The 144,179-nt window shown below is 39.9% G+C and overlaps 1 long non-coding RNA gene across 1 annotated transcript; it reads left to right on the top strand.

The window, feature by feature from the left end:
- Window positions 1–28,330: 28,330 nt before the first annotated feature.
- Window positions 28,331–44,418, top strand: LOC118238746. Its single transcript, XR_004770279.1, has 3 exons — window positions 28,331–29,018; window positions 37,139–37,260; window positions 44,038–44,418. It is a non-coding gene; the product is annotated as an uncharacterized LOC118238746 (long non-coding RNA).
- The last annotated feature ends 99,761 nt before the right edge of the window (window positions 44,419–144,179 follow it).

A 144,179-nucleotide genomic window follows, 5' to 3' on the forward strand; every position in this document is an offset into this window, starting at 1 on the left:
ATCATTGAGTGTCATGTCTGGGAGCTTGATGTTGGATTTTCTGACTTCAAATCCAATGTTCTTTCTATGGTAACTAGTGTGCCATAGACAACTTTTCATGTTGTTTTTTGGCCCCAGACCTGCTTCTCTGTACTTTAGACTAACACTAGGGCAGGAAATTTCCAACCAAAATGTCCCGGGTTCCTTTTCCAGTCAGCCATCTATTCATTTGGTTCTGCTCATTGGAGGTTGTTTTAGTTCTCTTTCTACGGCTATGAAAAATGCCCAAGATCATCAACTTAAGAGTTCTATTCTAGGTCTGGAGAAATGGCTCAGTAGTTAAGATCACCATCTGCTCTTCCAGAGGTTCTGAGTTCAATTCCCAGAACCCACATGGTGGTTCACAAATATCTATAATGATATCTGATATTATCTACTGGCATACAGCCACACATGTAAGCAGAACACTGTATACATAAAGAATAAATAAATCTTTTTTAAAAAAGAGGTTTTTTAAAATATATTTTTATTTAAATTAGAAACAAGCCTCCTTCACATGTCCCTCCCATGCTCCCCCACCACCCACCAACCCTCCCAACCCCGCACCTCAACCCCACTCCACTCCCCAGGGATGGTGAGGCCCTCCATGGGGGATACCCAAAGTCTGTCATATCCTCTGGGGCAGGGCCAAGGCCCTCCCCCATGTGTTCAGGCTGAGAGAGCATTCCTCCATGTGAAATGGGCTCCCAAAGTCCATTTGTGCACCAGGGATAAATACTGATCTACTACTACACGAGGCCCCATATATTGCTGAGGCCTCCTCACTGACACCCACATTCAAGGAATCTGGATGAATCCCAGGCTGGCCTCTCAGCCATCAGTCTTGGGTCCATGAGCTCCCCCTTGTCCAGGTGAGCAGTTTCTGTGGGTTTTACCAGTCTTGACCCTCTCTGCAACTGGATTCCAGGGGTTCAGCTCAGTGTTTAGCTGTGGGTGTTTGCCTCTGCTTCCATCAGCTACTAGATGAAGGCTCTAGGATGGCATATAAGGTAGTCATCAATCTCATTATGGGAGAAGGGCATTTAAGGTAGATCCTCCACTATTACTTAGATTGCCAGTTGGTGTCATCCTTGTAGATCTCTGGAAATCTCCTTAGTGCCAGATCTCTCCTCAAACCTATAATGGCTCCCTCTATTATGGTATTTCTCATCCTGCTCTCCTCTATTCTTGCCCAGACTCAACCTTTCTGCTCCCCCATGTCCTCCTCTCCCCTCCTCTTCTCCCCCTCTCTTTTTCCCAGCTCCCTCTCCCCTCCCCCCATGCTCCCAATTTGCTCAGGAGATCCCGTTCCTTTCCTCTTCTCCGGGGTACCATGCATGTCTCTCCTAGGGTCCTCCCTGTTTTCTGACTCTCTGGCAGTGGGATTGTAGGCTGGCAATCCCCATGCTCTATGTCTAAAATCTATATATGAGTGAGGACATACAGTATGGAGATTCCTTAAGAAAATAGTAGTCAGTCTACCACAAGATCCAGCAATTCCAGTCTTAGGCATATACCCAAAAGAAGCACATTCATACAACAAGGACATTTGTTCAACTATGTTCATATCAGCATTATTTGTAATAGCCAGAACCTGGAAGCAACCTAGATGTCCCTGAACTGAAGAATGGAGAGAGAAAATGTGGTACATTTACACAATGGAGTATTATTCAGTGGGAAAAAAAATGGAATCTTGAAATTTGCAGGCAAATGGATGGCACTAAAAGAAACCATCCTGTGTAAGGTAATCCAGTCACAAAAAAGACAAACACAGTATGTACTCACTAATAAAAAAAAAAAAGAGTTCTATTCCAGCTTATCGTTTCACAGATTTTAGTTCATGGTCACCCAGATTCACAGTTTGGGGGCCTGAGATGAGACAGGACATCATGTCAGGGAGCACAAAGGGGTAGGGAAAGATTCTCACCTTGTGGCAGCCAGTAAGCAAAGAGAGAGGAGGAGAGGCTTGGATTCCAGTATCTCCTTCAAAGGCATGCTTAAATGAGCATTTTACCCATATGGGCCTTGCTTCATGGTCCACCACCTCCTAGTTCCACAGACTGGAGACCAAACCCTTAATATGTTTCTGGGGCACATTTAAGATCCAATCAGAAGCAGTAATGGGAAATGGTAAGGCATGATAATAAGCAAGACTCTTTGTCTAGCACTTAAAATGAAACAATTGGTGGCATTTGCTATTGGAACTGAGGGGTGGCTGTGACTCTGGGCTTTAGAAGCCTAAGAAGGGCCAGTGCTCTTTTACTTGTTGGATCTGGAATCAACGTGAGCCTATCTAAGTCATTTGCAATATCTGCTGCAAGCTTATGGGTTCCAGCTCAGCCAGGTGGTGTTTGCTGCTCCCCATCTAGGGATGGCCCCTTCTCTTTTGTTCTGACAACACCCCCTCTTACTCTCTTTGATACTGCCAGCCTTGCAATGCATACCCTTATTTGCAATGCATAAAGTGACCTCCAGTTTTCTGCTGCATTTTGCCTTACACACATGCCTGTTGGTAACAATCCACAGGAAATGGGATGAAGAAATTTGTAATCCATTTGGATGGCAGAATCAATACATTTGAAATAGGAAAGGCTAGATTAAATGGCATCCAGTATACTCCTGCAATGGGCAGTTCATCCCAAACTCTACTGGCCTGGTTTGAAGCAAGGGACTTGCACTTGAGATTTTTCTCAGTAGGCTTGTAATCAAATCTATTCTCAGTTCTGAGGTAGCACTTACCTTCTGAACACTTCCCTTTTCTTGGGCATGCTTGGTTCATACTTCCTGCCCCCACAGTCATCTCTGGTGCCAACTTGTCTGCCTCATTCTTGTGCACTTTCCTGTTCATTAACTTCTGGCTCATTATACCATTTGCCTAACATCCACATTTGCATATCCATGCATAAAAAGCACTTTGTCTATAGCAAAAGGGGCACAATTACGACATATATAATTTGGAACAGAAGCAGCTAATTACAACAAGGGTTAACAGTGGGAGAAAAGGTGATTAAATAATTGCTTGCTATACTGTCAGTGTTTTTTCAGCAGTAATTAAATTTACTGATTTTATCTTTTTCTTCATTAAAACTGAAGGATTCTATATCATTTGGGATTAGTTTTAGTTAGTAATTTCTTTTTTTCCTTTCTATGGGATAGATACACTTTTACTATGTAACCCAAGCTGGCCTCAAACTCACAATTCCCCACCCCCACACCTCTCCAAACAGGATTACAAATTTGAACCACTATGCTAGGCTATTTATTCAAACAACTACAGTTTCTTGAAAGCTTCGTGTGTAATTAGTCAACCATAGTTTGCATATGATAACACTTCACAACTCTCCAACGCTAAATGTTAACATATTACAGATGGAAGTAAGTCCAAGAGTAACTATTTCCCCACTTTCTTAATCTGTTTGCAATACTGCAACAAAATACCACAAACTAGATCACTCATAAACAACAGAAATTTACTTCTCCTAGTTCCAAACACTGAATTCCAAAAATCATAATTCCTACACTTTGGTGCCTGGTAAGGATCTGGTTTTTGGTCCACAAATTGTATGTACCTTCTTTCCAGGCCCTCATGGGATTGAGAGGGCCGGGCAGCTGCCTGGCATCTCTTTTATAGGGCACCAGTTCCAGCTAAGTGGGCCTGTCCTCATGACCTAATCAGCTTCCAAAGGTGCCAGCTCCTATTCCATCACATTAGTGATTAAATTCCAACATAGCCATCAGGGGACACAACATCTTATTATAATTTTCTTGCCCCTTACTTGTTCAAAGAGCCAGGATTCTGTCATCTCATCAGACTGTCTGCCTTGAATGTGTACCTTAAACCATACCAAACTGCCTGTCTCTCTCTGTCTCTTGTCTTTTCTGTCTCTTTCTATCTGGCTGGCTGGCTGCCTACCTGCCTACCTGCCTACCTGCCTCCTTCTCTCCCTCCCTCCTCCACCCCCAACTCTTTGCAGTGCAGATTAGTGACACCTACTACAGTGTCTCTAAAAGTCAGTGTCTAGCAGGCAGCACGACAGGGCAGAGCCTTTGCGGGGTAGATAGGGGAGGTAAAAGATGGGGGTTCCCGAACAGCTCAGCTTCTGTTTTATCTTATGGGATTCACAGTGGATACTTTCCACCACTCCAGTGTCCACAGGTAGTCTGGAGGAAGGTAAGTTTACAATGCCTCCCGTGTGGTGGAAATCAGCATTTTAAGATAAAGAGCAGCACAGGTGTTCACACGTGTAGCATCCCTTTTCTTCTCATAGCAGGCAAAGTGGGACTCTTGGACTATTATGTAGCTGGCGTCATTTCTGTTTTTTCAAGAGTTCAGTCTTTTCTTTTGGGAGCTGACCTCTCTCCCTTTATTCATAAAGCATCCCTGTATCTTTGACTGAAAATGACTAAAATGTAGATTTCCTGTAGCAATGCATGGGGATAAGACCTCTGATGTTTCATTTTGACACCATCATAAGCACATGGGGGACATTCCACATAGAGGAATACTCCCTGAGCCAAGACACATGGGGGTGGGCCTAGGCCCTATCCCAAAGGATACGATAGACTCTGATGACACCCTATCGAAGGCCTCACCATCCAGGGGGAGCAGAAAGGATATGTGATAAGTAGGGTTTTAGTTGGGGGGGTGGTAGGGGAGGAGGGGAGGGAGAAGGGAAGTGGGATTGTCATGTAAAACAATCTTGTTTCTAATTCAAACAAAAAAAAATCTGAAAAAAAAAAGAAAAAATAAGTACATGGGACAATACAAAGGTGGCTAAAGGTGCCAGTGAAGTGTATGTACATGCCTGAAGCAGGGACAGCTGAACAGATAGGGAGTCAAATCTAGGGAATCAAGCAGCCCTGAAACATCAGCCAGGAGGATTGATTGACTGATTGATCGATTGATTGATTGATTTGGAGGAAAGAACTACAGCCCAGGATCACATGCAAGAAGGCAACAGCGCAGAACTTAAGGGTGGAGAAATATTTTTATTACAGTCAGAAAGCAAACGGTATTCAGTAATGGTAATACGTAGGACACAGAACCTGCAATTTGGAGACCCTTAGGAACATTATTCTGATTTATACCAACTCTTACTTTTTTAGTCTTTTTTGGTGGTAGTGTTCATTTGAGACATATATATATATGTCTTTGCTTCAAGACTGAAAAGAATATATATATATATATATATATGTATTCATATGTATGTATGTATGTACAAATGTATGTATATCCCAGGCTGGCCTGAAACTCACTATATAGCTCATAGTGGCCTTCAACTTGTTTTCTTTTTTAATGACTTATTTTTAATTTTGTGGATTTGTGTATGTTGAGATGTGTGAGTGGGTGGTATGTGCACACGTGACTGCAGGTGTTTTGTGCTGAAGAAGAGGGTGTTGGATCCCTTGGAGCTAGAATTACAGGTAGTAGCAAGCCACCCAATGTGGGTATGGAAAATCCACCTGGGGTTCTCTGGAAGAGCAGTAAGTGCTCTTAACCACCATACCATCTCTCCAGCCTCTGGCTTTCAACTCTATTTTTCTGCCTCTGACTTTTGGGTGCCAGAATTACAGGTAAGTGTTATCATGGACACAGCTGACACTTGTACTTTTAAAAAATATTGTTTTAAATTTATTATTACCCTGTGTGTATATGATATATATGTGTAGGCATGCATTAATGGTGGTCAGAAGACAACCTGTGGAGTCACTTCTCTCCTTCCACCTTTACATGGGTTCTGGGAATTGAACTCAGGCTTCCAGGCTTACACAGCAAGCACCTTTACGTTCTGAGCCAGCTCAGTGACCAGCTCTGGCACTCTTGTTCTATTAAGACTATAGAATTAAACAAATCATTGGGGTAACTCTAAGAAAAAAACATAATTTCTTTCTCCAAAAAAATATGTATTTCCTTCTTCCATTATAGAAACTATCATGACTTTGGCTAACATCTTGATATTATTTACATATCAAGCAACATCTTATTTTTATACAAAAGAGTACTGGGAAAAATATCACATTTCTTTGAGGACAAGGCTTTTAACTAAAACTATGTGACTGTACCCATTAAGAGTCTTGATGGTATCATAAGGCAAATGCCCAAGCAGCCCTTGTAAACTCATGGGCAGCCTTCAGTCTGACAAAGCCTGTGTTTGTCACTAGGATACTTGCTTCCCCGTTACTTGTTAAAGAGTCAATGACATAATACTTCAAAGATCTGGGAACAGTTTCTGTTCTTTTCGAAGAGCATTTGCTCTCTGAAAAACAAATGCTAGATTTGTTCATTTGCTTCAAGACTGAAAAGAACATTTCTTTTGATGGTTTTCCAACTCCACCTCTGCACTTCAACAATGGAAAGCCATAAGTCCTTCCTCCTGCCAGCAGAGTTGGGGAGTAAGATGAATTCCAAACTATGCTGTTTTCCGACCTGGGAAGTCAGGGTGTTAACACAAAATGCAGATGAATTTATTAGCTTATGATATCATCTGAAAAAAAGGCTGAAACTTTGAAGTATCCTAAGTCATCATTCATTCATTCATTCATTCATTCATTCATTCATTCATTCTTCATTGAGCTAATCAAGCTTGTACTACAGACCAAACAATATTCTTGGTGCTGGGACATATTAATGAAAAAAAGAGACCAAAGTTCTTACTCTCAGAGTCTTTGTATTCTAGTTGGGACAAATCAGATATCAAAATAAATACTGAATTATATAATATGTTATGTGGAACTTTGCAGAAATTATTAAAACCAATGAGGGATAATATGTCTCAAGGTGTCTGTACACACGTATAATACACCAGATTGCCCAGGATAGGAAACAGCTCACCAGGAAGTGGTGTCTGAGGGAAGGCTGTGGGCTATAGGGACACATATATATGCAGGAAGCATGTTCCAGAGGAAGAAACTAACAAAGGTCCTGAAGGGGATCCCATTGTGTTTGAATACGTGTAGGGGAGAACATCAGGGCAGACAATGAACATGGGGCTGTCAGAGACAGGCGGTGTGAGGGGGAGTAACAGGTAAGGCCAGGCCCAGGCTTTGGCTTTGAACAAGGACAAGAAAAAAGTAAGCAATATCAAATATAAAAAATACTAGGCAGGACATCATTGAGAATCAGATACAATTTATCATGATCATTGCTCCCAAGTCATGGCTGAAAAGGTTATAGCCTAAATAGGTGAGGGATTTGTTGGGGGTGGGATATCTTTACTGTGTGGTGATGTGAGGGGCTGATGGAACAGGACACACACACACACACCCCAAAAAAGCATTTTCACGAAATTCTACCAATTGAATATGGCAATAGGATTTTATTTCCTTTCCATCAGATCTCAAGGCTAGATTCTTGTGTTAAAACACAAACACTGACTCAGTATGGGTAGAGGGCAGAAAAAGGGTAGGAAGTCACAGCTACAGCAGACAGCAGCTGACTTTATTTAGGAAAACCTTGTTTCAGACTGTTGCAAGATGAGTCACTTCGATGTATTGAGTACCACCCCAAATGCAACAAGACGAGAAGGAGGAAGTGGATGTGAAATCACCAAGGGCAGGGTGATGCTTGCTGAACCCAGTCTGGACTAGATGCTAGAAAGAGAAGATGAGGAGCATTCTCAGCCGTGAAAGAGGTAGATATTAAAGGGTTTTTGCTGTTGTTAAACATAACTGGCAAAATGTGTTGCTGAAGATAAGACAGGACCAGAGGGTTGAAGCCTACTTGGGAAGTTGGCTCAGAGGAGTCTAACAAATGTTTGGACAAGGTAAGAATCTTTGTCAATTTTTAGTAATTAGTTTAATTTTAATTTTGTTTTCTTGCATATTCATTTTAGTATATAGATGTGATATATTTCCATGTGTTTATCACGTATTTTGCAACTTTCCTGAAGTTTTTTTTTTTTTTTTTTTTTTTTTTTTTTAATCCTGGAGTATTCTCTGTGGCTATAGGTTTCTAGGGTTCATGTTTGCTGCACAGACCAACAGGTTTTTTCATTCAAGCAGTTAATTTCTCAAGAAGTAGTGAAAATCCAGCTTTCTTTAAAATCTAGAGGGGCTAGAAACATGGCTCCACAGTTAAGGGCCATTGGCACTTAGTCATGAGGACTGGCGTTCAGATCCCAGCACCCATGAAACAAACCAGATATTGTACACACATGTGCTTGCTCATTCACACACACATACACATAAATAGATAAGAAATCTTCAAAACAATGAAATCAAAGTGACAGAACATGACTTGGGTTTCAGGAAAGAGGAAGAGGTGGCATGATGAAGGAGCAAGGTCAAAAGACTTGTCATATGCTGAGGCACTGTAGTCCCTGTTAACTGAGGAGGCTGAGGCAGGAGGATAACTAATTCTTTCTCAACACAAACAAGACCAGTGTGCTTTCTGTTGCTATAGGAAAAAAAACATAACCTGTGAGCAAACTACACCAACACTAAATTCTAATAATACCGTTTTTTTTTTTTTTTAGATAGAACTAGCTGCCAAAGATACAAGTATGTCCAATACTAGTGCCTACTACCATATAAGCAGCCAAACAGTCCTAATTGCATGTCATTATTTGGTTTAGAATTATTTCCTCTTTCTATAGTATCATTTATTATCCATGATGCCCATTAGCATAATACAGATATTTAGAACCATGGGTGTGGTGGAACCACTTTGACAGCCTTTGGATTTATTATTCAGTATGAATAGGCAGGATAATAGCTTTGACTTTTGTATAAGACATTATTTGTCATGTACATATGGCACATTGACCAGCACTCCTGAGGCCAAGTGCTGCTCTTACAAGCTAATTTATTTCTCGCTGAGACATATATGTGGTAAAGCGGGCATACTCTGGAACTTGGATTGTGTTTGTCAAATCTGTGCTTCAGTGCTTACAAATTCTGTGTACAGGCAATGTGCATAATTTTTCACCTGATTTTTCAAATATATTATGAAGTTAGTAAATATTAGGCCATTTTGAGGCTAACATTAGATAAAATATATAGAGTACTTAGAACATGTAGTGATAAGCCTTAAAAAGTGACTATTGTTACAACAGCAAAGTTGATTTTAAAAAGCCATCCTTGGGAATATCTAATTCCACTATAAACATATAATTGCCTATACACAAGTTTAAACCTTCCCAAAACTTCTGTTAGCATAGTTTTGGGAATAGACTAAAGGTAAGAATAAAGAAGTGATACATTAAAAACTATCACTTGGGGAATACTTTTATTATTCCAGCTGCTATTGCAACACTATGCTAATTTCCCCTTATTAAATATTAAAGAAGGGCCATCACCACCAGGAAGAAATTAAAATACATTATATGAAATTAAACTAATTTGTCTTTATAGAACATGGTGTTAGACAATCCCAGGTGATATTTTTATAATAAACATCTATTTTCTTTTTAATATATATATATTTGAATTACAAACAAGATTGAATTACATGACTATCCCAGTTCCCTTCTCCCTCCCTTCCTCCTCTACCAACCCCCCCAACTAAAACCCTACCTGTCATATTTCCTTTCTTCTAATCTACACTTGTCTCAAAATTTCTGTTTCCTCATGACCTCTGCATCCTTCCTTTTCTTCCCTTGTCACTCTCGTAGCTTCCTCCCCCCTCTTCCCATGTTCTCAATTTGCTCAGGGGATGGTGACCATAAACATCTATTTTCTTAAAAGGATCATTATGTCATGCGTAAGTCAACAAAACAGAGACTAAGACCAGTGCATGCTGGATGGATTGAGACCCTTAAGGAAATCACTTCTCCTCCATGTAGTGCTAAAGGGATACACTGAAGTGCCCATGTCTGTTGAACACACCTGAAAAGAATGGTAAATATGGAGTGTTGCAGGGCACACTGGCAGGAAGGATTTTAAGATAAAGAGATGGGAAAGTTCATGTCACATCCAGCTTTACAATCTAGAACTTCTCCACCTTTTAAAATCTGGTTGAATTTAAATTAGAGTGCTGATTTAGGAACATTAAATGTTTTCTGTGTCAAGACAGCTCACGCTTGGAAAAAAATGATTTTAATCTCATATTTTCAATCAAAGTATAACCAACTCTGTAACAACACCTGTCTTTTAAAAAGGAAAATTGGTTTCATTTTATATTTTATTCAAAAATTCTTTCTTATGGGGCGTGATATAGAGTTAGATATTGAACTTTGGCTCCTCATTAAATTATTTAAAGAATAAAGGGGAAAATGTACACCATTCTCTATATTCTATAAAGAGAGGTGAAACATTCAACTGCAATGAAGTATATAAAAGAGAACAAAAGAAGAAAGTGTGATTTCTGATAAAATGAAGTAAACTGCAGTGAGCTCTCTATGGAATCTTAGCAAACTCAACAGTATATTGCTGCTGTGGGTGAGAAGGCTCGGCAGGTAAAGGCTAAAGCCCAGCAACCTGAATTTGGTTCCTAGAACCCATGTGAAGGTGAAAAGAGAGGACTAACTCCATTAAGTTGGTCTCTGACTTCCTCACTTGTGCCACAACCCAATGGGACCCATCTACACACATCATGCATCACACAGGGAGAGAAAAACAATAAATAAAAAGCTAAAAATAAAGTACTACGTATAGTAACAAACACTTTCCATTCCTTTTATCAAGCAGCTGGATAATGACAAGTTATAAGAGCAATTAATTACAAATGTCACAGTGTTGCCTGTGTTAATCAGATGCAGAACAATGCCAAATAATGTGTAGAAAACAAATGACAAGGTTGTTCCCCCCAACAGAAAGAATTCACAGGAACTAATGTATTAAAGCTATTCACCAGAAAATAGGTCCTATATCTAGGCATATCACTGCAGTGGCCTTTAGGACAGCATAAACTAAAGAATAAAGAAAACTTGACATTAGGGGTATGCAATGCCATCAATGTCAACAACGTGTGACTAAAATGATCTAAAAGAAAAGCGGGTGGGGTCTCCATGGAACGGACTGTGAACAGATAAAGAAAAGGCAGATTAAGTCAGATTATGTGTTCATTTCACTTTTATATTTTTTCCTTATTCCATGTATTTAAGAGGAAGAAGGGAAAAAAGCTTTCTATTTGGGAGAAATTTTGACTCTTTTTCTCTTGGATGGTTAAACATAAAATGGATGGACAATAGCATAAGTGTGATTAAGAAATACTCAGGGGCTCCAAATGAAAAATTGATGAATATATTATTTAGGCACTTAAATTTATGGCTGGGTGCATTCATTATGCCAGAATTTGTCTAGGAGTGCATACGAATCTCCTCTGCACTCAGTGTGTCCCTTTAGGGTACTATTTTTGAGACTTGTGATTCATCTTCATGCATGCCCTGGGGTCAAACTGCCTTTCATCTTAATAAATCTGAAAGAATTGTTAAGATGGAAATGTTTCACAGAAATACCACCTCAATAATTTGGCATGTGTCTGACTAATCACCCTGTCAAAACAGTGATCATAAAACAACAAAAAAGCCACAAAATTAGAGGAAGTGCATCTTCCTCCCTGTGTGTTCGACTCTAACTTATCTGACTCAGTTCTAATGAGATTGTCTCATGCTTGCTTCTAGAAATGCTCCCTTCCACAGTTGCAATATTGTACTCTAGTTCTCATCATCCTTGTCCTTGGTAAATACAATTTTTTAATTCATATGACTCTTCATTAAAAAAATCATTTTGGTTTGAGTTACATACATTCTAAGTTCTTTGGTTAATAAAAATTTTGGACCTTTTCTCATTTCTACAACCAGTTCTTCTCTTGTGGATGATTGATGGCATCCGTTCTCTTTAAATGTGGTCCCTGGAAAACCATTTCTTTCTTTTAAAACACACAGCAGTTTTCAGGACAACAGAGCCAAAACAATTCCGTGAATTGCAGAAGGCAGCAGGGTCTCAACTAGCATCCTCTTATTCCTAGATTTACTTATATGTTTCTTTATTAATGAAGCTGTTGGTCATCTGCTCTTTCTAATTTGGGTTTGCTTTTTTGTTTGTTTGTTTTCTGAACTCAGTTCATCCGAAGTCATAAAGCCTGGATAGTTTCCTGCAACCTAGATCTCACCATCCTTTGGACTCTCGGAACGTTTTAGCTTCTTTAGGACACGACTTCAGTGCTACTCTATGCTTTCATTTCAAGTAACTGGCAAACAGTGGAACTGTGCATATGTAACTAAGCAAGGCAAGTAGCTGAAGGACAAGTACCACATCTGACTATATGCATTCCCAAAACCTCTCCTTGTTCCCTCTGTAGTATATAAAAATCAATCAATAATGTCTATTAACAAAGATGGTCTCGTGACAGACATTGGAATATAGGGACCATATCTGAGGATTTTATTTTTAATGGTGAAGTGAGCATAACTTCATAATAAATTTGAGTCTTCTCTCAAAAAATTATTAAAGTGTTGACCTATGTGAAATAGTCTCTCCACTCATCCAGTGGTTATTGAACAAGCTCTTTGTGCGGAAAATGATTTGATTCTCAGTTGAGGGAAACCTACTTTGTAAAGTCAGGGTTTGGTTATTTGTTCTTTTTAGTAGCAGTTTTCCTATGCCCTAAGCATTGAATTACTTTGCAGGTCAAAGCAATGGCAATGCAGTAATTAAAACAGTTGAATAGAATGAACAAGTACATTATAATGTAATGATTTTTAAATCTACTCTCTCAATGAACCTGGAGATTGATCCAAGGAAGGAAAATTACAGCATCAAGGGTTTGTTCTCAGGAAAATGAAAATGTCTATCAATTTATCATAAAGCTTTTCTTGGTAACCATCAAGAGCAAATGAGAAAACTCAGAGAGAAAAGTTGGGGGTAAGTTTTTTCACATGAGAGACTTCTGGTGGAGGTAGACATCAACTATTCATGTAAGTTCATGTAAGTTTGATGGCTGTTACTAGAATAATAAAGCATGAGCTAGGTACTCAGGGTGGGTCAAAGTGTTAGCATGTATTTACATTTTCCCCTGTATGGCAAAATCCTCACATCTTCTAGCATGTGTAACAGTTGAATAATTTACTTCTTCACACGTCAAATCAACTTGAAAGCTAGTTTGTGTTATTGCATAATTGAAGCTGTATTCTCTAACAATGAAAATGAAATATTACATAATGAAGAAATGTTTTACAGGATACTTGCAACTTAGTTTTATTTTTCCTGGTCATTGAAATCATTTAAATGTAGTAGTTTTCTCTGGTTACATTTGTCAATTCTCTCTCTCTCTCTCTCTCTCTCTCTCTCTCTCTCTCTCTCTCTCTCTCTCTGTCTTTGTGCCTCTGGGAACAAAGCTAATTAGAAAAGTCCTCTTGCTCCCAGCTACATATTCTCTGTGCTTTCCAACTAAATCAATGAATAAAAATAGAAAGTTCTCAAAACCTTTTCATGCTTCTTTAGATTGGACAGCCTCTGCTTTTTATTCCTTGTTTTCATAACATGCTCCTGTGGCCTTCCTTTCCCTAGGCCAACAGCTCTCTCTGTCAACAGGCTTTTTGTACAGTACAGTATCAAAAGCTTTGCAGAAAACAGATAAATCATGTTCACTACCTCCCTTTGTTTATCACATCAGTTCCTATGGAATTTAAGCAAACCAAGAAGAGAAATACCTATTCACAATATGAACTCCCCACATATAGTTACATTGGTGTGTTCTCTCTTAAGCATTTCACCTAGTAAAGGCTTTCTGAAAACTCAGGGTTACTTTTACCAGATGTCCTCCATGTTAACCCTGTTGCTATGATAGAAGCATATTCCTTGCACCTTGAGTTCCAGAGAGAGACCTATGTTGTAGAATATTTTAAGATGTGTTACATTTGTTTATGCTGTGAAATATTGTTTAATGATACAAAGATGTGTCATAGTCTTTTACAATGCATTTGTTTAACTCTGTGACATTGTGTACTTTGCCTGTCTAAAACACCTGATTGCTCTAATAAAAAGCTAACTGGCCTGGCCAATAGCAAGGCAGGAAAAAGGACAGGAGGGTATAGAAGACAAAGAGAATATATAGGAGGAGAAATCCGTGGAGAGGGAGATCAAGGAAAAGAAAAAGAAAAGGAGAGGAGAACAATAGGGGCTAGACACCCAGCAATGGAGTATGAAAGAAGGTTTATCAATTAGAGAACAATGAAAGCCCAGAGAGGCAAAAGGTAGATGGAATAATTTAAGTTAAGAAAACTTAACTAGAAACATGTGAAGCCAAGGCCTGGCATTCATAAGTAAGAATAAACCCCATGTATTTATTTTGTAGCTGGGTAGAGGGTCCCTCAAAGAGTCAAAAGAGCAAAACAACCAACTACAGACTTATGGAAGTGTCATAGGGTTTATTTTGCAGTCATGAAACAACATGATGAAAAGCAACTTGGAGAGGAAAAGGTTCATTCAGTTTAGACCTCGACATCTTAGTCCATCATTGAAGGAAGTCAGGACAGGAATTCAAATATGGCGGAGCCTGGAGTTACACGCTAATGCAGAGTCCATGGAGGGGTGCTGCTTATTGGCTTGCTCAGTTTGATTTCTTATAAATTCCAGGACCACCAGCCCAGGGGTGGCACCACTCACAATGGGCTAATCCCTCTCACATCAATCACTAATTACGAAAATGCCTTCCAGGCTGACCACAGCCCAATTTTTGGGGGGTGTTTTCTTAGTTGTGGCTCCCTCCTCTCAGATGACTGACTCTAGCTTGTGTCAAGTTGACATAAAATTAGCCAGCACAGCAAAGAAACACCACAGGAATAAATCAACACCTTATGTTCTTTCCCATGTCCACAAGTGTTCTTGTGAGGCAGAAAACAGACACAGTGCGGCCTTTTAAAATAGAAAATTTTAGATTGATGCTTTCATATGGCACACGTTGTGTGGTCTATGAACTTCTAAAGTACACTTTTTGGTGGGGTTGCATGGATGTTTCTAGATGGAGTAGTCTTCTCTTAGCCTTCAAAATATAAAATACCATTTTTTCATGATTAATTTCATGCCAAGACCTAAATATTTTGATGACTGTCACTTCTCTAAATGGTTTCCCACAGTAATATTGTACACAAATTCACTCTTGTTCAGGGCAAATTTCTTTGCTTTGCTTTCGGCAGTGCTAAAGCAGTCTTTCTGAGTAGTGTGGATAATTTCCTCTGCTAAATATCACATAGTTGGAGACTATTATCCCCAGAGAACTGTGCCATTTCTTCCAGGCCCTATTCCTCTTTTACCTATTTTCAAACTTGGTGCTTTGACCCTCTTATCACCTATTCTAAATGGTCGGAAAGTATTTAAAGTATCAATATCATTTTTATATCTTAAGGAATGAGTGAAACATACAAAACTAAATGAATTCTGATTTATCTTTTTACAACTTATTAACTGGGAAGAACCAGTAATTTTGGAAACACCTTTGAGGACATATGTGGTTTAAGGAAGATTCCGAATACAGCAAAAGAATTCTCAACCCTAAAGGAATAGATTAGCAATGGAATTGCTCTGACTGGGCCTATGGATCCCTGCCCAGGGAAGAGTGAGTTTCCAATGGAAACACAGGCTTGTTTACACATCTCTCTTACCATCCCAGTACAAATATCTCCCTACAACTATTTCCAATATTTTTCTCTCTATAAAAAGTTTGAAAAGAACAAGAATGAGACTCAGAGCAGGAATATCCAGAGGGCAGGTATATGCCATTGGATATTTGAAGAACTTGAAGGTTTATGAACTCCCTACTTGATTACAGTGAAGAACACCCATATATCATAAGAAGCAAGTGTTCCTGCAAACACACACACACAAAAAAAAACACATACTAGATCTGAGATTTAAATTATAAAGGCACTGGTGTGATATAAACACACAGAAGGCCTGTGTGCAAACGAGCCCACACGAGGAGGCACATTGGACACACCTCAGCTGCAGCGGCAGCTTAAGGAGGCATCCTAGGAACACATTAATCAACACATTCAAGGAATGCATTAATCAACATGGCTATGAAGGCTGGCATGCCCCTTTGTTTAACTGTAGCATGCTAAATATCTCAGAGCATCAGGCTGAATGTGAATTTCCACCCTGCTGCAGCAAACAAAACCCTTCTCAACATTGGCTCTACGCACTATATCCTACTCCTCTCTCTGAATAGAAAGCATTCTCTCCTGTGTTTCTAGGAGTTTATGGACTTGCTTGCCACAACAGTCAGCCAGAAACAAAGACTCTTTATAGAACGGCTAAGTTTGACAAAAGCTGTAGAACTGTCTTCTGCAGATATGAAAACTTGAGTCCACTTAAAGGATGCTTTTTTCTTTGCTTTACAAAATGAATGCTGTCACGAAAGGCAAAACAAAACACAACCAAGCAAAGGAAAGCAAAATGAATGGGGGTGGGGAAAGCATCTATTTGTGTATGCAGTCAGTTGTGACAGCAACATACTGTATTACCAGCAGGAGCCTAGGCCTGGTCTTCTGCTCCACACTGGGCTTCATTTTCCTCCTGGGTAGTTCCCTAGATAACTCTCCTGTCAGGATTCAACTCCCCCAAAAAGCAGCCAGGGATGAAATGTCCAGATGCTGGAAGGGAGGGGCAAGATAACACCCACCTAGCACCTAAGCACACATGCCTTTGTGCCTTGAGTACACACAGACCTGAACACAGGAGGTTTGAGGCATCCTCACCAGGTGTCTCATACCTCACAATTATTAAAGTTCATTAAAGGATGGTTTATGATGTGTGAATAAGGGGAACCATTTATTATTATGATTTGGAATAAACATGCACATGTTGTGTGTGTGTGTGTGTGTGTGTGTGTGTGTGTGTGTGTGTGTGTGTGTAACAAAAAGTTGAGTAATACACAGATGGAAGAATAGAACATTACTCACTGCATTGGTCTTCCATCTGCCTGTGGGTGAGTAACTCATCTAGGAAAAGCTCACTGTGACTACTATGGAGGGTCAATGAATGTGGCAATGCCTTGGAGATGCTATCACCTAGTTGAAATCTGGATCTTGCCCTCTCAATGCATCTGGGTAATGAGAGAGAGAGAGTTAGCAACCACAACAAATGGTTGTTCTGACTTTCTCCATGACTAAATATCAAGTAAACTCAACTGAATTAAAATAATAAAGAGATTTATACCCTTGTCTTGTTTTCTTTGTAAATTCTAGGATTCCAAGGGTAACCGAACTTTCATGAGCTTACCATCTCCAGTAATGGAAGGGACACATATATTCTTTCTATAAACACCTTGTATCTCATGGGATAAACTTTAGAAAGATCCCTTAATTGTTGGATAGTATTAAACTTATGTTCCTGTTTAGGTTTTCCAATGAAATCCTTGTTTCTATTTACAAGTCAACTGAATTATAAAATCAGGTCTTCCCATCAGTTCTATTACCTATTGAGAATATGATTACCATTCTCCTAAGAAAAATGAACAACCAAATCCCACAAGTCCAGGCCAAAGACCAACATTTAAGTCACTAACAATCAAAGAGTTCCAATAGCCTGTTGGACTGCTAGAGGTTTTTTTTTTTTTTTTCCATTTTCACAATCTGCCAAGTGTAAACATGCTTCAAGATGCATGGGTTCTTCAGATGTAATATAGCCATGGTGAAACCAGTTCAAGGGTGTGATTGCTGGGATGCCCATGCTCCTCACATTGGCACATTAAAGAAATTCCAAATTAAAGAAATTTGGGTGTTGCTTTCAAATAAGACAGGAATGTAGACTTTCCATGAGAACACTTACACATTATGGTAAATGATAAATGCTGTTTATCATGTCCATCATGGGACAAGAAGAGACAAGTATCACTTCTCAGAGAAGTACCTGGCACAGTCCTGGCATTTCCCATCTTCAAGACACCACAAGGCACTGCCAATTGTGGGAAATTCAACTGAAAACTAAGTTGCTGTAGTTATTTTTTCTACTGCCCGCTCTCCCAGCCCCCCCACAACTTTCTTAGTCTAATGTCAGAGGCTAATGGCTGAATAGCCTGGGGACATTCAGAATACAAGCATGCTTTAGAATTTTGAGAAGTTTCAGCGGGTCTTTGTGAAGCAAGGGACAAAAATTACGAAGATTCTCAGTGTTCAGTTTTGGCCAGATGAGTCAATTCACAAAGACAAAATGAGATATTTCAGAAGCTCTAACAGCCTGCCAAGTGAGAGTTCTCATTAGTCACTTAAAAGGCTAGCCAAACAGATCAGCAAGTGTGTATTAAGAAATGTGCAATGCAGCCTTTTCATTTCCTTCTCTAAAAGACAAGAGATTTTGTAAACCAACCATCTTTTTGAACAATGAGAAAGTACCATATCCTGCCAGGAAAACACCCCTAGAGCCATCCTGCAATGTCTTACTACATGGGAAAGCCCTCAGGCTGTGTCCTGTCACTGCCTCCCTCAAGTACAACATCAAGTGATTCTCAGGATCACTTAGCTTACCTTGCCTTCTGTTATATTTCACTGTACTAGGAACTACAACCTAAAGGTAAACACTTTCCTTTGCTGTCTTTCTGCCTCTCCTAGCAAACATGCCACAAACGATCTACAGAAGGCTTGTTATTCTCATCCGTCACATGAAACCAGTTTCTAGACAGCACAAGGACAGCAAATTCAGCCACAGACATGAATCATTTCCTCTTAATTATAAAATGACATCTTGACTTTTCTCAAGTACAATGGGCAAAAATGATGGAAGCATTTTACTACCTCAAAATCTTGCATGTGATCTTCTTAATTAAAATCCATGAGAATTCATTTGTTTAACGAAACCTATGAAGTACAGAACCAGACCATCTTAACAATGGGCCCTTACAATTCATTGAGACAGCTCTTGTTGGTTGAGTCTAGTTCTCTAAACTATGTTCCAGATTTCCATTTAAGATATTTTTCACCAAGTACAGTAATACAATAGATGGCCTTTCAGAAGGCACCACAGGCCTAGCAGTGTCTGTTCTGGAGTTAATAATTCTACTTGACTCAAATGGTGTGGGCTGGGCAGTGACAAGAGTGGGAAACAAGGGGTTATGAAAGGGTTTACAAGACAGAAAACACATTTCAAAGTAATATTTAGGCTTTCAGAACTGATCTTTTCATTGTTCAGAGATGCCAGAAAAAAACACGATGCCACATTTTAAGGTTTTTGATATATGATCAGATCCAATAGAAATGATTTTCTTATTAATAGCACCCTATAATTTTTAACATTTAGTTCCTTTGGGGATATTTTTTTAATCAACAGTGCCATTTTCTGTGCTCAATGAGTCATGATTGAATAAAGCACAAACATTACTCCCGTACAAGGAATAGACAGCAAGGCTGGTTTTCTTCTGTGTGCATTTGATCCATCCTCTTTGACAAGCAAGATGATAAATGTCTCTGCATTTGTAGTCCTCCTTCCTGTCTTTGCCATGCTCCATAATGAAGAGTATTAAACATGACACTAATGCTGCAAATCACATACTTTATTGCATAATTCCCTTTAAGAATTTAAATATTGTAAGAATATAGATCCTACCTTTTAAAGAAGTCTTCCTACTTGAAGAAGTGGTATTTCTTTTTAATTCTTTAAGCCAAAGGTTGTCTTAGCATTGCTCTGTGGATTGAAGAGTGAAGGAAATGTTAACAAGACAATGGTTGCCATCAATCATAGTAAATTGTCAATAAGTTGACAGAGTCCCTGATGGGACACAAAGTTGCAGAGAGAGCCCTGCAAGGAAGACAAATTGTGAACACACTTGCCAAAACGTCTTTCTGCTGGGTTCGATCAAAAGTGACACCAGAGAAGTGATTAGGGTGACTATACATCACATTAATCCATTCTAACCTGAAGAGTCAGTCTGACCTGTTTTCAATTTGGAGATAAAAGGCAGAAATACAGACAAGGAGACAGATAGACAAATATACATACATACATACATACATACATACATACATACATACATACATACGGGGTGGGGAAAACACTTTCTGATAGTAAACTCATGCTGAGTACTTAGACCTTCTATTTAGGAACATAGGAATTCTTTTGCCTGTATTTGTAGGTCCTCCTTCTCAGTAAAGATCATCAAAAGCTGATGAGTACTGCTAGAATCTGAGGAGAAAACCCCACCTGCACCAATGTGAAAGCTCACCGGCAGCCCCCAACACTCCAGTCCACAACTCCTGTCCTCTGCAAACCTCAGTATTCACTGAGCAAATATTCCAGGGAAGAGTTAGCCAGAGAAGCAGAGCAATCACACCGAACTCATCACATCTCATGCTTCAGCCAAGCAATTCAGTGCCATCCGAGGTTTTCTAAGGGAGCATTTGTATCTTCTTGGACTTGGTGTTTTTGAAAACAGAACTCACACTATCAACCACTGAAAACATCTTTCAGAGAAGAGACACAAGTATCAATTCAGCCACCCTGGGCTGCATCAAATGTTAGGACATCATGAAACGCAAAATCGCTCCAGAAAAAAAAAAATAAATAAAAAGGCATGTCGGAGTTCAATTGCTTCAGCTTATGCACGGGTTATGAAATTTTATGCCTTAAATTTAAAACTCCCCTTATCTCAATTACATGTAAAGCTATCTTGATTCTCCTTACATCTAACGGACTATTATCAGAACAAAACCTTAGTGTTCTGAAAGTCAGTGATTCTTGGAAGTAAAATCAGCTTTAAAGTAATAAAGGTTTTCTTTTCTCAACATGGGATTACCACTTTAAAAAGAAAAATCCTCTAAAGGTGTGTAGGAGGGAGTCTATAAAAATTTGAAGCTATGTCTACAGTAAAAGCTCAACAAATGTACTTGAGGACTTAATATGTATATGTTGCAGTGGATATGTATTGAATAATAAAGTAAATAAAAATAAAACATAAATAAGACACTCCACTAGGAATTTCAGTTTACATGCTGATGGGGTGATAACCTGAAATATCAGAGCCCACTATGAAATATAGTATTACAGAATATTGTGAGCCTTCAGAAAGGGCATATTTAATTCTAAAGGAAGCTATAAAGTGGCTTTCTACAGGAGGGCCACTGACTAGAACCTTAAAGATAAGATGAATAAGGAGAGCATTCTGGGTAGAGAGAATATCAAGTACAAAGTAAATAGAAAGGACAAAGTATGGTGAGTCTACCAACAGAGCAGTGAAACCCGAGGCACAGTGGGGAGGATGGTGAGGTGGTAGCTATATATACTATTGAAGCCAAAACACAAAACACAGCGAGCACCAGCCAGCTTAGGAGTCTGAACGGTGACTGTGTACCATGAGAACATTTTGTGTCCTCTGGAGGCTTTAGGTGAGAGAAAGGAAATTGTATTATTTGTGCAGGGAACTGAAGTGTGGCTGGAAGCTGAGAAGAAAGTCGACTAAGAGGTATATCAGAAACTAACATCCAAGATATCAGCCTTCTTCCCAAGCACTCCCTGCTGGCATACATCTCAGTCCTTCTTGACATGTGTTAGGATATTGAGGTGGAAAAAGTTTAACATGAAGAACATGTGCTGCTATTTCACACATTTTAATTTGTCAATGAAATAATTTGCCATTATTAATTTGTCCAACTCTTTGAGTGCCCCGTTCCAGCTGTAGTTTTGTTAGATCAACATCTGGATGTAGCCACCTTTCCCTCTTCCTTGCCTCTGCTTTCATTGCTTCTTTCTGTCACCCTTCTTCCTGGGGCATCTTGGCTCTGAGCTCCTGCAGTGCCCAGGACAGGATCAGATGGGTAGATCCAGCCAGGATAGTACTTGGCAGTAAGGGAAGTCCTTCTTGGGTCCCTTTCTTCTCACTGATGTGTCATCTAGACCAGTCTTCACCTCAACACAGGAGTGTTGATGTCTGACCTTGGTGGAGTCTTAATAGAGTCATCTCTGCCAGATGGAGCACTTTGCTTCCAGGACATTCAAACCAATCTCATTCACGGGGAAGGGGCTCATCATCTTTTCCAGATTAGAGTGACAGCAGTCTGCTCTGAGATGAGGCCACAAAGCCTTGGCTAATAATACATTTCACTTTGTCTTGCTTTGCTAGTGTCCTCACCACAAATATCTTTTGGGGGGACCTCATGAGCAGAGTATAATATAAGAATTCGTGGGTACTTAGGGTAAAGTAAACCACAATTCTTCATTTCCAACTTACCATGTCTGGGTATAAAATTATGAAGCCTGGCAGGGGTGAGGGTGGTTGTGGGATAGTTCTTTTTTCCTTAAAAACTCTCTGAAACAAGCGGGTGTTGGTGGCGCACACCTTTAATCCCAGCACTCGGGAGGCAGAGGCAGGCGGATCTCTGTGAGTTGGAGGCCAGTCTGGTGAGTGCCAAGATGGGCTCCAAAGCTACACAGAGAAACCCTGTATCAAAAAAAAACCTCTCTGAAACAATTTCTTGTATATGATAAAAAAAAGAAAGTTGCAGCTTGTTGATTTCTCACTATGAAGGTCTTTACACCAACCTTTTGCCCACTCACCTCCATTGTGTTTAAATCACCTATGCCACATTGCTATGATGGCATTGCTTAAAACTCAAATTTAGACAGCTATGGTCTGTTGCTAAAAATTTGGGCATTAGTAATGAAAAATATGTCAGTGAACTTATGGTCATGTTTGTTTCTTCTTTTTTAGATATGCCACTCAGCATCTAATGAGATGCTACTATGGCCCAGGCTCAGACCATATAATAAGCTACACATTAATTCTATCTGATAATCATATCTCCTTGATATAGAGGCAAAAACTGAGGATCAGAGAAATTAAGTAAGTGACTCTAGTCGAATAGCTAATCAGCACCAAAACTGGAATACAAAAATAACTTCTTTTCTGATCCCTAAACTTGTCGTTTTTCATTTTGGGTTTTGGGTTTTGTTTTGTTTCTGTTTAACCCTGTAGTGTTTGAGACAAGAGTAGGTTAAACTCAGGACATGTTAGCATAATTGTGAAAGAGGGCAGCAGAGGAGTTAGTTTGTGCATGCCTGTAACACCAGCATTTGGAAGGTCGAGGTAGGAGTTTTCAGACAATTGTAAAACCAAGACGGGATCAGAGGTAGTAAAGGGAGAAGGGTAAACTAAGTCAAAGGCTTCAGGAAATATTCATATGTGTCTACTCTCTGGCTGTCAGTGAGAAAGACACAGACCAGCTGGGAACTCCCCTTGGCATCTATGAGGTAGGTTGCAAAGCCTGTGTAGTTCTTCATGCCACTAGGGTGGAATCTCCACTGCTCCTATCACAGTCTTTCTTGGCTTTCCTGACAAGTAGACTTTGTGAAAAACTCTTCACAAAATTATGAAAATGCTGCATAATAGGGTAGGGAAGGAAATACTTTGAATAGAGACTTTAAGTGAGATGAGAAAGGAATGAGATACCATTGATGACATGTCAATTGCAATTTAAATACAATTCAGTCAAGGCATCTTGCTCTGACAAGAAGAGCACATATTCAGTCTTGCAGAAGTGTAGTTCCAAGGCAGTGGGCAGTGTGGAGAAATTGTTTCACCATCCTGTTTGTGTATTACCAACAAAGAATAGCCACAATTCAAGCCTCCCATGGCAATTTCAAGCCCTAAGCAACAACTGCCAAAATCATATATATTAATTGTACTACCATGCCAACAATTATGCCAAGCATTCCCTGGAAGTGAATTTTTGTTACATTCATTACTCTTGTAGTGACAACTGTACCCATGACTTTCATCACTGGGAAATACATTTAGGTCAGCAGAATAGGGTAATTCATCATTGCTATGGACTATTTTACCAATAACCAAGTAACAATTTAATTTTCTTTTTGAAAATGCAATCAATTTATCATATTAAATAAAACAAATCCTAAGTCAAAAGGTCAAGAAAAATTTCATGCATTTTAGAGGTAGCCTTCGGGAAGATGAATGACATCTAGGTGAAAAACAAATTGCACGCATAATAAACCAATTATAGCAAAAAGGGGTCAAAGATATTTAGGAAAATTGCAATAATTCAGAAAAAGCAAATACCTGGCACAGCCACTTTGTCCTAAAGTGAACTGCTATTGATGGACATATTTTTTATTTTTTGCAGCATTTCTTTGTTTTGTTTCTAAATGATAATCCATAGTACTCAATGTAACTGAAATCTAACATTGTATACACTATCAGGCAAGAACAAGTGTGGACACTCATGATCTCACCTGGTTCATAGTTTGTGGTGCAATTATGATGGCATTCATAGAGTGTTTAGAGGCTGGGTTATTGACATTGGTCTCCCTTCTGACAATACACTGAAACATTGAGTATTAGACCTCTCACACAAATTTTATTTTTCATTTAAGACAATGATTTTTTTGTTAATAATCAAGAAAAACAGAGTTGAGAAATACTTCTCAGACCATCAACTTTGCAAATTGTCTCATATAATTGTATATATGTGTGTGCACACCATATATATATATATATATATGTATATATATATATATATGCAGCATAAAATTATCTTGCTCTTCTTAAAGAATTTTTTAGCTTTTTAAATTTTATTTAATGTGTGAGTGTTTTACCTGAATGTGTGTGCACCAAGTATGTGGCTGGTGACCATAGAGATCAGAGGAGGGGATCAGATCCCCTATACCTAGAGCTATGGATGCTTGTGAATCACCATGTTGGTACTTGGAATCAAACCCATGTCCCCTGACATGGCAACAAGTGTTCCTAACCACTGAGACATCTCTCCAGCTCCCATTGTGCTCTTTTATGCTTACAAAATGATAGTAACTTATAATTAAAAACCATGTCTTTGACCTAGCCAAAAGTTCAGTACGTAATCTTAGGCTAGTCCCCAAACTTTTCTTTTAAAATTTCCTGCTTTTGGCATTTCAGATTGAATGTGGGGTCAATTCATAAATAATACCTGGGAAGAAAAAGATAAACATCCCTGTAAAAATTGATGTTCATCTTATGCTTCTCCAGAGTATACCTGCCATACAATAGCCTATTTTGGCATGTCAGAAAGCCAAACTAATCATGAAGCCTAGTTCTCCCCATTTCAGTACCTATGAAAAACACATTTCAAACTGCAGATATTATGGTCTGAAATAGAAGTTATCACAAATAGTATCACAATTATATGTTCCCCAGGAGGAGCCTTCTTCAACTAAAACCTGCTGAGCTGAAGTTCTGGAGACATTGGGCTCTGATTTCAGGCCCTAAGTTTACCATCAAGTTCACTTTACTCTTGAGAGATTAGTAAATTTGTTGGCGTTTAGGGCTAGCTACATGACGTTTGAAAAGGAAGAGTGGACCAGATGTAGTGGTGCTACTCTATCCTCCAGCTACTCGGAGGTTAAAGAAATAGCATCAGAGTTTGAAGCCCACCTTGGGCAACTTGGTAAGACTATTTTAAAATAGAAATAAAGAGTCTAGGGAGGCATGGGAGATAGCTAGGCAGTTAAAGTGTTGGCTACACAAGCAAGAGGAACTGGGGTAGATCCCCAGAAGCAATGCAAAGGCTGGGAATCTACTCTGAAAAAGGCAAGGGAGTTCACATGTAATTCTAACCTCAGAAATATAGAGACAACCCCAGAGCAAACAGGAAGTGACACTATTCAGATCAGTAAACTCTCAGAAGACCTCAAAAACAATAAGGTGCAGGGGGATAGAAAGATGGCTCACTAGTTAAGAGCACTGGCTGGTCTTCTGCAGGTCCTGAATTTTGTTCCCAGCATGCACATGGTGGCTGACAACCATCTATAGTGGGATCTGATGCAGATAGAGCACTCATATACATAAAATTTTTAAAAAAGGTAAAGAGTCATCAAAAAATACTTTATAATATTTCAATCATCCAGGGTTTGTCATAATATGCAGCTCTGCTCCACCTATAAAGCCAGAACATGGCGAACCTCATGGATCCTGTGTCTATGTCTACAATTTGTGGAAACTGATTTCATTTTTAAAAATATATAGGTGTATTCAGAACAGCAAAGCAACAAAGATTTAGGAACTCAAGTAAGTGCTAATAGAAACAAAGTAACGCTATTTCCACTAGAGAAGAAAAAGCTTAAAGGAAGCTAGTAAATGTCAATGAATATATGAGGATGCTAAAAATTTTATAGCATAATAGTGAGGAATGATTTTTCAAGTTCACTAAATACACAGCAAATAAAGAGGGGGAATTAGATGATGGCATGTAATATAATTCTGTGTCTGAGGAAATGGAGACTGCTGAAAGGAGCTTTGGAGAGAGTATGTTTCAGCATATGTACAGGACCCAGCATCTCAGCCTCAGATGCTTCTGGTGCAAGCAACCATGGCCACATGGAGAAGATGTCTTTAGAACAATGACTCAATAGTGAATATGGTACTTAGTGAGTTTGGCAATTATTCTTGCTAGAAGAAAGTAAAATGGTGAAGTTTCTCATCCAAAGGAGGAAAAAAAAAACTCTGTGAAACATCTTGATGTGGAAAGCTAGGAAATTAGAAGCACATTGTTGTTAGAATTCCTTCTTGTGGGGATGTAAGCAACATCCTCCCCTCCTCGTAACGTCCCAAGACAAACTGAGGTACAAGTCACCAAAGTTCACTCTAGAGAACCAATGAGATCATTGGGTTTAATTCCAGAGCATAATTGGAAAGTTAGTTACTGGGGTGTGGGTGTCCCCCATAATAAACAAACAAAGCCACATTAGAAAGTCTTTGCCCATCAGGGATGATGCTTTTTCATGCCCCCCCAGTGAATAATGATGCCCCCAGAAGACATGAGTTATTAAAATCTCAGAACCAAGAACAAGTCAGTGAAGCCCCCAGAGTCTCCCAAAACAATACAGGCAATTGTCATTGTTCTTGGTCACCCACCACAACTAGATGGTAAGACTCCATTTCTGAAGGTATCATACACTTGTTTGTGAGACAGAGAAATCAATTTGAACTGACCAGGAAACTCTCTCTCCCTGCTGGCTGGCTTTCTGTATAGCTCAAAGTTGCTATGAAGACTGCTGAAAGAGAAAACCACTGTTGGTCTTATCCAGCACTGTACTACTGAGATGCCAGGCAAGATGTGTCCGTTGATGTAATAGAGGCAAGATGTGTCCATTGGTGTAATATTAGCAAGAGTGTTTAAGGACATTACCAACTGCTCTCTTGATTGGATTTGAAGCCTCTCTATACAAGGGTAATCCATGCCTGATGCATGAAGTCAAAACCTATGGCTAAGGAAGTCATAAACCCTACAGGAGATTCTATTGATGATGTTTTCTAAATGATTACATTGTCAAACTGCCTTAAGAATATTTATGTTTATATCTCTGTAGCCTTTTGCTGCTCTCAACCTTGATCAGAGAAACTTCTTATTGCAGTGGGGAATGGTAAATGATGAAAATAAGCTACTGAGTACTCAGCTATAGTTAGAACAACTGTATCTACTTCCCCACCCAAGGTTCAAGGAATATCTCAGACGAATGACAGAAGAAATGAAAGAGCCAAGAGATGGAAGAGAGCTATGTCATGACATGGCTATTGCATACATGAATTCACAGCAGCTATGGCTATATACACTAGGCTTGCATAAGATCAAGCTAGTTAAAAATTCCAGGATGGGTGGAACTCCTAAGGCTACTAAAGGAAATGAAGAGGACATCCAACTATATTCAGGTAGCAAAGGCAGTTTATGTTTATGTACTTAAAATATCCAATCTCCATGTAATGTCTCTAGGAAGAAAGATTTATTTTTATTTGTGTGTGTGTGTGTGTGTGTGTGTGTGTGTGTGTGTGTGTGTGCATGTGTGTGTGTGTGTGTGTGTGTGTATTCCATGTGTGTGTATATGACAGACATCAACTTCTGGTATCATTCCCTGGGATCTGTCTACATTATATTTTTAGACAGGGACTTTCACTGGGACCTGGAGCTTGATGAGTAGCTCAAGCTAGCTGGCCACTAATTCTCATCAATCTTCCTATCTCTATCTCTCCAGTATTAGTATCACATGTCACTACATCCAGCGTTTTACTTAGGGGTAGGGGATTAAACTCAGATTCTCACGCTTCATGTGCAAACACTTTACTTACTGAGCTATCGAAAGAAAATATTCTAAGGCAAACAAAACATGTTTAAGGAGTCACAATTATGTGCAAAGTTATTATTTAATGAGTACCAATTTTGATGCTGGACGGTCACGTAACAGTATGAATGTTCTTATTGCAATTGTAGATGTAAATAAATTTTTGTGACTATGTATATTTTACCACAATAAAAAAACACAGCTGCAAATTCTCAAATTGGCAAGTTAATGAAAACAACATGGTAGTTACAGGAAAATAGTCACTTTACACCCAAATTCCTCCAGCAATATATTTTTATGTCCTTTAAATGTCAAGAAAACATTAGTTTATCCAAGAAATATCTCATGAGCAACTTCTGTGGCTTAGGAAATGAGGATAGGTGAATGAAGAGAACAGAAAATCATCCCTTCGCAGAGCATTTGTTAATTCATCCGTTCACATGCCCTCCACTGTCTGTCTACCATTTGTCCAGCTCTCTATGAGGTTCCAGTACAGTGGTGAAGAAGCGTCACTTTGAACAAACCATTCCTGCATCATGAAGCTTCTGGCTCAGTACACGAGACAGGTGCTAGTCAAGTAATCACAGCACTGGGACTGAAGAGCCAGTACTGAAAGGCAGACTTGTATTTGTCCTTGAATATCTGAAGACAAGGACTGGTTTAGTGCAGGACAGCTTTCCTGGGGAAAGGGCAGCTGTGCTGAGACCTCCAGGACTAGAGAAGGGACAGTGTGGAAAGAATTATGAAGCTGGAGGCCTGGTCAAATGAGGGCTTGGGGGACACACAAGGCCTAACCCCCAGAGCCCTGCAGCTCTTTAGGGCAATGGGAGGCCACTGATGTGTATTGGGGGGGGGGTCAGGAATTGAAAAAGATGATCAGAAAGCATATTCATTTTAATAGCTAGCACCTGAAGAATGAAGCCAAGAACTCCAACTGGGCCCCTGTGCAGTTAAAAACAGGAGTGAAGCACCTGAAAGCCTTCTGGTGAAAGTCAGAACTTAGGATATCAAAGAATTATCATGATCAGGTAAGAAATTTAAGCAGACTTCTACCTTAATTTTTTCATGTTTATTAAAATCTTTGAGATCCCATTATATAACCTACTAAAAGCTGGATTTTATTAAAAGTAACTTACCTGGACTTGTGAGTCTAGTAAATTCATTTGCAGATATTTGGGTGGAAAAAGCACAGTGGAGATGTTTGAGTAAATAAAGTATATTAAAGTTCACAAGGCATGAATATGTAGTCATCTTTTCCTAACACAGAAAGTGGCAAATGGAAATCTAATTATTGAACTAATTTGATTAGTATTTAAGAATATGAATCAAAGAGCACACATTAGTAGGATTTATTCCTTCAAGGTATGGTTATCAGTTAGGTACTATTAAATGGGAAAAACACTGACTTACAATATCACATGCCCAGAGAAGACAGATGTGATAAAAAAAAAATCTGCTTTTCATATGTATATTCCTTCTATACAAGAAATGAATTCTGAGAACCTCCAGTGGATACCTGTAGCATAGGCTAGTAATAACCCTTTGTATTGCCTTCACTATTTAAGGAGGATTTGCTCTAGCTGTGCAAATTTCAAACTTGAAGGATAAAATACCATAGCATGTGAACATAGCCTTCAACATCCTCCTGAATGCTTTAAATCACTTCTAGGTAATTTAGAATACTCAGTGTAAAGCTATGTGAACATTGGCTGCATTGTGCTGGCTAGGAAGACTGACATGAAGGACAGTTATACATGTTCAATAGAGATAACTTTTCAAAAAGAACATTTCCATCCAAACTTGCTTGAATTCAAGTGTTCAGAGCCCATGGATATAGAGAACTAACTGTACTATATCTGCCCAACACATATCTCTGATAAAATTTAGGTTAGAAATCAGGCACAGTAAAATATTTTCAATAATGACATTGTCAGGTGGAAGAGATGGCTCAGTGGTTAAGAGCACTGGCTGCTGCATTAAATATGTAAGGTCTTATCTACGTGCAATATAGTGCAATAAAATTATTTCAAATGCACAAATTGCTTTTTTTTCTGGACATCTTTTAATATTTTCAATTGGCTTTGGGGAGGTGAAACCTTGGAAAGTGAAACCACAGATCAGGTGGAGCTATTGAAATTAAGATGACCACATGATCAGTAACTTATGCAAACCTTCTGCAAGCAAGTTACAGAGGATCTGTGCATGTCAAACTTGGGATACAAGAAGGATCAGGAAATACCAAGTGATGGGGGAGATCCTTATTAGTTGATCAATAAAGTACTGTTGGCCAATAGGAAAGCAAAATAGGTGGGACTAGGAGTCAAGGAGGATTCTGGGAAATGTAGTAAAGAGATCCAGACAGGAAGTGACATAGCAGGCAGACTCAGAATATAAGCAGGAACAAGAAGGAAATCGTCCTCTTGCTCTTCCTCTTCCTCCTGCTCTCTTCTCTACAGAGCCGACATGTGATCCTGGGAAGAGGACGCCAGTGGAAAGCATCCTTGATAAGTCTTATAAAGTATATAAATTTATGATAATTAAGACTGAGTTAGCAGATAAGAAATCCTAGTCAATTGACCAGCAGCATTGTAAACTAATATAAGACTCTGTGTGTTATTCTGAGCACCCATGTTGCAGTGGGGCTTGGGTGTATGGAGTTAAGACTTATTGTAACAACCAAGCTTTGCATATGCACTGAGATGACCTGACCCCTAAACAGTGCAGCACAACTCCAGACCACAAAGCTCAACAGCATCCCTCAGACTTGACTTATATAATTCATCTTTTTTTTAATCAATTTCATTTATTCAGATCTGCCTTAATTACTTTAAGGCAGTGGCTCTCAGCCTTCTAGTACTTTTACTCTTTAATATTGTTCCACATGTTGTAGAGACCTCCATCCATAAAATTAATTTCATTACTCCTTCATAAATGTAATTTTGCTACTGTTATAAATCATGTTGTAAATACTTTTGGAGATAGATGTTTGCCAAAGGGATCACCACCCACAGGTTGAAAGCCACCCCCCTAAGGATTAAATAAACATAGTCAGAGAACTGTTTCAAGATAAAATGTGACTTCAGTCACATTTTATTACAAAGAACAAAAACTTGTAACAATAAGCCTTTACTCCATCTGCCTGAGCCCCACTTCCATGTGGGTACTTCTGCCAGGCCACCCAAGTTCTGCCCACCACCATATTATGGTCCCAAGTAACACAGAGAGACTTATATTAGGTATAAATGCTGCTTGGCAAACTGACTAGGATTTCTTATATGTTAGTTCAGTCTTAATTATCATAAATCTATATATTTTATAAGACTTATCGAGGATGCCTTCCACTTGTGCCCTCTCTTGCTGGCAGATTACATGGTGACTCTAGGGCAGAGACTAGGAGGAAGAGCAAAGGAGTGACTTCCGTCTTGTCCTTACTTATATATGAGTCTGCCTGCTATGTCACTTCCTGCCTGGATCTCTACTACATTTCCCAGCATCCTCCTTGACTCCTAGTCCCACCTAACTTGCTGCCTCATTGGCCAGACAGTACTTCATTTATCAACCAATAACACAAACACATACACAGAAGCACTTCCCCCATCACAAACTTGCTTGGTTTTATGGGTCCTTGGGTCTATAGCTTCCTTCCTGAGAGTATTCTGCCATCATCCCTTTCTGAGACTGGGCCTCATGAACATTGCAAAGTTTAATATAATTTAATTCAAAACCTGGGGATGTTATTACTCTATCAAATAATATTCTTGCCATTATTGGATTTTAAAACTTGTAAACTTTTCATGGGCAACATTCTCCTTTAAAGTGAACACTTAAGTGCTCAATTAAATTATCAGTTTGTATCAAAGCTGCATCATCTGTTCTAGTGTGTTTATTTGTATTGTTGCTTGTATTGTTATGATTATAAGGCTGACAGTAGAGACAGGTAACAATGCAGTGAAAGCTATGAAAGCAACAATAAATGAGATTGAATGCATTCCCCTAATAGGGATATAGAGAAAAATGTCATAGAAAGAATGATTTGGCTTTGCATTAACATTGTCACTGGGAGTGAACAAACCTCATTTTACAGAAGGAATGTAAAAAAGCTATGAATTTTTTCCAGCATCTGGACCAAGAGAAGACATGTCCTCTTCAAACCCAGCAAATTACTAGGGGCTCAAAACTCTTTTGAAACATTCCACTTTTCCAGTCTCCTTTAGATTCAGATGACAACTTATAAGTAGTCCCTTCACCTTTATATTTCCTCATAACTTCCTATTTGACATGTTCCTTGAATTGAACTTGAAGTCTTTCACAGGCCATGCTAGAAGGGAAAAGGAAAGGGACCTCACAGAAATGAAGGAATAAGAGTTTGAATTTGATTATTCTTCTCCCATGTTTCCATGATATTGATTGGACCCAGGATCTTCTCACCAAGGATTTTGTTTTTATTTCTTAATCACACATGCAATTATCTATGTATGGATTTTTTAATTTTAGCTGTACTGTATTTTTTGAACCAAATGGATTTTCCAACCATTAAAATGCAAGTTCTATCAGGTTTTAATTATGGCTTGGGGTAGGAGGTTATACCCAGTCACAAGTCAGCCCCTTCTTACAGATGCTTATAATAGTAATATCACAGCAGATTATTCTAATCCTGGTCAATATCAAAATTGCCTTGGGAGTCTCAAGTCACTCAGTTCTCTTGTTCAGTTTCCAAATTTAAGGTAATAAAACCTATCTTAGGGAAATCTGGAATATCATTAGTTCTGGGCCACTAACTCTAGTTAAGTCCATATGTGAAGTCATCAGTTTAAAGGGGGGCATCAGTAATGCAATGTGGCCTCTATTAAGTACACCAGCATTTACAAATAAAGCAATCAAATTATGAACTTAATAGCTAACTGGGTGGCATTGGGTAAATGGCTTCCTCTCTGTGTACACAATGTGTTAAGCATCCTGACCTATCTCTTCGGATATCTGGGGACAATTCATGTAGGAGTTGTCTAAATGCTGTATAAATGTTGGGGGTGCTACAAGAGCTTGGCTTTATAGTCACTGGAAAGCCACCAACATAGTAAAGAATTCAGAGGTATAGTGAGAGGTGAGTTAACAAAGCAGGGTCTACACTAATGTAAGGGCCCTCTGATCTTGAACTACTAGACTTGAAACATTGCACATATTGGAATGTGAATGAGATTTACATTTCCAAAGAAACAGTGTATTTGTTCATGCATTTCTCATTCAATTCCTTTACTTTGAAAATCATTACTGTGAAACACACAGTTTCCATCTCCACCTACATCCCTTTCTTGGCATTCTCTCTTGGCTATCTGAACCACTTCTATTTAAACACCACATGGGAAGTACCCAAGGCCTTCCCTTTTGAATTAACCATCCAGGAAAATTCTGACTTTAACTATATATTCAGCAAATTTATTTTACTTTAAAGTGATTTTTAATTGTATAATCCTCAAGTTTTCATTTTTCTTACATAAAGTAAATATTCTTCTTTAATTTCCACCAATCCTTTAACTCATCTGTCAAATAGTATAATCACAAACTGGGCACTGTTCTGTATTTTAGTGATAACAATGACTAAAACAGTCAGAAATCCCTATTCTCAGATGGCTTACAATCACATAGGGTAAAGACATACAGGTACCAAAAAAAAACTCATAAATAATATAGTAGGTTAGAAGAAAAATAAGAATAGTGAGAAAATGGGAGTGCAAAGATGAAGAGGGATTACAGTTTTAATTAAGAAACTACTACCTCTTGTAAAGTGATACTAGGGGCAAGCGAGATGGCTCAGCTGGTAAGATGATGACTGTGAAAACATGAGGACCTGAGTTCAAATCCCTAACATTCATGGAAAGCCAAATGTAGTGGCATTTAACTATAAGTCCAAAACTCTGGTGTCAAAGAAAGACAGATACCCAGAGCTTCCTGGCCGGCTAGTCTACTCAACTGACGAGCTAGAGAAGAGACCCTGTTTCAAAAAATGAGGAGGAAAATAATCTGTATTGATTTCTGAACACATACACACACCGTGAGCAGAGGGGCCATTGGAGAAGCACTTTGTAGGCTGAGCAAGGGGGTCTGGCAAATGTGAAGGCCCTGAGGCAATTGTTGTGGTTTGAATGAAAATGGCCCCTATAGGCTCACATGGGGTGGTACTATTAGGAGGTATGGCCTTGTTGGGGAAATTATCACTGGGAGTGGGCTTTAAGGCTTTAAAATCCCAAGCCAGGTCCCTTGTCACTCTCTCTTCTTGTTGCCTGCAGATCCAGATGTAGAACTCTCCCCTATCTCTCCAGTACCATGTCTGCCTGACTGCAACCACGTTTCCCTCCATAATGATACTGCACTAAACCACTTAACTGTAAACCAGCCCCAATTAAGTATTTTCCTTTATAAGAGTTTCTGAGATTATGGTGTCTCTTCACAGCAATAGACACCCCAACCAAGACAGAAGTTTGTACCAGGCTCTGGGGTATGGCTGTGATAGTCTGGACCATGTCTTCCTTAGCCAGCAGGGCAACAAGGAAGAATTTGATGGGTTCCAGAAGTCAGGGGTGAAGTCAGCAACCTCCGTTGTCAACAACTTCTACAATCCACCTGAATCTGAATCCACTTTACATCTCTGTCTGTCTGTCTGTCTGCCGATGTCTGTCTGTCTGTCGCTGCCACCCCCGCCAAACTCCCTGCACATGTGTGTGTGACTGTCTGTCTGTGTGTCTATGTTTTTGTTTCTGTCCGTATGAGTGTGTGTGTGTGCGTGCGTGCGTGCGTGCGTGGTGTGTCTGTGTCTATGCCTGTGTGTCTATGTGTGCGTGTCTTTGTGTATGTATGTGTGTATGTCTGTGTCTATGCCTGTGTGTGTGTCTTTGTGTGTGTGTATGTCTGTGTGTCTGTGTGTCTGTGTATTGTGTGTCTCTGTGTGTGTGTCTGTCTGTGTATACGTGTTGCGGAGGGTCAAACCCAGAGCACTGCAGATTGTCAACTGGTTTTCGTATGCTCTTAACAATATTACCTGAAGATGTTGACTTTAATTCCTGGAATTAAGATCTAGTACTTGCTTATCAGCCCTAGCCAGCACCAGAACAGGCATGGACAGGTTCCTTTCCCTGTGCAGAAGGAGTAGGCTGCAGCTACACAGCCTTCCTTGCTGACCAGGAAGCTGTCAGAAAGCACCACTTTCCTAATGGCAGACTCTGAAAATGGCCCTTGTGAGAAAAGGAAAAATATCCCTTAGTCTTTGCAGCAGTGATTCTCAACCTATGGACTGCAGACCCTTTGTGGGTCAAATGACCCTTTTATAGGGGTCACCTAAGACCATCAGAAAACACAGGTATTTATACTATGGTTCATAACAGTAGCAAAATTACAGTTATGAAGCAGCAACAAAAATAATTTTATGGTTGGGGGTCACCACAACTTGAAGAACCATGTTAAAGGGTCACAGCATTAGGAAGTTTGAGAACCCCTTATACTAGCTAGCCTAGGAGAAAACCCTCTGGCAACATCAGCACTATCAGAACAGATAAAATGTGAAGGCAGAGAATTGAGTAACACGACATCCTTTCAGATGAGTGGGAGAGCTCTCACTTTTAATCTACTCTCGGCTTTTAAAATGATTAACTTCCACTGCATAAGTACCTTTTATTAGTGAATTATTCTTTCAATTAGTTACCTTTATTTTCTTTATCATCGGTGAGTTAACATAAGAAATTCTATCTGTTCACATTCATTTACACCCCTCCCCCGAGATTGGGCTTCCTCCCAGCCTGTGTACTTCCGGCTCCTTCTCTTGCTTTTTAATGGTGTTTCTAGTGACCCTAGAGGCTTGCCCTGGCTTGCTCCTCCTCTCTTGCAGCATTGTCCTCACAGGCCATTTTCTTTAGGAAGTTTTTCCGGCTGTTCTCTGAAGAAGTGCAATATCTAATTCTCTTTTTCCCTTTTCTGCTTATTTTTCTCTTTAGCACTTATCATGCTGCATATTTTATGGGCCTCACTTGTTTCTTGCCACATACACCAGGACATCAGCTTCAAGAGAGCCGGGATATTTTCTATTTTGTTCATGCTTTATCCCTAGTGTCAAGAACTACACCTAATGTAGTGGCAAGAACTATATCTAATGTACTACACCTAATGTACACATAATGCACTAAGAATTACACCCAATGTAGTATCAAGAACTAGACCTAATGTAGTAGCAAGAACTACATACACTTAATGTACACATACTTTACTAAGAATTGCACCTGATGTAGTGTCAGGAGCTACATCTAACGTACTAACCTAATGTATACATAACATACCAAGAACTACACCTAATGTAGTGTCAAGAACTATACCTAGTGTCAAGAACTACACCTAAAGTAGAACATTAACAAATGTTTGTTAAGTCAATGAATTACTCCCCAATGTGGTAACATTATGTGTGAGCTTGAAATGCTATAATTAAGAGGTCAGGCTTACCCAGCACTTCTGGAAGGAGACACAAAAGAATATGATAGCTTTACCTTGAAGGGAAATATTTGCCATGTTATTTATATACAATTTCATAGTTATTTTTTTGAGATAGAGTCTCTCTCTAGTCCAGGCTGAACTAGAACTCACTATGCTATATAGTGTAGGGTAGCCTTGAATTCAAAGTAACTCTCCTGCCTCAGTCTCCCAGTTGCTGTGGCTGTAGGCATGTTTGCCTCAGTCTCCCAAATGCAGATACTATAGGCATGCACCACTACTCCTACCTCTCATCCATCTTTAAATCGTTAGAGTTTTAAAAATCACTCAGATGTCTCAGTACCATGGGTAATAGGTCATTTAAAATAACCCATGGGTGTGTGAAAATATACCTATAGAGAAAACTATATCCATTGAAACACACAAAATAAATAGAAAAGGAAACCATTCTATCTTGGGGATGCTCAGACAATGTCATGCACAATAGGACTGACAGAGCTGGTTATACTGGTGCTGGAGACATCAGTGATTGGTGCTTCTCACTAAGCAGGGCATGTTAAATAATGAATTGCAAACCAAGCAAGAAAATGTTCCTATAGCCAAGTCTTGCAAAGCATTTCGGTATTTCAGTTTCAAGGCAGTTTGGAGTTAAGTATGACCCAATATGTTATTTGTACAGAGATTTCTTGAGGAAAATCGAAGCCCAGTAGGAATTCAAAGGGAACCAGGCTGACAAAGCAGCAGCATTAAACTCTGGCCACAGTTATCTGCAGAAGAAAGTTCATGATGAAAAGAAGTCTGGTAAGTGAAGGCAGCCCAGTATCAGAAGTAAGTAATATTTTTGATACAATTTGAATGAACTAGAGTCCTAAACTATACATTAAGGGAGAATTTATATATCTGATCATTAATCTTCTGGAAATGAGTAGAAATTTAAAGTTTGTGAAAAGTGCTCTAAATTCTGACTGACAGTTACCAGGCACAGAAATTCCTTAGAAGAATCCAGAGACAGGAATACGCTGCACTGAAGTTATGGGAACTTGGGAACGGAGGGAAGCAAGAACTTCCTGCATCATCTTGCCCTTAACTTACACTGTGCTATTTGGGTAACTTGCCCCTGATTCCCACTCTCGCTCATAAACTTCCACTTTACAACTAAACAGGCTTCGGTTTTATCTTTAATCTACCTAACACCAGCTGTTGCAGGAGCCTTCCTATTAAAGGCTTAGTCCAAATAGTCTGAGCATTAAAGCAAACACAGAGCCCATGGAAGCAGCTCAAGGCTGGGTACCAGGCTGGAATGCTGGGGGAATTCAGCTCTGCGTGGTCCTGGCTGGATGACTTAGGGCATGCTGCTAAGGCTCTTTAAGTCTTATCTTAAATGTGGCTAAGGCCTCCTCTCCTGCAGAGCCTACTAAGAGGATCAAACTGAATCTCACAAACTGGAAAGCTTGGGAGGGGTAGAAGTAAAATTTATGACTTTTATGTCATTTTTTTTACTGCCCATAGAAACTCTGACAATAGAAAGATTAGGCTTGGAAAATATGATATTTAAATATATTAGCTTCATTTGCAATTGCAATAAATTAGTATTTTCATGAATATATTAGGGATATAAAGCTTTATTTTGTGTTTTGTTTCATTTTTTAATAGCTTAGCTGCCTTTGTATAAACATACCTAATCCTCCATTTCATATTAAAAAAAATATTTTGGGGTCTACTGGGATCAAACTCAGGACCTCAAATGCTGCAGACAAGTGATTAAGTTCTATACCCCTCAACTCCCATGTTCCTTTTCAAAATGTTCAAAATCTTAGACACATATGCTAGGAACTGATGCACAGTCTTGCAGGGTATTTCCAGGCTTAAGTTAATAAATCTGATGATGGCCTTCTTTAAAAATGTGCCCCTGATCCAGCCCTTTCAACTTCTTGTTCAATGAACAATCTGAAATACTGCACAGAAAACAGGAAATCCCTGAGGAACTCAGGTTAAAACAGAGACAGTGGAACTAGAAGCCTTTCTTCTCATCCCAGAAGCATCACACAGCATTTATATCTTGTACACAGAAAGTACTATATACAAATATTATTTAAAATATCAGCAACAATATCAGAAAACCAAATATCAGAAAAGGGGGAGGGGATAAAGCCTAATTAGGCAATGGCTATTGAAAGCAAATATCTGAGCAATGACAAAATATATTGCAAAGTACATGTTAGGACATCCTTCTGATGTGCTCTCATAGCTAGCAAGGACCTACTTACATTTAATTTTTCTTTAAAATGTGTCACATTTTGCTGCCTCAAATATTCAAATCAAATCCACATGTCAATGCCCTATCAAAGACCCCCTTCCAAATGTTGAACAAACTAAGACAACAAACTGGTTTTAGAAAAAAAATTCCAATAACCAGATCAACACATGAAATAAAAGCAAAATCAATGAACAAAGAATACAAAGCCTAAGACAAGTCTTTTTGGCCAGTACATAATTCTAATTTCAGCTTAAGCTTTAAACAAATTATTCCAGTGACATCTGAGAGTGGGACGAAAAATCAATCTGTCCTGCTCAGCACAGCTGTCAAATATCACTTTCCAATGTAGACACACAAACCCAGATAGTACCTTAAAAATGAATTTACTCTATTGCTTTCCATTCCTCCCAGTGGCATAAAGAAAACCTTAAGCAGAGTGCCTATCCCAGCACATTTCAGCAGATAAAAGCCTTGGCGATGGAACCCTGTGGTAGACAGACTCTGTGCAGCAAAATGTTCAAGTCCCTCCCTGTTAGTCATTCCAAATCGGCTCAGGCCTCCCAGGGTGATCAGCCTGGCTTTGTGGCAATACAATGGAGTTAACCATTTCCTCCTTTCCATTTAGAAACCAAATCTGCTTAGCTGCTCACAATCATTTAGCAAAAAAAAAAAAAAAAAAAAAAAAAAAAAAAAAAAGATGATTTCTCAGTAATGTTATTTCAAAAAAATGATATTTCCCCCACAGAGAAGGAATATAAGGAGAGTTTTCCTTTTCTCAAACTTAAATGAAAAAAAAAAATTAGAAGCCCCATGTGGCTATTTAGACAGTTATTTCTTAGAAGACCTAGCAGCAGCTCGAGACCAGCACACAAACACACACACACACACACACACACACACACACACACACACACACACAGCCTATATCCAGGTGACTTACAACATCCATTCTTTACTATGTTCACAAGAAACTAGAACCTCTCTTTAATTCAGTGCGAGATCCTGGTAAAATCAAACATCATAACTATCTACTTAGTTTCTTTCCCCTACTTATGTATTCCTAAATTTCCCTTCTTTTCTGCCCCCCTTCTGTATCTAGTCACTGTCAGTAACACATGCCTAGCAAATATGTAAGAATTTTTAAATGGTGTATATTATTATTTTGCAAGTCAGATAATACCATCGTATCAGTAGGTAACTACAAACAGCAAACAATGAGCTGCTGTTTAGTGAAATGCTCTTCTAACCTAGTGATGGGAGTGTTCTGAAATAATTAGTGTTAAGAGGGAAGGGAGGCCCATTGTTGGGGCTGCCCAGTCACAAAGTCATCTGCTTTCTGTGAGCATTTTTAATGTCACTTTTTAAGCTTTGGGGCTCTATGGAAAACCTTCAAGAGCAGTAGCTTTAGAAGTCACTCAGCAGCCCTTATTCCAACTTCAGGTATCTATTTACTCTATTTTTAGACGGTTATTCACTTCCTAAGATCAAATCTAAAAACCTGTTTTGTATTGCACACTGACTGCTGGGAACAATGTGTGGATATGTTTCTCTGAAACTCTTTTCAGTGGTCCTTAAGATCTGCTTAGATTAATGCCCAGTTCACAAAAGCACAATCAACCTGCAACCCAACCTCCTTTGAGGCACAATGTCAGAGACATGGCACAGGTCCTTCAAAGCCAACCAAGTACAGACGTCAGACGCCAGACTGCCCCCCCCCCCCCCCCCGCACATCTGAATATGTCCTAAGTAGCTTGCAATTATGCTTACAGAAATTTGCAAATAGAAAATAACTTCTCACTTTTAATCCTCATAAAAAATACAATGAATAGAGGAAGAAAGCTTTAAAGTTATTTCCCCTTCATTGTGCACCTGTGCCTCTGTGCATGTCTTATTACTAGCATCAACTGAGAGGGCCAACAATACCCAGCTGCCTGGTGCTGGGGTAGCTCACACCACTGACAACAAAAACATGCTGCACAGTACTGTTTACAGTCATTACCCATGTTGGTATTTTCCAATTGTGTCTTCACAGTGAATGAAAAGCTTTAAATGAACATTTCTATTGGAAAATAGAATTTGCTCATGCTTTTCTATGAACATGGGAACGTAGCCTTTTCCTTTCCTAGCTAGCTATTCCCACAGGTAAAAATAGACTCACATGCCAACTTGAAAGGCTATAAAGAGCGCTGTGAGCGCTACATAGAATGTGCTTTAAGCGGTGGCTGTGCTCTGCACAGTGAGGGCTGGATGGAGGGGAGAGGAGCCCCTATTATGCAGCTTGACTGGCCGAGCCTAATCAGAATTATTTCAGTACACTGCCTCAATACAGCTTCCGACCCATTAAATGCTAAATGTTTTTGCCAGCCTGAGTCGGCTCTGGCTCCCACTGTGTCCAAGTCTTTGCAACTGTGTTACACAGTAAGCTGTTCAAAACAGTTTTGGTTTTGTTGTTGTTGGGGAGCGTTGTGTAAATAAAGGGAGTGGGTTTAACAGACTCTTCAAAAATCCATCATCTTATCTGTTATTTATGACAATGGGTAACATCCCACTAGTTCAGACCTGTTATCCCACCATGCCGAAAGGGACTCTTTGAATAAATTCTTTATCATATTAATAAGAAAAATTGAATCACAGTAGCTACTACCATCACACCCCCGACCAAAAAAATAAAAAATAAAAAATAAATAAAAAATAGGCCATCCTTCCTTTCTTTAAGGCTGTGATTTGGGGTATCTCATTCCAAACTATTAGATTATTAACTTTTCTTATCCTACTTACTATATTCTCTATCAGGTGGCTCAAATTTGGGGACAAGTTTTATGATAAATCTTTCTGCCAAAAGCCGCCTGAGCCCCACTGCCACGTGTGAGCTTTACGCCAGCCGCCCACCCGAGTTAGGCCCAAATGAATACACAGAAACTTGTATTAGATTCAAAGCTGCTTGGCCAACGACTAGGATTCTCATCTGTTAGCTCAGTCTCAATTATCATACATCTATATATTTTATAAGACTTATCAGACGCCTATTGGAGTCCCTCCTTGCTGGTGGATCACATCCTGCTACTGGCGGAGGTGAACGGGAAAGAGGGCCCCTTCCTGTTTCATCTTCACTTAAATATGAGTCTCCTTGCTATGTCACTTCCTGCCTGGATTATCATTTCTCTACTACATTTCCCAGAATCCTCTTTGACTCCTAGTCCCGTCTATTTGCTGTCTCATTGGCCAAACAGTATTTTATTTAACAATCAAGAAGATAAACATACACAGTACATTCCCCATCAGACAAGGATAGTGGCATGTTAGGACCCCAAATTACTTTCTGCTTCCCAGGTTCATCTCTCATGTCCTCATCTATCTATGTCTGGTGTGTAACTGACTTTTTACATGAGATGATAACATTCCATATCTTTCTTACACATATACTTCACTTCAATATCAAACACACAGTGAAATATGTATCAAGAGAGAGGTGACCAGGAAATTTAATGGTTATTTCTACTCAAATGTTATTGCTCTAACATACGTAACACCTGTGCAGAACACCCATCCTCAGTGTTTCCGTGCCTCATGAGTAAACAAGACCAATTCGATTATCTTCTTCTGTCCTTCGGGATAAAGGAGTGAATATATTCACAAACCACCCAAACCTGTACCTTCATGTATTAGCTATGCTATGCTAGTGTTTAATAGAGAAAAATAAATTCAATCCTCTGGGGAGGGGGTGAGCCAATAAGCTTCCAGAATAGAAGAGATCCACCCTGACCTCATCCACCTTCACAATCTTTATCTTTACATGGCTATTAGCTTTGGTTTGGGTTTGCTTTAGAGACAGGTGTATTAGCCCAGGATACCCTCAAACTCACTATGTAGCCCAGGATGACCTTGAACGTCTTTTTGACTCTCCCACCTCCACCTGGGTTCCTAGCTTTGTACTTCCACACTGGATTTCTGTATTACTGGACCAAGGGCCCTATGCGTGATAGGCGAGCACTCTATAAACTGAGATTCATTCCCAGTCCCTATTTAGCAGCTTCTCACATTTGTTCCAGGTTACACGTACTGCCTTTCTGTGCATTGTTTTGCAACTTTTCCTATGGCAAAATGTTGAATGCTGTTCATGTGAATTTCTGGAAGACAGCAATAGTAGGTTGGCTGTGACAAAGTTTGGGCTAAAATATCTGTAAGCCAGTTCATGAGCATGAGTGAACCTAAGTTTCTCTCCTGCACTCTGACATGCTCTGCCACACTCAGAGACTTGTGGGATTAAAAAGTTTCCTTTTCAGAGCTGTAAATCTGCAGAGTGCAGACAAGTTCAGTGTTGTGCCGCTTGGTAGAAATGCCACAAGACCCATCTGCTTCTGGATATAGAGATGACGATCAGGCATCCACAGAGTCCAATGGTACAGCAGCCTGCCATTCATGCCTTTCCATGAGTTACTAATAGGCAAAATGCCAAAGTTCTAGAAAGGCATTGTGAAAGCAAGCTAAGGAGAGAGACTAAAAAGAAACATATTTTTTGAGGAGGATGGGTACTTCTGTAGGTATGTTAGAGACAGAGATTGGATGTGTCTGAACATCTGCACTGCCAAATAATCACACCCAGAACTAGCTGTCTGATGCAGGCAGAGAAGCAAGTCCTCACTTTCACTGACTCCCACATTTGCTTTGTCTCCATCCCCAGCTCCCTGTCACACCCTCCCTACCTTGTTTAAAGTACTTACAAACCACTGCTTTAAATAAAGAACTCTGAAGTCTGGTGGTGGTGGCACAGGCCTTTAGTACCAACACCTAGAGGCAGAGGCAAGATGATCTCCATGAGTTTGAGGTCAGCCTGGTCTACAAGGCAAGTTTTAGGACAGCTAGGGCTATTACACAGAGAAACCTTGTCCAGAAAAACAAAACAAAACAATAGCAACAAAAGAAAATTTAGGAACCCCTACATATCTATTGTCATACAGCAGGGGTTTCAAGGCTTCAAGAACCCCCCACTAAATTAGACTATCACACTCTTCACCCATCTTCTCTTCCCTTAGACAACACCATAGGAAAGAAATGTCTTCACAGTCACCCATCTCCATTGTATCAGATGACCTTACAACTGTTGTCTAAACATGTGCATATGTGTGCATGATCACAGGCCCCACAGAGCAAGAGAGTCTTCTGCACTGATGTGTTTTTCTTCACAGAAGAGAAAGGATATTTTCTATTTTTCCCCTTTATAACAATTGAAAAAATTGAGTTTGTCTTCAATTCATCACCTGGCTGGTTCATGTCCTGTGCATCTGTTCCGCCAACTTCTTCGCTTTGCAATTTCCCTGCAGAGGCAAGAGGCTGGCTGGCTGCCCAGGAGGGAGAGAATCTTTGAAAATGCTCAGGAGAACGCAGTTTTGGCTATTTTGATCTCTCATCCATCCTTTGGACAAGGACAGAGTCTAGCTGCTTATCTCACAAGGAAGATTTCAAAGGTACAGCAACTTCTTTTGTCCCTTTTGAGCCAGGCCCAGAGGAATGAAGTGGAAAATGCTTTTCAGTGTTTTCAGATTTACTGCTCTCCTGCAGCTGAAGCAAGGACCCTGACTGTCACTATAAACTGACTGCACAGGATTTTTCGTTTATCTCAAAGTACATTCCTGGGGGAGACCACAACTCACACATAGGAAGATACATGACCTACATTGCTCCAATAAATGGCCACAGCTGCCCTTTGTTGTCTGAATTCTTTGTTTCTCCCTTTTATTTTCCACAAGGAGCAGAAGGCCCCTACCTTTCATTGGGATTAATAACAAGAACAAAAGCACCTTTTCAATGACCTATCTCAATTCCAGACACTGTTTCTGAGAAGTCTCCTCCATCCATCTCTGATTTGAAGTGACCTTACATACAAATGCAACCCTAGGCTTGATATGTGTATGTATTGGTCTATGAGCAGTGCTAGTGGGTTATGACCTCTGCTCCATTCAAACCCTCTCTGGCCAGTTCAAGGTTTTGCTGGCCTTATTTTCTGTAGTTAATTACTCATATGTAGAAGGTTGTCTAATACCCGTCAACTCATTTGCATAACTGAGGCAGGCAAATCCATGACAGGACCTTAAGCTCCTTCCACCTGCCAAGTGCCTGTTCTCGGCTGTCTAATCCAATTTGATGCTTTTTTTGTGACAGAGTGTCTGTTATTTGGCATGTTTGCAGCCATTTCTACATACCAGGAAGAATGGATGCAGTGTTTACAAAAATATGACAATGGAAAATGTAGAAGTATTTTAAAAGGATGGAAGTTGGAAAGAGGAACAGATTTAAACGTAACTGTAGGAACTAACAGCTAAAACAATTTGCCTTTCACACAATTATTACCTATGAGAGCTTTTGAAATGCTGACTATTGATTGCAAGAATATGAAATGAGAGGAGACTCTCCTGGTTTGCTGGCCCAACCCTTGGTATTGTACTCAACAAACACTTTCCTTTTGGGCCAGATTCTACTAGAAAATAAGCTGATCCTAAATAATTTTCTATGAGGAAACCCAATATAATTCTAGGTAGATCTGTGAAATTCAGTGCCTCTCAGTACTCCAATACAGCTTTAAATTTTTCTAGACACAGAGTAAAATTCAGGATGTAGGATCATTTTAGCTCAAAAAGAAAAGGGAGGGAAGGAAAGGAGGAAGGAAGAAAGAAAGGAAGGAAGGAAGGAAGGAAGGAAGGAAGGAAGGAAGGAAGGAAGGAAGGGAGGGAGGAAGGAAGGAAAAAAGCCAACTTTCATGTTTTCTTTAAAATTTCAAATAAGTTAGTTACAAATAAATAGTGAGAAATATATTTTGAGTTGATTAAGAGATGATTTTAGGGCTGGAAGCTAGCTAAGCAGTCAGTAGCCCTTGTTGGTCTTCCAGAGGTCCCAAGTTCAGATCCCAGCACTCACATTAGATGGATCAGAACTTCCTGTAACTCTAGTTCCAGGGAATTCAATGACTTCTTCTGGCCTCTAGAGGCACCCAAACACACACACACACACACACACACACACACACACACACACACACACACACACACACACACACACCAGTAAATGTGACAAGAAAAATCTTTTAAAATGCTTAATATCCTGGGCTATCTCAGCTTCCTGAGGGCTGGGATTACAGCTGTCCATCACGTCTAGCCACAGGACTCATTTTACACGGACAGTTATGGCAAAGGCTTTAATCTCATATTTAAACAAAACTACATTTTAGAAATTAGGACAGCATTTTTACTGTCTATAATTATATGAAATCAAGGATAAAGCTGAGGTGAGGGGAAAGCCAATGTGGAAGGCTTGCTGACTTCACAGACAAGAGATTTAGACTCAATCCATGGGACTTTTAAAAATCCTTTTATAGTTCATGCTCACTCCCCTCCCCCAACTCCTCCTAAATCCATTCCCTCTTTCCTACCCACCCAACTTTGTGCTCTTTTTTATTTTTTAATTGTTATGTGTATGGATGTTTTGCTTGTGTGCATATCTACAGACCACCCGGATGCCTGCTACCTAAGGAGGTCAGAAGAGGGTGTCAGATTCACCTGGTACTATAGTTGCAGATTGTTATGAGCCATAGTGTGGTGTCTGGGAAACAAAGCTGGGTCCTCTCTAAGAGTAGCAAGAGCTCTTTACTGCTGACATCTCTCTCTAGCCAAACTCACTTTAAACATAAAAAATCTTTAAAAACCATCAAGTATGCAATTTGTGCTGCTCATTTGCCTTTTAGTGTGTGGCCTTCCATTGAATGTGATTAGCCTACCAGGGGTCACACACATTAAAGAAAACTGACTCTGGTTCCAGCTATCAATGGCTAACAGCTCCTCACTTAGGGGTAAGACTTTGTGGCCTCTTCCCCACTCCACGATGGGATTTAGTGTGATCTGAATGTATGTAGGTCTTGCACATGCTGTCACAACTGCTGTGATGTCATATGTGCAATGGCTTTGGTGTGTCCAGAAAACACTTTTACCATTGTCATCCCCAAACCCCTCGCTCTTACAATCATTCTACCCCTCTGCTGCAAAAATCCCTGAGTCTTAGGAGAATGACCGAGAATTCCATAGTCTCTTACTCTCAACATTTTGACTGACTGTGGGTCTCTGTGGGCTGAGAAATGCAGTAAACTGATTAGATTGAAGATCTGCTCCACAAGTTGAAACCCATACCTGGCATCATTATTTGGGCCAAGAACCTGTGGCTAGACAGGTCATAGGCCCTAGGGAAGAACCTGCTATATTATTCTGCTATGTTGATCTAGCTTTAAACCAACTTCTAATGACTTTATCACCAGTCCCATAGTCAGTGTCTCTCTCAGTCCATTGGACTTTTAATGACACAACTTAGCAGGACGTGTTGAATGTGGGGTGAAAATGTAAAGGCCTGACACATTTAATCCCTGTAAGGAAAAAAAATGGAGAGAAGATTGAATTCAAATAAGAAAACTGATCATTTTACTCTTTATGGTATAGGCTAAGTATCCTTTATCTAAAATGTTTAGGAAAAAAGTCTTCCAAATTTTAGACATTTTCAGATTTTTAAATATGAGATATTTAGAGATAGAGCCAAGGCTAAACATGAAATTCATTTTTGTCTCTGATCTCTCATACATACAGAATCTGAAGATAACATGTGTGTGCCTGTGGTATGTGCATGTGTGTATATGAGCAAGCAGGTATAATTGCCTGCTTGCCTCACACACTTGCCCATGTGGGGCTCTTTCTTTGTCACTTCCACCTTTTTTGTTTGAGCCAAGGTCTCTCATGAACTTGCAGCTCTCTGTTTCAGCTAGACTCAATGGCCATCAACCCCAGTATCCTCATTTCTGACTCTCCAGCATCAGGGTTACCGATGTTTGCCCACACACCCTGCTTTTTAATTGGGCTCTGGGTTACCAATGGCCAATTTTAGGCAATCTTAAAAGCCAAGCTATCCCCAGGAAGGAGCATAGTTATAGAGGCAGAGAAAGGAGGGTAAATGATGGAGCCCAAGATTTGAAAATAAAAATAAGCCATGCCAACTACTGTGGATATTAACCACAGAAGATCTAAGTTCTATTTGGAAATGCTTCTTTGAAGCATATGAACAGGATATATTTGAGAAGTTGCTAAGGATCCTAGTTGTGGTAGTCAAGGAAAACTTACAAAGCCTTGAAGTAAGCGGTTGGGGGATCAGTACAAGACAATGGCTGTGAGATTTATTTAAGAGGCAGTGTCAAAACAATTTAGGAATAATGGAAGAGATTTAGAAGTCTCAGGTCCAATCTCTCCATTTTGCAGATAAGAAAACTGAAGACTTCACAAATTAACTTATTTGCTTACTTAAAACCTAAAGTTATGCTGGTCATGGTATCTTACAACTATATTCTCAGCATTCAAGGGACCAAGGAAGATCAGTAGGAGTTTGTGGTCAGCCTGGACTACAGAGTGACAGAGTGAGTCTCTGTCCCAAAGAAAGAAAGAATGACTGTAAGAGAGATGGGGGTAGGGAGTCAGCAAGCAAACAAGGAAGCTAGCAAACTAAATTTAACAAATGGCAGAAATAAGACAAATATTTGAAGCCACTACTTCCAGTGCTCGTGTGTGTGTGTGTGTGTGTGTGTGTGTTGCATTTACAAGTATGTGTGGTGTGTGAATGCATATGTACATGTATGTACATGCCTGTGGAGGCCAGAGGTTAAAGTGTTGAAAGTTTTGTGTCTTCTATCACTCTCCCCTTACTTTTTGAGCCAGGGTCTCTCAACAAATCTGGAGATTGTAGATTTAGCTGGACAACCTGCTCAGGAAGCCCTAAGGAGATTGCAGGCATGCACAATGGTGCATGGCTTTTACAAGGCTGCTAAGACTAAACTCAGGTCCTCATGTTTTTGTGGCAATACTTTACTGTTGAGCCATCTTTCTAGCTCTAAAGTAGTGTTTTCACAATACATTGGATGACTATGTGTATTGGAAAATTCCAGAGGAAAAGAGCCAGAAAAGTAACAATAAGACACCGCCATGAACTTTATGTTGATTTTCCTATAGAGGAGTAATATTATCTAGTATAGGTTTTCCTCAATAGTAAACAACTGTATAGATGATTTTGTCATAACATATTAATCCTCAACTGTAATCACAACAATAGTTAATCTTTAAACAAACTTATTTTAAGACAAATATTTTTTCTTTCCTCCTCCTGCTTGGTTGTAAATAGAAGACCAAATGTGGTGACTTGTCATCTTCTCATACAGCAGGGTGTTCTTCCATCCAGTACACTAGATAAGGTTTGTTTTTTTGTTGTTGTTATTGTTGTTTTTGTTCTTTGTTTTGTTTTAGCATTTTGTTTGTTGTTGTTTTCTCCATTTTTCATTTAAAATAGAGACGAGATTGTTTTATATGTCAATCCCAGTTCCCTCTCCCTCCCCTCCTCCCCTAACTCCCACTAACTCCCTATCTCATCCCCTTTCTGCTCCCCAGGGAGGGTGAGGCCTTCCATTGGGGATCTTCAGAGTCTGTCATATACTTTGGAGTAGGGCCTAGGCCCTCCTGTGGGTCTAAGCTGAGGAAGTATCCCTCTATGTGGAATGGTTTCCCAAAGTTCATTCCCTATGCTAGGGATAAATATTGGTCTACTACCAGAGGCCCCATAGATTTCCCAGGCCTCCTCACAGACACCATGTTTAGGGGGTCTGGATCAGTAGATGAGGTTTGTTAAGACACAGTAGGACTCAAACGAGAGGCCAGACAGGCCCTTACATGTCAAGAGCTGCCCAACCCAGCAGCCTGCAACTACATGAGCATAACAACATGGCCAGTCTATAAGGCACTATATTGTATGACTATAGACTGGTTGAATTTTTTAAAAATCAGTGAGGGAAAAGAAGTGATATATCTCATTATTTAAGATTAATCATTGCATAGGAAAATGTTTATGCTCTAAGTTTACTGACTTAATTCATTTCCCTTTGCTTTAAAAAATATTGTGACTATCAGAAATTGTAAACTTCATACATGGCTGAAATTATATACCTATTAGATTGTGCCACTCTACAAAATTTACAACACATTTTAGAAAGAGACAAGATTTTTGGAAAACACATCACAGCCACCAAGCAAGTAGTTCAAAACCCATTGTCTCCAGTTCCCTAAGTCCTGAGAAAGGAAATTCTGAGAAAATAAAACACTGGGTTCTATTTCAAAGCACAGAAAGAGGATTTGAGCCCAGAATACCTGCTAATGATTTCTATTACTTAACTAACAGTATGATCTCAAGTCCTGGCAGATCCTGAGCTGCAGAAGCATCTTCCAAGTTAAAAGAGATCCAAACTTGTACCTCCATAAGGGCTTTCTTTAAGCTAGATCCATTTTGCCATCATGGGGCCTGACAGGGAGTTCTGAGGTTTTTCAAAACTGAGGAAAGCATGCAGTACAGGACACCCCCCCCCCTTGGTCCCTAGAACTCTCAATTTGGTTGATCTGACCCAGACCTCTGGATCCCCACTCTGCCCTGTGGAAAACCCCATCCACCTACTGTGTGCATGCCCCAATCCCATCTCACCAGGGTAGTGCTCTGTAAGGGCCGGGAGAAGCATTTTATATTCATATTTGTTCTCCTTGAACACAAATCAGTGTGGATCCAGCACTTAATAAAAAATAATAAAAATATATGAGATAATGTCTGTAACAGTGCTTCTTAGGATCGGGTTGCATCCCTGATGGAAGGTGCCAAACATAAGGTGCCAAAAATAAGAATGAGCAGAGAAAGACAGACTTGAAAAATAATGCTTCACAGGTAGGGCCTGTGTGTGTGTAAGAGAGAGACGGTGGAGGGAGAGAGGTACATGAATATGTGTGTAAGAAGATTCCAGAGGGGAAGAGCTAGCAGGGCAAGATTAAGCCATATTCTGACAAAGATGAGCTCTGTTAGGGCTGAGTTAGGATCCCCAGGAAGCAATAGGGAATTAGCCTTATCCGGCCATCAAGGAGAATGTGTAATGCTTTGGTTGGGAACACGAACTTTATAAAGATTTAATTTAGGGGCTGATAGGATAAGAGAAACACATTAAGGAAGCACATTCTCCTTAAGAGAATCAAAGGAAAAAAATAGCACTTTTAGGGTAATGCATGACAGATAGTCTCCTTGGGCTTGCTTTTTTGGGGCAATTTGTAGATTTAGAATTATGAAGGAAAACATGGCAGCCAAGTGGTGCCTGAGCAATAAGGATTTAGGAAAATTTTGCTATGTAATAGGGTATGTCCTCTCTCCCTGCATCCTTCCCTTCTTCCTTTCTCCAGCCACCCTCTGTCCATTTCCCTTTCCTCCCTTCCTCAAGTTTCCCTTCACTTCCTCTACAACTTAACTCTGAAATCAGACCACCTTCCAGCAAATGGCTTGTCATACTTCAGCTTGCAGCATTTCTCTTTTCACAGGGTTACACAAAATGGGTTGTTTACTGATTAAGGAACACTCTCTCCCTGCCAAGTAAGACATGTGCTAAATTCAGGAGCGCATCCATTTTGCTTATTCTCCAACATTTCCCTGGCATTCTGAACAGTCCCTGGCACAGAGCAGATGATTTATAAAAACACTGATCGTTTGTGGAATTATGGGGATAAGTACCATCCTCCCTGCTCTCAGGAGCCACAGTCTTCCCTCCAGGGAAATGGGATATTGAGGACTCTGATAGAAGAGACTACCTCCATCACTGAAGTGTGGAGGCAATGCTAGTGGATCCACAAAGCCACAGCCTGGATCAGAGCTTTCTCTGCTGAGCATGGAATTTTTTTTATTGGCTTTGGAATTGAAACAAGTTATGACCTCTTCTGAGTTCTATTTCCATTTCTGACAACTCAGAAAAAAGTCTGAACCTAAGGAGAGTGTATTAGTTACTGTTTTGGTGCTATTGAGACTTGAACAAAACAACTGTTTGAGGCAGGAAAGATGTATTTGTCTCACGGTTTCAGAGTGATTGACCCATGAGTCTGGGGTCCATGTACTCGGACAGAACACATAGTACCTGCAGTGTGGAGGTGGAGGAAAACAGTTTGTTTCTTGGAGGACCAGACAATAAGGAAAAGGGATCTGGAACTACATTGGCTTTTGCCTCCCTCTTTCCCACCTCTCCCCCCCCCATTTCCTACCTCTCCCCTCCCCCTTTATTCTTTTGGGCCCTCAGCCCCAGTATGGTGCTGTCCACACCAAGGCTGGCTATTTCCTCCACTGTTAAGGCTAATTATCCTTTCTTGATAAATCCTCACAGACATACCCATAGGCATGTCTCATCAATATCCTAGATAATTCTAAACCCAGACAAGTTGACAGTGAAGGCTGACCATCATAGTGGAATATACTGAACTGACCAATACTGTGACTGGCTTAAATAATTAACTGAAGATTTATTAAGGTAAAATGGTAATTATGATTATAGATTATAGTGTAAGCCGTAAGTCATACTGAATCCCTTTGGTTTTTCATCAGTCAGTGAAGGGTATTTTTAGAACAAAATGAAATATATGTTTAACAAAAGAAAATATTTGTCTCTTTGTATTTCCAGCACAAACACTGTGATGCAATTACGTGGACTGCACAGACTCATTAATCTCCCAGAGTGAGGTTCCCAAACCACACTTACAGAAAGCACAAACAGCTGTGTCCTCATCCTGACACTGCCCGAGGGATCCCTCAAAGCAGAGATTAAAAGACCACTCACGCCTGGCTGTGGCATCGTTAGTGCTTGAGTGGCACTAATAACAAAGCCACCCTAAATATGGATTAGTGCCATTATTTTGAAGAATGTTCTGTTTTCTAGGAATTGACTCAAGACTATTTCTGCACAAGTCATCAAAGGTTTACAAATTTAGTTTGCTCATAAGTCAAAGTTATAAATTTTGCTAACTTACAAGCAAAGATGACATCTTATCGTCAAATCTCTAGAGCCCACCTGTCTGTTAAGATAATGAAAACTGCATTGTTTCTTCTGCAATATTAAGAGCATCTTAATTACCTAATCTCCAGTGAGTAGCATGCATATAAATTTTATGCTACTGAGAAGGGTGCTGTTTCAAAGTCAAAGTCGATGGCCCAATATTAGAACTATGAAAGAAAGTAAATATCTGAATAATGTTTTACAATAGTATCATGGCAATTAGTTTCTACTGAAAAAATAGCTTTTGTTACCTATTGGTGAAAAGCCTGTTCCTTTCCTAACATTCTAACTTTAAGAAATAGCATGACCCAAGTGTTCAAATTATAAAATTGGGAGTCCCCCTGGGCTGTTCTTTGTGCCCATACCCATTCCCTCACAGCAGCTACAAACACCTGTGCTACGTAAAATCTGACTTTACCATTCTCCCTTGCATCAGCAAATCCCGTGGTTATGCTTCTAGACTTTTCCAAAGCCCATCGATTTCTCTCCTTGCCTTCTACAGAAGTCATTATTGTCTCTCACCTTGGAGTCTAAAAGCACATCGTCTGCTACCATGGCTTCCCCTCTGGCCTCCCACGATGCATTCCACATGGAGCACCAGAGGGACCTCCTTAAGATACAAGTCTCATTCTTGAAACCTGCCACTGGTTTTCCATTTTCCAATGTATGATTTAATATCTGATCCTTGATTTTAGGCAATAAACTTTGGGTAAAAACAGGAGGCTCTTCAGACATATCCCAAGCTCCCAGAACAAACACATGGCAGGTTTGTATGTTTATTTATGGAAAGAATAAAGGAATTAATTAATTAATGAGATCTTCACTGTGTCTAGGTACCATGTATTGTGCTTTATTTATGCTGCTTTTGACCTCCAGCAACCACATATTGGTGATATTGTCTTCATTGTACAAAGAAATGCTGATTCATACACTAATAAGTGGCAGAGTTGCAAAAAACATCAAGTATAAGTATTTTATCTAAATCCATTTCTCCCCACTCACCTTCACTTTAAGATAAAATTTTGCTATCTAGTCCACAAATTGTCTGCTTCTATGTCCTGAGTGCTGAAATTGCAGTTATTTGCTATCATGCCTCTCCCATAAGTCCATTTTAATGTATGATATTATGCTGTCATATGGTATATGTAGGTTTTAATATATGTAGGTTTTAATTTCATCTCATGGGAAAAGGTACAATGTACGTTTTCTTCCCAAAGTCATTTATTATTAGACAATCCTGAAAATGAATCACAATTATTGAGTTTAAATTACTGATATTAACTTCAAATCTATCTATAAAAATCTACATGTCTAAATATTTTTACATGCTTTGTAAAATTTATACACTTTGATGAAATTTTTATTGAAAATCAACATTTTCATTGATTTTCACTATGTATTATTGAGTGAAACATACAACTGTGCATTAAAAAGTATAAATATCAAATGAGGCTCCCAAACAAAATATAAATGTTTCAATATTAAAAGATATATTAAGGCGATTCAGCACACCAAACAATTAAATGAGGAAAACTATATGTTCATCTCATTTGTCACAGAAAATATTCAATAAAATTCAATATTTGCTCAAAATAATGCTCTTAGAAAACTAGAGATAAAAACCTCTTTAAAAGAGTATAAAGTATCTACAGAAAACACTACAGTTTATAGTGACAGTTTGTAGTTGTTGCATTTTAAATCAAGATCATGTCAAGTGTGGAGTTCAATACCTGTAACCAAAACATAGGGGTGAGATACTGCTGTCTGGAGTTCGAGGCCAACCTCAGCAATGAGGCAAACTCAAAACCACCCTGGCCTATAAGGGGACCCTGTCTCTAATTAATTAAGGACAAAGGTGTTCTTAATTACCATTCTACTCAAAAGAATACTAGAAATTTTTGTCAGGGAAGTCAAATTTAAGAAAAGGGTAATAGAATGAAGTAACAGAATGAAGAACTCAAGCAGCAATATTTATACACAGTAACATTTGCTACAAAGAAAAATAAAGCATCTACAGGCATATTGACAGAATTCATCCATTGAGATCTCAGAAATTGTGTTGGCTCAAAAACATCTTAAAAAGTGATTTGTTTTCTGCAACACCAATAACAATTAATTTTAAAATGCACACTCTAATGATATAACAATATAAAAAAGTACCTGGCTGATTCTAAAATTTGTGCTAAAGAACAAAGAGATAATAAACCTTTAATGATGCAAATGTGATGCAAAGATAAAGAAGATTGGGAAGGCAGATGCAAATTAGAACTTGTAGCCTCTGGGAAGAAAGGGGCCACAGAGGCAATGAGGGCAATCCTAAGTAAATTTTGATAATTTCCAAGAACACACTTATTACTATATAAAGAAAAAGGTAGTGAGAACTGGGTGTGTGATTTATAAACAATCAGCTAGAGACCCAACTTTGAGAAGAAAAATGATACATGTTCCCTTTGCTCAAATGCCCCCCCAAAAAATATATTTGACTACAGTCTAAAGATATATTTAACTGCAATCTGCAAGTTAGTTTAAAATAAAGATAGTTTAGATCAAATAAAGATAGTTTAAAATAAAACTATATAGGCTAAAGAAGAGTCACAGGACTTGACTTAGATTATGATACGATTTATATGCACAATCATGAATCAGAACTCCTTAGAAACTAAATGTTCCTGGACAGGAAGTGATCAAATTGGACCCTGAAACTCCTGCCACACATATGTTATGACCTCTTTGGAATGGAAACTTTGTGTCCTTCCACATGATATGTTGAAAACCTAATCAGCCATGGACCTTAGAGACAGGCCTTCTGGAAAGTAATCCTGTCAGGAGGGTGTGGCCCACATGAGCCTTTATAGAATAGGAAAGCTGATTCCTGTTTCCCTCCACTGTCTCTGCCATGTGAGGATACATCTAGAAGGCAGCCATCTGCAAACCAGGAAGAGCGCCTTCCCCAGACACTAAAACTGATGGCACTTGGATCTTATAAATAAAATACTCAGCATATAAACTACCCAGTATATGATATTCTGTTATAAAGCCAAGAAAGACTAAAATATCATGGCAGGAAAATGAAAGGCAAAAGGTCTTGTTGTTTTGTTTGTTTTCTTGTTTGTGTTTTTGAGACAGGGTTTCTCTACATTGCCCTGGCTATCCTGGAACTCACTCTGGAGACCAGGGTGGCCTCGAACTCAGAGATCTACCCGACTCTGCCTCCCAAGTGCTGGGATTAAAGGCATGCTCTGCCACTACCACCCCACTGAAAGGCAAAAATGGAAGCTCTCCTCTCCCCTCATTTGGACTTAAAAGTTTACTTTAGATATCATTGTGGGGCTGGAAGAAACCCAGACTTCTCCCTTCTGCCTTCAGTAAGTACACTTCCTCTATTTAATAAAAACACCTACAGACTCTTAACCTAAGCAGTTGTCTTAGTTAGGGTCTCTATTGCTATAAAGACCCTAACTCTTATAACCATGCCATAACCAGGGCAACTCTTATAAAGAAACACTTAGTTGAGGTTGGCTACAGTTCAGAGGTTTAGTCCATTAGCAGCACGTAGGCAGGCATGGTGCTGGAGAGGTAGCTGAAAGTTCTACATCCAGATCCACAGGAAGTAGGAAAAGAGATGAGACATTGGGTTTGGCTTGGGCATCTGAGACCTCAAAACTCACCCCCAGTGACATGCTTCCTCCAACAAAGTCACACCTATTCCACAAGGCCACATAGCTCCTAATAGTGCTACTCCCAATGGGCCATTGAGGGCCAATTTTATTCAGTTATCTGAAATTTTGAACAGAACACTCCAATTTTCCTGGTTAGGTTCCCTTCTCTTCTAGGGTGGCCTATTTGAGGAGGGAAAAATATTAGACTTTATTGTATAGGCTGTCTGCATTCCCCATTCTCTTGAAAATGATATACAAGGTGAGAAAAGCAGGGACATCCTGTAATCCATACAGGTTGTAAACACTCAGAAAACAAAACAAAACAAAACCATATTAATAAATAAAATCTCACTAAGCCAATGCTAAAAATCAGCAGTTTTTGGCTACATTTTCTAGGGGTTTAAAAGCTTCCTGAACAGTTCCAGCATTCCTATTCGAAGGAGTTCCTCTTTTTAAAAGAAGAGTGGAGAGATGTAGGTGTTCAAATGATAAATTTTACAGAAGCTTTCCAAGGTCAGGTAACATCTAGTTGGCATTGTACACAGATGTCACCTTCCATGATGCACCTGGTGCCTCCTGAGAGCTTTCCTCTCTCAAGCTGAGCCCCAGACTTCCTTGTTCACAGCTGCCTGACTGCTGATGTTTGGCTTGCTTCAGCCTCACTTGACTCTCTGAACACTGGAAGTCCTTCCCTCCTGTCAGGGAGAGCTTGTTAACTGTATTAGGAAAAACAAACCTCTGTGTACACCAATGTGCCAAAGTCTGGGTAGGGAATTCTTCCTGAGGACAAAATCAGAGGCATTGTCAGATGAGGACATCACACCACCTCCCCTAGCAGTTGGAGGGTTATGATGAAAAAAAAAAAAAAAGACTTAAAAGACTAAAAAAGAAAAGGCTTTGAAAGTATTACACAGTCAGCCGTGTTGTTCAGATTTGCACAGTTATATTTATAAGCTCAGGACTTTGCTGAAAGTCACCAATGCTATCCTCATCTACTGTCATATTTGGCCAAACACATTATAACTTTATTTAGGTATCCTAAGTAGGATGCAGAATGTAGATTATAGTAGGGGAACTGAAAGATGTTCTTCCTGAAACAAAATTTAAGGAAGGATCCTGATGCATGGTGACTGTAGATGACAGATGGGAAGACTTTGGCCTTCCTAAGAGATGTATGGATGAGGTTGGAGAGGGAGATGGAGAGATTCATTTTGCTGGAGCACAGAGCAAGAAGGGAAACAAGAGAAACTTGGAAAGACATCAGGTTCCTCTCTTTCTCTCTCGCTCTCGCTCTCTCTCTTTCTCTCTTTAATAAACTTGTTTGTTTGCTTGTTTTCCATCCCGGCCTCAGTTTCTCCTCCTTCGTCTCCTCCCAGTCCCTCCCTCCCACCTTCCCTCTGCCCCCATCCCCCCAATGCATTCCTCCTCAATTTCTATTCAGAAAAGTCAGGCTTTCAAAGTGGGTGGTGACAAGAAGTTTGAGGTGAGGACAATAGCAGCCCAAAACTTTTCTTTATTTTTTCACCTTTAAAAACTTGCAGTTCTGTGGGGTTGGAGAGCTGCATCAATGCTTAAGAGTATTCGTTGTTCTTGGGAAGGACCTAGGTTCAATTACCAGCATCCACATGGAGGCTGTCCACCTCCTCAGGTACTAAACAGGCATGTGGTACACAGACATACATGCAGGCAAAACATTCGCACAAAAAATAATAAAATTTTAAACTCTATAATTCTAAATATGGAGATACAGAGGTATTCTGTGTTTAATGGGATTGGTTGTAACAAATGCCTGTATCCAGGTAACCGCTACCAAGGTAAGGAATAGTTCCATTCCTTTACAATATTCCTGTGTGTTCATTTAAATTTCCACTCCCATCCTCCAGCAGAGACAAGCATTCATTCTGAATTTTACTCTCATAGATTGATTTTCTATTCTTGAACTTTATGAAAAAAACTTTATATGTCATGTGTCTGGCTTCCTTCACTCAACATGGTTTTGGGTTTATTCCATGTTATAAAGTATTTTAAAAAGGAAAAAAAAATGTATGATTACAACTGTTTTTTGAAAGATTAATCTATAATATATAGAAGTTTCTGGGAATGTACAAATAATTTCAGAAGTATATTTCTGGGATGAGAGATCTATAGAAATGTGTTTAATTCAAATCTATAGGATTTGAATTAAAATAATTTTTAATAGGTGGAGGGTTATAAATCAGAACAACAGAGAATGAGAGGCCTTGGAGGAACTAAAAATCTCTATAACTGTCTAAGTGTAATCAGACAATACTATGAATTCCAAGCTAGCTGATTGGCTCCAAGGAAATTTACCTGAGCTGATTGGCATGCCTTCAACAATAAACAAATTAAGGGGGGAAGAAAGTGAAACGGCAGTCTACAGAATAAGAAAAATGTAAGTCATATACTTGGCAAAAGTTCTGACCTCATAAAAAAATCTACAAGTGGAAATTAAGCTTGTAGAAAGATACTCTGTCATTCATTATTAGGGAATTTCAAGGGAAAACAACAGGAAGAGACTGTATATACCTATTAGAAAGTCTAACTCTAAAAACCTGACAACACCAAATGCTGGTGCCATCATATGGCTGTCTCCTACAAACTTAAACATATTCTTGTTGTGTGTGGTAGCTGACTTCATTCATCTATTTACTTGAATGAACCATGGATGCCCAGGTATTTGGTCAAATGTTATTTAAAGATTGTCCACTGCAATGTGGTTGACTTCAATGCACAGTTGAAACCCAGAAATGAACAAAGATGATGATCATATTGACCCTCTCAACTACCTTCAGATAAAAGAGAATTCTTTCTGACAGCCTTTGAATTGGAACATAGCAGTGTGTGTGTGTGTGTGTGTGTGTGTGTGTGTGTGTGTGTGTGTGTGTGTGTGTGTGTACATCATCAGCTCTCTGGTTCTCAGGCATCCACATTAAAACTGAAAACAACAGTTGCCCTGGGTCTACCTCAAAGCTTTGTTCTACAGGTCTTGGAAGTTGCCAGCCTTCATAAGCCAACTCTTCTACAATAAATTTCTTAATACATGGTCCTGTTTTTTTTCTAAAAAACCTTAACTAATATGCCTTGCAAATAAATGGACTCCCAGGTATTTATCCAATTGAGTTGAAAACATGTCACCATTAAAACCCACACAAATGTTTGTAGAAGCATTGCTCACAATTTTCCCACACTGGAAGAAACCCAGATATCTTTTAGTAAATGTCTGTCTTAGTTAGGTTTTCTAGTGCTGTGATAAAATACTATAACCAAAGCAAGCAACTTGGAGAGGAAAAGGTTTGTTGGGCTTACATAACCCCAAATCACAGTTGATTGAGGCAAGATTTAAATTGGTCAAGAACCTGGAGGCCAGAGCTAATGCAGAGGCCATGGAGAATACTGCCTACTGGATTACTCCTCATGGCTTGCACAGCCTATTTTCTTATAGCACCCAGGACCACCAGCCTAAGGATAGCACCACCCACAAAGGGTTGGGCCCTCCCCCATCAATCACTAATTAAGAAAATACCCTCTAGACTTCCCTACAGCATGATCTTATTTAGGCATTTTTTAAATTGAGGTTCCTTCTTCTGAGATGACTTCAGCTTGTGTCAAGTTGATATAAAACCCAGCACATTGTCTTAATATGTTATAGATGCTATAAGAAAATAGCATAAATGGGTGGCTGAGAAACACAAAATCTTGCTTCTTAAAATTCTAAAAGCTGAGCAAAGGAGTCAAGACCAGAAACTCACAGAAACAGCTGACCTGAGCAAGTGGGAGCTCAAGGACCATAACTGGACAGCTGAGGAACCAGCATAGGACTGAACCAAGCCTCCTGAATGTGGGTGTCAGTTAGGAGGCCTGGGCAGTCTATGGGCCTCTGACAGTGGAACTAGTATTTATCCCTAGTGCACAAATGGACTTTGGGATCCCATTCCCCATGGAGGGATACTCTATCAGCCTAGACACATAGGGGAGGGGCTAGGCCTTGCCCCAAATGATGTGACAGACTTTGATGATCCCGCATGAAAGGCCTCACCCTTTCTAGGGAGTGGATGGAGGTGGGATGAATGGGTCAGTGGGGGACATGGGAGGATGGATGGGAGAGAGAACTGGGATTGGTATGTAAAATAAGATTGTTTCTAAATTAAATAAAAATACATTAAAACAATCCTAAGAACTAGTCAATCCCACAGCTAAGTGCTGTCATCCAAGGTATCTGATGAGAGGCAGCATTCTTGTTCATATCCAGCAGTCTTTTCACCAACTTAATATGACTTAAGAGGGGAGGGATATTTTGAGAATCTCTTTTACAAGGGCATTGATCTCATTCATGAGGGTTCCTTTTTCATGACTTTGAAAAGGTACCATCTACCCATACCATTACCCTTGGGTTTAGGATTTGAACATATGAATTTTTGAGGACATCAACATATAGAGAATAACAATAAGGAAATTGAAAAACTCATGTCACATTTATAATGGTACACAATTCTACTAATTTTTTTAAACAGAGCTATCAAGCCATGAAAAGCATTAATATTCTTTTCTTTTGTTTTTCTTTTTCTCTTCATTTTGTTGTTGCTTCATTTTGTTGGTTCTCTTTTTTAAGACAGGGTCTCACTTGGTGTCCCGATCTAGCCTTGAATTTTCAATCCTCAGATATAGATTAATCTGAAATGCATATTGCTAAGTTAAAGAAACCAGATGGGCAAGGATATCTATATAATGTGACATTCTCAAAATGTAAAATTATAGAGAAAAAAAAACCAGTCTACTTGTATTTCAGATGTTGAAGCAATCTCAGTGACGTGGGCAAAGAAACAGGTGTTGTCCTTATGCAACACTGGAAACTAATGAAGTCAAAACAAATAGTATGTAAGCATTTCAACATAACACAGAGATGTAGGCTAACAGTACTTTTGCCAGCTAATTTTAACAACCTAGAATCACTAGGGAAGAGGATATTAATGATGAATTATCCATAACTGGTTAGTATGTGGGTATGGCTGTAAGGGATTTTCTTGATTTTCAAATGATACAATTGATGTAGGAAGACCCAGACTTTTATGTGTAGTATAGTTTCCTAGGTAAAGAGTTCTCTACCTATGTCACAGAACTGGACAATTAAGAGAGTAGATAATGGACAGCGGGAGCTGAGTTTCTCACCAGACAGAAAGACAGTGAGAAAACCAATGTTGATACAGATAAAGATGAGGAGATGCTGAAGTAATATATATGTTAATAGATTAGAATGGAAGACTTTAATATGAATTCATATGTAGTCTAATACTGATGCAGTTACCTTATTAGCTTTCCACTACTGCAATAAAATTCTTGAAAAATCAACTTAGAGGAAGGTGGCTTACTTTGGCTCATGTTTTCCAGTTCATGGTCTTTGACCTGATTGCTTCTAGCCTGAGAGTGGGGTAGTATATCACAGAGCAACTATGTATCAGAGGAATGCTGCTCATCTCTGTGTGGCCAGGAAGCAAAGAAAGAAGCAGAACAGGGCAGGGTGGCAATAAACCCTTCAAGAGCATGGCTCCAGTGACCTACTTTCTCCAAGCCAACACCATTTTCTAAATTTCCCATCTGCTTCCAAGAGCACAACCCACTCAGAAACAAGGTCTCAATATGGGAACTAACAAGGGGGGATATTTAAGGTACAAATCATAACAGTTACAGATAGGAATATTTACAGGTCGTATAAGTCCAGAGTTAACTATACACTTATACAGTTTTTGTTTGTTTGTTTTTAATACCATTCTCCAACAAAATGAAGCCATGTCCCTTGAAAACATAATTGATTTTAGCACTAGAGTAGAAAATATACAAGATGAGCCAGGAGCATCTTGTAGTTTCAGAAAGTAAGGACAACCAACCAGCCCCCAAAACATCATGATGAGAATGTCAGAGGTATTTAGGAGTCAAATGAAATAATTCTCAGAGATCCAAATTAGAACAATTTAAGAAGTAAAAATGAAATATAATTAAATTAAAATCCTAAGTATAATTCTAGGCAGAATTTAAGATAATTTATGTAGATTCCATACCCTATAAGGGGTGGGACACAATTCCCTTCTTTCAAATGTAGGCTTGTATGGTGATTTCCTTCCAAAGATATTAGGAAAGGGCAGAAGAAGCCTGTTAACAATGGAGGAGGTGATTAAGATCTGTATTAGTAGTAGTGTCTTGGTCAGTTTTCATTGGTCAACTTGGTACAAGCTAGTTATCTAAAAAAAGTCTAAGAGGAAATCCAGGTGAAAAAAATGCCTCCATTGGATTAGCTATAGGCAAGTTTATATGAAATTGTCTTAGTTGATGATTCATGTACAAGGTCTCAGACCAGGGTGGGTGGTGCCACCCATCAGCAAGTGGCCCTGGAGGTATATAAGAAAGCAGACTACGGAAGTAAGGAGGAGCAACCCAGTAACTGCATTCTTCCATTGTCTCCACTAACAGTTTCTGCTTCCAGGTTCCTGTCTTGAGTTCCTGCTCTGACTTCTCTTAGCTAAGGACTATGATGTGGAAGTGTAAGGGAAAATAAACGTTTTCTTCCCCAAGTTGTTTTTGCTCATGCTGTTTATCACTGTGATAGAAGGCAAACTGAACAAGTAGTCATCATGCCATGTGTACGCATTCTCTATATTTAAAAAAGGTTTCTTTTTATCATTTTATTTGAATTAGAAACAAGATTGATTTACATGACAATCCCAGTTCCCTTCTCCCTCTTTTCCTCCCCTACCACCTCCCAACTAAAACCCTACCTATCACATATCCTTTCTTCTATTCTTCACCTGATTCAAACTTTCTGCTCCCTCATGATCTTTGCATCCTTCCTCTTCTTCCCTTCTCATTCTCCTAGCTCCCTCCCCCCCTTCCCATGCTCTCAATTTGCTCAGGGGATCTTGACCCTTTCCCCTTCTCCAGGGGACAATGTTTGTCTCTTTTAGGGTCCTCCTTGATTACAAGTTTCTCTGGCAGTGTGGATTGTATGCTGGTAATCCTTTACTCTATGTCTAAAATACACATATGAATGAGTACATATCATGTTTGTCTTTTTGTGGTTGGGTTACCTCGCTCAATGGTTTCTTCGAGTTCCATCCATTTTCCTGCAAATTTCAAGATTCCATTGTTTTTTTTCTGCTGAGTAGTACTCCATTGTGTAAATGTACCACATTTTCCTTACCCATTCTTTGGTTATGGGCATCTAGGCTGCTTCCAGTTTCTGGCTATTACAAATAGTGCTGCTATGAACATCATTGAACAGATGTCCTTGTTGTATGAATGTGCTTCTTTTGGGTATATGCCTAGGAGTGGAATTGCTGGATCTTGTGGTAGACTGATTCCCATTTTCTTGAGGAGTCACCATACTGATTTCCAAAGTGGCTGTACAAGTTGGCACTCCCACCAGCAGTGGAAGAGTGTTCCCCTTTCTCCACATCCTCTCCAGCATAAACTATCATTGGTGTTTTTTATTTTAGCCATTCTGACAGGAGTAAGATGGTATCTCAGAGTTGTTTTGATTTGCATTTCCCTGATGGCTAAGGATGTTGAACACTTTCTTATGTGTCTTTCAGCCATTTTAGATTCCTCTATTGAGAATTGTCTATTTAGTTCTGTACCCCACTTTTTAATTGGATTGTTTGGTGTTTTGGAGACTAGCTTCTTGAGTTCTTTGTATATTTTGTAGATCAGCCCTCTGTCAGATGTGGGGTTGGTGAATATCTTTTCCCAGTCTGAGGGATGCCATTTTGTTTTGCACACTGTGTCCTTTGCCTTACAGAAGCTTCTCAGTTTCAGGAGGTCCCATTTATTAATTGTTGATCTCAGTGTTATGTTCAGGAAGCAGTCTCCTGTACCAATTAATTCAAGGGTATTTCCCACTTTATCTTCTAATAGGTTCAGTGTGGCTGGGTTTATGTTGAGGTCTTTGATCCATTTTGACTTAAGTTTTGTGCAGGGCAAAAGGCTTGGGTCTATCTGTAGTCTTCTACATGTCAGCATCCAGTTATGCCTGCACCATTTGTTGAAGATGTTCTCTTTGTTCCAGTGTATAAATTTGGATTGTTTGTCAAAAATCAGGTGTTTGTAGGTGTGTGGGTTAATATCAGGGTTTTCAATTCTTTTACATTGGTCTATCTGTCTATTTTTGTGCCAATACCAAGCTGTTTTCAGGACTATAGCTCTGTAATAGAGCTTGAAGTCAGGGATGGTGATGCCTCCAGAAGTTCCTCTATTATACAGGGTTGTTTTGGCTATCCTGGGACTTTTGTTTCTCCATATAAAGTTGAGAATTATTCTTTCAAGGTCTGTGAAGAATTGTGTTGGGATTTTGATGGGAATTGCCTTGAATCTGTAGATTGCTTTTGGCAAGATTGCCATTTTAAAAAAGGTTTCTTCTATTTGAGTGCGTGTGTGGAAGTGAAAGTACACATTGAGGACAGAAGTGGGCATTAGATGCACTGGAATTGGATTTCCAGGCAGGTGTGAGCCACCCGATCTAAGTGCCTTAAACACAGAACCTGAGCATTCTTCATTCATGATGAAAATAACATTGTACCTCCATGGTCTTCCTCCCCAACACCCCAACCCTAAATCTAATCAGACTGTATCTCTCTGAAATGTCAAGGTCATCATCACTAGCAAGAACACTGAGAAAAGATCAAAACCAAGAGGAGCCTAAGGAGACATGGCAATTAACTAGGCCATGATAAGATCCTAGAACAGCAACAGAAGGCAAAAATACAATAAATTCTGAATAAGGATGGGCTTTAGATAACAATAGGTTCTCTATTGCTTCTTTCATTGTAATAAACTTTTCTGACAAATGTAGCATGTTAATAAAATAGGATACTTGTCATATGCAGTCCTGGTCAGGTGTTTTCACTAAAGCAATCTCTTCTAAACCAATCTCCCATGCTGGTTTTTTTAAATGAATTTATTGACTACAAGTAAAAATGAATATTTGTTGTAAGTGGAACTTGGTAGAAGAGTCACAGCAGTGCTTATTCGTGTACAAGGTGTCACATACTCACTTGTCCAGAGTGGTTTGTAAAGGGAGAAATGTGGGTAATTATTTCCAAATATTTCCACTGCTCAGTATCAGCATGGATGGGGATAGGTATGAAGTCCCACCCCTGGCTGAGGAACCATTAGCAATTGATCACTGGTGGGGGAGAAAGAGTCAGTTTCCTGAAAGGTGTTTGCTCGGGTATGTTGTCCATGCTCCAGGGGATGGGACCACACCCAAGACCATTTGGGTGGAACAAACTGGACTTGACAGGTGAGGAGAGAGGAAAAGAGGAAGAGAGAGACCGAGAAGTTGAGTGGGTAGAGAGAAGGGAGTGAATCTGGGAAGAGTTTGGGAGAGGGAGTAAATATGATAAAATACATTGTTATTTTCATAGAATTAATAAAATATTACTTTAAAAGAAAGGAAACTGCCATAAAACATATAGTTCCAATCTATCAACATTAAGCAATTGTGCAAAATGATGCAAGTGCTGCACACTTAGGGTAGCAGTTGAAGGTCTTCTCATGCCTTGCTACCACTACAGTGTCTTCAAAATCCTGTATAGGCTAAGTGTACCTTCTATGAAATGCCAGGAGTAACTCAAATTTCAGACTTGTTTTTTGACTTTTGGAACATTGCATATATACAGTGAGCTATTTTGAGCAATGGAATTAAATTCAAAACAAACAAACAAAACCTGTTGTTTCATACATACCTGTAGCACAACCTTTCCCAAGGAAGCATGATCACACCTCTATTCATCCCAGATAGTGCACCAACAACAGGTTAAATGATTCCACCAAAGTCTGGGTTGGTAACTCAATAATTTTAATGAAGTTACACAGATAAGCACTGGTGCATGGGCGAGGGGCTGCTTACAGCTCATGGGGACTCAAAGGCATTTGCATCACTGCAAAGCTCACCTCAGCCTTGGTTACAGCTAATGAAAGATACATCCCTCTGGCTCCCTGAACGACTTGCAGATAGCTCCACTAGAGAGCCTCTTCTTCCTGAGGATTTACGTACTCACCATGCATCTTTAAACTTGGGGAGGGAGTCTGGGGAGTTTTGAAGGCTTCTCAGCTTCCTAAACCTTGTAAATTTCATTAGCCTTCTTGGTCTTCTAAGCCACCCTCTGGGAAAGAGTGGTTCAGTTTGGAGGGGTTACATCCTTAACCTGAAGGTAATTTTTTAGGATTTTTTTCCCAACCATTTTGTGCAAGAAATTGTGGCATTTCCCCCGTGTTGTGTCTGTGCACATAAAACCCTGGGTCTTTAAAGTATTTCTGATTTCTGATTTTTGGATTAACCCTCTTACAGAGCTTGACAAATTTGAGCCTGCCTCTTTTCCAGATAGAGGGGGCTAACAAGGTGATTATTTTTATCTTGATCCTCACCAGGTTTTTGATGTTCTGCCTAGATCCCACAGAGGTATATTTAGCACTGCTGCTTCCTGCCCGTGCCTAGGCTTTGTAGGACTGTCACATGCCCCTCCCAACTGTTGGACATAGAATCTAAGCCTGAAAATGTAGTGTCTGAAAGATTGGTTTCTAATCACAGAAGTATGGGCAAATATTTAAAAATGTGTTTTAATTTACAAAATGAAGACTTTTACATCTTTTCAAAAGCTATCTGACTTAATATACCCATTCTCTCTCTCTCTCTCTCTCTCTCTCTCTCTCTCTCTCTCTCTCTCTCTCTCTCTCTTTCTCTCTCTCAGTGTGTGTGTGTGTGTGTGTGTGTGTGTGTGTGTGTGTAATAAAATTTAAAATCATTCCCCATTCAAAATGAGAAAATAGTTTCAGGGAACAGATGAGCACCAAATATTTTAAATGTTCCTCTCCAGATTACACTTATGTGTATGTGGATGTTTGGTTTGTAACAGCAGGGACGCAGTAAATGTGACCAGATGTATATTTCACTCCAATGTTGCTATGGAATCCTTTTCTCTCTGAAAATCAAATTTCTCCATCTGTTTTAGTGACTTTGTATGCATTGGAGTGCCAAGGGCCAGCTGATCTAACAGACATGCTACTGAACAGATTCTTCAAACCAGAAAAAAAAAAAAAAGACACAAACCAAACAAGTGAGAAACAGAACAAACAGCATGAGAAACCAAAGGTTTCATGGTCATTAAAAAAGCTATGTAGTTGTGGATAAGATGGAAGGAACTTGGTTCCAGGTCATACTTTCACAAGGGCAACTTAACATGTAAACTTATCAACAGTGCAGTGGCCATGAGCTGTTTAGGAACACTGTAAAACCAGGCAGCAAATTGCATTGTGAGCAACTAAACCCCTCAAGAGTAGACTAAGTCATGCAATAGAAAATGATTTTATATATGGCTTCAAGACTCCCTCTGTACAAAAGCACTATTTTCCAAAATAATTAGAATGGATGTGGAGGATAAACTATTTTATTTTGCTGAGAGTGACTAAATAAAAATAAGATTACTACCAAAGCTTTCTGGGAGAAGAGATTAGTAATAATATACTATTTCTATAAGCAACAAGCATTTTCCCAATAGCCAAATATCCCACATAGGGCATATTTTCTTCATAATATAATAAATAAGCATCTTCATGTGCTCCAAAGTAACAGCAAAAGCAGAATGGGTCAAAATCCAGCACTTGCTCTATTTCTGCAATGCATCTTCCCACACTGAACACATGAGTTACAGCTTTGAGACTGTGGTTAATTTTAAGCTCAACCAAGATGGCAGCACACCCACACTGCCAGGCTTAAAATATCACATCTTTCATAGCTACTTCTTCACACCTTACAGAATTCATATATGCATGTAGGCATGCCAATGATATTTCTCTAGTCAGGTTTGGCAGACATCATACATCTGCTACCAAAAATTTGCTTGTTTTTGTGCACTGATGTTACCTCTTGGAACTGAATTTCCTCTGAGAGAGATGGGAGTGGGAGAGATCTGTTGCAGATGATAGACTTGGGTGAGACAGAACAAGAAAATGACTTTCCGCATCCCTTAAGATCTTTGTGTTTTCAGATGAAAAATAAGTGGAAAATCCAGAGCCACTCATATTTACTTCTTTTGGCAGTGACCCTCAGCTGGGCTGTATGCAGCATAAATAAGAACTATTCAAACTAGCAGGTGTCAAAGGTTAGGACTGTAAACCATAAAAGTGCTGAGTGTGTCAGCAAGAAGACAATGGAACAAGAAAAACTTGAACTAGAACTTCATTCTCTTAGATGGTTCTTGGGGGAAATCAGCTGTTTGTGGATTCAGTGCTTCATCAGCAGTCTGCTCTCTCATTCATTCAGCAGGGGACAGGGGTGTCAAAAAGTCTTGGCCTCTCCCTCACTTCCACTCCTCCTCCAATCTATCTCTGCATGTATCTCTCACAACTTCCGTCATTCCTCTGGCAGAAGGGCAGCTGAGCCAGGCCAGGAAGGGTGCTGACTATGTACTGGCCCTTTCATCTTGTGCTTTCGGTGAATGAGTAATGGTTGCAGGATCCTGTGGTGATGAAATCTGAAGCAAGAGGCCTATGTAGGCCCTACCCCTGAGCCATGAGCTCTGACCCAGTTTACTAGAGATTCCTGCCTTGTTTTATCTATCCAAGCCCAACTTTAAACCACAGAGTAGCTACTGTTCACTACATCCCTTTGTTTCTTGTGCTGAGACATGAACAGGAACTATCCTTTGGAGTCTCACACGAAGGGAGATGGATGTTCTCAGTTATAGTCAGTCATTCCCCATGTCACCCTAGACCATCTAATGGCACTCTGTTTCCTTATAAACAAAGAACAACAAAGTTGCCCTTCCTCTAAGTGATATATGATGTGATCCACAGAACAGAGGCCCATGGACAACCAGGGGGTAGTATAGGTGTCATTGAACCAAGAGCACACTAACATGCGTGTCTCTAGGCCTATCCTGAAGGACAGCATATGCATTCTTTACAAGTTCAAGAGATCTTGGTACTATAAAAGTGCTCTTGAAGCTGGAGAAATAGCTCAGTTCATAAACATTTGCCACACAAGCATGAGGTCCTGAGTTTGATCCCCACAGCATTTATTTAAAAGCCAGGTATCACGTCATAGACTTGTTGCCCCAGAATTGGGGAAGATAGAGACAGGAGGATCTTTGTTACTCTCTTCTTAATGCTAAAGAATAGGTGTTAGGATTCAGGCATTATGCTGGCCTGTACCCTGTCACCTGGCAGGATACACTCAGGCAGTACCTTGGCCAGCCCAGGGTCCTAAGGCGGCTACATTACTACATAGTCTGCATGCAGGTGAAAAGGTCCCTTTAAGAGGAAAACTCCACCCATTTCTGCTCTCTTTCCTGTTGTTCTTCTGAAGGGGCAGACAGTACTCCCCCCCATCTACCTATCTCTCTTTCCTCTCCTCTCCTCTCCTCTCCTCTCTCTCCTCTCCCCTCCCCTCCTCTCCTCTCCCCTCTCTCTCCCCCTTCTCTTTCTAATAAAACTTCCTACTTAAGTTCTGTCTGCCTGGCATGTTTGTTCCTCACCCACCATAGAACCCGCCAAGGTCCTCCTCGAATGATAGTATAAAAATAGGAAAGTAACAAAACTTACAGTTTCTAACAATTTGGTAAAATGCTAGCAAACCCGATGCCAAAAAAAAAAAAAAACAAAAGAAAAAAAAAAGAAAAGAAAAGGTTCTATTTAATAAGTAACAGCTTTAACTTCATTCTTCAGAGATAGTGAGACAAAACCAGGAAAGCTAAGTTCACTACTGGGATCTAGTGGATGGTGTGCAGGTTTGGATAGGAATGACCCCCATGAGTTTGAATGCTTGACCCTTAGGGAGTGGCACTAATGCTTGACCTCTTAGGGAGAGGTACAGCCTTTTTGGAGGAAGGCATATCTGAAGAGCATTTTGACATCAGACATGGAGATGAAGAGTCTGAAGTTTTCCCAGCTGATTTTCAGTCCTGCTTTGGTCTAGTGTTTCCTCACTATGCTCACTTTCCCATGTTTTAGAATGGTAATGTACATCCTGATGTTGGAAGTATGTGATCTAGTTTTTCATTTTAATTTTAGAGGGGATTATAGTTAGGAAATTGCATGAATCTCAGAAGAGACTTTGAACTTTAGACTTTAAAGCAGAGCTGAGACTGTTGTAAATTATGGGGACTTTTGAAGTTAAACTGGATGCATTTGTGCACTATGGTATGACTACAAGCCTATGGTGGCCGAGTAGTGGAATGTGGTGGTTTGAATAGGAATGTACTCCAAAGATTCATGTGTTCAAATTCCTTGCCCATAGGGAGTGGCACTATTAGGAGGTGCATATGGCCTTATTGGAGCAAGTGTGTCACTGTGCAGATGGGCTTTGTGGTCTCCTATGTTCAAACGATGCCCAGTGTGGCACATTTTCTCCTATTGCTGCCTATAGATCAAGATGTAGACCTCTCAGCTCTTTGTCTCTTACCATGTCTGCCTGCGTGGTGCCATGTTTCCCACCATGAAGATAATGGACTAAGCCTCTGAAACCATAAGCCAGCCCCAATCAAATGTTTTCCTCTGTAAGAGTTGTCATAGTCATTGTGTCTCTTCACAGCAATAGAAACCCTAACTAAGATGGCTGGGTAACATGCCTCTGGATCTAAGTTGATTGATAATTTTCTAAATACAGTGAGATGGAAAGCTTAATGATGTTTACATGGGTAGTACCATGACAGTCATACTGGTTCTAAATATGCAATATGTGTGGTAGTTTGAGTGATAATGGCCTCCATGGAGTCATAGGTTTAAATATGTAGTCCTCAATTGGTTGGACTCTTGGGAAAGATTAGGAAATATGGCATTTTTGAAGATACATCATTGAGGATGAGCTTTGAGTTAAAAGACTCACGTCTTTCCCAGTGTGCTCTCCTGACTCCTGCTTGCCCTTATCCCAAAAATTTACCTGGGTTAAGTTAAAAAGTAATGGGCTAATTTCTTTGAGAGAAGAAATTTCAAGGTAGCCCAATATTTACTCTGCCATGTGGTTATTCATAATCAGTCTTATGAAGGTTTACCACGAAAAGGAGCAAGTGGAGCAAAAGAAAAAAATGTACAATTTGAAGAGAAAAGGGGCACTAGGAAATTTACTGTTGGAGTCAAAGCTTGTGATGAAAGAGACAAAGAGATTAAGGATAGGCCTCACCTTCTTTGGAATGAAGGGAGGGGTGCCCAAAGGGGTAGGCCCCCCTCAACTAAGCTTCTGTCTTGTGAAAGGAAATGGCCTACAGAATTTTCTACTCCTAAAAGGCAACAAGAAATCAAAGCTGCTGTACATGTGATTCAAGGGGAAGGGGATTTACCCCAAGTCAGTAAATGTGGTACTGGATTTAGAGTCATTAAAGATATGCCAATAAAGGTGCTGTGGAATCTTTCTCCACAACTTAATAAGAACTGCTAATGCCAGGCATGTGTTGAGGGGAGTGGGGGTAAGGGGTTGGGGTAGTCTCTGCATAGAAGACCTGAAAGGCCATTGTGAAGCTGTAAAATTGAAGCCTGAGTTGCATTGGAGACCCCAATAACTTGTAGATATCAGAGGTGTGAAATATCTGTCAAGGATGTGTTAGTTTGAATTTTAATATAGTAAAATAGCAATTCTTTCTGGCAAATGTGTGTGTGTCCGTGTATTGGGACTGATCCAAGGATCTCATACATGCTAGGCAACTGCTGTACCACTAAGCTATGTAAGTGAATCCAGAGTGAAACATATTTTAAGGTACCCTTCTTATCAATGAAAAGTATGGTGGGATAGTGAAAAGTAGAAACATAGCTGCCTAACACAACTGAGAAGCAAAACATTCAAACCAGAGAAACAGATAACTGCCACACAGTCATTTTCAAGTAATGCAGGGCTCCAGTGTTTTGCCAAGAATGTTAGCAGAAAGGAAAATCTCTTATTAACAGAAACTAATACTTATTACTTAAAGGCTATTTAAAACAAAACAAAACCAAAAGCATAGGTTAAAAAAGTCCCAGTATCTCCTGGTGTCTGAAGATAGAACAAAACTTACTGTTGGAACAGGCCAATACAGGACAGTGGACATTTCTTCAAATGAGACATACAAATAACCAATTGGTATAAAAAAAAATGCTCAATGCCACCTTTTACAGGGAATTTATCTTCAATGGCACTTCAGTCACATTCACTAAAAGTTATCATCAGATGCTTGTGTGAAATAACTCAATAAATGAAAACTCAGTAATGAATACTTTGCTGTATATAATTTGGGACAGGGTTATCATTTCAATGACCAGATTATTGATAAGAAGATCTTATACAAAGTACCTTGGTGACCAAGGCAGTGACACCTGTAGCAAGAGGGAAGCATCACCTGAATGTGTGATCATTCTGTCAGAGAGAACAATGAGGTATCTGAATATATTATTGTGTTCTCACTTAAAGCTTGTATCTAGGGCTGGAGAGATGGCTCAGAGGTTAAGAGCACTGGCTGCTCTGGCAGAGGACCCAGGTTTGGTTCTCAGCATTCACCTGGCAGTTCAAAACCACCTGTAAATCAGGTGAGAGGGCATCCAATACCTTCTTCCTGCCTCTATGGGCTATGGGCATCAAGTAATAAAGTGTGTGTGTGTGTGTGTGTGTGTGTGTGTGTGTGTGTGTGTGTGTGTGTGTGTATGTGTGTGTCATACATAAATGCAAGCAGAACACTCACACACCTGAAAAGAAATAATTCAAATTAGAGTAGATATGAAAGATTTGTAGGAAGACAATGAATCAGAATGTTAAGCCAAGAGAGACAGACAGACAGAGAGAGAGAGAGAGAGAGAGAGAGAGAGAGAGAGAGAGAGAGAGAGAGAGATTTTCCACATTGCCCAAGTCAACCTTGAACTGCTAGACTCAAACAATCCTCTGTCTCAGATCTCCAAGTGTCTGGGACTATAAGCATATACCAACAAGTTCAAGGGAAAATTCAGGGCAATGTATGTTGGAATTTATTGTGAGTTGCTTTGCCAAATGCAGGGGTTAAGTGGATGAAACACATTCCTTGCTCCAAATGCAAAATAAACCCGAGTGCAAAGAGAGCACATGGTGAACTGTGCCATGACAGAGTATATGTCACAGGAGCATAGTCTCATGGCCAACAATTAGGGAGAATATAAGAAGGTTCTGTAGCCTCTAAAGACAGTGTATTCAGGTTTCTGCTCAGCAGTCCGCATAGGCACACAATCTGTCTTGCTTATTCCCATCAAGAGTAAAATTCCTCATCTCTGAATATAGACTATATATTGAAAATCTTGGATTTAGAGTGTTATAGATGTTAGGAATTAATTATATTATAACACAAACCTACTAAAAAGCTAAAAAGCAGGGAGCTTGGGCAAATAGCCTAGACTTCCTATTTTAGTAAGTTTAGGTTATTTTCAGGATAGACTAAACCAGTTCTTGATTGTGACAAAGGAGCAATTAGTTGTCAGTACACATCTTCTGGGGCCACCTCCTAATACACCATGAGCTATGTGAGAGTGGTGAGTACAGTCTCCAACACAGGGATGACACACTGAAGATGCCCAGTATCTGAGAACTAAATGAAAGAAGGAGCAACCTTCTTCTCCCCACTCAAATAATTAACAATGCTTTTCAAGAAAGGACTTGTTACAAAGTCTTTGAATAATCAAGGCATCTACGAGATAGATACAAGTGAAGGTTTACTGTTAATGTTAGCACATCCACTCCTGGTTTGGTTTTAAAATGATTCAAAACAAGGCTGGATTTAAAAAAAAAAATCCTACTTTTGAATATACTCATTAAGTCACCAATTTCCTTTGTTCCAGCCTTAGCTCATGCTCTAAAGAAAAAGGTGCAAGAGATAAACAAAGGGGCAGCTGTCACAGCTCTCTCTGCAGACATTTCTCACTTGCTAATCAAGGCCTATCTTGAGGCCTTTTAAAACTGCTGTCTGCTACACAGAATACACAGCCAGCTAACCACAGAAATTATGCCTTACAGAGTCTCTATTCCACTGTCTTCTACACAAGATTTTCTATTGCTTTCATGGGCAAGTAGTGTTTGGGAATATTAGTTATCTGAACTTCTGTAGAGGAAATTGCACGATCTGATGTTGAAGGGAAGGGAAGGGAGGAGAAAAAACACTTGAAATTACTAGGAAAGCCCAGGAATATTTATATTGCTGATTTTAAGTAAACACAGAGCAGGTGGCTGTTTCCTGTTTTAATGATGAAACCCCTTGCCCTTAACCCTCCTGAAGTCACAGTTTGAACTAGACATCTATCTGTCTGTGTTCGGTTGTCTGAGGTCCATGTCTCACTCCTAGACACACAGCACCATTTCCCCTGTGAGTTATTTCAACCTTGGATATAATATGAAAGAGCTTTTAATTTAGTTCTCTGAACCTTTCCACCTAATAGGCAACATGTGACACTGACTTGACCAAGTAAATATCTGACTGGAATTAAGAATCTGAGCAGCAGGCTGGAGAGATGGCTCAGCAGTCAAGAGCACCTCTGCTCTGCAGAGGTCCTGAGCGCAATTTGCAGCAACCACAAGGTAGCTCACAACCATCTATCATAGGATCTGATGCCCTCTTCTGGCATGCAAGTATACATGCATAATCTGAGCAGCTTACCTAAGACAATGAAAAGGTTAGAATCACACATTTGACCACTGTCACCCTAACCAGATTGATCCCAATGCATGACAATACTGTCTCTGCCTCCTTCCTCCTTCCTGGAGTGACTGGTTCCTGCCTATGTCCAAGTCTGCCGCTCAGTTATCCTTAAAGCCCTGTGGTCTCTTTATAGCCTTGTAATGCATTGCCTTCTTTGAAGTTAGTTAAGACTCGTTTCACTATGTGCAGGATGGGTGTGGGCTGGTGTCCTGCAAAGGGGAGAATAGCAGCTCCAGCTGGAGAGGCCAGACAGTTGTTCTACACTTTAAAACTTGCCAAGCAGCTTGTGTAAACCATGCTGGGGGTTACCTGCCGCAATATCTTTTTACCTTTCTTCCAGGTAATCCCTAACTGAAGATAAATATTAGGCAAGGCAGTATTAGGAAGCTATCAAAATGTGTTTTTGTCCTTCTATCCTTCCTTCCTTCTGCCCTCCCTTCCTTCTTGAAGACAGACCCTGTGTAGTCCAGACTGATCTAGATCTCACAATTGTTTTGTGGGGGTTACAGGTGTACACCCCCATGGCCAGGCTTGCATTATGTCATAAACACTAATAAAAGTCCATAGCCATACAGAAGGTACTTTTGAGCATTTTTAAAAAAAGATAGCACAGCTGCAGAGTCCCACAAATGAAAGCCTATGTATTTCCTAACCAGTATTCTCAGTGGCACTGAAAACAGACCTTCAACACAATGGATGGAATTTATCTGCATATTGTTTTCTCAAATCATAATTTAAGCTGCAGGATATTCACAGCCGGGGGCAGGGAGCCACTTAGCAAACAGAATGAGTCCTAGACAGCTGTACAACTTTCACACTTGGGAACCTGGTTTAAAATCTTGTGAATAAAAAGATATATAAAAAGAATAATTAAAAGATGCCAGCACGAGTGTCAGCAAACCTCACTATAAATATCTTCAATAAGAATACTGAATTTCCTTTGGGAAATTATTAAATGGAGGCTGGACAGTGCCACTTAAGAATGGGAATGATCAAATTAAGAAAATGGAAGCAACATTTCAGAGAGAAAAGCAGTCCCAAGAGTCCTACCGTGTTAATATGGCCTTGCCACTATTCGTAGAGACTCAGTAAGTCAGAGAACACTAATGCCCTTCAGTTTCCACAGAGCAAGCAGGGCCTGCTCTCTCATTACAAGCCTAACAGGGTGCAGTACTGTCTCCAACACTGCTGAGAATCCACAGCAACTCTACATGATCACACTGCCCTTCCCAGCAACAAAGCAGATTCCATATTCTGAAGCCAGACTAAATAGCTAGGCATGCTGATCACAAGCAGAAAGTACAACAGAGGTATAAGAGATTAAAAAGAAAATGACAGAGAGTCAAAATGAAGGGAAAATAAAAATTCAAAATATCAAGTCAAAAGTAAAAGTTTTTTTAATTGCTAATAATTAGAGTTTGGGGTTGGTTAATGGTCTTGGGGAAGGTGGAAGCCAGGGAAGAAGTATGCATCAGTCAGAACAGAAATGGCAGCATCACATGTGGATGCTTAAAGGCTATGTCCTAGATGAATTAGAAAAATATTCAACCTACAAAGGGAGAACACAGAAACCTCCTCCTGACTTTGATGGTGAGAGAAGAGTGAAATGTCCCCCCACCAGTATGTAATCATGCTCCCCCTTTGACTTTAGGTCTATGTTTACAATTTCTCCAAGATCCCCCAATCCCTCAACACACACCAAATATATATATATATATATATATATATATTATATATATATATATATATTCCAAAGACAATAAATTAAAGCAATATCACTTGTTCTAGAAACAAACTTATACCCTCTAACCAGGAATGAGTCCTCAAACTAGACACTTTCAGAGACAGAGTACTAGAAAAATTACTTCCATAATTAAAAATTAAATCATATTAAAAAACAAGAATAAGAATCAACAGAACATTCTATACAGATATGTCAAAACTTCATGTGCTGATTAATGGAATCAAAATAGAAATCCAAGCACCTGTGTAAAAAGCTCCTAAGGAGCACCTGGCACATCCAAGGCCAGATCTGGTCCAGGCTGTCCCTCTTTCAGTGCTCCCAAACACAAGCACATGCTCATCCTCCTCGCAAATGTGCAATATTTCATTGGAAAAGCAGAGACTTAAAATAAAGAAAGGTACTCAGCATTAATATCCCAAGGACCCATAACATCAAAAGAGCAATATCCATGTGTATGTATGTGTGTATGGACTTTGGCTTAATGAGAAATAGAGCAAATAAACTAATATTTTGCATGTGTTGTTTATTGTCATACTTTCTTCATTTTTCCACCTTGTCTGTAATGCGCAGGTCCTACTTCAACACACAAGGAGGAAAATCAGCACTATTTAAGACACTCTTGCTCTTGAACATTTCTATAGTATGTCCTGCAGCACTTGGTAAATTGCAGAGCAAGTCTAATTACATCTTGCCTAAAAGATAAAAGACAACTCTAAGTGTTACCCAGTTCCAAAAGAGCACTTCATATCCAGAGGCAAGCTGGGAAATACTTGACTCCCTCTGGCCTTGCTTCAGGGTGATAACACCCATGCTCAAGGGGGGAAGGCAACCTAGGCTCATTTGTCACTGCAGCCAAGATGAGTCAGGAGACACACAGGGAACTACATCCAGCACTCAGAAACCAGTCTCACCAAGGAGAGATCAGCTGCCTAACAAGCAAGTTCAGAAAGCAGGCCTTAGAAGGGAGTGCAGGACTCCTTTTGAAGAATGGACCCCAGGAAGGGAACAGAAAAACTGCTAATTGTGCAGTGCTGAACCTGCAGGGCCTTCCAGGGCTGAGTCTCTTGATTTCCAGAGCAGGTGGAAAGGAATGCATTTCTAGAAAGCAGTGGGAAACACTGTGTGGAAGCTGATACAGCAGACTTACATAGTATCATCCGATCTTGGAAATGTGGCCAACTTAAGTGCTGACACTGGTCAGCACTCAAGCTTAAGCAAACCAGGAAAGGCAGGCTTAAGGCTTAGCAACATTCTTCTTAAGAACTTGATAGATTAAAATGAAAAGTATAACAGTTCCTTAGAATGAATTTCTTCCCAACCACCATCAGTTTCTATGAAACAACTGGAAGAGCAGTGTGCTATAATTATGTTAATTATAGCAAGCCAGGCACAAAACACAATATAATTCCACTTATTCAAGGGACCCAGAGATCCAACATCTGGAAATCACCTCACTCTCCTCCATTCACTACCTTGTGAATTAATTACAGCAAATCACTAAATCAGTGTCTCTAAGCTTTGCATCACAGTTATAGTTGCCTCTCTCTTCTTCCCTTTCTCTCTCTCTCTCTCTCTCTCTCTCTCTCTCTCTCTCTCTCTCTCTCTCTCTCTCTCTCACACACACACACACACACACACACACACACACACATGACCTGTGCCTCTCAGAGCGATACAAATGAGGAAAATTGCCTTTCTTGACTCAGAACCTACACAGTAGAGATTAAGAGACCAAATACATTAAAGTAAAAACTGGGAGTTATTTTTCACTTCAGATTTCAATAAAAACAACCAATCACAAAAAAGGCTAGTGGCAATGGTTCAAGACTTTAATCCCAGCACTTGGGAGGCAGAGGCAGATGAATCTCTGATTTTTGAGGCCATCCTGATCTACAGAGTGAGTTTGAGGACATCCAGGGCTATACTGAGAAACCTTCCATCACAAAAATTAAAATTAAAAACAAACAAATATCAAAAACAAAGAGCAAACAAACGCAAAACAGTAGCTGGAAAGGGAAGTAGTCAATGAATATTCATGAAATCTACTAACCAGAAGTAAAGACAAAGCTGTCTTTTCTTGCCTCATTAAAGTGAAAACAAACAAGACATAGAGGAAGCAGCAGGGAAGCGAAAATGAAACTTTCAGGGTGAAGGCAAGAAGTCAGACATTGGATATAATGTACAGCAGGCACCACCAGAAACACAAGCCCCAGAGCAGCTTCCATATAACATTCCAGGGCCGTTGTTTGGCTTCTAGGACATAGATCTAATTATTTTGTTTCCTACCCAAAGACAACTCAGGGCTTTAAACAAAAATCCAGAACAAGAGCTTTAGAATGTATGTCTTTTTAATGAAGTTCTGGGAAAGTAATTTAGAGGTAGAACACTTAACAGCATGTGCTAGAGTCCCCCACTGAATAGAAAAACAAATAATGAAGTACAGTCTTTCTCTCTTTTTTTTTTCCCAAGACAGGGTTTCTCTGTATAGCTGTGGCTGTCCTGAAACTTACTCTGTAGACCAGGCTAACCTCAAAATTAGAGATTCCTCTACCTCTGTCTCCCAAGTGCTAGAACTAAAGTCCTGTACCACCACTGCCCAGCAATGAAGTACAGATGTATGTTTCAACATTGGTTCACACCAAAGATGGCCATGCACCGCCTATGAGCCAATGATTTGATGAAATAAGACAAATGAACATGGAAAATTTCTTCACTGTTTCATGTCTGCTGTGTGCACTTAGATTTGCTTCTGGGTTTCACCAAAGATTGAATGCAGCAACTGAACTCCTGAAAGAATGAGTATCGCCATGATGTGGTTACTTGGGGAAGGCTTGGAAGTGATGGGTTTGGTTTATGACACCGTTTATAAGAGGTAAGTAAGATGGACAGCCCATTGAGGAAAAGCACTCATCATGCAAGCCTGGCAGTCTGGATTTGATTCCTGGAACACATGTTAAAATGAATGCAGTAGCACCCACATCTGTAATCCAGCACTCCTATGGGAAATGGGAGGCAGAAAAAGGAGAACTTCCTAGAAGTTCCTGGGCTACCTTACCTACTCTATGCACCTGCTAAAACAAGAGAGGCCTTGCCTCAAAAACAAGGAGGGAAAGTAGAGCCAACTCTTGAAAGTTGACATCTGACCTCCATACTGATGCCCTGATATACAGGCACCCAAATACACACACACACACACACACACACACACACACACACACACACACACGAACTGTACACACCCACAAAAGACAATGAGGAATGGCTCAGTGAGTAAATATACTTGAGCCCAAGCCTGATGACTTGGATTTGATCCCCAAAACACACATGATAGAAGGACATTACCAACTCCAGCAAGTTGTCCCTCTGATCTCTACACACTTGCTTAGCGAGTAGTAATCTCTCCCATGCATGGACCCACACATTTGTATATGAACTTTTCCAAAGTACCTTTACCTTCTTGTCTTGGTACATTCATCACACTGAAAGTGTATATCTGGGGATTCAAGCGCTTATATTACCAGAGAGGACAGATATCACTGTGAGATCAATAAGATTTCAGATGATGTCTGGGAGGTAATCCTAACACTGCACTTGCTGTACCCACAGCTTACATGACACCACTGTCAACCAGGCAAGGAGAAGATAGATTAGGAGAGATGCACAGCCAGGCCACATGCTGTGGTTAGGATAACCAAGGAAGGCTTTGGAGAGGAGTGACCTGTGATCTGAAGAAGAGGGTAGTACAGGGAGCCAGAGAGAAGTTTAGAAAAGGGCAAAGATAATACTGAACAAAACCCAGCAAGAACATAGTGCTGGATGGGTTACTTGTGAGAACATGTATACTGTCAGACCTGGGCTGCATACCCACATCAATGTAATGCTAAGATACTGAGGCCGAGTCCATTGAAGTGCTCTCCTTGCTTCATGATTAGGAGGGGATCCTGGAAAAGTGATGATTGCATACTTTGCTCCTCTGGGAACAGAAATCCTTTAAGAATCTTAGCTTGTCTAAGCACTGGCCAAAATCCTGGAGTCCAGTTATAGAGAGGGAGGAGTGATAATATGAACAAACAGATCAAGACCATTCTGGGGAAACCCACAGAAACAGTTGACCTGGGCAAGTGGAAACTCACTGACTCTAGACTGACAGCTAGAAAACCTACATAAGACCTAACTAGGCCCCCTAACTGTGGGTGTCAGTTGGGGGATTTGGCAGTGGAACCAATATTTATCCCTAGTGCATGAACTGGCTTTTTTTGAGTCCCTATGGAGGGATACTTTACTCAGCCTAGATACAGGGGGGCTGTCCTTGGTCCTGCCCCAAATGATGTGACAGACTTTGATGATTCCTCATGGGAGGCCTCACCCTCTCTGAGGAGTGGATGGGAGGGTGGGGTGGGTAGATGGTGTGGAGAGTGGGAAGATGGGGAGAGGGAACTGGGATTGGTATGTAAAATAAGACTGTTTTAAAAATGAAAATAAAAAAGAAATGGAAAAAAGAATCTTAGCTTATTACAACAGAAAGAAATAAGGTATTTGTGTATAATGTCCCAATGATATGGTAAGGATCTCTTTGAGATGTATTTTCCTAGCACTAGACCTGCTTAGCTGAATTATATAATGAACAAAACAAGCCAGTGTTTATATCTGTGTCAAAAGAGAGAGAACCGGAAAGCAAAGCCACTTTGTGGGAAGAACTGACCAATCCTTGGGCTGTGCTGGTATATATGAGCACTTGGGTTTGCTAGGTGTCTTTGAAAGAGGGTTACTATATTATGATTCACATGACAGTTAAGATGCAAGAGCCATAAGTGAAGAGGAAACCATTATAGAGGTGGTTTAGTTGTATGAAGAAGAGATCATTTGTGGCAGCACCAACAGGATCAGAGGCAGGCACTACTTCCTGACTCAGATTCTCTCATACAGTAAGTACACTGCCTTCTGACACCAGCTGAGAAGGCAACCAAAGAGAGAAAAACCCCACACCTGTGGCTGTTAAGGAACTTTCCCGTGGCTTCTAATTACCTTCTGAAATTAAGATCTTTGTGTGTGGAAGAGATGCATGTGTGACATGTATGTGCACACGTGTGCACATGTGTATGTGGAGGTCAGAGTTTGGTGTTAGGTACCTTCTTCAATCATTTTGCACCTGAGTTTTAAAAATTCAGGGTTTTGTGGAAGAATTATTTAAAAGTTAAAGTGATGCATCTTTTATTAACCTCTATAGTCACTAATCATGGTGCTATGCCTTTAATCCCAGCACTCAGAAAGATGAGGCAGGAAGACTGACAGCCTGGGTTAGACAATAATCTCTGGGTCAGCCTGAGCTACATAGTGAGATCAGTCTCAAAAAACCAAAACCAAACTTGTTTATTTATGCAGAAATGTTCCATATTCCATTAAATTAAGTGTAATAAAGATACCAAAATTTTCTTTGTGCCAGGTGATGGTGGCACACACTTTTAATCCCAACACTGAGACAGGTGAATCTCTGAGTTTGAGGCCAGCCTGGCCTACACAGTGAGTTCCAGGACAGCCAAGGCTACACAGAGAAACTCTGTCTCAAAAACCAAAATTTGTTTTGTATGGTAATTCATCAGAACTAGTATATAATTTATGGGATATTCTAATAGTCACTAGAAAACTAAACTACTATGTTATGAATACTGCCTATATACAAGGCACTGGATACTCTGTTAAAAACTCTATGAGTTAGTATTATTATTTGCATTTTTTTACAGGAAGGGTCTGGACTATATTCTTACAGGTCTTAGGAGTTCAAAACCATAAGGCCACATAACCACATTCTCATAACAACACAGCACGATTTAGGTGTGGCGACTGCTGTAGGTTAGTTTTCCCTGGAGCCAGACTTTCAGATGATGCTTTGCATATGGGAATTTAATAGTGAGCACTGTGGGACCCAACCCTCATGGGAAAGTGCACTGGAAGAGGTTGACTCAGGTATTCCCAGCAAAGGCCCCAATAGATCCTTCAGGTCTGGTACACTGTATTGAATCAGGGTAAAAGCTTTTGCATCTCCAAGTTGCCAAGTGCTTGAATGCATCCAGATGGCATAGCATGGATGAGGTGGCTTTCTTTAACTAAAGGCTAAGGACAGTCTCTGAAAGGAAAGACACAGCTATGAGCCATCAGCTGTTCAGCACCCCCAGAAGTTGGGAAAAGATGCTAGAGCCCAGGACAAGAGAGAGATGTGGGTGGTCCAGGGAAGGAGAGGGATGTGGGTGGTACCACAGCTCTGCTACAGTGACTCAGCCTGGCTTCAGGACACCTATTTAGGGTCTTATAAGTTAGATTGTATCATTTAGTGGCAAAGGAATCAGGCATATGATAGAGGAAAGAAATTCAGATCTGCTTTGAAATATGGATAGGACAGGACTAGTTTCTCTGTCCTTTCTCAATCTTCCTCTGCTAGACTCTGTCTCTCTTTGATTGCATTTTTGCTGTCTAATATTTTTATGTGACATGCAACATGAACACAATGACTCTAGATAAATCATGAACACTTAGATGGCAAGGAGGGGGACAGAGAGAGAGAAAATTTGAAATATGGAAACAGGATGATTATCGACCATGTCCAAATCATTCTGTCAGTAATAATACCCGGTCCTCTAGATGGGAGGTGTTACACTCGGTGAATAAGACCCAGTTTGTGGTTCTGCATCCTCAGTCATTGTTTAAGTCCTCAATCTTTCCTTCTGGATTTCATTTTCCAAACCATATTTAAAAAGATATGGTTTCTCCAAGATGACTCTTGCCTCAAAAAAAAAAAATAGTCTTAGTAACAATAGTGTTGATTGTAAAGAGAAAATTTTATTGTATTCTGTTTTTTTAACAAGAATGATCAAAAATGTTCCTAAGTTTAAGATAGGAATGCATATTATTCATTGGTATCTGTTCATCCATTAGGTAGCAGCTCTTAAAAGGGTAGAAAATCAACAGCTAGCAGGAATGGTTTATTAGGGCATGAATCCAAAATAGATCCCTCAGGGATAATGAATCCAGCTTAGATGATGGGAAAATGTGAAGAACCATTAATTCATATTATGCTTCTTTGCTCTTCTATCAACTGTAGGGAAAACAAATTCTCTAAGCACCACTTTCACTTTAGCATGGCCAGCAAGATACTAGCATTGTGGCTGGGGCTCAAACATTAATAATGAACCTGAATGAGGAATAATTTTGAAAGTACCCAAACGACAAAAGGCAGTGGAGAGTGAAAACTCAAATGCTGCAGGATGTTATCTGATTAGACATCCATTGCCATTGTCCTCTATCAAAATGGTGCATGAATTGCTGATGTGAGGTCTATGACCTCTGCAGTGGGATTGAGTTTGCACCAAAAGTCAGTGGCTCAGCATTTTCTTTCTTCTTTATAAAACAGCACACAACAGAGGGCAGAGGATAACCAATTTTACCACTAGAATTTACTTAAGCCTGTTGTAATACTGCCCAGTCAGATATGTCATCCCATCAACTCACCTACGACTTCTATTTTCCAAGTTTTCCTCTCAAAATTCTCGTCTTCAGAATCCTATGTTAGGAGGACAATCTTGAAGCCTATTTCAAACTCTTAAGTACTTTTAAGTGCCAACTCGAAAATTAACATAAATACTACACATTGATTTTGCTGTTCACACACACACACACACACACACACACACACACACACACACACACACACACACACACAGGTATTTGCAGCATTCACCTGGAATCTAGGCAGAAAGCAGTCACCCAGTTGCACTCTGTGCTTCCCTCATCTAAGACATTACCACCACCAAGCCAGACAAACAGTGGTGTGAGCTAGCTTCCCCACTGACAATGCCATGCTCTCACGTGCTCAGTCTACAATAGTCTCCACATCTGTTCTCCCCAGTTCATGCAGCTCTGTGCAATGTTGCCAAATGAAACTCCAGAACAAGCCACAGTTTCCCCAATAGCTCCATTTCCTTTTCCACAGCATATGCTGCTTCCACTCAGTTCTACAGACAAAACCCATAAAGGACCTTGTGTTTCAGAGGGATCAAGTTGGTGTGTCTGTGATAGAAAATGAAAGAGGAGGCAAAATAAAAAGAGAAACAGGAACGACAAAGAGGGCAAAACAGAGATACAGCCCTGTGCCTTACACATACATGTGACTGGAAACTCCTTTTCCTCCTGGCAGCTTTGGGGATGAGTGAATCATGTGTTTCATACACATCCTGATGACTTAGAGCCTACTGTTTTCACAGTCAAGAATGGCCCTCCCATGAACCATACAGAATAACTCATTGTCTTCATGACCACCTACTGCTTGCATGCATGCTCTATCATTCTGAGTCACAGCAACTCAGCTTTTCCAGATTCACTTTCTATACATAAAATCCACAGGAGACTTCATTGTAAGAAATTGAACAAATCAGAAAAATCTTCTGCTTATAAGCATTAGTTCTGAAAACACTATTAAGTGTCTTTTTCCAGCTAGAATTTAAATACAAGTGGTTTGATTGTATCCCATAGCCCCATTTTCATTGTCAAGCCAGTATAGAAAAACTGAGGATAACAAAAAGAAAGTCTGTGTTAAAACTAAAAGGAACCATAAAATTAAAATTATGAAGCATTAACCACAGCCTCAAGTATTCAAGTAAAATCTGTTTGGTGAATCTAAAGCAACTAACCAAAGTAATTGCCATCGGTGTACACTAGGCCTTGATTCAATTCCTTGTTTTCTTTTATTTTTTTTCTTTTTCCTTTTTTATTTAAATTAGAAACAAGCTTCATTTACATATCAATTCCCAGTTCCCTCTCCCTCCCCTCCTCCCCTACCCCCACCAACCCCCATCTCATCCCCTTTCTGCTACCCAGGGAAGGTGAGGCCTTCCATGGAGGATCTTCAAAATCTGTCATATCATTTGGAGCAGGGCCTAGACCCTCCCCTGTGTGTTTAGGCTGAAAGAATATCCCTCTATGTGGAATGGGTTCCCAAAGTCCATTCATGTACTAAGTATAAATACTGATCCACCACCAGATTAACCAGACCTCCAAACTGACATCTTCATTCAGGGGGTCTAGAACAGTCCTATGCTGGTTTCCCAGCTATCAGTCTGGGGTCCATGAGCAACCCCTTGTTCAGGTCAGCTGTTTTGTGGGTTTCTCCAGCCTGGTCTTGACCTCTTTGCCCATCATTCCTCTCTCTCTACAACTGGGTTCAATGATTCAGCTCAGTGTTTAGCTGTGGGTGTCTGCTTCTGCTTCCATCAGCTCCTGGATGAAGGCTCTATATGTCTGGCTAATTCACTCTACACAATTCAGAGAGGTTTAGAAAGAGGAAGAAAGAAAAACACAATACTGTAGAAAGGCCAGGATGTTTCCAGAAACTGAGACTCTGGTGCCATCTGCTAGTATTAAGGCAGTTACCAAATTCTGTTTTAATTTAATTTTCTGTGTTTAAAAATGAAAGTCACAGATGAGCCAGTCCTGGAAAGATGATGATGAATTGAACTATAAAGACCACAATGGTAGAATCTCATAATTTTCCAATCCATCTTAAGAAAATAAATAATTAAACTAATTAAGACCACAATAATTCAATAAGTCACTCAAAATAGCACAATTGTAAGTATTATTTGAAATTAAAATTTTTACCCATGGCATTCCCTCAAAGAAGGCTCTGAGTAATGAATGTCTAAAGTCTAACTGGGGTGGACATGCTCTAAAACACTGAGGCCTCTGTTGTCACAGATCCCTCTACCATGGTTAGGGTGGATGCTAGGAATACCATGGGTGGAATCAGTACCACCCTACTGAAGAATTCAAGAAAGGCCCTGGCTTTCTTATCAACAACAAGCAAACATTGCGCTAAGCAATGGAAATGAGGAGCTGACAAGGGACCATGACAATTAATATTGAAAAAGAAATACTTGGCAACAGGCACCAATTGGAATGGAGAATGATACTGAATTGTAGTGCTCCTAAAATTTAGGGGTTGTGTCATTTGTAAATGATGTTTTAAAGCTCTTTTTCTCAAACTAAAAAGGCTTCCAAGTTGGTCCCTAGGAAACATCCTAATCTATTGTGCCAAGAAAACAAGACCAATAGTTACATATACAAATGAAACAACAAATAATGTTGAAATGGAAATTGATAAGATTGTGAGCTGTGTCTGAAGTATATGAAGAAATAATATTGAACACATAAGTACTACTTTAAATTACATTTTAAAAAGGATTTGTAGTTCTTGCCTGTTATGACAAATCTTTCCGCCAAAAGCCGCCAAGCCCCACTGCCACGTGTGCACTTCACACCAGCCACCTGCCCGAGTTAGGGACCAAATTAATACACAGAAACTTGTATTAGGTTCAAATGCTGCTTGGCCAATGACTAGGATTTCTCATCTGTTAGCTCAGTCTTATTTATCATAAATCTATATATTTTATAAGACTTATCTTATTGGATACCTTCCATTGGTGTCCTCCCTTGCCAGTGGATCACATCCTGCCCCTGGATGATGCGAAGGGGAAAAGAAGACACTTCCTGTTTCTCCTTGCTTAAATATGAGTCTCCCTGCTATGTCACTTCCTGCCTGGATCACCACTTCTCTACTACATGTCCCAGAATCCTCTTTGACTCCTAGTCCCGTCTAACTTGCTGCCTCATTGGCCAAACAGAACTTTATTCAACAGTCAATAAGATAAACATACACAGAAGTACTTTCCCCATCACTTGCCTGCTTTGGTTCTTGTTACTTCCTTTCAGTTTTTATATTTTGTGGTAATAGAGTTTGAAACCAGGGTCCTATATATGCAAGGCTGGCCCACCACTTCTGAGCTGTGCCCTTGGACAGTGGTTTGGATTGTATGTTTCTCCAAAGAACTTATGGCTAAAGGTGTGGCACTAGCCTGTGGGCCTGTAGAGAGCTGATGGAACCTTTGGCGAGGTATGATAGGGGGAAGTCAAGCCATCAGGGACATGCCCTTGAAGATGTTATTGGGATCCTAGACCCTTCCCCCTCTCTCTATCACCCTGAGGTAAGCAGCTTTATTCTACCATATGCTTCCCATCACGACTTCCTGCCTCACCACAGACCCAACAGCAACAAAGCCAGGTGACCAGGGACTGAAACCTCTGAAACTTTGACCCAACCAGATCTTTCCTCTGTGAACATTGGTTTCCTAGGGGTTTTTTCCCATAGCAACAGAAAACTGATGAAAGATGATCTATAATTTCAATGTTTCTAGATGCAATCCCCCCTTTTATCTCTTACCTCCAGCTACCTGCTTAACATTTCTACCTAGATATCCTACCTAGCTTGAATCCTTGGTTTCATCAAAAAGTATTCTACTTTCTCCTTGTATCCCCTATGTTTGATGTATGTTTCCATCAAGTTATTTGTCACCCTAGTCAGAAACCCAAGGCTTAAGTCCTGAACTTTGGCATCCCAAGCATGATCACTCTCCAAATCTAGTATATTCTCACTTCTCGCAAATAACTGTCTCCTTCTGTCCCTTACTGCTCCTATTAAAATTCTGTTTCTCCAAAATATTCCCTAGATTATTCCAAAATTAATCTTCCCTTCTTTCAGTCTTGTTAAATCCCCTTGTATTCACTTTACTCACTGCAGAGTAACATGCCTAAAATAACCATGACTTCTAGCTTAAAGCACTTTAGAGTTTTGGTGCTCCCCTCTTATTGCACACACACACACACACACACACACACACACACACACACACACACACACACACACACACGAATTTCAGGTTCCACATTGCTGGACAATTTGCTACTATCCCTTTGGTTTGCACAGACCTACCCCACTGCTCCTGTCTGTGGTAACCTCTCCACCTCTATTTATACAGCTTGTTTCTATTCATCTTTCAAAAGCTATTTCAGGGCACATCTCCTGGAACCTGCTTTACCATAAACCATCCTCCAGATTTGGGGTATATTAGATGCTTGTAGCAGTCTTTCATGAACCATCAATATGCTTGTATCCTACTGGAGTTAGTCACAATTCTTTTTTTTTTTTTTTGGTTTTTTGAGACTTTTTTTTAAAAGATATATCCCTAACTTTTGAGAGGAACTTGTTGAGTTGCTTTATGAGAACATAGCAAGATTTATTGATAAATTCTGGGGGAAAACACATTGAAAGGTTTGAGAGTATTATGAGAGTATATAAATAATTATAAATAATACTGGTTAGTTTTATCATTATATTACAGTATGATTTCATATAAGCTACGCCATTTGAACCATGGAAGGTCAAGTATGACATATATAAAGACTGACAGACCCCTGCTACATAAAGATTTTTAGAAATAAAGCAATACTACTGTGCTTTCATTGCTTGGATTTTTTTTTAGGGGGGTGGAGTTGTTTAATTTTAGACAGAGTCTCACTGTGTAGTGTAGTTCTGGCTGGCCTGGAACTATGCAGACTAGATTGACATTTAACTCATTTAACTCATAGAATTTTGATTGCCTCTGCCTTGAGTGCTAGGATTAAAGATATGCTACCACAAGCAGCTATATTGTGTTTTTTTGTTGCTGTTGCTTTATAGATGTGCATAAGACTGTGTGTGTGTGTTTGTGTGTGTGTGTGTGTGTGTGTGTGTACACACATAGACAGACAGACAAAGAGATAGTGTTTGTGTGTGTGTATAGAGTATATATACACTCAAGTACGTCTTCATAGATCAAAGTTTCACTTAAAATAACTTCCAATTTGGTTAAAATAGCCAATTCATTTATAACTAAAACTCCCCCCCCCCAAGAAAAAAATGGAGATTATGCCAGACAGACCCACTAATCTAATTACTAAGGACAGAAAGAGTCATGCACTCTCACCTTCAGAAGAACCACTGGTCAGGGGTCTCCAAGTCGTCCCTGATTTCTATGTCCCCCTTTTCTCAGGATGACATCAACAGCTGAGAGCAGCCTTGGTCAAATCCTTCAGTAAGCAGAGGTAACAGGAGTCACTGGAGAATCTCACAAAAATCCCTGAGAAGGAAAAACAACAACAAAGGAATGTAAACTATTGAGGGGTCAGTTAATTCTATTAAGCTGAGACTTCCTTTTTATTATTAACCTAAAATAACAAGGGAACTTAATACATATGAAATTCCATGATAAGTTTTAACCAAACATTATTGGATTTCCAGGCATTAGTAATTCTAAGAACTTTAAGCAATTTAAGGGACAGGGGTAATGAAAAAAGGGTAACTTAATTCCAATTACACCTCAGTGTGGCAGAGAAATGTGAATTACTTCTAAATAGAAGCAAACAACTGTGCACACTAATCAAAACAAAAAAAAAAAAGAACTTGATCTTATTCTCTACTACTTCAAGGTAATACATTGTTTTTACAAGCACATCAACACATTAGAAGAATCTAATACAGACTGGAAAAAACAATGAAGAAATGAACATTTGATCAAAGTTGACAATGTCAGAGAGTTCAACAATACAGTTCCATTTTAGAGGTGGTTTTGAAGGTGATGAGAACAGATGGCAATCGGAAATAAAATGACTGCTGAGCACATTGCAGTAAGAAAAAAACAGGTAAGGTAGTATGGAACTAAATAGAACAAAATCTTCATTATATGGAATCCAACAAGCAGGAGTACTTGAATGTTGTGTTTATTTAATACATCTCTATTATCAGAAAGGGTAAAAACCACAGACAGGGTTGCTTAGAAAGCTGCTGTTACTAGACCTACAGCCCACAGAGAGAAGACTAAAGCTGGGCACCCCAGACTTTTCCCATGAATAGTACGAACTTGGGCTTGCTAAGTGCTCCTCCACCACAACCGCTGTCTAGGTGGAGTTAAAGACAATACTGTTGGGGTGGGCAGGCTGGGAAGATAGTTCAGTGGAAACACATGCCGGGTGAGTATTCAGTTTGAACACCAGAACCATGTTAAGCTGCCCATAGTAGTGTGTGTCTGTAACCCCAGAACTCCTACAGTGACATGGGAGATGGAGACACAAAACCCCCACAACCTCTAAATACAAACCTGGCTCCTGTAGCCACAGATAAAAGCCCCTCCTCAAAGAAGGTGCAAGGCAAGGGCCCAAACTTCAGACTGTCCTCTGACTTTGCCATCTATTTGTCTTTTCTGTGTCAACTCATTCTGACATTGAAAAGTAGAAACAGAAGCATCCCTGCCCAGTGCTTTTGGATTTTGTCTGCATTTGTTTGTCAGGGGGTTAACCAAGGCTGAATACTGAATACTGTTTCAGCTCAGACAATTATCTGAAGAGCATCACCAAAATCTGCACTACATGACTCAGTCCATCTGATGTCTGAATTTAAATGTGGCACTGGAGTCTCGGGAATGTCCTCTGCAATAGCTTCAGATGATAAACACTCTTATACTTATCTTCCTTATCTGAAAGAAGGATCTGTGCTGCAGTTTGCTAATATACCTCATTCATACTACATAAATCATTCCCTTTCTTGAATGGCATTGCTACTGACTATAACAAAATCTAATTTATAAATTTTTCACACATTAAATTGACTTTGGTTAAGATGCTAATGAAAAAACATTACTGTCTCTGGAATCTGAGCATATTTTAATTCCATTGCATTACAATTATCTCCTGGGCTCTTCATAATAGTAACATAAAAGGGTGATTTTCATTAGACAGTGCTGGAAAGCATCAAAACACTGGTAAGAAAAATGAAAACAGAGGTGATAGGAGCTGGAAGGTCACTGACTTCAACCATCTCAAGTTCTTAGATTTTGCATCCATTATGCTCAAAGCATCTGACATGCCATTATGCTCAAAGCATCTGACATGCCAATTCTGGTCTTACAGAATAGGTGTTATACCTGTCCCCTTCATACCATCCACAAATGAGAGGAATACACAGTCTAGAATAGCATTCACACTACAATGGTATAAAAAGAATAAATACCAACTGGATAATAAACAAAGACACATGTATTTTCTTTCCTTAAATTTATTTCTCATTTTACATGCCAAGCCCAGTTCCCCCCTCTCTCCTTTTCTCCTGCACCCCGACCACCCACCCTTCCCACCCCCCACCTACTCCTCACAAGGGGTAAGGCCCTCCTTGGAGAATCAACAAGGTCTGGCATACTAAGTTGAGGCAAGACCAAGCCTCTCCCCACTGTATGAAGGCTGAGCAAGGTATCCAACCATAAGGAATAAGCTCCAAAATGCCAGTTCATACTCCTGGGATTAGGTCATATAACTGCCACCCACATTCAGAGGGTTTACCTGGGTCCCATTCAGGTTCCCCAGTAGAGGGAGTCATTATGGACTTAGGAAGAAACCTGGTGCTAGAGAGATTCTCAGGAACCCATAGGATGAGGCCTGCTGAGACTCCTAGCAATAGTGGAGAGACCGTCTGAACAGGCCTTCTCCTTAAATCAGATTAGTGGCTACCCTAATTGTCATCATAGAACCTACATCCAGTAACTGATGGAAGCAGATGCAGTGACCAACAGCCAAGCACTGCATTGAGCTCCTGGGATTTGGTTGAAGAGAGGGAGGAGAGATGATTTGAGCAAGAGGGCAGGTCAAGATCATGATAGAGAAAACCACAAAGACAGCTGACCCTAGTGAGAGGGAGCTCACAGACCATGGATTTTCATGATTTAGTTGTTACTAAAAATGCATAATTACTGATACTACAAATCATCCTGATGATATAAAATGCTACCTAAAGTGATAGATAAAGGTTTCAACACTTAACTAATTTAAGACCAGAAAACCCAGAATTATATCTGAACAACAGAAGAGAAAATAGGTTGTAGCTGAGAAAACTGTCAGCCTGAACTCCATGGTTTTTGTAATTACCTGTGCAGTGGACCGAGAAGTCATGTTTGAGAAACATATTGCAGAAACAGAGCCAGGTTAGTTTCAGCCTTCCCTGAGGCAATCATGGAAATTAGAAGAATCTGCCGTTTTAGATCTTCTATCTGGTATGCCCCTGCCAAAGTGCAATTATTTTCCTAAGGTATCAACTGTGTCATCTAATTTAGCTTTCCGTAAGCCTTGTGGGATCTCCCATAACAGTAAAAAGCCCCATGGTCATTTTAAGTTCCATGTCTGCTTTTCTCTATTTTGTCTTCAGCCCCACTGTCAAGCTGGACAGTTCCCAGAGAAACCCAGTCCATTCTTCCTAGTCTGACTGGAAAACTCTGGTCCTCCCGCAGCTGGTTCTTGGTGCTTTTCGAGGCCTGCTGGTCCAGCCAATAATGAAAGCATATGAGGAGGTAAGGCTGTAAGTCAGTTGGTAAAGTGCTTACCTTAAAAGTGCTAGGGTGTGAGTTCAATCCCAAAAGCTCACTTTAAAGGAAGTTCGGTGTGGTCTCTGAAGCATATGACACAAGCGCATAGTCTCAGTACTGGGGTGACAGAGACAGGCACATAGCTGAAATTGCTGGCCAGCCAAACTGGCCTATTTGGAGAGTTCCTGGTCTCATGAAAACTAAAACCAAAATAAAAGTAAAGTCTGGTGTCCAAGGCATGACAACTGAGGTTGTCCTCTGACCTCCACATGCCCCTTCGTGCACATGTTCACCCAACACACATAAGCATCCATACACAGAAATACAGCTAAGTGTGTGCATGGATTTCACACCATCAGCGTTGAGTAGGCAGAAGCCTTCTTGCCGTGTCTCTTTTTTCTCAGCTGTGTTGAATTATTCAATCATTTATATTACAAGGCTTCCTATAGATTTGTAAGGGTGAGGTCATGCTACAAGTCATAAAACACGCTTGTGCTGGAAATAAGACTCAGCATCTTCTGCTAAAATCAGATATAATAACATTTCATGTTCAAGAGCACTTGTTCAAGAGTATTTTTTTCCTAGAGTTAGTCTCACCTAATACTGAAAAACAACTGCCCTTCTCTTCAGATTAAAAACAAACAGACATCCCTGCTCTCACTCCTGGCTTCATCCCAACCCCAGCAGGCACCCCTCTTGACCCAAGTCCTCTCCTGCTAGGGCAACAAATAGGCTGAAGGCAAATCCACACTTCTCCGTCTATTCCTCCAGATGCAATCTCCCCTGTCTCATCCTCAGCTCTGTAACAGAACACCTGCTGCAGCCTCCCTTTCCTCTCTGACAACTTCCCCAAGGAATCGAAGCTCTTATCCTCCAACCTTCCTTCCCCCAACTCATCTCAGTATCCTTGACCTCCAACACCAGCAGACATTCCCTGTGAGCACACCAGCTGAGCAGGCCAGGAAAACAGGTAAGATAACTGAAGACCTTCACCACTCCCTCCTCTCCTCCAAAAGCAATCCTCCGTCCCATCCTTATCTCTGCAACAGAACACCTGCTATAACCTTCCTTCCTCCTCTGCCACATCTCCTGTGGATTCCACAGATCTTCCCCTCCGAACAGCCCCCTCTCCACTTGTTGCTTTATCCCAACCCCAACTCCCACACCAAAACACAGACAACTCCTGCCAGGGAAGTAGTTATGCTGTCTATAGATCGTCCGCTCTCCTTTTGTTCCTCTAGACCCATCCCCAAGTCTCATCCCCAGCACAGTAGCAGACCCTCTGGGTGACCTCCCTTCATTGTCTCCCCTATTTCAAGGAGATAAAATAACTATATCTTGGAAGGGCATTCTGCATTTTCCTCCTGTGAATTCCATCAAACATCTAGCCTATCCCTATTCCTAATTGTCAGCTCCAATACCCAGAAACATATTTTATACCTTGAAACCTAAGTGGCCACAACCATCAGCTCCAAAGAAAATGTCCTACCAGACAACAAACAGGCATTCTCCAAAAATTCAGAAAGGAAACAGAAATGAAAGAACAAAACCTCCACCCAACGAAGACAAACCCAGAAATCAGCATCTAGATATATAGTCATCCCAATCCCAGATGCCTAGACTCCAGCATAAAAAACCCAATCAACAACCGCCAGGGCAATATGTCTCCATTAGAGCCTGGCTATCCTATTACAGTATGCCCCGAATATTCTCACGTGGCTGAAACACAAGCAAGAGACAGTAAAACCACCTGCATGGAGATGATAGAGGTCCTTAAAGAGGAAATGAATAAATCCCTTAAAGAAATGCAAGGAACAAAAACAGTAGGAGGAAACAAATAAAACTGTTCAAGGCCTGAAAATAGAAATAGACTCAATAGAGAAGATTCAAACTGAGGAAATTCTAAAATGAAAAAAAATTCTTTTAGAATTATTTATTATTTATTCAGTGTTCTGTGTTCATGTATGCCTGCATGTAAGAAGAGGGTATCAGATCTCATTATAGATGGTTCTATATATGAAAATCAGTAAATGTAATCTACCTTATAAACACCATTTAAGAGAAAAATAACATATCATCATCTTATTAGATGCAAAAAAGGCCTTTGACAAAAATCTAACAACCCATCATAAAACTCCTGGAGAGATGAGGGATAACAAGGGATGTACCTCACTAGTGGCCATGTCAGAGGAGCAGCAGGGGGCAATTAAAGTTCAAGGAATCAGCCCACCAGGAGGAGACTCTCTGATGGGTCAATCTCAGTCAGGCAAGACCCCAAGACCACAGACCCTGGAATGTCTTTTGCTTCTGCTGGGCCTTTACAAGTTATCTTTCTCTGGTATCTGGCATGGTTTAATTGTATGGGGAGATCCCTCACTGCCACAACCATGTGTAATGTAATGTGTTTATCTCATGGGAGCATCCCATTCCACTGGCCATTTCTACCTGTGTATTATGATGAAGATGACTTCCTCCCTAAGCTGTTCTGTGTAATTAGTAATAATAATTTTAGCTTATACATAGTTTTGATGAATAAAAGTAAATACCAGGAAATGTTACACAGATAGGGCCTATGAGTTTCACTGAAGTAGCTGCATAGATCATAGCTCAAGTTAATTATTATGAGAAACAATTGAGTCCCAGGAGCCAGACTGGCTCAAATCCCTTTAATCTTATGCTGAAAGATGTAGTCACAGGTTTCCGTTGTGTGTAATTAGCTGAAGCAAAGCCTTATAATAGCTTCAGGTCATGTTCTGTTAATCTGAAACAAGTTATAATGTTATAACTTGTAAATGTATATGGACTATTGGAGTGACTTTGTTTTTGATCATGTAAGAAAGACCAAAGGGGAAAAAAAAAACATGTTTTAACCTGTATTCTGTAGGAATTTAGCAGGATCATGTATGGGAGAGATATTAGAATGAATAGCTGTTTTTAAGAAGTACATTGACTTTGAAGAATCCTTGTGGAAAACAGTGATTGTTTTGCTGATGGGGTCTTGTGGCCAACCTATGACTTTGGTTATAAGCTGCCTCAGGTACTCCTAAAGATCTTGTATTGTTGTGTGTTGTACACAACGATGCGATGGTCTGTTTCAGTAAGACATGTAAATTAAGGTTAGGGACCTTGGTATGAGGTTATGTTTTGTGTAACAATCAATAAATGTTCCTTTGAATGGCTGTTCAGGATCCAGTCCAGTCCAGTTCAGTCCATCAGAAGAGGCTGGGCCTTCCTGCTGCCCCACAGGCCTTAACATTTCATTTTGGAGTGCCTTTTTTTCAACAATGAATCAACAATGAAAGAACATGGAAAGAATACAGAAGAACACAAAATAAATAAGGAAACCATCAAGAGACAATGTGAGTCTTTTAACCCTTTACCCCCTCAGACAGAAAAGTCTAGTATGTGCTGAAGCTGCGGATTTCCCCTCAAGCCCTGTGCTGCCTGGAGACTAGCCCCCCAGGCAGCGATACCACCTAAACATAATAAAGGCAGTTTACAACAAGCTTATAGCTAATGAATTAAATGGAGAGAAACTAAAAGCAATTCCACTAAAATCAGGAACAAGACAAGACTGTCCACTCTCTCCATAGCTATTCAATATAGTACTTGAATTCTTAGCTTAGCAATGGAACAACTGAAAGAGATCAAGGGGATACAAATTGGAAGGGAAGACATCAAAGTATTGCTATTTGCAAATGCTATGGTAAAGGCCTAAAAATTATACCAGGGATCTCCTACAGCTGATAAATATGTTCATCAAAGCAGCTGGAGACAAATTTAACTAAAAAAATAGTAACCTTCCTATATACAATTGACTGAGAAAAAAATTGGGAAACTAAATCCTTTACAATAGCCAGAAATAATATACAATATCTTGGTGTAACTCTAACCAAGCAATTGAAAGACTTCTATGATAAAAAAAATCACATCTTTGAAGAAAGAAATCAAAGAAGATATCAGGAGATAGAAAGATGTCCTATGAATTACTAGGATTAACATAGTAAAAATCACCATCCTACCAAAAGCAATGTAGAGAGTCAATGAAATCCCAATCAAAATCTGGCACAATTCTTCACAAAACTTGAAAGTACAATTATCAACTTCATATGGAAAAATAAAAAAACAGAATATCTAAAACAATCCTGAGCAATAGAAGAACTACTTGAGTTCTCACCATCCCTGATTTCCAGCTGTTCTACAGGTTATAGTAATAAAAACCACATGGTTGTGGCATAAAAATAGACACATTGATCAATGGAATCAATTGAAGACTCAGACAAATCCACACACCTATGGGCACCTGATTTTTTATAAAGAAGTCAGAAATACATCCTGAAAAAAGACGTTTCAACAAATTGTGCTGGCAAAACTAAATGTCTGCGAGTAAAGGAATGCAACTAGAGTCATATTTATCACTCTGAACAAAACTCAAATCCAAATGGATCAAGGACCTCCATATAAAACCACATACACTGAACCTGACAAAAGCGAAAGTGAGAAGTAACCTTAAACTCATTGGTATGGAAGAAGACTTCCTGAACAGATCACTGATAGTGCAGGCACTAAGATCAACAATCAATATATTGGACCTCATTAAAAAGAAAACCTTCTGCTTGGCAAAGGACACAGTCATTTTGATATATCAGCAGCCTACACAATGGAGAAAAATGTTTTGCCAACTATACTTCTGATAGAGGAGTATTATCCAAAATATATAAAGAACTCAAGAAAGTAGATATCATAAAAACCAAAAAAATATCCAATTTAAAAATGGGGTACAGATCTAAACAGATTTCTCAATAGAGGAAACTCAAGTGGCTGAGAAACACTTAAAGAAATGTTCAACATCTTTAGCTATCAGGGAAATGCAAATCAAAATGACTTTAAGATTCCATATTATACCACACAGAATGATTAAGATCAATAACACATGTGACAGCTCATGCTGGCAAGGATGTGGAGCAAGGGGAACCCTCTTCCATTGCTGGTGGGAGTGAAAACTTATACAGCCACTATGGAAATCAATACAGCAATTCCTCAGATAGTTGGGAGTTAATGTAACTCAAGATCCAGACACAATACTTTTGGACATACACCCAAAGCACACTTAATGCTACCACAAGGACACATACTCAACCTTGTTCTTTGCTGCTCTATCAATAATATCCAGAAACTGGAAACAAGCTAAATGTCCCTCAACAGGAGAATGGATAAAGAAAATATGGTACATTTACACAATGAAGCATTACTCAACTCTTAAAATATACGCATCATGAAATTTGTAGGCAAATGGATAGAACTAGGAAAAATCATCCTAAGTGAGGCAATCCACACCCAGAAATATAAATATGGTATTATTCACTTGAATTTGGATATTAACCATTATATAAATAATAAACAACCTAAAATCCACAGATCCAGACAGGCTTCAAAGAGAGGGAAAGACTAGGAGGGGACATGTGCATCTTCCTCGGAGGGGAAAGTAGAACAGATTTTACAGAAGGACTGGGAAGGGAGGGGACAGCAACAGGAGGATACTGGGGGGAAGAGAGAGATGGGGTTGAGGGAAAGAATGTGGGGAAAGACAGGTGGAAATAAGAACATTTGAAGGATTATATGGAACCCTTGTGAAATGGAAACTTCCTTAAATATATGAAAGAAATCTTAATGAGGTCTCCTAAAAATGGGAAATACAGAGTCCCAACTGGCTATCTCTTGTCACCAAACTTCTAATTCCAGGACTGAGTTGCATTCAATTGAGTTGTTGGCCAAGGAAGTCTCATGGAAGTCCTTGGATTGCTCTTCACAAACTGACAGCAGCTGACACTGCAGAGGACACCTACACAACTCATTCAACATGGAGCAGTAGAGCTGGTGCCTACATGGAGCCTTCACCCCTGCATTGTACTGTCTTTGGTATGGGAAGATACTCTGCAGGCTCCCAAAGGAAAAATGTAAACATCAACTCAGCCACAAAACCTTTGACCTACAAGCTATACTCCTTGCAAGATTTGCTAGAGCAAGGATGACACAGAACTTGTGGAAGTAGCCAACCAATGTCTGGTTTGACTTATGACCCATTCCACAAGACAGAATCCATACCTGACATTTCTTGGATAACCAAGTACCAGAGATGAGATAACCAAAAGACCTAGGGTAAAACCAAATACTATTGGTCAAATACATTTCTGCTGTACTCATAGATCTGTGCCTTTTTTAGCCATCATCATAGAATCTCCCTCCTGAAGCAGAGAGGACAGATTCAGAGACCCACAGCCAAATATTACGTGGAGAGAGAGTCCTTAGAAAACACAGCTCTAAATGGGATTTCTCCATCAAATCAATGTCCACAGTTCTCAGGGAACCCCAGAGCAGAGGAGACAGAAAGAATGTGAGAATCAAAGGGAATGAAGGACACCAGTAGAATAAGTTCCTCTAAATCAACAGAGCAAAGCTCATATGAACCTACAGAGACTGAAGCAGCAAGCTCAGGGCTGACACAGGTCTTCACCAGGTCCTCTGTGTATATATTATAGCTTTCAGTTCAGTATTTTTATGGGACACCTGAGTATATGAACAAGGAAGTGGATCTCTGATTCTTGGGCCGCCTCTTTCGGTGCTTTTTCTTCTGTTGTAATGCCTTATCTAGCCTTGATGTAATGGTTTTTGCTTTATCTTATATATTTTGTCATGCTTGGTTGTTATCTCTTAGAATCTGCTCTTTTCTAAAGAGAGACAGAAAGAGAATGTATCCAGAGGGGAAGCGAGATGGGGAGGAACTGAGAGGAGTAGAAGGAGGGGAAATTGTAATCAGGATATATTATATGAGAAAAGAATATTTTCAATAAAAGGAATAAAAATAAGAACTACAAAACAAAACCAACCAACAACAACAATGACATCTGTTTCAGGACTGGAGAGATGTGTCAGTGGTTAAGATGGCTGACTGTTCTGGAGGACCCGCATTGAGTTTCCAGAACCTATATGGAACTCACAGCCTCTTATGAGTCCAGCTCCAGGCTATCAAATCATCTCTTCTGAGCTTCCATGTGCTCCTGCATGCTAATGGTGTATATGAACTCACACGGGTACATGCATGTACAAATAGATAACTAATAATTTTTAGTATTTCATAGTTTCTCAGTGATACAGATAGAAAATGACAACATCAGGACCCAAGGTGTCTTGTGCTTATTCTTAGTCCCCATCCCTTCCCCTGACCCAAAGGTTCTCCCATTGACTGTGCAAATAAAACAAGTCCACAAAGGCTTGTGGGTTCTTATTTCTGTCTAGGTGCTACTAGATTCACGGGTATGGATTTGACCCTCCTAACAACCATACGACATAGGCATCTTCAACGTCACATCTACCAGATGAGAACACTAAGGCACAGAACCTGAGCTCATGAGCCAAGGATGAATGGTTAGTTGAGTGGCAGAAAGCAAGAGACCCACAAGAGCTCTGCCACCCAGAAGAATGTGCAGGAAGCTGTTGGATCTGTTGCTAGGAAGAAGCCTAAGCAAGTTGTGGAACGTTCTCTGGCATTTCCAGAACAGTGAGACTTTTCTTCTCTTGCAAATCCTGAGAGAAGACATTGGCATTGGAGATGAGAAAGGATGGCAATTCCAAGAAAAGAAGGAAACACAGTTCTTCCCTTCCCCTCTCTGCTGTGGTGAGGGACGAGTGGGTGAAGGACATGACTTGGCAGCACAAAATGATTTCTGCACGAGTACCATCTGCTGCTTTAAAGCTGGCTATGCATACTTCTGGTTATTTAAAAATCATTGGACAGATCGGATTTGTTGAGCAAAGTGGGTAAGTATAGGCAGGCCCTTGGCAAGCACCGCATTACGTTCATGGTTTGTGAATTGGAAGGGGATGCCTGAGAGGCTCATGAAGTACAGTGGAGGGTTTGGTAGGGCAACAGTTTGCAATGCACATACTCACTAACTGCCTTTGCACTCCCCCTTCAGGGCAGCATTACTTCTGAGCATGCCTGTAGGTTAAAAAAGAGGGAGTCAGGGAGAAGTGGTCCAATGTTCAGTGAAGAACTTCCATGACTAAAAGCTGACAAAGCAATACCTTTTTCGATTCTCACAATAACCCTACAGCTGGATTATGGCAAGGATGCTACATATAGGTATGTGAAGGCATGGACTCATATATTTCTGCTAAAGTAATTTGTGGTGATACTCTATGATCTAATAAAGCTTGCCTGAAGATAAGAGTGGGAAGCCAACCACGGCCATAGAGACCAGGCAGTGGTGGTACACACTCCCAGCACTATGGAGTTGGAGACAGGAATGATATGGCTGGGTGAGAGAGAAATATAAAATGGGAAGAGGCAGGAACTCATTGTAGTCTAGGCAGTCTGAGGAGCAGTGCAGTTTGGAGATGCAATCAGAGGACAGGATCACCCCTTTGGTCTGAGCATTGATAGAGATGAGAACTCTCCAGTGGCTGGCTGCTTTGCTTCTCTGGTCTTCAGCTTTAACCCCAATATCTATCTCTGCATTTTTATTATTTGTGCTACAGTGATTCAACAACACATGTAAGGAGTGAAAGCCACCAAATGAAAGAGAAAACTCTAGGTTGAGTTTGAAAAAGTTGTTAACTTTATTTTTATGTGTGCACAAGTAAGTGTTCAGGCGGATGAAGGTACATATATGTGTGTACATGGAAACTGGACAATCTCAGCTGTTGCCCTTCAGGTGCTATTCATCTTGTTTTTGAGATAGGGTCTTTCAAGGAGCAGGAACTCAACAAGTTGACTAGGCTATCTGATTGGCCAGCAAGCTGAAGGACCCTTCGGCCTCTGTCTCTGCCTCCCTCAGTACTGATATTATGAGTACACATCCTCATGCTAGGCCTTGCCCCTTCAATATTTAAGGTTAGTAGTTATTTTGAGAATTTCATACAAGGATACCATATTAACATTTCCATCTTCTGTTCTCCTCATCCAACTCCTACCATGTCCACTCTTCTCAAAAATTGTTACACATATATTTTACACACACATGTCTATACGTGTGTGTGTGTGTGTGTGTGTGTGTGTGTGTGTGTGTGTGTGTGTGTAATCTAGATTCCATTTAGTGTGGCTTTTATATACATGTGTTCAGAACTGACCACTTTGGATTAGATAACCTAAAAGAGGACTACAGAAGACCACTTCTCTATCTTTCAGTAGCCATGCACTTCTTGTGGCTCTTCCTCTGTGAGTGGAGCCTTGTGAAATGTCCCCTATCCTAGTCAGCACATCAACTGGTGTTATTATTTTGTAGGTCTTGCTTAGGGACTTAGATGACACAAATGACTGGCTTTTCAAATTTGGTTTCTGGGCGTCAAATTCAGGTCTTCATGCTTTCAAAGAAAGCACTTAACCAACTGAACCATCTTCTCAGCCCCAAAGCTATTAACTGTAGATCTGAGTGATATACCTCACACAGCATACCAGATAGAACTGTGTTCCAGGAAAGAGCCAAGAGTGTCTATATGTTCTCTCCCTCCCTCCCTCTTTTCTTCCCCTCCTGCCTCCCTTCCTTCCTTCCTCTCTCCCTCCCTCCCTTTCTCCTTCCTTTCTCTTCCCTCTCCCATCTGTATGTGCAATGAACCTAGGGCTTCATGTATGGTAGACAAACATTCTGTCCCTGAGTTGTATCTCCAGCCCACTCTTTACTTGGTGTTGCTGGGGAAACAGGGTTTTAGGTACTTGCCAAAGTTGGCCTTGAAACTCACTTTCTAGCCCAGATGGGTCTTGAACTTTTAATCCTCCTGTTTTGGTCTCCCTAGAAGCCAAGATTTTAGGCCTTCACCACCAGGTAGGGCTTAAACCTTCCCATGTTCTTGAACTAAGGAATGTCCTAGGGTATCACAAATCGGTTCTCAAAGGACTACATGTGTTCCCAGGAATTCAAAGGTAGGGAGAAGAATGTGTCTAGGACAGGAAAGTCCTGCGTAAAACAGGAAAGTGAGGCAAGAGTATGACTGCCAGAAACACGGTGAGAGACAGATACAGGGCTTTGGTTATGGAGAATGGGGAGAGAATATTCCATGCCAGAATCGGGCCGCAAACACTGACAACTTCATGGAGATGTTGGCAGTGGAAAAAAGAGCTGAAATAGAATGGAAACTCCAGGGAGCAGAAGAGATGAAAAGTGAGTTTAGGCCACAGGAGATGTGAGCACATTTGTAGGCTGAGGGAGACAGAGGCAATAAGGAAAGGCAGAGCAAACTGAAGACACAAGTTGGCAAACAGGAGTTAGGCCCAGTGTAGAGGGCTGGGAAAAGGAGCGCACAGAGAGTGAAGGATTCCCTTCACACACACACCATAAACACATGAACCATTTCAACATGCTGTGTGGACTCTGTGCGTGCATCCTCTCCCACACTGGAGAGAACACTTTTCTGAGTGAAGCTTTCTGTGACCGGCCCACACATAGACAATGGCTGATTTGCATACTGCCCAGTCTTCTTTCGGAGAAACAGTTGGAATCAGTCAATGTGAAATGAAATGCCAACACACTTCACCGGGAATAGGAAATGCTTGCAACCTTGAACTTGAGTGTATTAGAATAAACAAAACAAATTTGCTTTGATGACTCTAATGGGGAAAAAAAAAGCAAGTGAACTAGCTCCAACTTGAGCAGGATTTGTTTGTTTTGCTTAGCTCCAGTCATTTATGCAAATGCCCAAGAAGCAGTAAGTACTGGGTAATGCACAGAGGTTTGGAAACAGAACACTGATGATTTGCATGTCCTTCTGTGTTTTGACTGCATTGGTTTAGAAACGTTTTTTAATTTTACATGAGGTGGGAGGTACTTCTGCAGCTGAGTTTGAAAACCTTTTACCTCTGATTTAAAAAGCATCATCATGTCAGGAAATATAAAAAGTCCAAGAAATTTTAAAATAAAACATTCCTTCTTCCACTGCAAATAATACGTGCTAATGTTTCAGTGTGCTTCCCAAGTCTTTTATTTTGCTTGTGTGAAAACGCATTTATGTATACTTAGTTTTTTATTTTTTTAAAACTCCATTTTGAATGTTCTCTAGATATATTTTTCTCTGCCACAACTGAATAGTATTCCCTGGCTGGTTGTAGCAGTGTATGCTAATAATCCCTACACTTCAGATCTAGAGGTATGAGGATCTTGAGTCCACAGTTAGCCTCAGCTACACAGAAAACCATGTCTCAACAATCAAAAAAAAAAAGTGATTTCTTTAACGCACAATGATTAGCCTATAAAATCAGTTTCAGTGTCTGTTTAATAGTCTACCATATAAAAAATCATACTCACTTAATCAATGTCCTAATATTGAACACTAATGTGATTCCAACTGGCTGATTTTTAAAGGTGTTTTCTAAAGATACCAGTCCTGACTGAAAAATAGCCAGAAAGGTTGTTATGTAATTGATAATGTGGAGGATTATTCAGCTATGGAGTTCTTTCCCTTAATCTTGATGGATGGCCAATTGGACCAAAAGAATCTCAGACCTTGTTCCACACAGCAGAGCCAGTGCGGCTTCCAGTACAGCCCTGCCCTTATCATTTGCTCTGAATCCATAGTTGAACAAGTAGTCTGCTGGAATAGGTGGCACAAACAACTACAAGTGATACCAAATCTCTGGATTGAGACTCCTGGGTGAAAGTTCTCGGTGGGTTGATCTTAGGAGTCTCCTGAGCAGGGTTTAAAGCAGGCTGGTCACTGTGACTGTGATCACAGTGTATGAGTGACTATATGGGTTGAAAACTGTCAAATTGCCCATTTTAAATAGGCAAAGTGTGTTGTTTATTAACTGTACTTCAATAAGGCTGTTGAAGAGGTAAAGAAATTCTGATTTCACACATCTTGGGTGGGCTCCCAGATGGTTTTAATGGGAAGCTGACACCCACAGACCTACAATAAAGGATTCCAAATTTGAACTGATAGATTGATGGACCGGAGGTGAAATGAACAAAAAGATATTTTTAAGTAGGTTATTTTTATTGTTTTCAGTGATATCAATTAATATCCTTTTAAAATGCTATTAAGAAAAGCAACCTAGAGGCTTGATTTTAATCATTTCTAATAATTCATTATTATAAATTGGAGAAGCCCATTGTGTGCTAGATGTGGTGAGGCAGTACGTAGATCGTGTATATGAACATGAGTGGCATGTCTTGAGATCTTGGCACTCTCCTTAGTTTTTAACCTTGATTAAAAACAACATAGTTTAAATATTGGTACACATAGGAAAAACTAAACATAGAAATTATAAAAATGAACCTGCTATGGCCACTTTGGATCATCTCTGATTCTTACAGAGCACCGTTTAAATCCAAGAGCTGTTGCTCTGTTTACCAAGTCTCTGAGCTGGGCCCAGTCTTTTAAGGAAGAATGTGGGAAACGCTGTCCCAGAAAATTGGAAGCTTCCTGCCAGGGGCAGCATCTCAGCCTCCTGGCAGGTGAGGCTCAGTGCCAGTGTATTCATCATGCAGATTGAAAACAGCATTGCATCCACAATAAAACAGCCAGACCTTCTTATTAGAGAAAATTAATATTCCATATCAGCTTACATGTCTTTACTCTGTTATTAATAAGAAACCCTGACTATAATTGGTATTGGCACAGAGTGCAGTTTCGGAGCTTCACCCAGCTGGGAAGGGGTAATAGAGCACAGGGCTTCCTTCCACACACTCTCTGAAAGGGATTAGAAGAAAAAGAAAAGAAGCCAACCCCCTCAGGGAGAATTGCTCTTCTTGAGTTATGAAATGGGTATGTGGCTGTCACTGGCATGGCCCTCCTCAATTCCTGGTCCCCTCACCTCCACAAGGAACTTCAAAATGAAAATTTCATGATGTAGCACTTTGGAGTCGGGGAACAAGAGGTCTGACCTGATCAGACTGCTGCTGGCCGTGAGATATCAAACACATCTAGGAGGAAGATGTTGTCATGGAGCCACAGACCACACACACAAAATAATGCCTTCTCTTTGAAGCTGGAGACCAGGCAAGTTAGGGTTGATGTGTGCAGAGAATTAAGAGAAATGCCAACTGCAAAAGGCATGATTCCTGACAGCCCACCACCACCACTCCCTCAGCTAAATGAGGCAGAGCTGCCTGCGTCCCTGAAATGATGAACACAACTGAAGTTGAAATGAACTATTTCGTATCTCTTACAGGAAAAGAAATAACACCATCTGCCTACCTATGCCCAGTGCATTGTACAGTTCTCTCCTACCTAAATCTATGACAGACACTAAAACCAGGGCTCTTCTTGACAGTTCTTTCCCCAAACATCCCCATCTGCTCAGAAACCAACTCACTCCCATTGGCCTCTCTGCAGTTTCTTTAAATGCATGCTCAAGTCACTGCTGATGTCATTTCTTAGGTCATTTATGTCACCAAGTACCAGGTCTGTGAATGGGCTAGCCCATCCTCATTCTAGTGCCCAGATTAGGAATCTAGGAGCCCTATGGGTTTTTTTGGGGGGTGGGGTGGGGGGTTGTTTGGGGGATGGAGGAAACACAATATGTCCTCACTCATGTAATTCGCTTTAGCAGTGTGAAAAATGCTTTGCAAGTGACCTATGACAGATTCCCAGTTTGATAGTGAGAAATTCAAATTTAATAAAAATTTCTCAGGCAAAATAAAACACTAAAACCCCAGAGCACTTGTGGACACATAAGGACATGTTTGCCTTAAGTTGCCAGGTAAAATAATATACATAAATCTTAAAAGAAACCTATATTTTAATACTACTCATGTCATAATTTCTACTTCTCTCTAGTAAACTTTAAGTGAAATTATATCCTGCATTTTATAACCATTTTTGAGAGGCAATATTTAAACAATTGATTTCCCTTTAAGTCAAGCCAGGCATACATTTCATCCTTGAGGTTTGTTTTAAATTGATTTTATGTACTGATGAACAAGGTTTTGGTTTGCTTCAAAATCATTGCAAAAATCATAAAACATGGGGCCAACATGATAGGCCCCAAACCACCCCTGAGCTCTGCAGTCCTGCTGTAGGATGCTCTCAAATTTATAGGCTCACATTCTATCTGCACAGACTTTAAATTCCTAATTAGTAAATTTCATTCAAATATAAGCAGAAAGTCACAAGGCAAGTAAATAGCCCTTGAAAAAGAGTTGTGTTTTTTTTTTGAGTTGTGTTTTGTGTGTGTGTGTGTATGTGTGTGTGTGTGTGTGTGTGTGTGTGTGTGTGTGTTTTCCTTGTAATATAATTCTAGTCACTCTGACTGTATTTGACCAAACTTCTTGATACATCCTGCTGTAATGATGTCAGTACAAACTGATGCTCATCTTCCAGAACTTTCAGACATTTGAGCCTCTTCTTAAAAAGACCAGGGGTTAATCTTCTTGAGGAAGAGAAGCTGAAACATGGGTATACTCTTTTTAAGATTTAATGAGCTTCTGGGGGAGTGTGCAGGAGTTGGCAGTCCTGGCTGTGCATGAAACTCCCTGGGGCTTGGGCTCCATTCCTAATGATGTAATTGGTTTGGGCAGGGACTAGACCTTAGTCAGTTTTAAGGCTCATTCTGATGTAGTACAGCTAACCCCTCCCTGAGGTAAACTGTCCTTCAATTGAGTACTGAGAAGTCTGCAACAAGCAGAACAAGCCAAGAATAGGACAGGCCATGTCTGAAGGGCAGAGCCCTCTCACAGAAAGCATGCAGGGAAGGCTGCCTGCCTGAACCCTTTCCCAGGATGGTGGAGAGTGGGGTCCTACAGAAGCCGGTGCAGATCTTGGAAACTGAATGTTTCTATGCCATTTCTACTTGGGATCAGCATTTGACATGAAGTAAAGCAAAGGAGAAAGCCTGTTCAGCACATAGAATCAACTTTTGCTCCGCTTTTAGCATTACTCTATTTTAACAACAGCTCTTCTTCTACAAATAAGTAGATTAATATATTTAAATTTTCATAATCACAACTGTTCACTACTTCATCTAAAAAAGCTGTTTGAAATTAGTGGGTACTTTCTCCAATTCATAAACTTCTTAAATAAGTGTTCTGTGACTGTCACCAGCACAGTATTGTCCGTGACATCCTTGCCAATTATTAGTTTTCCTTCTTCTTTTTCTGAAGCACTAACATGAAAATATCCTTTTCCTGGATGATGAATTTTTGACCCATATAAATGATACCCTTTGGGATTTCTTTGTGGGGATGGGTAGGGTCTCACTCTTAGCTCGGGGTTGTCTCAAATCACAACTTAAAGCTCTCCTCCTCCAGGGTACACTTCCCCAACTAATTACCTTAGCCTCCCTCACTCTTATTCTTCCTTTACTCTCACCCTTAATGCTTATGGAGTCTGCCTGAATTGAATTTTAAAACACCATTTGTATCTCTAATTGAAACCAGTAAGATTTAAATATAGGGAACATGCAACCCACTGCAAGTCAGTAAGTACTTATTAAACACTTAGGCTACCTTTTGCTTATTATTTATTTTCTGTTATGCTGGGAATTGAACATATGTCCAGTCACCAACCTAGGTCACTGTGTCCCCAGCCCCAGGCCATTTATGACACCAAATTTTCCAGAGATGAGATGACCTAATATAAATTTCCCCTGGTACTGCATTGGACACAACCTTCCTGCCTTCTCCAGCTTGTCTCTGTTCCCACACAACACCTCTCTAGCTGCTTCTTTGATACAAAATCACTTCATCACTGACAGTGTCTTCCAACTCTACTGGCTGTCTCTACCACATGACTCTAGTTGTCATGTCAACCATAGCAGGAATTATTGAAGCTCTGTAACTAATGCAAGATGGCCATTACTGTGGAAACTGGCTCCTTGAGATCTTTATGGAGTATGCAATCCGGATTCCATGGCTAACCATAAGCTTAGGAATAATAGCTTAGAAACACAACTTAGGACCCAATGGAAGGGACCGGGAAGATGGCTCATTGGGTAAAGTGCTTATCAGTCAAACTTAAAGACTTTGACTTCTCCATTGATCTCATTTCTCTTTACGATTTCTTACTGTTGCAAATGGAAGGGAAGAAATATTATTAAATGACCCCATAAAACATCAAACACAGAACCATCAGGTCTGTGCCTGCTGTGCTGGGAAATGGGCAAGGCAGGAAAGAAGCATGATAAAAAGAAATAATAAGTGCTTCTTAGTTAAGTGGTTGCCCTACGCCCTAATTTGTTACCATTAAAAAAGAGATTAGAAGGCTCTGTGGGTTGGCTGCTGTTCCTACTGTGTGGTTTCTTTTTATTTACCTACATTCCTTTTTACAGTGACTTTCTCCAGCTATGTTTCTGTACCAAGCTTTATTTTCTTCTGAGAGATGCCACAACCATTTCAGAAACTTTTTTGTTTTCTCCACTCCAGGAAAATGAACCTTCTCTGAAACAATGGGGCCTATCTCTTGCTATCAGCAGGACCAAGATTATTCATCTCTATCCAGCAAGAATATCACTATAGGAATATTTGAATGTCACCCTTGCTTGAGATAAGACTACAAATGTGATTCCATTCTGGTAGGTGGTGGAGGCAGGAGGAAGCCAACACATTTCTTTCCTGGTGCCAGTGCCTGTTTTAATCAGCACTTCACAGATGTTTTGAGACATTCTCATCATGTTGACATGGTTGACAATGCTAGACAGAATTGCCTTATGGGAAGCAAACACTAAATCCTAGGCATGTGGCAAAGAACCTGCTTTACTGGAACTCTGCTTTGTCATCATTTCTGAAATGAGAAAGATGTTTCTATGGCAGCAGTCCACATGTGCTGGCAGACAGCAGTCATTGGGGGACTTTCTTTTTTCTTCATTTTATGTCTAATTGCTTACTCCTTTGAGATAGAAATTAGAATAACAAAATTCTTCCTTAAGTAGGCACATTAACACCCACAGGAACATGTTGGATTTTTTTACTTTCAAGATGTGAATTTCATTGTCCATGTTTTGGAAGGCACAGGACTTCATCCAGCAAAGCAGACTAATGGCAGTAAAAAGGAAAGGAAACTTGAATGAAATCTCAATCACTGTAGAACCGTGTGAGCATCCCATCAACCACCATCGCCATTCACAATTGACGGAGTTTCTCAGGCTCTTTCTGGCTTTACCTTTAGGAACCACTGAAAGAAGCAGCGCTTTATACCCTCCCCACCCCCTGCCACCCAGCAGCTCCATGCTGTTCATGCCCCTGGAAGTTAACTAAAACCACAATACACACAGCTTTCATTTTTTTCCAAAGAAATTTGTGAATGCAGGAATCACTTTTGAGATGTTGGTATTGTTGGTTACTTATTTCATTTCAAAACTTCCTACTTTCCCTTAAATAATAATTGAATGAATTCATTATGTTTTTGTTTGTTTGTTTTGGTCTGTTTTTTTGTTTTGTTGTTTTTTTTTTGTACTTAACATTTGCATTCTGAAACTTCATCAGTAATACTGGTGCTTCTAGGTATTTCGCCCAACAACAGCACTATAATTCCTGTGTCCAAAAGAATTTTCAGTAACTAAGTTAAACATTCTAGAATTCAACTGAGATTCCATGTCTTAATTACAACTCAATCCCCAGATCTCCAGGCACTGACAAAGGTGGTCCTTCCTTCTTTTACAAGTCAGAAGGCATGCTGATGTGCCTAGCTTTTTCAACAGCAAGAGCTGACACTCACTGGCATCTTGCTGATGCCACGGCGCTGCAGTGACTTTCAAACATAGTGACTTTCTAAACTTCATTTTTTAGCATTGACAGACGGTTTCTTTAGCTAACACTGCCCACTGCCCACTGCCCACTGCCCACTGCCCATGTTCATTTCATCTGAGGAGTGAAAGCCTGATCCTTCAGAAACCACTCTGCTCTTCAAGCTTGCCAGAACTACACCTGTGACACAGCATGTGATATGGCTTCTAAGTGCCTGGGACTGAGATCACCTAATTTCTTAAGAATTGTGACTGTGACGGATAATACCCTTCAGTCTTCACCCCAGCTCAAGGCCAGTACACAGAACTCGATGACATGTTTCTGAGCCAGAAATTCTCTACTAGACAGAACATCTCCGGGCTTCTTTCTATGAGGCACCAAATGTCAAACCATACCTTGAGAAGAAAGACAAGCCAACTCACAGGATACATATAGATGAGTGTCTCTATGGAAACTAGTGACTTGGCAAATGACTTAACCCATGGGACAAGTGGCAACACTACCTTCTGAGGGCTTCAGCACCACAGCCTCACCATACACTGGCTAGGAAGGAAGACGATTGATCTCTCCCTTTGTCTTGTGGTCTATTGGCCACCGGGCTACCAGGACAAAGGGAGCAGAGGCAGCAAGCAGGACTTAGCCAGCTGTGAGTACAACAGAAATAACTTTCTGGGAGTGAGCTTTAGTGAGACAGCTCAACTTTATTCCAGAGAGAGGGGAATATAGAGGACAGGGACAACATCTGGGGCATCACCTAATAGGTGCTCATAGTATGCTTTTATTTGCATTTGGAAGCACAGTCCTATCATCCAGATGGTAGCACAATACCTAATTATCATCTATGGGCAGGGGGAACACACTTGTAGGGAACTGTGTCAAAGGTGACACTTAAAGCCAGCAAGGTCAAGCAGAGAGTAGGAAGCCCTACTGGGGGAAGGGAATCCTCCATTTTTTTGTCAAGCTCAGGGAACTGTCCTGATATGGCAGACTGCAACCTTAAGCAGCAGGGCCTTCTAATGGAAGACTTTTAAGGTTTAACCTTTTTTTTTTAATCATTTAGTGTGTGTTTACCCCCATGCAACACTGTTGACCACCTAAGCATTTAGAAAGTATACCATCAGTGCTCAGCAGACAGCTCAATAGACAAGAGAACTTGCTAGATATGCATGAGGACCTGAGTTTGAAGCTCTAGCACCCACAGGTAAAAGCAGAGTATGGTCCTGTGTGTCTGTCCTGGTCTGAAGGAGGAGGTAGAGATCAGAGAAAAGTGGATTCTTGGAATTTTCTGGGGGTGAACACCCAATCAAAATCAGTGAGGTTAGGTTCAGTGAGACACTCATTCTCAAGAAAATAAGAAGGACAGCAATAGAGGAAGAGATTCGATATTCTCTTCTGCCCTCTTGATGTATGTAAAAAGTGTGTGCAGGTATACTTATACATACACATACACATACACATACACATACACATACACATACACATATACATATACCCCCACACATACATAATATACACAACCATTCTATTTTCTAAATACTACGAAGACTAATATTTAATGTAACATGTTAAAAAGTATTTAATACAATTTCAACACTGTAATTTAACCACATAAGACTCTTTCATGGCTTATTTTCCAGGGTAGAAATTTATTTTAGCATCAGTAAAGAAGCCTTTGACTATTCAACACAGATTATGGGGGAAAAAATTCTACTTGAATTAGAAAACTTTCTTTGAGAGTTTCTCCAGAGGTAATTTTTTTCCCTCTCCAGAACATCTGACAGCCTTTTGGTTAGAGACACTAACAAGGTATATGCAGACTTAATTAGTTTTGCCCTCAAATTGGAGCTGTCTGCTCTGTTTAGTGTTTATCCAACGGATGTCTTTCCATCCCTTCCTGAGATCTTGCTTCATCCTTTCTTGTAAGGACTGACCTCAAACCTTCTTCCAAGACAGTGTTAGTCATTGTACCCCTGCAGCACACTTCTCATCTGCCAATTCCTTTCCCTGGGGATCCAAGGAGTCTTAGACACCTTATCTTCAGATAATCTCCAATTAGCTTCTTCCCTTCATTCTCCTGCCAGGCTTGCTTTCACAACTTCTGCTTGCAAATCCTCCTCCCAACATACTTCTCACATCTCCTGAAAGATACATGATTTAAACTGTCCTTTCTTCTGTTTACTGTTTTCTTGTTTACCTACGTGCTAGACATAACACCTTTTAATGCCCCAAGATAAAATAAAATTGCATCTTCCCGTCTGGGCTTGCTAAGTAGTCAATCCTTTTTGTCTTTTTATTGTTGTTTTGCTTTGAGGAGGGGTTTTATTTTCATTTTTTAAAAATTGATTCTTTTTTCATTTTTAAAAGTTATTTTTGAGATTATATCATTACTTTATTTCTCCCTTCCTTCCCTTTCCTTAAACCCTCCATTATACCCCTTCGTACTCTCTTTCAAATTCATGAATTCATGGCCTCTTCTTTCATTGGTAGTTGTTACAATATATATATATATATATATATATATATATATATATATTTCCAAAATACATAAAAAACAGTCTGATCAGTCTGTATAATGTATGGATGATTTCAGGGCTGACCATTGGTATTGAATAACAATTGGTATGCTATTCCCTAGGGAAGGCTATTTCTACAGCTCTCAGCATTCCTTAGTCAGCTATACTTCTTTGTGTAGGGATGAGGCCTCCTGAGTTTTCCTCTGTCCATGTCTACTTTAGCATGTCCATTGTTGTCATTGTTCTGGCCATGTTGAGGCAGTCATGTTCAGGAGACTTTATGGGTGTAGTTTCTGACATTACTAGGAGACACAATCTCACAGCAAACTCCCTGATCTCTGGTTCTTAAAACCTTTCTGCCCCCTCTTCTGATAGACTTTTGAATGTTGTAGGCAAATCTTTCATCAACCAACAACAAAAACTGTGCTGAAAAGTTTCAGGGAGAGTGTCTGTCTACACCACTGTGCTAGTACCAGGAAAGACGCCAGAAGTAAGCAGGCCATCATCTGCCTCAGGGAAGTTTCAATTTCTACACTGACTCTATATAATTATCACAGAAACAAAGGACATGTTTACAGCCATGAAAATAATATATCAATTAGAAAACCTATCTTCTTTAATGGGAGATGTAATTGAAACCTATAGGCAATTGGTTCTCTACAGATGAAGTAACTCAACAAATATAAATGCATCTGTTCAGGAAGTAAGAGTTACAATCATCATTATTGTCTTCTTACTAATAAATCATCTTAGGAAAAACAATCAGAACCCAAGTAGAATCACAGTATTCCCTCTGTCCTGTTTACTAACTAGAAGAGCTAGGCATCACCTTACTCCATGCAGGGAACTACAGTTCCAATCTAGGACTCAAAGAAAATCAATGGAGTAGTAACCACTGACAGGAAATTGCTTTGGTCTTCAATTATCTTGCTTTTCTGAACAATTGACACAGCTCATTCCAAGAACCCTGTGGTTTTATGTACTACTGAAATCTTAGCCATTTTAAGGAGTCTTTTGGCCAGCCTGGGGAAGAATAATGTTGTATTTAATCAAATCTGATTGAGCAGCAAGCAAAGAGTTGACTAACAGAATGGTGACAGCCCCTTCTGTAGAGATGGAGCATAAAGGAAAGACCCTGAGCAGTGGAGCTTTCCACATGACATTTACCTGCATCTCACTTCCTTCACCAGCTTCATCCTGGTGCTAACATCACAATCAAATTTCTCCATTCTCTGAAAGTCTCCCTGAACTGTAGAATACAAGCTAGAAGCCCTCGGATTCCATATTCTGCTCCGAAATAAATGTCCCTAATACACTGTCGTGATTCAGTGTGAAATGCTTTGTTACTAATGGATATTAGTTAACTTTTCTCATCACTGCAACTACACATCTGCAAAGGAGCAACTTAAGAAAGAAGTGGTTTAGGTAAGGGAGGAAGGGAGGGAGAGGGAACTGGGATTGTCATGTAATTCAATCTTGTTTCTAATTCAAATATATAAAAAATAAAAGAAAAAGAGAGAAAGAAAGAAAGAAAGGAAGGAAGGAAGGAAGGAAGGAAGAAAGAAAGAAAGAAAGAAAGAAAGAAAGAAAGAAGTGGTTTATTTTGGCTCCTGGTTTGAGTGAATATAATCTGTTGTGGTGCGGAAGACGTGGTACCCGGAGGCTACATGGCAGCCGGAGTACACAGCAGTCACTTTTTCACATCTCACTAAGCCACAAAGTGGAGACACGACTGGAAATGGGGATGGCCTATAAATTCCAAGGCCCATGACTAGTGAGCTACTTCCTCAAATTCTTAAAGATTCCAAGTCCTTCCCAAACATTGTCTGGCAACCTGGTATCTAAGAACATGAGTCTGTGGCTGATATTATTCAGCCAAACAGTAACATGTGATTAGCATTTATTCAGTTATAAATGCCAGTAAGCACATATATCGTTTCATAAATATATTTTGGAGTTAAGTTCCTCACTTTTAGGCATTAAAAAAAAAAATCAAGGCTCAGGTACTAAGTATCTGAACCTTATAAGGTATCACCAAGGTCTGCATTCCTCCATTTCAAAATCTTCTCTGAGTTTATCTTTCAAATATACTGAAAAGCAGAGAGCATAAACCATACTCTTATAGTTCTCTTAACTTAAAAAATACAGATCACCCTTGACATAAGAATACATCATAAAGAGAAATGCAGCTTTTCAGTCCAAACGAAAAAAGCAATAGGAATGTGGAGAAAGGGGAGACTGAATTAGCACAAAGGAAGCCCTATCAAGGACAGTGCTGTCATTGAGAAGGATTTTAACAAAAGCTCAAGAAACTCACTATTCTCTTATCCAGAAGTCTAAAAGAAGCCAGAAAGGATCATCTGAACAAAAAGGTGACCTTCAAACGAGGAACAATTGAGGCAGCCATGCTCTGTGGCGAGAGCTCCCCTTCCCCACCTGCCCCCAGCTCCTGTTACCTTAGCTATAGTGGGGTAGTCCTTTCATCGCAACACCCTGTGCCTCATTCCCAACCCTACCCCAGTGGCCAAGAAAATATCACTGAGGTGGCCTGACTCAGGAAAAGAAAGTACCCTTCTTTCAGCACAAGACAAGAAAGGGTGGTAAAATAGAGTAGGAGACAGGGGTTATCTTTGGGGAGGAGGGCTGGGATACAGAAAGCCAGAAGGCATCAACTGTATCACCAATATTCTGTTTCCCAGGCTGAGTAGAAAGATGGTTATGTAATGGATGAAATGATTAAATACATAACATGAAGGACAGGATGGTTAGCTGCTGGGGCAGGGGTCGTTATTGTGATTGTACTGAGAATTCTGGCATGCCAGCAAAGCAGTTTGATTGATGGAGCTCCAAAGCAAAAGCAAATTACACACACACACACACACACACACACACACACACACACACACACACATATGCCAGGTAACAGTCCATGCAATGAGATCCAGAACCTTAACTTTGTAGCAATTTTGCTAAATCTTGTTACCCTCCACGGCCTACTTAAGCAAAATCTAACTTTTCTTCCACTCAGGGTCCTCACAATAACAGAAGTGAGATACTCAGAGGCTACAGCTGGGGAGAGATGTAGCCACTTTCCCTCACTAAGCCGGACCCAAGATTAAAACCGTCACAGGGATGCTGGAGAACTGAAGAATGTTCCCTTCTTTGACAGATTTTCTAAAGTTTTGCCCCACTGAATACTGTGACAGATTCCATATCGAAATGTACTCTTATCACTACTACGTGTATGCTTGCTTCTTCTTCCCCTCTCATCATTCTGCATCATAAACCCCACCGGTGCCCAGGGCAGCTGTTCTGACTGTCAGTCACCCCGGCTGCCTTTAGCTCATCACCCTAGAATTCATGCATTCGTACAAAAGGAAAGAAACCCTATCTAATCTCCAGTCCCAGATTACTGCCTGGGTAAAAGGACATACCAGGTCTCCTGCCAGGAATGGGCCATCAAAGGAACTTGTGAGGAGTGAGCCTTAAACCACCTCTCAAACCTCACATGGCCCTCCCTGAAAATAACCATCATGTTATCCAGTCTGAGCACTAAGGAAGGGAAATGAAAAAAAAAAAAAAAAAGCTGTGCTATGGATTTTGGGAAGCCCTTGAAAGAAATCAGTCAGTGAGATGACATTTCAAACAGAAATTACAGTGTCAACTAATTCCTTGAATAAAGGAGTATGTCACCTGTCAGGAAAATAACTAAGATGTGGGGGCAGAAAGGGGCCTTTTATATAGTAGGTTTAAGTAAACCAGCATCAAACCTCATAGCTTTTTCAGTTGGGCTTGCACAGTTGCTGTCAGTGTTAAAAATTGAATGAAAGTAACATTATCTTTTACGGGCATACATGGTTCATCAAGTTGCCTGAGTAAATAGACATTTCAGTTGCAATTGAGAAATGACATATCCATACATGAAAATATAAGAGAGAAGGACATTCTGGAAATTGTTATTTTGATTTTGTTCATCTTCAAATTACATATTAGTGCTTAAACAGAAATAGGTTGATAAAGTTGGCCTATATACTACACAGGGTATTACTTCTGTTTCATCTGCAGCCTTTCTGAATTAGGGTTACACACTTTCAGGAGAAAAGAGAAATGCTAACCATAACTATTTCCTCCATTCTCTCAAGGACAATGTAGATCTAGTGCTGAGACGGCCCAATAATCCACTCCATTCATGACTGCTGTGGGATGGTACAACCTGATGAATTGAACCCTCCCAATGTCATGAAATTTTTTTGACACACATGCATTTGAGTAAATTTCTTGGGTGAGCTGTCATCACTTTCATTACATTCTGAAAATAATAATGATTTGAAAAGTTAAGAGCTATTACAACAGAACACTAGTAAACTTTTAAGGCAATAGGACTTTTATGGAATAGAGTAACTCAAAGAAGTGGATTTATTGGGATAGTTTCTTTTAACTAATGCTGGGCAGGTAGCTGACATAGTAAAATGTTTTACCATGGTACCCAGCATCTATAAAAAGTTGTGCTTGGGGGCGGGGTATATGTTCTTGAAATCCTAGAGCTGGGAAGGCTGAGACAGGCAGATCCTGGGGTTCAGGAGCCAGACTACTCGGTGAGCCTAAATCCCACGGATAGATAGACCCTGTCTCAAAAAATAGGTGGGTGGCTCCTGAGGAGAAACAATACCTATGTGTACATGATAATTTCCTTTTTACCAATAGTTATTTCATATATATTTCTAAATTTATTCTTAATGATTTTTTTCTCTGTAAACAGGAAATGTAACTCCTGTATAATTCTAAACTTTCAAATTTCTCTTCCAGATAGGGGGTAGGGAAGGAAAATGGGAAGAAGGAGGGAGGGAGGGAAGGAGGGAGGAAAGGAGGGAGGGAGGGATTTTAAATGAATCTGAGCCTGGAGAAATTGGCCATGTGCAGTGTATTCAATTGGTAGGCTTTATATGTGGGCTTGAAGATGTCATGGGGCTGGAATTTAGCCCTATGCCTTTCCTCTGCACTCTAATATGAAGTTAGTCAAGGCTCCGACATGCACCTCTGCATGGTGGTTGCCCAAGTAATTGTCTTTGATTTTATGATTCTTATATGTAATTAAGAAATCAACTGTCCATCTAATAGATACAAATTCAAGGTTATAGGATAAAATACAAAATTGGAACCATCCAGATAACAGTATTGTCCTACTGGTGTCTGGCTCAACTATTTATATTGGCAAGCCATGTGTCTGTCCTTCTCACTACCACAGGTGTTTTAGAAAAGTCTCAGCACTGTACACTAGTGTATGACAAACATAAGTGAGTTGGGAACTGTCTCTACCGCAGGGACAAGTGCCCTGGTTCAGGAAAGCTCAGACATTCCCTCCAATATGCTAGGATAGCAGAGTTCCAGCTCCTCTCACTCTGCCTCCCTTTAGGGTCTACAGCCACTGACATTTTAAAATTCTGAACCACAGAAGGAGGTACTGATGCGTCATTTGCTTTAAACAATGGCTTTGAATGTTTAAGGGGCTATGGCATCTCTGAAGAAGGGCTGATTATGCCTGTGTGGCCAAGAAGACAGGTCCGTCTCTGTGATCAAGACTCCACATTAATCATATATGATTACCCTTGTAATGATGCTTCCTTAGGAACAGAAGCTACAAGGCTGCTTCCCATCTCATAGTCTCTCAGGACTTTGCACAGTTCTGTTTCCAAACTCTAAGTATAATCATGGAGACAGGAGGATACATGTACATACTTGGTGTGCCCTAGACACGAGGCCCCAAATAAATACTCTTGCATTATTTGTTGTTTTCTAAATATCTCAGACCTTATTTCAAAGTCCATAAATATGGGTGGAGGCAACAAAGATTAAAAGGTATCAGGTGTTCAAATCACACACAGATCCTGCCTACATGTGGAAGTTTCACCTTCCCCCCACAGGGCTTTCATTCTCCATTATCTAATCAAAATCTGCTGTTGCTACCATTGTTTGATGCTGCACCAATCTCTGACTAGGGAAGTCCATATTCATTTGTTTTCTTCACTCATCTGTTCATATCTCTGTCCCCAGCAAAAACCCCTGTGGCACTTATGCCTGTAGTCTCTAGTGTTTCACGAATACATCTTTCTTCAGGAATTCCCACTCTTAACTGCTCACTTCAGATCTCCAGGCACCTCAAAATCCAGCTCCATTTCCTCTTCTCCCAGGAAGTCCTCCTTAGCTATTGCCAGCTCCAGGGTACACTCCTTTCCCTGAAGACTCAATTGTGCAGCCTTTCTCTTCTACATCACTCTGTCTCTAATGAGTGAGTTAGACATGCAGATATTTCTAGTCCAGTAGTCCTCTGTCCTCTACTAAATGAGCTCCTAGAAGGCAAACAGTCCCCTGATTCCCACAGCAACTCTAATTAGCTCACCGAGAAACAAATTGTCTTAATTGACAAAGAAACACTCTCTCCTTAAGTTCTTCAGTTCCCAAACCTGTTTGCATCTGAATCACCTCTAAGACTTGTTTCAAATAGACAGTTGAGCCCCTCCCCCTAGTTTCTCATTGGTTAGGCTGTCATGGGAGTGAGAAGAACAGAGATTGGCACAGCTAATGAGTCCCCAGGTGATCCTGATGGTCATAACTTGGGGAAACTGCTCTATAAGAACTGCAGGCATAGTTCACTCACCTGAGCAGAAGATTGTGAATAGCAGAAAGAATGTGGCACAGAATTCTGGAAAAAGAAGAGGGTGGGAAGGAGGAACTCTGGCCTCTTGGCAGTGTCTCTTAGTAGCCATGACCTGGCTACTAATCATGTCTTTGCAAGACATGATTCTAGTTTAGCCACTCCTCTGTTAAGCTGGGATAAGAGTGTCTATCCCATTGGTAAATATTATTGTAAGACTCAAACATAATCAAAGGAGAACAAGGAGCTAATATAGTCAAAGCCAATTTGCAAAGGAAGTTACATATATTCCTGTCCTGTAACCAACTGTTGGATAAATAGTTAGTAAACATAATTATGAATTGTCAAGCTGCAGATTTCCAAGAATTGAAGACAAATTCATTTGATACATGGACTGTTGGTTTTCATTGCAATTCCACAGTTGAAAAAAAATACTTTCATGATGATTGTTAATCACAAGGAAAAGGAAATAAATTTATTACTACCATGATTACTTCATTCAAAATATTTGAACTCATATATATCTTTTATACACACTAAGAGAGAAGGAGAAGAAATGAAGATTTCAAGATCTTTTCTTTTTAAAAAGAAAGCTACCAATTTAAAAAATAAAAATTTCAAGTCTGTGTATAGAAAGAAATACTGTCTGGAAATTAAAATGACTGTTATCACTTAAAAAAATAAAACTCTGAGAAACCCCACCAGACTTAATTCAATCTTGTCCCAATTTATTGTTAACTATTTTCCTGCCATATCTCTCTTTATTTGAGTGATTAATCATCAATCAAATTTTAAGATACCCCTGTGGTCTCACAACCTACAAATTAGGGAAATGAAATGTCTCCTTTACCATGGATTCAAGATACATGACCTTCTTAAGTATGTATAATAAAAAGGGGTCATGGGTCATTGATGACAAATGGGCTTGGTGATGGATGACTAAAACCAGAGAAAAGACACAGTGGAGCACAAAGGGAAACATTTAAACCTCCCTAGAAATAAAAAGGATATAAACCTCTAGGTGTCTTCCCTTCTCCTTAGAACATCACAAAAAAAGTCACCAACAGTTTTTTTCTAGGTGCATTTGAGAAAAGAAAAGACGGTTTTCAAATATATCCTTGGCTAATACACCTACAATGTTTTTTTTTTTAAGTTGATTAAATAGCCACATCATTTGTGCCTAAATATATTTATATTTTATAAACAAAAGTCTACAGATACTTGCCCTTTGGTGCACTGTTTTCCTTTAAGTCATATTATAAGGAAACGTGTGATACAACCCAGAAGGGCAGGGAACCAGGGCCTTGCACATGTGCCCCTTCAGCTGGTGAAAGAGACTATACGTTCTTGTGAATACGCACACAAAGGCTGCAAAGCAAAAGGATCCTGAGGTCCTTGCACAAAAGAAAAGGAGAGAAGGCATAGGAAAAGAGGGCAAGAGAAGTCGAAAATCAAACAGAACTGAGCAATGTGGTCGCTAAGCACCAGGGCAGCCCCTACAGAGAAGCTTCCCCTCTGTGTGGGGGTCTGCACAGAATGGGAACAATAGCTCCCATAAACATTCTCCATGACACCAGTGAGTAACTTCATGTAGTTCAGTAAGAATGTTTCAGATAGGATGGAGTGCTTTTTCTTGCCACTCTGCTCATTTCTCATACACTTTCATCCATTGCTTCATTCATACTTAGTTATCAGTTCCTATGTGGGTGCTAGAAGAAAGAGAGCAGAAGAAAAAGACAAAAAGAAGAAGAAGGGGGGAGGAGGAGGAGGAGAAGGAGAAGGAGAAGGAGGAGAAGAATTTGACTTGTGCTTTGGACTTAATATTTTCCTTCCCTTCCTTCCTTCCTTCCTTCCTTCCTTCCTTCCTTCCTTCCTTCCTTTCTGTCCTTCCTTCCTCCTTCCTTCCTTTTTGAAAAAGCTTACAAGGACTGCCCAGCAATCCCGTTCTGCAGTCTATAAAGAGGAAACTCTGTAGCCCCATGAAAGCTTTTTGTTGTTGTTGTTGTTTTAATCAGGGGGTCTAGTAAAATATACATTACATCAAGTTCTAAGTATGCAATTAATAACATTTGGCCCTCCTCTTTAGCACAGATGATTATTTTTTAAATGCATTCTCCCCACATCAAAGAAAGACTGGGTCCGTTCTTCTCCTTATTGAAGACCTTTCATGACTCTTCCAGCCAAATTGTTTTATAGATGCCCATAATGTTTACTCAGATGAATAAATTCTTTGATGTTTTGCCAGCACCTGTTTCATTTATTCACTCAGCGAGCATTTACTCAGTATTTAATGTGTATTGAGCTGTGCTTTACATACTTGGGACATTAACATCTCTGTCCCATAAAGCTTATATTTCTACTAACTAAATAAGAAAATTATGCAGCATTCAAAAAGTAATAAGTAGTATGGAAAACTAAAAAAAGAAAACTGTAGTAAATTAAATGGAATGAGGAGAAAGGTACAGAGTTGTGATTTAAGTAAGGTAAGCAGGTTAAGTCTCATTGAAGTGTTATCTGAAGAAAGCAAGGGGGGGAAATGACCAAAGTAGATGTGTAGAACTTGAGAGAGGGTTCCAGGCACCACAAAGCCAACACAAAGACCTGTGGGAAGAGCAAGGCCTGGTGTGACCAAGGCTGAACAACATGGACAAAGCTAGATGTGTAAGTAGGGTCCTAGTGTCCTATGAGAGTTTGCTCCTCTTTGTTACTAAAAGTATTATAATAATTTGAGAGGAAGTAATTGCTATGCTATGTTATGCAATTAAGAGTAAATTAAGATCTGAATTTTACATTTGAAGGATCCAGTTTGCTAGATTGACAATAAGATGAAGTAGCAAGGATGTAAGGACATCAGGAGGCAACTCTGGTAATAAGTCATGGGGTAAAAATGACTTGATCCAGAAAGAACAGGTTGACGATGTTGAGAAGTGGTCAGATTCTGAGTATTTTGGAATCGGATGAATTAGACATGAATCATGGAAAGAAGGAAGGAGTTGAACATTCCTCAAAGGATTCTGACCTAAGGGATGGTTGTCATGGGCTGACCTGAAGCAAACCTGGGCTGTGAAGAGCAGGTCAGTTTTACAAATGTGGGATACAGAACGATGGGCTTTTAGCCTATGCAATGCTTGCACAAAAGGGAACACAGGCAATTGTCCCAACCAAAAATGTCAATCATACCCATAGCTCTATGTCTCTGAGTATATTTCAGTCTGGTCAGCTACTCTTTTAAAGATGCCAGGTCAAAGGTGATGTGTGGATTTTAATGATTTCCCTTGACATAGGCAGCCATAGTCATTTCTGTTCTGAAAGTATTTTGTAGCTATTGAAATTTTAATTCACCTCCCTACACTGAAAAAATTTGCTCATAGACTTATCTCTCTTCTGCATTAAGAACTCATGAAATTCAGCTCATGGGTCACCTCAATGTCTCCTAGTGTGCTGATAAGAATCACTCGTGTCTGCAATGTACACACTTGCTGAGTGAATAAAGAAACTATTAATATCTGCTCTGATCTTTCATATTTCAAGGGGTCCTGACTTCTTATCACATTTTCTTTCAATAACAATCCTAAGAAGGCTAAGCATTATTTATGTGTCAGGAAGACAACAAAGCTCAGAGAACTTGAATCGCCCGAGGTCATGTTGTTTCATGGGAGACTCAATTCCAGGCAGTGCTTGCTGACACTTCACCCAGTGCTCTCTCCACACAATTATGCTACTTTCTCTGCCACTGGCTCTGACTAGGATGCCAACATCAGCACCCTCTTGCTGCATACATGTTGCATTTTGGCAATTCAGACCCCATGTGACACTGTGGTCAAAGGCCGCAGCAACTTTTCAACAATTGACTATTGTCTTTAGTTTTGATCATGACTCATGATTCCTGTCAAAAGTGCAGAAGACAAGAGCAGCACTAAACTCACAGAGTTAAAGAAAGAAATAGCATAAGGCAAAACAGGGCAAGGAAAAATTGCCAAAAGTTAGTTTAAAAGATTCATTTAAGATCATGTTAGCCAAACCAAGAGGTGGAGGCCAAGGTGACTTGGCTTTCAAGAGTATATTGGTTTAAGTGCCTGGCATTTCTTTGTTTGAAACCACAGAGAATCTGGAAGGTTAGCTTTGCAGAATAACATTAGCTTTCTAAGTAGGAAGAGAAGGAGAATGGCCAGAGGAAGTGATGTTAAGGAAGTGTTTACAGAATTGTAATGGACAGCCACTTGTATTATTTGTTAAATTTCTCTGGCCACTATTTTGCATGGGCTGTCCTGATGGAGCAATTTCCATCTCAGCTATGGGTCTTTTACTCTATATACTATGTCTACCATCCTATAAGAATTTAAAAACAATATAGAAAAGTTAATGCTATTGTTCTTTCAATTTTGATGACAATGCAACTAATGGCAAGCACAGGCTACTTCTACTGGATCTTCAGAGAGCTTTAAATCCATAAGATGATACCAATGAACTTGTTTATTTGTTTGTTTGTTTGTTTGTTTGGTGAGGCTGGACCCCTCTACGTAGTCTGTGTTGGCATGAAACTTGCACTCTCCTGCTTCAGCCTCCCAATGCTGGAATATAGTTGTTCACCACTATGTCTGGCCTCCTCTTCTTGTTTAAAGAATTGACATAAAAAGTCTATCCATTCCTACCAACAGTGAGTACTAGGTAAGACACAGCTTTACACTAAACTGTTAGAAAAGGGGTTATTAGTTATCAAAGACACTAGAACAAGCCTCTTGAAAATTTATCTACACATTTTGTGAGTATTCAGTACTCACATTAAAAATGTAGTAGATTTTTGTCAAAGGATTTTTCAGCATCTAACATACACAAACATAAGAGGCAATACACAGCAAGCCAACTGCCAAAATCAAACTAAATGGAGAGAAACTCAATGTGATTCATCTAAAATCGGAAACAAGACAAGGCTGTCCACTCGCTACATATCTCTTCAATATTGTACTTGAAGTTCTAGCTAGAGCAATAAGACAACAAAAGGAGATCAAGGGGATACAAATCAGAAAGGAAGAAGTCAAACTTTCACTATTTGCAGATGATATAATAGTTTACATAAGTACATAAGTGACCCTAAAAATTCTACCAGGGAACTCCTACAGCTGAAAACACCTACAGTAATGTGGCATGAAACAAAATTAACTCAAAAAAATCAGTAGCCCTACTATATATAGATGATAAACAGGCTGAGAAAGAAATCAGAGAAACATCACCCTTTCCAATAGCCACAATAAACATAAAATATCTTGGGGTAACTCTAACCAAACAAGTGAAAGACCAGTATGGCAAGAACTTTAAATCTTTAAAGAAAGAAATTACAGAAGATATCAGAAAATGGAAAGATCTCCCATGCTTTTGGATAAGTAGGCTCAACATAGTAAAAATGGAAATCTTGCCAAAAGCAATCCACAGATTCAGTGAAATCCCTATCAAAATTCCAGCACAATTCTTCACGGACCTTGAAAGAACAATACTCAGCTTCATATGGAAAAACAAAAGACCCAGGACAGACAAAAAAAGCCTATACAATAAAGGAACTTCTGGAGGCATCACCATCCCTGACTTCAAGCTCTGGTATAGAGCAAAAGTAATGAAAACAGCTTGATACTGGAATAAAAATAGACAGGTAGACCAATGAAATAAAACTCAAGACCCTGATATTCATCCACACACCTATGAACACCTGATTTTTGACAAAGAATCTAAAATTATACAATGGTAGAAAGAATAGTGCTGGTATAACTGGCTGCTGACATGTAGAAGAATACAGATAGATACATATCTATCACCACGCACAAAACTTAAGTCCAAGTGGATCAAAGACGTAACATAAATCCAGCCACACTGAACCTCTTAGAAGAGGAAGTGGGAAGCACTATTGAATGCATTGGCACAGGAGACTACTTCCTGAACATCACACCAGTAGCACAGACACTAGGAGCAACAATTAATGAATGGGACCTCTTGAAACTGAAATTTCTGTAAGACAAAGGACACAGTCAGCAAAACAAAATGGCAGCCCACAGAATGGGAAAAGAAATTCACCAACCCCACATCTGTCAGAGGGCTGATCTCCAAAATATACCAAGAACTCAAGAAAATAGGCATCAAATTACCAAATAATGCATTTTAAAATGGGGTACAGATCTCAATAGAGAATTCTCAACAGAGGAATTTCAAATGGCCGAAAGGCATTTAAGGAAATACTCAACATCCTTAGTCATCAGAGAAATGCAAATCAAAACCACTCTGAGATATCATGTTACACCTGTCAGAACGGCTAAGATTAAAAACACTAATGAAATCGTATGCTGGAAAGGATGTGAAGAAAAGAACACTCCTCCATTACTGGTGTGAGTGCAAACTTATACAGCCATTTTGGAAATCATTATGGCAGTTTCTCAGAAAATTGTGAATCAGTAGACCCCAAAAAGCAGCAACATTACTCTTGGGCATATAACTTAAAGATGCAGGTATTCATACCACAAGGACATTTTCTCAACAATGTTCATAGCTTCATTATTTGTAATAGCCAGAACCTGGAAGCAATCTAGATGGCCCACAACTAAAGAATGGATAAAGAAAAAGTGGCACATATTCCCAAAGGTGTACTACTCAGCAGTTAAAAAAACAAACAATCAAACAAAAGAAACCACAATGACATCTTGAAATTCAAAGGCACATGGAACTATAAGAAACCATTCTGGGTGAAGTAACCCAGACACAGAAAGACAAATATGGTATGTACTCATTCATAATTAGGCATTAGACACAAAGCAAAAGATAACCAGCCTACAATCTACACCACCAGAGAAGCTAGGAAACAAAGAGGACCCTAAGAGTGACATACATGGACCACCAAGAAGGGGAAAGGAACAAGATCTGAATAAATTGGGAGTATGAGGGAGGTAGGAGAGGGGAGAGAACATGAGGGATCTGGAAAGTCCAGGTGGGGGAAGGACAGAGAGGGAGAGCAAGGAAAGAGATACCTTGATAGAGGGAGCCATTGTGGGGTTAACAAGAAACCTGGCACTAGGAAAATCCTCAGGAACCCACAAGGATGACCACAACTAAGAATTTAAGCAGTAGTGGAGAGAGTACCCTAATGCTCTTTCCCTCTTAATGAGTTTGATGAAAACCTTAAATGCCAATATAGAGCCTTCATCTCTGCAGAAGCAGAGATCTACAGGTAAGCACTGGGCCAAACTCCTGGAGTCCAGTTGTAGAGAGGGATAGGTGATGAGCAAAGGGGTCAAGACCATGTTGCAGAAATCCGCAGAAACAGCTGACCTGAGCAAGTGGGAGCTCACGGACTCCAGACTGACAGCTGCAGAACCTGTATAAGACTGAACTAGGCCCCCTGAATGTGGGTGTCAGCTAGGTGGGGCTTGGTCTATCAGGCCACTAGCAGTGGAACCAGTATTTATCCCTAGTACATGAATTGGCTTTTTGGAGCCTATTCCCTATGGAGTGATACCTTGCTCAACCTAGATGGGGGGGGGGGATCTTAGTCCTGCCCCAAATGATATGACAGACTTTGATGATTCCCCAATGGGAGGCCTCACACTCTCTGAGGAGTGGATGAGGGTGGAATGGAGAGATGGTGGGGGAAGCAGGAAGATGGGAGGGAGAGAGAACAGGGATTGGTATGTAAAATAAGATTGATTTAAAAATAAAAATAAATATTTTAAAAAATTACTAAACTGAAAGCTATAATAAAAATGTAGTAGAAATGTTCTCTTAGGCAACAATCATAACATAGATAAAAAGAGCAGAAAAAGGAAAGCTGGGGGTCTGTTTATATTGGGTGTAAGTCCCAGTATATTGGGTGTAAGTCCCAGTATAAAATAACTCACTAAACCTTCCCTGGGGTGTTCACAAGCTAAAGCAAGATGGCTAGCAGAGGCTGCCTTTTCTCCAGCGCCTGCTCAGTTCTGCACCCTCATGGCTATTATACTTCTGAGCATAGATTTCCAGCTAAAAGTGGAGACTTTACAGTCTCTGTTCCACACATTCCCAGATCTCTATTATACACACTGGGGACTCTGCCCCCAGCTACCTCCCAGCTCCCTCTCCAGCATATAGGTACACATATGAGCATCTGTCAGTCTTCAGATAACTTACACAGGTCCTGCATGTACAAGCAAGGGCAGAGAGAACCCCAAATGCTATAGTTCATGTAATGAGGTCTAGAGTCTTACACTCCAAGTGTGACCTGAGTACCGGCAGCACTGTCATCACTTGGGAGTTTATTTCCTAGAAATGTAGAATATCAGGTCACACCGTTGACATATATACTAAAGTTGAATCTTCAGAATTTTGGTAAGATAATCAAGTGATTCAGGTACATGGTCAAGTTTGAGAATCAGACTTCATATTTACTTGACTTTCTTCACTCTTCATCTCTTACTCAAGAGCCAGACCCAAGGAGAACCACAGCAGAATTCTCTAGTCACTGGTCCAAGGCTGTCTGTAACAATAGGGAAAGATTTTTTCTGGAATATATGCAACCCTTGTAATAATGCTTCAGCCAGTAAGTAGCCGATATGAAGATGGCCCTATGAGACTACAACAGTGCTGAAAAATTCCTATTGAGTGGTGAAAAAGAGCCATAACATAACACTTTCAGCACAATGCTTTACTCAAGGGATTGTGGGAATTCATGAAAACAAACCCACTGCACTGACAGAACACATATAGCTCTATATAATAGGTAATACTTGATGATAAGTAATTATGCCACTGGCCTATGAGTTGTACAAATTTTATCTTTATTTTGGAGTGTATGCTGACTTCCTAAAAGTAAAAAATGTAAAATGGCACACTGCTACACAGGCAATGGCCTTATGCATCTCATGTTTACCATGTCTACTGATTGCATCAAGAGGCCGCATGGAGTGACAGATACATATCATTCAAGCTGTGATGTCTGCACAACAAAATTGCCTCTGAGTGCCCCTGATGGAACGCATCCCATCTTTAAGTGATGGATGTGTCTGCTGCTGATCTTCAGTACTGCTTCTCATGTGTAGGATAGAGGCAGCTATTTGGGAAATGTGTGCCTGGTATGTTAGATGCCATTTATTACTTGGAGGAGGTTGCATGGTGGCTTTGTTTTAGCACGTAATCATTGACCTGCTGTTCTAATCTACACTCAAACCCTAGGAGTTTTCATAGTGCTGCTCTCAGACAGATGAAGGTCAAGCATATTTGTTGACTTTTTAGTTTATGTATCAAGAGATGCCATAAGTATTTTCTAAATTACCCTCTCTATGAAACTAGACAGTCTATTTAGTTGTACTTCTTTCTGAAATCTCTCTCATGCTATTGGTTGAAAATTGTTCTTGAATTTGTTAGTCCGCTTTCTTGAATAAGTAGGCACACTCTGAAAGGAATGATGGTACAGAATCTGAAAGTTGTCACTCTGCATATTTATAACCCATACTTGGTTCTGATGATAAAGCCCATGAAAATCCAAGCAGCTAGGCTGATTCTGGGGCAAATCTTTCTGACATGAATGATGGCTCTACCACATAATTGCTCTGTAATCTTAGGCGAGTCACTTAGTCTCTGAGGACCTTAGCTGTCATTGCAAAATTGAGAATATCTGCTCAAGATCTATGTGTCAGTCCTTTCGTGATAAAAATATTTGGGGGAGGAGTACAGAATTAGCAGGAGTACAAAATAACAGAACTAACCTGGGAATACAATGTCATTCCACATTCCTGGGTCTCATGTGACTATCAGCATAGGCAAGAACTGTGTTGACAGCCTGCACCTGGGGATTCAGTCTGATCTCTGACAGTTCAGAGCAAAAGCTACCTTCCAGAGCTAAAGCCAGAGCAACTGCCATTAGCAGAAAACTGGGAAGAGCTGTTCTGAGGTAACAACAACATAATAGATAGCCCTTGTTGCCACCATCCCTCCATTCTAGGTGGAGCTAAGAACCCATTGATTTGTTATTGGCATCTCTTGCCAAGGTTGTTTTTTCCTTCACAATCTAATGCCTACCTTGTTAGTAAGTCTATAGTACTTTATTTAGCATCCACTAATGTCTCTTCTAGCCTTCATTTCTTAGGGTGACTTAGTCGTGATTTATTTAACCTTTCTCCTAGTAGTTTTTGTTTTTATTTCAATTGTTAGAAAAATTACATCCTAGAATCTCTGCCACATCCTTGAATGAAAAAAATCTATAGAAGTCAATATCAATTCATTACTTGATATGCCTATATCAGGAGAACTGAATTTGGGGGGAACTCTGCTTATGCACCAGCCTTGCCCTACATATTTTTGTTATCACATTTAATCCCTGTAATCCTTATTTTACTATTGGAGAAATGGAGGCTTCTAGAAGTTAAACAAAGAATGCTACCAAAAAAATGAAAGAGACATCTACAAGCCTTTAATCCAGCTACAAAAAACTAATGTAGGGGACCGAAAGTCTGAGAATGGGCTGGGCAATTCAGTGAGACTCTGTATCTAAATAAAATGTTAAAAGAGAGGTAGAGATGTATTCCTTGGCATAGCACATGCCTAGCATGTTACAAGGTCCTAGATTCAACTCCTGGTGAGAAAGGTGGGGGAAAGGGAGAGAGGTAAGAAGAGAGAGAGCAAGAAGAAGAAAAGGAAATGAAATTTTTAAATGAAAAACAAAGTTAAGAGACAATCTACAAAGTAGAAAAATGTCTACATATGTTTATAAAATATTTATATCTTTAATAAATAACTGGTTCTAGAATATATATTATGGACTACAATATTGATTTAACTATGTAAAGATGTGTTGCATTTGTGCATGTTGCAGAATAATTGTTTAACTATGTAAAGATATGTTGCAGAATAGTTGTTTAACTATATAAACAACTATTTTTTTATGTTGTGTTGCTGGTTTACCTTGCCTGTGTAAGGCACCCGATTGATCTAATAAAAAGCTGCACAGCCTATAGCTAGGCACAGGAGGAATAGGTGGAGCTGGTGGGCAGAGAGAAAAGGGGAGACAGACAGACAGACAGACAGACAGACAGACAGACAGACAGACAGACAGACAGAAGGGGCCAGGGAGCTAGATACAGAAAAGAAGCAGGAAAACAGAATGAACAGTATGTAGATGAGGTAAACAAGCCCCAGGGTAGCACACCGACTAACAGAAAAGCGCTCATTTAAGTTAAAAAAAAAAAAAAACTAGTTGTAAACAAGCCTAAGATAAGAACGAGCATTCATAATTAGTAATAAGTTTCTGTGTCGAGATTTCGAGGCTGGCAGTCCAAGAAAGTCTGCTTCAAATATCACTCAATAATATAAAGATAAATTATTTTAATTAAAAAATTGCAAAAAAGGAAAATGGATGGAACTAGAAGAAACCATTCTGAGAGACGTAACCCAATCACAAAAAGACAAATATTATATGTATTTACTCATATGTGGATTTTAGACATAGAGTAGAGGATTACCAGCCTACAATCCACACTGCCAGAGAAGCTAGTAAACAAGAAGGACCCTTAGAGAGACATACATGGTCCCCTGGAGAAGAGGAAAGGGTCACGATCCCCTGAGCAAATTGAGAGCACAGGAAGGGGGGGGGGGACGGAGCTACGAGAATGAGAAGGGAAGAAGAGGAGGGATGCAGAGGTCATGAAGGAGCAGAAAGGTTGAGTCAGGGAAAGAATAGAAGAAAGGATATGTGATAGGTAGGGTTTTAGTTGGGGGGGTGGTAGGGGAGGATGGAAGGGAGAAGGGAACTGGGATTGTCATATAAAACAATCTTATTTCTATTCAAATAAAAAATCTGAAAAAAATGCAAAAAAAATTTCATAGACATTTCATCAAAGCTTTACCAATACCTAATAAACATATGAGAATATACTTTAGAGTATTAGCCAATAGTGAAATTCAAGCAAAACCATAATGAAATATTACTATGTTCTCTATAAAAAATGGTCACAATAAAAAGGCAGGCAATAATAAGTATTGACAAGAGTTTAGGAAACTGGAAACTTCACTCATTGTGGGTGAGAGAATCAAATGCTATAGCTACTTTACTTCCCTTTTTTCTTTTTCTTTTTCCTTTTCTTTTTTTTTTTTTTTTTTTTTGAGACAGAGTTTCGCCATGTAGTCCTGGCTATCCTGAAACTCACTCTGTACACTGGGCTGGACTCGAAATCATCAACTCTGTCTCGAGAGTGCTGGAATTAAAGGCATGTCCCACCACTGCCCATTATAGCTATTTTAGAAAACAACTTGGTACCATCTTAAAAGTTAATCATAATTATAGCAGTAATCTATTGATTCTGCTATCAAATATCTACCCAAGAGAATTAAAACAGGTACACACAAAAATCTGAATATTACATTCACAACAGCATTATTCATTAGAATCCTGAATTTCAAACCATCCTAATGTTGATTCAATGATGAAAAGATAAGCATAATATGGTATCTTTATACAATGGACTACTGATTAGGTTACATTATATGGCAGACTTGAAGGGGGTTTGGAGAAGTCATAAAGATTCCAAGACAATTATGAGATAATAGTATGGGAGATTAGAATATTCGAGGTATGCCTGGTTTCATCTGGTGTGAGACTAATTAAAATACTACTACAGGAGACTACTCTTACCAGCTTTGAGGAAGACCATTTTTATTGTGAATTCCTCTGAAGAAGCAGGGTCTTCACCCTTAACTTTCAAGGAGCTGGTTGATGTCAGCAGCCTAGAGGAGCTGGAAGAAGACCCTGAGCTATAGGTGAGGAAGCCACCTGGTCACCATCTTGAGAGTAGCCTCGTGGAGCCCACTACAGCCATGCCTTAGCTTCTGCCATATAATGTCACCTAATTATGTATTAATTAACATCCCATCCTTTTCATAGGTCCCACCAACATAGTGCAGGAAAACATAAAGGGTCAAAACCTTAGAAAGTATCTTAAAACCCTGCTTCACACACCTAGGAAAATATAACCTTCTTTTTAAAGAAACAGAAATTTTATATTTGCCATGTCTGGATTTTATATCATACAAAGCTATAAAATGTACCATGCAAAAAATATGATTATGTTATAATTCCCTTTTAGGATACATTTAAATTCAATGTGCTATAACCTAGAACTCTATTTTCTAGAAATTTACCCAACAGGGGAAAAAGTTGCTAAATTCATCATCCATACCCTTAATAATTTGTTAGCAATTAATTTACAGAAATCACATCCCATGAGCACAGCAGCCCACTTTCCCACTGACTGGGCTTTACTCTGCTGTGAGCTTTCAAGGTAATGAATATAGGTTCATTTGCATTCGCAGACTTCAGCTCTCTAAAGAGCATAGAGTTACCTTTGCACAAGAGTTTTCACTTTCCGGTTTCTCTATCTGGGAGCAGCTCCATTCTGAGCTGGTCCCACAGTATGAAAAGCATGGCAGCAACATGAAGCCCCCATTTACCAGTGGCACACTCCCTCTAGCTCCCTTCACCCCACAGTGATGAACTCGGAGTGCTGGAGCTCTTGGTGGTTGGTATTCCATCAACACCTTTGAAGTTTGTTCATGATATTCTGGACCACTGTCTTAAACTACATACTTTATAATTTTGGTCCCTTCTGAGGACATTTAAAGTCTTTAAAGAACTTGCTATATAAGAATAATTTATTTTCAAATAAAATGAAAAGAATACGAAGGCCATTGCCATTCTGCTTCAGGTGCTGTTCTGGCACCCGGGAAGCATGATTAATTCCCTTGGGGAATGCTCAGCAAGGTTAGCTGGACGGTTATCATGTAAGGTCTGCTGTTCTGAAGCCAAAACTTACCTGTTACCATAGAAATAAACACAAAAGGACATATCCATCCTGGGAAGAATGGAGCAATTTGGAATTCTTTCATGGGTTTTATGTTACATGGGATAGAATCTCTTCTGTGGGATGTTCTTTAGTGAAAATAAACACCTTCCTTTCGGTGTTCAAGGCACTACACTACAGAAGACACGGGCTGCCTTCATGTAAGTACACTTGAAAAGGCAAAAATTCACATATTTATTTATTAAAACTTTAGGTCATTTGCTTCTAGCAAGCCTACTGACTACAATAGCAGTTATATTAGAATAGGAAATCTTAAAATCAATTCAAAAGAATGAAGACACTTCACTAAAGCATGGTAAAATAGGCTACCTACATTTACTTACATAGCATCTTGCTGACACTATTTATTACATATTTCACTTCGGAGTTTGACTCATTCTCCGTAACTCACAACATACAGAGGCTACCTTGTTGTAAGACCGTAGTAACATGTAGGAACTGAGGCTAAAGGCAAAGATTAAATATATAGCTAATAGCCCAGCAGCTATGCTAGTATAGCCAGTTTAAGACTCTCTAAGCCTGTTTCCTCATTTATAAAATGGGTATAAGAGCATAAAATAAGAGTAGACCATCCATGATCCATGGGCCAAACCTGACCCAGTACCAGTCCTGTAAAGAAAGTTTTATGGGAGCATGCCCATACTCATTCATTTGTATACCATCTATGACTATTTCTGGAGAGATTCCATGGCTTAGAAAGCCTACCACATTAAGTATATGTCCCTTAATAAAAAAAAATGCTGGCTTCTGTCACAAGTTGGTTTGGTGAAGATTAAATGAGACTTCACAGAAGGTGCTCCTATGGCAAAGTAGCAAATATATCTGCAATTATTACTATGTATTACTATGCATTCATAATAATAAGTTGTCAAACCTTTTTTCTAAAGTTCAGAGACATCATTATACACACATACAGAGTTGGTGTGTGTGTGTGTGTGTGTGTGTGTGTGTGTGTGTGTGTGTGTGTGTATGACTTCTGAATCAGATTGCCAATGAACTGATAATACCTTGGGATTGGTAGGATGGCCTGTGCTCCCCACCCCCTTTGATACACTGGCCATGGAAGTGGCTGAAATAGTGTGGCCACAGGATATGATGTGCAGCTGTCATGTGGAGCAGGCAGCCCCGTGGGCCACAGACAGCAGCTGCTGAGTCATGTGTTTCTAAAGTAACTGATACTCTGCTATTCCTTGATGGGAGAGCTGTTGCTCACAGGTGTGTGACACATGCATATTCATGACCGGCCCTGCTCCGAACTGAATAGTGGAGACAAGAGAGTGAGAAGGATTCAAACTACCCTTAGAATATCGCCAGAGCAGGCAGATGTAGCCATGACATGACTTTTTCTCATTTGTTCTTTTTTTTTTAATTCCCTGTTTAAGTGAGACCACTTGTAATACTGGACTGGGGCCCAGCCCAATTACTCCACTTAAAATATAAAAATCATGAGCCTAGGCCCTTTTCCAAGGGATACGATAGACTCTGAAGACACCCTATGGAAGGCCTCACCATCCAGGGGGAGCAGAAAGGATATGTGAGAGGTAGGGTTTTAGTTGGGGGGTTGTAGGGGAGAAGGGGAAGGAGAGGGAACTGGGATTGTCATGTAAAACAATCTTATTTCTAATTCAAATAAAAAATCTGCAGAAAAAATATAAAACTCATATATCCAAAAAGGTTATATTCTGAGGTGCTGGGGGATAGGACTGGAAATTTGACTAAGTGGTAGAGACTAAGTGTGAATGAGGCCCCTGGGTTCAATCCCCAGAATCACACACACAAAAGAATGAGATATAAACCATCACTTTAAGGGATACAGTTCAACCAGCCTAGGTGCCCATTTCTCAAGCTCAGTGTGTATGGCCGGTGAGCAACTACTGTTTTATGTCACTCGTCACACCACTAAGGAGCCAGAGAACAGGGTAAATGTAAAGCATCCAGATGATATGAACCCACCTCCTCACGAGCCACCCCACAATTGTGTTACCAAATTTCTAAGTATGTGCCATTTGTAAGGTGAATAACTTTAATGGGTTTTATACTTTATTCATTTGTAAGGTCACTAGCTATCCATGGCAGACACACACACACACACATACACACACACACACACACACACACACACACACACACACACACAATTACTGACTGTCTCCTTTAAAATTATGGATGTGATTTTGGATTAAAACAAACTCAATTAAAGTTCAAAAGCTGCTGACACGGAATACAACTGATGAAAAGTATTTGTTGAATTCTCACCTTATTTTATCACATTAATTGAGTATACACACACACACACACACACACACACACACACACACACACACACAAAACCTCCATTTGTTGGAAATTAAGAATATAATGTATTTTCAACAGTTCTAATTACATAGCACTGATAAAGGTTCAAGTCTATCAGATTGCAGCATGGGATCACTTCATTGATTCAAAATCAGGTAGGCACAGTATCTTAGATTGGGTTTTTATTGCTGTGAAGAGACACCATGATCACAGCAACTCCTATAAAGAAAACATTTACTTGAGGGAGCTCACTTCTAGTTTCAGAGGTTCAGTCAATTATCGGATGGCAAGGAGCATGGCGGTTTGTAGGCAAAGGTGGTGCTGAAGCTGAGACTGCTACATCTTGCAGGCAACAGGAAATCAACTGACCCACTGGGTGGTATTCTGAGCATAAGAAACCTCAAAGCCTGCCTCCACCTTGACACACTTCCTTTAACAAGGCCATACCCGCTCCAACTTCAAAGCCATACCTCCTAATATTGCCACTCCTTATGAGATTATGGGGACCAAATGCATTCAAACTCCCACACAAATATGACTAAAGATGTAGGCTATGTGCACATACCTGAGGCAAATTTTCCAGAATGCAATGGTGAACCAAATAACTGGCTTCTTCCACCTCACTACACATCTGCATCACTGTTCTCTGCACATTTCCTTTCAATTGCCATTTGTGATAGCTCTACGCCCTCTTGAAGTAGGGGTGGGGGATGAAAAAGGTCTAGTTTTTCAGTAACATTCTTTCAGGAAGAAAAATACACAGGTAACTCTTTCAAAGCCATGCAGCGAAAAGAGGTTTCCTGATCAACGTACAGTGAACTAAAGCTTCTCAAACTTTCACTTACCAAGGATGCCATCTACATAACTTTCAACTCTAGGATAATCTCTTAATATGGCAGCCATGCCTTGAACTCAGTCCCTATAACCCACTAACTAGATGGGAAAGGACCTGCAATAACTCAGCTCACATCTCAGAACATGAAGCAAACAATATATACGAGGATGGAAGGGCCACGCCAAGTGTGAACAAAGTCGTGGTTTTAAAGCTGCACTGGGCTTTCTTCCTTTCCCTTTTTGTCCTGTGCACCTTGATGCCAGTTTCTGCAAATTCACGGGGTAGAAAGCAATCTCAGAAAGTGCTTAACTCAATGAGCACGCTGCCATGCATACACACCCCTAGAGGGAAAGGACGTGTAACAGCTTCAGAAAGTGAGGGAAAGGAATGCCTTGCGTAAATCCAGAGTTACTGTGGGTGCAGAGAGGCAGAAAATTATAGTGGAGGTCCTTGGGGTCACAAAGACAGCATTTAAGATTGACTTACTGTGATTTAAGCAATAGCACCTTTCTTCACGGAAGCATTTCACCTGCCAGCCCAAGTGCCTGATTTGAAAGCACAAAGCAAATCACAATCCGCACAATTTATAGGCTTGCAGTCATGAATGTTTGACTACCCATGGTCTAGACTTCACTTGTCTTCACACTTGTGCAAAGCATAAAATCTCCCCCCATGCTCTCTAACAAAAGCTCCTTCAACAGTCTGACATTTTACCATATTCATGCATTTAGTTGTTCACCACCAAATATGGGACTCTCACATACACATCTCCATATAGAAAGACAAAGGCAGCTCAGGCTCCTAACAGGAGGAGGACCAAGTTTCCTTAGTCAGATACCCAGGGAATTCTGGCAGGATGCTATTATGAGCAAGGCTCAATGGACCTGAACAACTCTTTAGTCATCTTTTTCTCTTTGGTACGTGTAACTTCACCTCTCACTATTATTTAGAGAAAATAACCAATATTTTCATGCAATTGAGATATTTGTTTTTTCATTTCCACATGTCTCCTTCTTCATTGACTTGGCCTCATTTGATGAGGTTTCCTGTGTGTCTGTGTGCTACACTCCTTCAGTAGACTGAATGAATACATTCTTTCCTTACACACACACAGGTAAAAAAAATGTTCTGAATTGAACTTTGATGTACTTTATGAGCTGAGTAATACAATTCTGTGCAAAGGAAAGAACTCTATTAGAAATGAATGGCAATCCTAAGTAAGTTGGCTAAATTCACACGTCATTTATCTAACTTCTTCAAGGTGACCACTAGTACACAAAGGAACAAAATCGCTGGAAGGAAGAGCAGACCTGGCCAAGAATTTAACAGCTAAAGCATATCATAAACTATAAATACTGAGGTAACTTTAGGTGTCACTTCTTAGAAAACTCTCTATTTCTTTTCAATGAAAATACATTGTGATATTTTGTTTTTTAGAATATTTTATGAATTATTTGTCTTATGATGTCATGTTTCTTCAATGACCTGAAGTCTCACAATAAAATAAAGTTCATCCAATATTGGATGATGTGAAATAAAGCTTATTTTCTATTAGCCGGACATGACCATACATTTTTATTTTTGTCTATTTATTCCTTGAGATTTTGTATTTTTAAACTTACGATGCTCTGTCCTCACTCTGTTCGTTACTTACATAAATCTTATTCCTTCTGACTCAGGACACTCGTCTGGGATACCCTAATTCTCAGTGTGCTACTGAGCCTTCTCTCCAGCCAACTCCACTATAGCCCCTCATCTCTAATCTTTCATCGTCAGCTGCAGAGAATGAATCAGACCATGGACTTTCTCACTATCTTCTATTTCAAACATCCCCCCAGGGCTCAAGGAGAGCAGTCAACCTTTGTGGGATCCTATCATCCACTCTAATTGTGCATCATGATAACTGCTACTAGAAACATATACTTCAAGCCATGGAGTTTCAAAACCCTATTCCAGCATTTAAAATGCAGTTTAGCTTTAAATGTAAGAAGCATGCATTTTAATCGTATGAGCTAAAAGAATTAATCTGAAGCAAATTATATGTATGCATGTATGTGTATGCATGCACATGTGAGTGTTTAGAACCAAAGACAAGGTCATCAAATCATTTATAGAATCAGTTAACAAAACAAAATTTGCTCATTTTTCAATTTTTCAACTCTCAATTTTTCTGTTTTCAAGAACTGAGTTTTTTTTTTTTTTTTTTTGGTTTCTAGTCCTAGTTTTTAATGGAAAATTAAGGAAGTTTTAAATTAGCCAAAAATGTTTGTTATTTTATTTATACTCTAATAAACTCAACTTCCTAGTAACTGTTTTATTATTGTAGCTAACTTCTATTGAAACATTTTTAATTGGATGCTACCCATGAAACTGAATAGAACCATGTGTCATATTTATAACTTCAATAACAAATACAAATCATCATCCCCATCAGAACCAGAAAGCCCAAATCATTCTTCATAAATATATAGAAAAAACCTTACTGGTTAGTCAATATTTATGACAAATTCACTTTGCCATGCATAAAAATATTCTGCAGACAAACCAAACTACTGTAATGTATTTTTACATGGGAGCTGGTTAGGCATTTTTGTTTTTATTCAACCAGACAAGAGAGGGGAAAGCCACAGAACAATCAAAAGAATATTTGCAATGCAATTAGAAGGGACGAGTGCATCTGAGTGTATGCCAGACACAAGGGGCCTCCCCTTAATTCACACTCCAATGTCTTAATGCACTGTACAGCAGCAAACTGCACTTCCTACAGTGTTCAGACTTTTGTCAGTTAACTAGATGTTTACGGAGTGCCTGGTTTGGGCACTCAACATTAAGGGTATGCCATGCAGGGCTACGTAGAGAGCTCCAACACCATCTGTCACTTAAGCTTCCAGAGATTCAAAATTTCAATTCAAACTAATTTACACTGCACTCAAACTGAAGCTATAATTCAAATTTCGACATGAAGCTTGAATTCCTTTTCAGTGTTCTTCAACTTTGACCCAGCTCCCCCCTCCTTCACTGAAAAGGGCCAAGACAACAGCCCAGCAAGTGGGGCAGGCAAAACAGACCTCCTTTGTTCACTTTTGTCCTTTCAGCGCTCTATTGAGGTGAGGGACTGAAAAGGCGCACCAGGCTTTGGAAGGCTGCTTGCTTGCAAGCCATCCTCCCTCAAAGAGCCGAGAGAGAGAGAGAGAGAGAGAGAGAGAGAGAGAGAGAGAGAGAGAGAGAGAGATCATCCAGGATAAAACTCTTGCACAGTCCATTCTTACCTTAAGACATAATTAGTGGGAAATTAGCACTCCTCCTTTCCTCTTCCCTTAAGGAAATATGTTCACAGTTATTAAGCTACATCTGTATGGTTAGCAAAACTGCATGCTTAAATCACCATTCAAATGCCAAGGGCATCTGAAAATGGCATGGAATTAGCTTTAAAGTTGAAATTGGAGAAAAGACCACTATATGCTGAACACACATACTGGATTTTTTGAATGCTCTCAACCCACTTGAGAAAGACAAATCAAATTCATTGCATAGAGCCTTGTGGAAGACCTCCTACAGGATTCCCTCAGATTGCCCTGGGGATAGACTTTTCTAGTTAGAGTAGGTTTTGAACCAGCACACCATGCATATCATAAAAGGTAGACTATACTATAAACAAACATGCATATGTAAAATACTATCTCCAGTATATATCATTTAATAAAGAGAATTTTAGGATCATTTGGTATAATAAGAACTGCCATTGTCATTCTCCAGTGAATAAAATAATAAGGGCAATAGAGAAGACGACAAGGGAACACACAGTACCAGATATAACTTGTAGTGAAGTTTTGAAGCAGAATGAGACCTTTGGTAGTGTGAGCAGCGCAGGAGTCTGTGTTGATCAACACTGGAAGATTCTTACACTCACTAGCTTTTTAATTATTTGAGGGACACCCTCCATTAGGCTGTTATTTTTTTTCCTAATTTGTAATTCCAATCCTGTAGGCCAATAAAATAGGTCAATTAAGTTGACACCAAATCTTTTTTTATTAGCTCGGCTAAGCAATTATAATTGGGTGGTGAGGGTTATTGTGTCATCTTTGAAGAGTCAATGGTATGAAGAAATGACCAGTGCAGAGAAGTAATTTACAATTCCAGGACATCCCTAAGCGTTAAGCATGGAGATATTCCTATCTGTTCCAGACCTGGGGGACATATGCTCTTGATCTGAATTAAAATAATGATGTCACTTTGGGGTAATAACAATGTGTAATAATTTAATCTACTCTTGTAACAAAGTCATTTGGCATAAATGCACCACAGATATTACACACACACACACACACACACACACACACACACACACATGAATATATATATATATATATATATATATATAATAATATATATTCAACACCTTAAAATATCAACAGGACAAACAAATTCACCATGCTGTCGCATGCTGGAGTATCACACACACACACACACACACACACACACACACACACACACCACAGCATCTGTTTCAGACTGTACAAGATACAGGGTCAGCCATAGTGATGGAGTTTGTGCAATTCCTAGTGAATAAGGGTTAGACCAAAAAGTTGGAAAACTTTGTGTGACTTCTTCAAAAAACACGACATACTAATTTAGAGCTTTATTTTGTGCTTATGGTTGTATGGACCATGTGTGTTGGAGTGCATGGGGCCACCGATGAGCCGTGACCTGTATAGAGGGGTGACAACCTCTTTGTCAGTCCTTGCCCTCTATCTTGTTTGAGGCAGGGTCTCTTTGTTTCTCACCACTGTACTGCCTGCCAGGGAGTCAGGGTCATAACCTTCAAGGGGTCCTCTTATCTCTGCTCCTATCTCTCTGTAGGAGCACTGAGATTTCAAAAGCATGCCACATCTGGCTTTTTATGGGATTGGGGAAATTTGAACTCGGGTCTTCATGACTCCATGGCAAATGTTTTATCCACTGAGACATCTCTCTAGTTTTTACTATGTAGCTTTAAAAGTAGAAGTGACAGCATTTTGTAACCATTATGCTAGCTCTTATCAAGAAAACAGAAAATACCAAGTGTTGGATGAGATATGGAGAGATTGGAACCATTGCCCAATTTGTGGGAATGTACAAATGATGCAACTGTTACAGTAAAAAGTATTAGTGATCCTAAAATAAATTTTAAAAGAGTTGTCATGTCATGGACCCCAGGAATGGGAAGGGGCAGGAACTCCTGAGCTAATTGGGAACATGAAGGTAGGGGAGGGGGAGCTGCCAGAATGAGAGCAGGAAAAGAGGAGAGGAGAGGAGGAAATGGAGGAGCAGAAATATTGAGTTGGGGAAAGAATAGAGGAGAGCAGGATGAGAGATACCATATTAGAGGGAGCCATTATAGGTCCGAGGAGAGATCTGACACTAGGGAGATTTCCAGAGATCTACAAGGATGACACGAACTGACAATCCAGGCAATGGCGGAGAGGATAACCTAAATGCCCTTCCCCTATAATGAGATTGATGACTACTTTTTATGCCATCCTAGAGCCCTCATCCAGTGGCTGATGGAAGCAGAGGGAGACACCCACAGATACACACTGAATTGAACTCTGGAACTTAGTTGCAAAGAGGGAGGGATGAAGATTGATGGGTCTGTACCAGGTTGGAGAAACCGACAGAAACAGCTGGCCTGAACAAGGGGAGCACATGGACCCCAGACTGCTGTCTGGGAGGCCAGTACAGGACTGATCCAGACCCCTGAACATGGATGTCAATGAGGAGGCTTCTGTACTCTAGGGGACCCCAGTGGTGGATTAGTATCTTTCCCTGGTGGAAGAAGAGACTTTGAGAGCCCATCCCACATGAAGGGATAAACTCTTGCCCTGGACACATGGGGAAGGGCCTAGGCCCAGCCCAGGATGATGTGGTGGACTTTACAGAACCCCCATTGAGGGCCCTACCCTGCCTGGGGAGTGGAGGGTGGATGGGGTGGGGGTAGGTCGGTGGGGTAGGAGGGGTGAGGGGAGGGAGAGGGAGAAGGGATTGGCATGTGAAACAAGCTTGTCCCTAATTTGAACTAATAAAAAACAAAAAATCAAAAAAACAAAAACAAACAACAACAACAAAGAAAAAAGAGTTGTGTGATCTGGCAGCCTAATTTCTGGATATATACTCCCAAACAATTGAAAACATTGATTCAAACAGACACTAGCATCCATATTTATAGTGGCATTGCTCAAGAAGCCAAAAGGTAAAGGAACCCATGTGTCTGTCCATTGACAGAAGAATGACAAAATGTGGCATAGAGAATGAAATAATGAGTACAATGGGAGGAAATTCTGACACTTTGTATGAAGGTAAGCCATTGCTAAAATGCTGTATGACTCCACTCATGTGAGATACTTGGTGAAATTCATAGAGACAGAGTAGAATGGTGGTTGCCAGAGATTAGAGTTATTATTTAATAGGCACTAAGTTTCAGTTTGAGAAGATAAAAATGCTGGAGCTGGATAGCCCCTGATCTATTTATTTTAAGATGGTTACAATAGCAGATTTTATACTTTATTATAGCAAAAAGCAACCCAGTGAAAATACTACATTTTACATAAATGTATTGAATTAGTCTCTCCTCTGAAAGATAACTGATTATGAACAAATTCAATTTGCTAAAAGTGGAGGTAAACCCAATCTAGTACATGACTCCTTGGTGCAGCCATCTCCTTCTCACTTTGGGAAGGAAAATCAACAATTATTTGTTGATATAATACATTTTTCTTATTCTTAGGAACTTCAGTAGCTTAGTGACCTACACTGGTAATCCTAGCACTTGAAAAGTGGATGTAGAAATATTGAGAATTCAAAGCCAGCCTAGGCTATATTGCAAGACCCTGTATCAAAACAGAAGGTCCCTAAAGTGATGGCTCAAAGGAACACTGACTTCTCTTCCAGGGACCTGGATTTAAGTCATAGTACCTAGGTGGCAGCTCACAGCTAACTCTAGTTCTAGTTCTAGCACCTTCTTCTAGCCTTTTTGGGAACTGCATGCATGTGATACAAGCACACATGCAGACAAAGTATCCATACATATACAATAAAAACTAAATCATTAGCTAGGCAGAGGTGGCGCACACCATTAGTTCCAGCACTCAGGAGGCAGAGGCAGGTAGATCTCTGTGAGTTCAAGACCAGTCTGGTCCACAGAGTGAGTTCCAGGATAGGCTCCAAAGCTACAGAGAAACCTTGTCTTGAAAAACAAAAGATCAAATAAAACCAAAAAAAAAATAAATCATTATAAAGGAGGAGGGAATCGAGTTGGAAAGAGGAGGAAGACGAGACAGATAAAGAGAAGAAGGAAAGATCAAGAAAGAAATGTCAACCAAACTCGGAAGAATA

This window comes from Cricetulus griseus, chromosome 5 (assembly GCF_003668045.3).
Source record: "Cricetulus griseus strain 17A/GY chromosome 5, alternate assembly CriGri-PICRH-1.0, whole genome shotgun sequence".
NCBI classification, from domain to species: domain Eukaryota; kingdom Metazoa; phylum Chordata; class Mammalia; order Rodentia; family Cricetidae; genus Cricetulus; species Cricetulus griseus.